This window comes from Schistocerca gregaria, chromosome 4 (genome assembly GCF_023897955.1).
Source record: "Schistocerca gregaria isolate iqSchGreg1 chromosome 4, iqSchGreg1.2, whole genome shotgun sequence".
NCBI lineage: Eukaryota > Metazoa > Arthropoda > Insecta > Orthoptera > Acrididae > Schistocerca > Schistocerca gregaria.
In genome coordinates, this window is record NC_064923.1 from 76,017,354 (window position 1) to 76,161,532 (window position 144,179).

Below are 144,179 nucleotides of genomic sequence, written 5' to 3' on the forward strand. Positions count from 1 at the left end.
CATCGCCATACTGGCGTATCACCCGGCGTGATGATATGGGTTACCATTGGTTACATGTCTCGGTCACCTCTTGTTCGCATTGACGGCACTTTGAACAGTGGACGTTACATTTCAGATGTGTTACGACCTGTGGTTCTACCCTTCATTCGATCCTTGTGAAACCCTACATTTCGGCACAATAATGTACGACCGCATGTTGCAGGTCGTGTACGGGCCTTTCTGGATACATAAAATGTTCGACTGCTGCCCTGACCAGCACATTCTCCGTATCTGTTATCAATTGAAAACATCTGGTCAATGGTGGCCGAGCAAGTGCCTGGTCACAATACGCCAGTCACTACTCTTCATGAACTGTGGTATCGTGTTGAAGCTGCATGGGCAGCTGTACCTGTACACGCCATCCAAGCTCTGTTTGACTGAATGCCAAGGCTTATAAAGGCCGTTATTACGGCCAGAGGTGGTTGTTCTGGGTACTGATTTCTCAGGAGCTATGCACCCAAATTGCATGGAAATGTAATCACATATCGGTTCTAGTATAAAATATTCGTACAATGAATACCCGTTTATCATCTGCATTTCTTTTTGGTGTAGCAATTTTAATGCCGAGTAGCGTATATTGTGAATAGCAACGGTCCTACGACAGTCCCCTGCGGCACACCTGAAATCACCCTTACTTCGGAAGACTTCTCTCCATTGAGGATGACATGCTGCGTTCTGTTATCTAGGAACTCTGCAATCCAATCAGAGCAAACAGTGAAGCAACACCCTCTCGAATAACCGCAGAAATGAATGTGGGACGTATCCGTTAGGGCAGTGCGGCGAAGTTTGGTGTTAATGGGCTGCGGCAGTAGACGACGGACGCGAGTCAGTCTGTTACCAGCACGACATGTCCTGCAGCGGCTGTCCTGCGATCCTGACCACACCGGTTGTACCAATGACGACTGGAAAACCGTGAGGTGATCAGAACCATTTGGTATGGACTGATGGCAGGGTTCGAACATGGCGCTGACGCCACGTAGCCGTGGACCTCTGTTGTCACTGTTGTCATCAAGGCAGGGAGCAAACTGGTGGTTGCTCCGTAATGGTGGGGGCCGTGCTTACGTGGAATGGAGTGAATCCTCTGCGTGTTCAGCTACTCTGGGACCATTTGCAGCCACTCTTTGATGTCATGTTCCGAAACTACGATGGAATTTTTGTGGATGACAATGCGCCATGTCACTGGGTCACAATTGTTCACGGCTGGTTTGAAGAACGTCCTGGACATTTGGAGCGAATGATTTGTCCACCCAGAGAGCCCGACATAAATCCCACCGAACACTTAAGGGACATAATCGACGTCAGATTGTGTGCAAAATCCCGCGCCGGCTTCACTTTCTCACTTACGGACGGCTACACAGGCAGGTTGGCTCTGTATTTCTACGGGGGACTTCCACTACTTGTTGAGATCATGTCACGTCGAGTTTATGCACTGCTCCAGGCAAAAAAGGGAGCGACACGATATTAGGAGCTAACTGATGACTTTCATCACTCCAGTGTATTTCGTGTGGTTCCGATAAGCCATGCCCCGGACAATCTAAGAATCTAGAGCTATGGCTGGACGATTGTATGGCTCAAATGGCTCTGGGCACTATGCGACGTAACTTCTGAGGCCATCAGTCGCCTAAAACTTAGAACTACTTAAACCTAACTAAACTAACGACACCACACGCATCCATGCCCGAGGCAGGATTCGAACCTGCGACCGTAGCGGTCGCTCGGTTCCAGACTGTAGCGCCTAGAAAAGCACGGCCACTCCGGCTGGCTGGACGATTGTATTTCATCTGGTTGTAACATAGGTTGCAGTAGTTATGCAGAGATGAAAAAGCTTGCACACGGTAGAGTAGCGTGGAAACTTGCTTCTAAGAGGCTGTGTATGAAGACGACAACGACACCACCGAGTTCCATGTTTATGAATGAATCTTCGTCGGTGAAATGTGCGGAGTTTTCAGAATTTGTGTGCGCGCTCGTGCACGTGTGCGTTAGCGTGTCCTCGTATTCAGAGAGGTGGCCGTGGATTTACGGTCTACCCACGGCGGCAGAGCTGTCGGCATGCTAACAAGTGGCAGCCCTCACAGCGCGGAGTCGGCTCTCTGCCTGCCTGCCACGCTAATGCCGCGCGCGCCTCTCTCTGCATTAGGATTCCCGGCGGCGCGCCGGGCCCGCTGAAAATTACGACTCGGCCCGTCCCGTCCCGCTAAGGCAGCCGCAGAAAATTCGCGGAAAAGCCTCCGGAGCGCGCCCGCATTCCTCGGTCTGGCGCACACTTTCTGTCACTGCGGACCTCGGTTCACCGCTCTCCGGCCGTCCTCTCTGCAATGCAGCTGGCTGGCTGGCTGGCTGCCTCTGGGACTCACTGCAGCGCGCCGGAGGAACGGCCTGCTGCTTGGCAGCGCAGCAGAGGGGCAGCACGAATGGTCACAGAATTGTTTCACTCGCGGGAGGGGGCGACACGGAAAGTTTGAAAATTTCAGCTTGGCAGCAACTCGAAGCTGAACGCCAACTAACCCGCGGAACCCTACTAAAAAGTTCCCACAGCCAGTATTAAGTGGCCATTAAAATTGGTACCCTAAGAAGAAATGCAGATGATAAACGGGGATTCATAGCACAAATATATTATACGATAACTGACATGTGATTACATTTTCTCGAAATTTGGGTGCATAGATCCTGAGAAATCAGTACCCAGAACAACAACCTCTGGCCCTAATAACGGCCTTGATACGACTGGACATTGAGTCAAACAGAGCTTGGATCAGCTTCAATACGATACCACAGTTCATCAAGAGTAGTGACTGGCGTATTGTGACGAGCCAGTTGCTCGGCCACCATTGAACAGACGTTTTCAATTGCTGAGAGATCTGGAGCTTCTGTATCCAGAAAGGCCCGTACAGGTCGTGCATTATCCTGCTGAAATAGGGTTTCGCAGGGATCGAATGGAGGGTACAGCCACGGGTCGTAACACATCTGAAATGTAACGTCCACTGTTCAAAGCGCCGTCAACGCGAACAAGAGGTGACAGAGACATACCATCACGCCGGGTGATATCCCAGTATGGCGATGACGAATATTGGTCCATGCTGCTGCAAACGTCGTCGAACTGTTCGTGTAGATGGTTGTTGTCTTGCAAACGTCCCCATCTGTTGACTCGGGGATCGAGACGAGGCTGCACGACCCGTTACATGCGGATAAGATGCCTGTCATCTCGGCTGCTAGTGATACGAGGCCGTTAGGATCCAGAACGGCGTTCCGTATTACCCTCCTGAACCCACCGATTCCATATTCTGCTAACAGTCATTGGATCTCGACCAACGCGAGCATCAGTGTCGCGATACGATAACCTTCAATCGCGGTAGGCTACAATCCGACATTTATCAACGTCGGAAACGCGATGGTACTCATTGCTCCACGTTACACGAGGCATCAGAATAAAGTTCCACCAGACAACGTCGGTCAACTGCTGTTTGTGTATGACAAATCGATGGGAAAGTTTTCTTATGTCAGCACGTTGTAGGTGTCGCCACCGGTGCCAACCTTGTGTAAATGCTCTGAAATGCTCATCATTTGCTTATCACAGCATCTTCTTCCTGTCGGTTAAATTTCGCGTCTGTAGCACATCTTCGTGGTGTAGCAATTTTAATGGCCAGTAGTATATCCGGGATTTCGGAGGTTGACTATGCGAAAAGTACTGGGTATACAGAGAAATAACACATATGAGTCTGAACACGACAGCAGCCAGGGCAAAAGCACCACAGGCCCAGAGATGCGAGCTGGAGCCAATGCCATAGTGACTCGCCACTTGCGCGAGTTCCACCTGCGCAAAGGGTGGCGCTGAATATGAAGAAACAGACTTCGCCTCGGCCAATTGCCGGCAGAGTACAATCCGCCAATGACCGGATGACAGAAGAGCAGCTCTCGCCCACCTGGTTACAGATCATCGTCTATGTCTGACTTCGACAGAGACCATCGTTTAGTGAACTCTTAGAGGTGAACAGACAGTTTTTGTAAATTGAGTGTGCTATGTACTGTGAACTTTACGTACGATTATTTGCACTTAGCCACTGAGGGCCCTTTTTGTGTTGTATTGCATGTAGTGTTCCACATTTCATTATTCCACAAGCCACAAAGGTAAGTAAACCTTTTTAACTCATTTGTGTGACTTTGCTACTAATTTGTTGGAGTGTCGTAGAACCTTCGTTCTCCTATCCTGTTACCTGCCCCTGGAGCATAGCTGTGTAAAAGTGGCAGGGAGAAAATTGCCTTAGCTACGAACTGCATCAGAAGTCATTTCACTAACTCTCAGACTCGGCCTACAGTAACAACAGTGGCAACTCGGCCTCGACAGTAGTAGCGACGAGGCCTTTACAAAAGAGAGACGTCTCTCCAGGTTTAGATTCGTAATACGCGCCGTGTTGTAGTTGCAGATGGCATCGCTAGGGACAATACGTGTGAAAACATGGCGTATAACGGAGAGATGCCCGTGTTTTGTGTCCTTGAATTCGATAATTTTGTGTCAATTGTGCTAGTTTAGCAACGGTTTCGTACCAAATATGGGTAAAAGCGCCAACAAGCAAAACAACCTAAGAGTGCTGCAACAGATCCCGTGACACCGGCAACTTGTGTGAAGAAAACAGACCGGCCAGGACAGTCAGTGGAGAAGGTAGAACGCGTGTGGAAAACACTCGTCAGGAGTCGGAAGAAATGGACGACCCGTAAGGGCAGACAACTGCAGATACCTCAGTCAACTGATCCATTCTACACAAACGTCTGCGTATAAAACAATACCGCTTGCAGCTGTTACGTACGTTCTATGCTCGGGACGATATGAGAATTTTTGCAATGACTTGTAGCGGCTATTGTAGGAGGACCGTTTTTCACAGAAGTTGGTTTTCAGTAACAAAATCACGCTTCATATGCCTGGAAAGATGACTCATCGTAACGTGCATGTTTTGGTCACAGAATATCCACTAGACATTGTGGAACACATTCATAATACACCTAAACTTGACGTTTTTTGTGCTGTGTGCTCTTCAGAAGCTTCTGGACCATTTTTCTTTGCGGAGAAATCCTGAATGTTTTCGTGTACCTGGACATCGTGCAGAAGTGGCTTATGCCACAGTTACAGCAAGGTAGTGCAGATTTCATCCTGCAAGAAGCTGGTGTTCCGTCAAATTTGTACAGTGCCTAACTCCCTTAGCACTGCGCTGGATGTGCTTCCCATCAACTATCTTCTTCAATAGTTCCCATCGTCACCTAACACCGTGTGATTTCTTCTTATTGTGTCACGTCAGAGACCGTGTGTTCCTGCCTGCATTGCCACTGCGTTTAGAAGAGTTGCGAGGAAGAATCAACAATGACATGGAGGGACATATATGACAAGATTCTGAATATCATATTTCTAGAGGTGATAAGGGCCTAAAATTGTTAATTTATATTCATCTATTAAAGTGGGCCCTGTCTCCGACATATGTTAATTGAACACCCTTCAAAATAGTGAAATAGGAGTACTACAGCTACTAAATTAGAAAAGAATTGCCATTAGCTTGATTCATAGCGATAAAGTAAAACATAAATAATTGACAAATAATGACAATGCTATTATTTAAAGACCTTGGCATACTTAAGTGTCGGGAAAACACTAATAATCATGCACACGAATAATAGAATTCACAAAATGCCCAGTGGCTGTCATGATGTTAATTGAAAGGCCAATGGTACGACAGAAGGAAATGTGTTGTACCTTTGGTCAGAGTTGAAAACCGACTACTCGTCAAATTAAAGATGCAAGTCTTCAAAGTGAAATCTGAAGTGATCGAAATGTTATAAAATTACTTTAGTTTCCCCAAAAATCATCTCGCAGCTGCTGTTCGATCCCACCAGTCGTCTAGGGTGTTGTTCGTGGAAGCTGGACTGACTGCAGAAACTGCCGTTGGCAGCACCAACGATCCTTGCCAATGGCTAAGTTGAAATCAGACTGAATTTTCTCGAAGTCCGTACACCAGCTCTGATAGCAGCAGGCAGGCGGCGTCTCTTGCCAGTTTCGCAGCTGATGTTGATGACAAAGTACATGAAGATTATGTGATTTTTGATCGAATTTTTTCTACAGGGAAACCTCGCACATCCACCTTTCTTACTGTATTCGGATTGGCTGGTATTTAGATCTATCAAATTCCAACTGATCAAAATCCTCCTTAGAACATGCTAGTCCCCTTCTCTGTGTTACCCCTCCTCGGTTAACCAGCAACGTGCTTTCTAACATTTTATTCAGAAAATGTCATCTCACGCTCTGTTCATCTTTCTCTTTGACCAATGAGGCTGTTCTTGTCGGCACAGCCGAAGTCCTCTGACTTTATGTGAGCCAGTTCCTGGGGTTCTTATATCGGCTTAAGTCAACACAGCCAGCGGCATCTCAAGCTTTCAAAGCCCAAAACTGTGGGTCCCCATTCCACTCTCTAGACGTCTACTGTGATGTGCGGCGCTTTTACAGAGAAAAACTTTTTTTGTGCATTATAGTGCTTTCTGCTGAAATGTTTCTCCTCCCCCATTCTCCAGGATTGTAAACTGTTTTGAGGCAGTTGCCCCTGCAGCTCAGGAGATCTTATCTGCATTCGTCCACGATGATTGACCACCCCGGAGCGGCAAATACAAAGAACTGTCTGGCCTGTTGGCTATTGGCTATTGGCCCGCGCCCTCATCAGATGCCCTTCCACGAAATGGCTTGGAGCGAGGGAGCCTACTTTTACTACTCCAGCAGCCCGTGTACTTCTGCACTGCCCATAATGCTTCCAACTACCTCTCGTTTTTATAAAGCTTGCAAATCTGAATCAAGAGTGAACTAAGAGTAAGATTACATTAGTCTCTTGCTGAAAATCACTAGCAGCATAGTTTATCATCTTCTTCGATGTCTTATTAAATGTTCTGACCAAATTGGCCTTTCATTATGGATTTATATACGTTATGTAAGCGATCCCAGAAAAATGCTCATGTAACAGTATTGGCGTTTCCCACGTCACAAACAGTGACCATTTGAGTACCTGTAAGGAGATGTAAAAAGTTGGAGTGATGTGTGTGTGTTTTGTGTATCTCGTGTAGTTTTCGTGCAGTCAACAAACAAAGCCTTGCAGGCACTTATGAACAACCCTGTACTGAATCCCTGTACAAGGCCAATTGCAGGGGACACACAGTCGCACTTCCTATGCTCACCATTGAATGGAACGGCGAAAAAACCCTAATACTGATACAATGAGAAGTACCCTGTGGTATGCACATCATAGTGAATTTCCGAGTGTTGTTTCTAGACTTGGTCCTGGAGTAGGTGTGGATCCCATCGCAAACCATGCACATCCCCCACGCGTGGTGGAAAGCTCTCCTTAGGTGGAGGCCAATAGCTGGCCTCGAGATACAAACAGGCCACACACTTATCACACTACAGATCTTTCGACTAGAAATTATGTTTGCACATCCGTTCCTCCATCATCCTATTTTCACACCAACATCTATTCACCTAGGATAGACAAAATTCACGGATTATTCTCCTCGCCATGGATTTTCCTTGACGAGTACACTAGTCACTGCTTTACCTTTGGATCGATAAGGAAGTAAGCAGATGCTTTCTTGCTAATGCTGTCACTTGATACATGCTTGCTTCAATCAAAACGGGCGAAACTGCATCTCCGCTTTTAAACAATAGTATTGACAAAAGTGTAAAAGAACAAACTGGAACCATACACAAATGGTTTTGTTTGAGTTTTACGCCTTGTTTCAAGGTCTTAACTTCATCTTCAGAAATGCCCGCTCAAGAATTTGTGACCCTGTCAGAAACTAGACAACTGTTTTCCAAATTTATAAATAGTGCTAATCAGCGTATCTTTGCCGGGACCGGGTGTTTACGTAAGACCCAGTAGGATCTCTCAGCCTCAGTTCTATCAGTTTTCTGAAGCAGCCAACACGTAACGTCCAAGTCTGGTAGTCATCGTCCATCACCTCGTTGGCGATGGTCTCCACTGACAGTTCACATAGCCAGAAGACCAGTAAGAGTTACTTTACGGAATACAGCAGTTAGCCACTTTTTACATATTTTTATTTATCCTAATATGCGTTTTGGGCTTTCGCCCATCTCCATTTGGCGTATTTAAATTTTTCTTAGTACCTCATTATCACGTTGACTGCATTCTACATCAAAACATATAAAAGGTGTCCGGTTGATGTATTTCTTATCGTTATATAATCTGCAGCCACAGAGCTCAATCACCAGTGAAATGGATGAGCCAATGAGGAGAAGTAGCCCCTGACATGGGCCAGGGTGCTCACTGCCGGCCCCCCAGCCTGCAACTGTACGTCTAGAGCTCCTGCCTACTGCACAGGCTACGGGCTGTCACGTTCCATCTACGCTGCTCATTGTTCACCGCTCTCCCGGTCGTTTCAAACAAGTAGCACACTTCAAACATGACAATACAATGAGGGAACAAAAGTCGGGAGAGCAATGTGCACGTATACAGATGGCGGTAGTATCGCGTACATAAGGGAATTAACAGACTTTGAACGGGAAGCCAAACGCAAGGGACTCTCCATTTCGGAAATCGTCATGGAATTCAGTATTCCAGTGTCAAGCGTGTGTCGGGAATACCAAATTTCGGACATTACCTCTCACCATGGCCAACGCAGTGGCCGATGGCTTTCACTTGACGACCGAGAGCATCTGCGTCGGCGTAGATTTGTCAGTACTAACAGACAAGCAGTAACAGCAGAAATCAATGAGGGACGCACGACGTACGTATGTTAGGACAGTGCGGTGAAATTTGGCGACGCGGGTGCCTTTGCTAATACCGCGACATCGTCTGCGCTAGTGTTCATATCGGTTGGACTGTAATACAGGTGAGTCCCCATTTCAGTTGCTAAGAGCGGTTGTTAGGGTTTGAGTGTGTCGCACACCCGTCGAAGCCAGGTCGGAAGTCGTCGACAAGGCACTGTGCAAGATGGTAGTGGCTCCATAATGGTGTGGGCTGAGCTTACATGGAATGGATTGCGTACTCTGGTCTGGTTGAACTTCTCATTCCGTTTGCAGCATTTCATGGGCTTCATGTTCCCAAAGAACGATGGAATTTGAATGGATGATAATGCACATTTCACCAGCCCAAAATTTTTCGCTATTTGTTTGAAGAACATTCTGACAATTCGAAAGAAAGATTTGACCACCCAGATCGCCCGAAATGAAGTCCATCGAACATTTAAGGTACATAATCCAAATATCAGCTCGTGCACAAAATCCAGCGCCGACCACACTTTACAATTATGCAAGCGTTGCTCAATATTTCTGCAGGGGACTTCCAACGACTTGCTGTGTACATGCGATGTCTAATTTCTGCTCGGGGCCAGGCATTTTACCATGTTGTATATTCAGCTAGTACCATTTTCTACATTGTTATCTATCTTAACCACTGAAATCTGATGATTAACCCTAGTGATCCCTTTTCTTCCTCTGATATTAGTGCGAAGTATTTGTTCGATTAGGTAAATATAAACCTTCGGTGCACAAAACTTCCATTCATAGAGTCCATTTTGATCTAGTCCTAATGTCAAGATTATGGCACGACCCATCCAGTTCACCTACACCCGCATAATTGACCTCGAGTAATAACCGTAATAAGATTGCTTGGTTCACGTCTGTACAAAGGGTCAGGGAACGGTATCTCCTTGTGGGCTGGTAAGGTGTACCGTGACAGGTACTTGCGATTAAATATTTTCCTCCATCTCAGGAGAAGAGCACTGTTTCAGTATCTCACTCATTTGTCTCTAAAAGGGCACAGACGAAAGGCCGACGAATTTATTGCTGTCAATAAGTAAGATACTTGTGTGGAAGACAGATGCATTTCCATATATACTATGAACATTTCAAATTCGCACAGTAAGTGGATAGGTGGTTGGTACACAGCATGTGTGGAGTCAGTACCGGCTACCGATCCGCCTGGCCGTGAGTGGCAGAATAAGTAACACACACACACACACACACACACACACACACACACACACACAGGGTGCCGTCCATGTCGGTCGCCCTTTACAGCTGACAGCGCTGCGCGGAACGGAACGGAACGGAACGGAACGCCCTGTTTGGCGTCGCCTACGGCATTTGCGCAAGGCTGTCCCTACGAGCGATCGAAGTGTTCAGTGACGGACAAAACTGTCTTATCAGACATATGTGGCAAGCGCATTCTGTACTTCAGAACAAACGGAAAACTCTCCGTCACAGGAAATGTAAATGTTTACTCTAGAGAGAGTCACTGTCGTACAGGATCCTAAGTTCGGAAGGTACGCAGGGGCTGAATGGAAGTCTAATAATACCAGACCTATTAATAGTACTCACGACTGTCAGAATCCCTGCAGTGTGAAGCAACAACGCCCCCGGCTGGAACATCGTTGGTAGCTGAAATTCAACGATTCAGCGATCTATTTATGAATCCGAGCTTATTAAAGAATACGGCAAACTGAATGGTGGGTCTTCCGGTTGGTTGGTTGGTTGGTTGATTGATTTGGGAGAGGAGACCAAACAGAGGTCATCGGTCCCATCGGATTAGAGAAGGATGGCGAAGGAAGTCGGCCGTGCCCTTTCAAAGGAAACATCCCGGCATTTGCCTGAAGCGATATGGGGGAATCACGGAAAACTTAAATCAGGATGGCCGGACGCGGGTTTGAGCCGTCGTCCTCCCGAGTGCGAGTCCAGTGTCCTAATCGTTGCGCCTTCGCGCTCGGTGGGTGTTCTGGCAAAAGAAGCATTGCCCAGAAGACTACTTCTAAGCACCCCTGTGAGTATATAATAAATAGTCCGTAAGCCGTCATACTGTGCGTGGCAGCGGCTACACATTACACGCTACCAATAGCAGTCGTTTCCTGTCTCACTTTACTCGCGCACTGCGTGCGTGAAAAGCGACTGCCTACACATCTCTGTAGGCACTGTGAAGTACCTTGCCCCATTCCCACTGTTCCTATGCGAGATAAACGGTGGCGGCGGCAGATTTTTGTAACAGTGCTCCTTGAACGCTCGTTCTCAAAATCTACTTAACTCTACATCGATCGCAGCAGCGCCTTTTATGCGACTTGCTATATAGATGCACTACTCTCTCCAAAAATCTTCAAGTGTGTGTGTGTGTGTGTGTGTGTGTGTGTGTGTGTGTGTGTGTGTGTGTGTGTGTGTGTGTGTTCCTAGGGGACCAAACTGCTGAGGTCATCGGTCCCTAGTCTTACACACTACTTAAATTAACTGATGCGAAGAACAACACACACACACACCCTTGCCCGAGGGAGGACTCGAACCTCCGGCAGGATGGGCCGCGCAGTTCGTGACATGGCGCCTCAAACCGCGCGGTCACTCCGCGCGGCACTACAGTCTCCCAGTAGATCTCTAGCAAATCTAGGTCTTTAACTCGCCTACCCTAATACTGATTTCAGTATTCTACCCGTTTCATGTCGCTTCTTAGTGTTAGCCCCGAATGCTTGTAAGATACGACAACCACAAAATGTCCGACATTGATCTTGGAAAGGGATACAATGCGGGTCTGTAAACGACTTCTATCTCAGTCTCAGAGTCCGAAGGAACACTCGAAAGTGATGAGATGGTACAGCGAACAGCAGTAGTATAACAGAAACTTTTACGGTTTACTGAATGAGTTCGTGGTGTACGATAACATGTGCTTCTGAAAAAGATATTTTTCTTGTCACATCAAGGATTTGGAGAATTGTTACACTTCTCATGTAGCACAATGTATAAAGACTAAAGGGAGGAAGGAAGGAAGGAAGGAAGGAAGGAAGGAAGGGATTCGGGAACGTTGTACCTTTAGACCACAATCTCGGATAGGGAAAGAGAGCGAAATAAATGGTCTGAACGCTTTCGAAGGAACCGCCCCTGTTCTCGTTTAAAACTATTTAGAAAATCCACGGAAAAACTAAATCCAAGTGACCCGCTCCTGGTACACTGTAGCTGGAAGGCGTGGCAGACGCCGTGTGAGGGTCTGGGGTTGAGCCCCGACGCAGCAAGCGCATTCTGCCAGTAAGATTCTATTCCGCAGCACCCCATGTTTTCTGCATTTATACCGAAGCGTCGCATAAAATGAACATGCGTGTAGTTGAAAACAAAGCGAACACAGGACGAAAGGTTTTGTTGTTTCAGTCGTTCTGGAGACGCCAGTGAATGTGTGTTTTGAAAATAACTTATTGTTCGCCACAGCCACAACAATGTCATTACGCAATGGTCGGTTCTGGCCGTCTCATGCCACTCTAATCCTCACACGATAAGGAAGATACCGTGGTTCTCACACACCACTGCGAATGGGGATTGGACCGCGATGTCTGTCTTATCATCTGAGGATTAGAATGGCATGAGACGGCCAGAACCGACCATTTTGTAATGACATTGTTGCGATTGTGGCGAACAATAAATTAATTTTGGTAGGTTTTGTATTGGAGTATGTAGCGACCCGTGCTCGAGCCCAGATTCCTCGCGTTTCAAGAGCGGTCGCCTCAACAGGTGTATACACAGTACACAGTGGTACATATACATCAGATGCAATTGGCAGGTTTCTGAGAAGGTGATTTACGTCGCACTTTAATACACTGGCGTAAATAATTTTTCCAGTTGATTTAATTCAATAAGCGTCATGGACGGCCCCAGAAACACGGCATTTTGACTTCACCCTCTGCTGAATAGCTATCAGTGGTTCTACACAGCGAGCAAGCACACTTCTGCAGCAAAGGCTACCGTCACCAATTGGTAGGCTGTGCGTAACCAAAATGTCTGTAGAGTCAGGTATTTTATTCCATTTTTATAAAAACAGTGTCCTCTTAGTGGGACACTGGAGGCGCACTTTCAAACTTCATATTGCCACGGTGTACCGTATACTTCCAAGCCATTAAATACAACTTCTAAATCCTGTAAATATGAGCAGTTCGTAATGTTCGAATTTTACCAACAACACTGCAACCTAAAAGACATGTTCTACCACCTGGATTACGTCTCAGAGGATGTGTAAATGTTTCATCAGAACTCAGCTCCTGATTTCCCCTAATAACAATTTTTTTCTTGTGGGGCAGCTGACTTACCCAATTATTGAAATCAATAGTCTCCTCGTGTCTGCCACATTTTGTAAAATCGCCTGCATTCATGAAATCGTCGTCTGGTATATCAAATATTATATGTGGGGTCAGACTGTATCGCACATACTTATCAAAAAATGGCTCTGAGCACTATGCGACGTAAATTCTGAGGTCATCACTCCCCTAGAACTTAGAACTACTTAAACGCAACTAACCTAAGGAGATCACACACATCCATACCCGAGGCAGGATTCTAACCTGCGACCGTTGCGGTCACGTGGTTCCTGACTGTAGCGCCTAGAACAACTCTGCCACTCCGCACATACTTATCTGGTATTAAATGTTCTGCTGTAACAGCGTGAACTTTTATCACTTTCTGATTTTTTAATGTTTTTTTCGCGCATCCTTGGGATTACTCGATAGGTCATGAACGGGGATGCTCTTAAGCCCTCGAAATAGATGTGTAACGGAACACTCACTAATGCTGGTCCATATTTTAATCCCCAAATAGAGCGACCGGCTGACTTATACATCAACAAGGTCAAGTATTCAGACAATGAACCGCTAAGCTATTTGAGCCTCAGTGACCGACAAACTCTGATGGTGCCTGTTTCCGTATGATGCAATTTTTCCAATTGTCACTACATATTCACTGCAGTGTAGGTTCAGTTTATCTGCGTGGTTGGTACTGATATCATTTGACGTCATCACACCGCCGCTGGTTTCATCCCAACTACTCCGCTCATTTGATTTCAATGCATTCACCTCACTTCCTTTTGCATTTATAACTGCGGTGCAGAGCTTTGCAACGCTTAATGGGACTGCACGCTGACCGTGTCATAACGGACGCCTCCGACAGCCCATATGGACCGCGGTAACAGCTTTCATACACCGCGGCGTCCATCTCTTGCCACAACGGAAATAGGAAAACAGAGATACGGGGAGTTAACTCAGTTTGCTGGATTCTAGAAGGACATCGATAAGCCACTTATCGCCCGATAAGCTACGCACTTGTTGTAATAACTACAGATAGGGAACAGCGCTGGCTGAACGCTGTGCTGTGTACTGAACGTGGACCTTTCACCAGAACAACAGGAGGAGACGACGCAGTTCACTGGTTTTCGTTTACACAGTGGACACAGCAAAGCTAGTACCGTTCCTTTCGCGTGGTGGTAGCGTAAGAGACGTGTTGGCGCCAAAATAAATTGCTAGCTTATAACATGGATACGGGAATGCGGTTTCCGCGGGAAGAACACACAGCTATGTTGTATAAAATGAGACATGTGGCTGTTAATGCTAATCAGGCTCGCGGTTAATCGCTTAGAAGATTGCGATTAGCATAGGCAGTATCTGTTTAATTATATGTTACTCCGATGAGAAGACCCAGTAGCAGCACACCAAACTCAATTGCAGTGCTAGAGATTCTATGCATTGCTACAATCCTAATGATTTGTTACTTCTGTCGAGTTCATATGTAGTGTAAGTAGCCTGTTTAGGTTTTTTACGTTGGTAACGCCACGTAGCACTCTGTATGAAAATCACTGACTGCTGTGTGCAGTCTGTGGCTGGTTGGCATGGTTGGAATATTCGCTATTGTAGTGTTGGGCAGTTGGATGGGAACAGCGCATAGCGTTACTCAGTTGGAGGTGAGCCGCCAGCAGTGGTGGATGTGGGGAGAGAGATGGCAGAGATTTGAGAGCGGACAATCTGGACGTGCGTCCGTCAGAAAAAGGAAATTTGTAATACTGGATATCATGAATATATGACTTTTGAACAAAAAATGGTTCAAATGGCTCTGAGCACTATGGGACTTAACAGCTGTGGTCATCAGTCCCCTAGAACTTAGAACTACTTAAACCTAACTAACCTAAGGACATCACACACATCCATGCCCGAGGCAGGATTCGAACCTGCGACCGTAGCGGTCACGCGGTTCCAGACTGAAGCGCCTAGGACCGCACGGCCTGACTTTTGAACACTATTAAGGTAAATACATTGTTTGTTCTCTGTCAAAATCTTTCATTCGCTAACTACGCCTACCAGTAGTTAGTGCCTTCAGTAGTTTGAATCTTTTATTTAGCTGGCAGTAGTGGCACTCGCCGTATTGCAGTAGTTTGGAGTAACGAAGATTTTTGTGACGTAAATGATTTATAAAAGATATGGGGTAATGTTAGACAGGGCCATTCTTTTGTAGGGATTACTGAAAGTCAGATAGCGTTGCGCTAAAAATATTGTGTGTCAGTTTAGTGTTGATCAGAATAAGTAAAGAGAATAATGTCTGAGTACGTTCTGTTTTTTTCCAGTTGTTTGTAAATCAAATAACGTAGAGGTTTATAAGCACAGTAATTCATTAATTTTTGAAAGGTGATGTTTCAGTAGTATAAATTTCACTTCTGTTATATTTATCTACAATGTGTTGGCATATTCACAAACATTTTATACTGGCATATAGCATGCATAAATGTAAGCAATAAATGATGATGAAATTGCAATATTGTGGTTCATTTTACTGAAGACAAAATCGCCGTCCAGAGGTACAAATTACCGCATCTCAAATGTATGCTCGTTCATTAATTAAGTAACTCGCTTTGTCCCCCCCCCCCCTCTCTATTGGACGAACTTTAGGGACAATGTTTACAGTCACAAAGAAGAACGCTAACTTTGCCTGGTGAACTTTAGAAGTGAGAGGCGAAAAAACTGCTTCATCGGCAAACACGAGGCGAAAGCGAAACTCGCCGCCTCGCAACGCGACCCGAATGGGACAGCGCGGCGCCCGAGACCCTCGTCGCCTCCTCCATATTCTGCGGCGCGGTTCCAGCAGCACGGGCCGTTGTGAAATCTCACAGCCAGCTGCTTCTGGAATGCGAAATCCGCAGTGTGTTGCCTTACAGGGACCACGCTGGAGGCCTCCCAGCTTGTCTTCGGAGCGGACACCTGGCACACCTCGCTCTTTCTATTTTTCTGTCTTTGGCAACAATGTCACTCACCAGCCTCGACCCTCGTGGAAACAATGAAAACGAATATAAATACGTTGGTTTCCCTGCGAAAGGTCGCTGCGACCGGACCAAAATGTCCATGATCTCAGTGTTTGAGGTATTTCATGTTTAAATAAAATTTTCTCGGTTTTCAATGTGCGTCTTTTCCCATAAAATATTCGCGTCTGCTGTCTCCGCCATCGTCATCAGGAGTAAATTACTGACTGCCGGGAATAGAGCGCGGTTACCGCGTATATAGGGGGGATGTTAAGAGGATAAAACTTCAGGAGTAAAAGGAACAAAGAAGTTCTTAACGCTGTTTTGTCACTAAATGACATTCTTTAAATCGTGAAATTGCAGTTTCAGTCTAAGTGGCATTATCAAATATAAGATTCGGTAGCATACCACGGTATAAACACAGTTTAAAAATAACAGTGCCCTCGTAGCGCTGTGCCAATCTTGATGATAATGATAATAGCGGCAAGGGCTGTTTAAGATGACACGAGTAACATGATGCGTAAACTTATTCACATGCAATTTGAAACACAATTGTGAATGCATAACGTCAGTCAACGTGGGGTGGAGATAACAAGATGGGACGCAAGCAGGCCTACATAGAAAGTAAAATGACGTCATCTGAAGTACCAGTACTAATTCCTTTCCGCCCGGCGGATTTGTGTCGAGGTCTGGTGAGACAGCCAGTCTGTAGATGGTTTTTAGGAGGTTTTCCATCTGCCTCGGCGAATGCGGGTTGCTTCCCCTTATTCCGCCTCAGTTACACTATGACGGCGACTGCTTTGCAAACAAGTTCTCCACGTACGCGTACACCAGCATTACTCTACCTCGGAAATATAGGGGTTACACTCGTCTGGTGTGATACGTTCCCTGGGGGTTCCACCGGGGGCCGAACCGCACAATAACCCTGGGTTCGGTGTGGGGCGGCAGAAGGGTGAAGTGGACTGCGGTAGTCGTCGTGGGGTTTTGGACCACTGCGGCTGCGGCGGGGACGGAGCCTCTCCGTCGTTTCTAGGTCTCCGTTTAACATACAATATAATACAATACTAATTCCTTTCTGTAGATTCAGTTATTTTCGCGTATATACAGAGAAAATTATTGAACTATATGAAAAAAACGTAAATTAGTTACAAAATGCGGCGTGTACACACTTCATTCAACATGTAAACGTCACTACAGGTATTAGGATTTAGGCTATGACATGTACCATATGCCTGTCACCACTGGCGACCATGTGGCGCACACGAATAGCGAAATTCTGCATGACTCGCTGAAGTGTCGAAACATCGATGCTGTCGATGACCTCCTGAATGGCTGTTTTCAGCTCAGCAACGGTTTGGGGTTATTGCTGTACACTTTGTTTTTGATATAGCCCCGCAAAAAGGAGTCGCATGTGTTCAGATCTGGAGAATAAGACGGAGAGAATAAGAGGCCCATGCCAGTGGCCTCTGGGTACCCCAGAGCCAGGATGCGGTCTCCAATGTGCTCCTGCAGGATATCAAACACTCTCCTGCTTCGATGGGGTCGAGATCCGTCTTGCATAAACCACATCTTGTCGAAATCAGGGTTACTGGATAATGGGAATGAAGTCATCTTCCAAAAGCTTCACGTACCGTTCGGTTGTCACCGTGTCATCAAGGAATATCGACTGATTATTCCGTGACTGGACATTGCACACCACACAGTCTACGCTGAGGGTGAAGAGACTTCTCGATCGCGAAATGCGGATTCTCAGTTCCCCAAATGCGCCAATTTTGCTTATTGGCGAACCGATCCAAATGAAAGTGAGCTTCGTCGCTAAACCAAACGTTGCATTCGCATACTAATTCCTATCATGCCCTGCGGCCAAACGTGCAGTTTGAATGTCCTAACGCGAACCGTTCAGAAGTTATCACGATTTTATTTCATATAGTCCAATAATTGTCACCCTGTATGTTAGTACGAACTTTTTACTTTCTTTTGCTGCCAAGAATCAGCTCCTCACGTTTCTCCACTTGGTTAATATTCACGTCGTGTGCGCGAGGCAATACCATCTGGCTTCCTGGAAAGGGCTGGAATGACGCATGCCCGGGAAGGCGAGTTGGACAGAAGCTTCCGGCTCGCCGTGAGACCGAGTGACGTCATATGGCGCGAGAGACTGGGACTACGTTTAAAAGTGCTGACCCTCCTCTCTGTAAGAATCTGTCTTTGTTTCCGCTGTTTCCAAAACCCATCCCATCCGCTGCCTCCTGCTAGAATCGTTTAAGTTTAATCCTATTCCGATAACATTGTTCATTGCGAACTCTCAGTATAAAGGAACATCATGCAAAATCCTCACACTCTCAGAATGTATTTCGTGTTCGTTCTGCAGGTGATGGTCTGCTAGCGGTTTTCACCCACGGCCGACTTCTCAAGCCTCCTTTGTTGCTATGTTGTGCGTTTCCTCCGCACGAGCTCATGCTAGCGCGTAATTTCGGTCCTCCTGTGGAAAATTTTTATTCCTGATGGTGGCAGAGACAACAGTGTAAAGATCGTTAACTTTATTCAGAGTGGTGAGTCTTGAAAACCGAGAAGCTTTTGCGCTGACACGCCACCAAAAAGGACTTTGAGGTGGCGCATATCATGACGCAGAATTACATACGGAATGAATTAAATTCATATGTAACCGTACGTCTTTCTTAAGCTAACCAATCAGATATTTCGAGATACCAATGCTTTATCACGGATTACCTTGAACTTCACAGGCCACGACATTTTCTATAAATAACCAGCGGAAAGGTGAGGCGAAACCCTTGCCTTCAGCTTCTTTCACTTGCAGGACATTCCCGTTTTGAGCGGTGATTACACTTTGGGAGAGTGAGCAATCAACAATTCTAATGATTTAATGAGTCACCATACTTGAAATGGACGATAACAGTGGTCGATAAAGGTGGCTCTGAGCACTGTACCACTTAACATCTGTGGTCATCAGTCGCCTAGAACCTAGAACTACTTAAACCTAACTAACCTAAGGACATCACACACATCCATGCCCGAGGCAGGATTCGAACCTGCGACCGTAGCAGTCGCACGGTTCCAGACTGCGCGCCTAGAACCGCGAGACCACCGCGGCCGGCGGTCGATAAAGGTCACCTAGATACTACTCGTTTCAGTATACTGTGGACGGAAAATGTTTTATGTCGGAATCTGTCCTTTGTTAAGCTTATGTGACTTCATACCAGGATATACTAATGTATATTCTGAACTGTAAATACAAACTGTTGTGTAACGTTTCCAGTGCTGAGATGGCTGTACGAGCGAAAAAGAAGGGGAGGGAGGCACGAACCGATATTGGAAGCAAGCGCACATGAATGGCTGACAGGCTGGTACATTTTCTTTCATCGTGCTCTGTTAGTTGTACATATACTAGGGTGTCGGCGAAGGAAGTAATCGGTGCAGTTTACTGCATTTATGTGGGGCCATGTTGTGAGCAAGTGGAAATTGTAAGGAAGTGGACGTTGGGCAATGTTTCCGAAACGTTCGTACTCGAGCACTAGTGGCGTCGCGGAAAGCCTCAGTTCCATCCATGACCAGAATTTACTCACTCTTCGCGCTGTCCGGAGTTCGAGGAACATTACTCGACAGATTGATCCGTTGATTAACTAAGAAGCACTAGACAGGGAACTGTGAATAATTCACAGCGCTACCACTCTTCACAAAACTGTCTTAGCAAAGGTCGCCAGCGTCACTTTGAGGCGCGAGACGAGATAAGAATTGTAACTGTTCCAATACTAATACTGAATCGCATGTAGCAATCTGACTGCACTCAGGGAGGCTTCTAGTTCTGCCCACTGGAATGGAAACAGCGTACCTCTAGCAGGCGGTGTTCTGCCTGTCAGTGGTCCATAGCAACGTACGCCCGCAACCTCCAACCAGCCCCGCATCCACGATATTTCTGAAACGGGGCAAAAACTTGATAGTGGCGCCCCCCCCCCCTTTCCCTCGAGCGCTTGTGATAAAACGCGAAATTTTAAAAAAAAATTGATTTTTCAAAAACGTTCATTTTGTAGCGCACGTGTATCTGAATAGTTTGATATATGAAACATATGTTCCAGGAAATGTAAGACTTTGGTCTTAACTGTGTAAGTGTAGTGCCATGTCTCTTCACACAGCATTCTTCTATCGCACGTCACTGTATTCATCGCTGTGGAATTCAAACGCCTGTATTTTGTAATGGAATCCATCAAACCTATATTCAGGACAGTGGAAATTAAAATGTTCTGAGGTGCCTGTTCTGCTCCCAGTCGGACAGTTTGGCGTCCTACTCCCTTAGAAAAACTCACAATTAATACTGGTTGGGATTATTTGTAACCGGGAGAATAAGAATACTTCAGAAAATTTGCAATCTTTATTGCCTATTAGCTAATAACTTTCTCTTTTGTGTGACATAAAATTAAATGACGAAATGCAAAACGAGTGAAGACAAGAGACAAGCTAGACAGAGCTCATTTCTTCGATCCTTAGCTCCCAGCATTTTTTTCCTCTCTAATCTTGCTACAGCTTTACACGGCATGATTTCCTTTATGCGAAAGAATATTACCTTATCAACGTTCATCAAACTTTTTGCTACACGAAAAATCAAAATTTTGGTGTCTAATACTAAGAAAGTTGCTAATACTAAAATTACCCAAGACTGGTGTGGCTTCTCGATTTGATTACGTCTATTTTGTCACTGTCAGTTAGATGAAGTGAAATAGGCCCTTCTAATATTGCAGCAATTTTAACACCCACCAAATAAGTGAGACTGTATTTCATTTACATAAGTAATACGACTGATATTTCTAATTCATGAATTATATCGGAAAGTAGTAGTATTTTATATACATTTAGAATAGTCATTTTACTCTATATAATTTGTTTGATGGCCCCGTTTCTTCTCCTTCCTCGTTCTAACAAACAATCTTGTCATCACTAATTCTGTAACTACTCCAGCCATTGTGAAAACTGATTCTCTGGTTAACTTCATTAACCGTACCAGAATCGCCGGTTTAGTTATTCCGCGTTTATTCCCTGGTTAGACACTGTCTTCATACAACGCCTTTTCCGCTCTATTTCGAAAACTGAAGCGGACTGTACAACTGGCCCTTAGTAGCGTAGCTTTCTGTCAAAATTCCATTTTCTTGGTTGCTCCGAGAAGATAATACGTAATTTCTCTTACCTGTCGTTTATTTGCTCTCTGGTAGTCTGAATCTATGGATTTCGCTTGTAGTAATAACAACGCTCAACATTCTCACAACCAATCAACCACATAAATTCGGCTCGGCTTGTGTAACCCCGTCCCCTTTGCTCTGCGGGAAAGTTTTTTTTCTTTCTAAATGCGACACCGATTCCCCGCAGAGACATCACGTGTGTTATAACACACATTCGAAAATCAACTTAGAATGTGTTCAAAAGTACTCAAAAACCAACAGGGATGCGTTTCAATATCATATATTAATAATCGATAAACCAACGTGCGCTGGATGCTAGGCGCTTTGTGAAACAAGGATTTTTCCTTCATGAATTTGGCGCCCCCTGAAATTGCCGCCCGGGAGAGATACCCAGGTTTGTCCACCTCCTCTCGCCACCGCATTCTGGCCTGCCTCCACTGACAAAACGAGATAAGAGCCGAAAGTGAATAGGCCAAAAGTCAGCCCTGAGAACTGCGCATCAAGTTTACTCTTAAGTAAATGTAATATTCCGCACTGGCTGTATGAATGATTTTTATTGAATCTGCGACCGGTTTGGCACCACTTATCGGTGCATCCTCAGGCAGTATACGCTATTTATAACATGTTAACATTATAAACAGCGTATATTGCATTAGGATGCACCAATAAGTGGTGCGAAACCGGTCGCAGATTTAATAAAAATCACTCATACAGCCAGTGCGGATTTTTATTTGGAAAAATGTGGAAGTTTGGCTGTGGTTGCCCGCCATACAAAACAAAATGTAATATATTGGTTTCAGTACCATCTCGCTAAGTCAGTCTCTTGATTGAAGATCACCTTCAGCTAGCAACTGGTTCCGAGCTCTCGTAAGAAAACTCTGCCCAACCAATAATCGCCTAGAAAATCGGAAAATGACTGTTCAGAATTGAGCGACTCTGCAGGACAAGGCAGTTTTGAATTTTTGTGGATTTTCCGCATAGAAAAAATAGTTTTGTTGGTAAGACTGACCACTAATTATCGACTTCAGAAATGCTGAACGTCATAAAAAAAAAACATCCGGGTCAGAGTGTCGGTAATTTACACCCTACATCGAGTAGGGGTGCTAGCCGAAGTGTCTTGGATGTCGAGAACTACCCGCAATTCCAGCTAGCCGGGAGGCTGCTTAATACGCTTTGACCACTAACCGCCTTAAGTGGAGTAGCGAAAGAGCACACCATCAGCTCCACGCAGGGCGAAACCGACATGCACTGAATTACATTACATGAGGCCGCCCCCGCTGTGGCCGGCAGAGGTTATGCCACGAGGTGTGAGCCGCGTACTGCAGCAGGGAGAGCCAGCAGGCAGCGCCAGCCACGCGCAGCCGCCCCACCGCCTCTCCCCCCCCTCTCGTCCTATCGCGTCCTGTCCACGCGACTCCCTGGCGCAGTGGCACAGCCTCATTATTCCCAATGGAGAGGGAGGGGGCTGCAGTTTTTATCCTGTGGCGTGGCCTGCTAATGTCTCGTGCTGTGTTTTGAGCCTGGTTTACTCCGGAGCGACCACAAAGGGACGAGCATCAGCCAACGAGAATTCTCCCCGGTGTAACGATAGGTGAGCGCGAGCGAATTGCATTTGGTCGCGTTCTGTTCGCATTCGCTAATGTTCAACAAGTTGTCGGTTTTTCAGAGAACCATCTAAGGATCTCCGCTTCGCGGATGGTAGTACAGAAGGCTTTCGTCTGCTGTATTGTTTACTTCTGTTGCTGACACGACTTCACTGAGCGATGCAGGACTCTGGAGAGAGTGTAATGTTGTTAGTAGACGAATATAGATGTCACTAGTACTTCTGGGATCCAAGAGATCCACAGCGCAAATGCTGAAGGAAAAGAAATGCGATTGGTAGAAAATTGACGAAGTACTCAAAGGTCCATCTGAGGACGTGAGAATGATGATAAATTCATGTGAGCATGGAATGGATAAGCAGAGCTTAGTATTTCTTCTTATTAAAAAGGAAAAGCTCAAAAATTTCCTTAAAAGTAGGCCAGTACGAATATGTACCTATTATGCAAATGAAAATTAAAAATAAAAATAAGCAAAGGACCTGATCATTTTAGTTCCTTACGTTCATTATAGCTGTAATTATATGGCTGATGCATGACTGTTGTGCTACAGAGTTTTGATGATAAATAAAAACTGTTTAACCAAAATCATGGTACCTGCCCTCTAGCAAGCTATATAGAAGATTTTATCAAATGTCCTATGTGACACGTCGTATACATATTTTACATTAATCGTATTTTATTGACGCTACAATTCTTGTGTACACTTTAATAAACTATTTCGCATATGTCACTGCAGACAACAGAAATTATATGGTATACTCATATAGCAACTACTGAAATGTGAAACTCTTGTTAATAACAAAACTGTTTCTTCAGATTATGCTGATTGTCCGTAATTGGTATTCGGCTTTTTTAAAGTTCCTCCTAAGTTGTAATGAGAAGCCAACGAGAAGCCACCGGAAACTATCTAACGACGTACGTAAAAAGTTTTGGAATAACGCCAAGGAAAACTTGAGTGCAATTCAGCATCTAAATCCTTCCTTTTGTACGCCAGTTTGCTTACTTCCTCAAAAACACTGCGTTCGTCGTGCAAAATAATCCTGTCTGAACATCAAAGTTTTGCGTCGTTGCTCTAACTATAGGCTACTTTGTTATATCCCGTGTGCAAATCATCAGCGCCAAAAAACAGTAGTACAGCTTTCGTAGGCTGTACTCCTTATCTCGCGTCCTCTTTCTCCCCCCCCCCCCCCCCCCCCCCGTAACGTAAACGCTTGTTCACAAGCCCATTCGAATGGTAGTGAACACTGGCGAATTTGCCAATGCTCGTTAAAACCAGGATTTACATCTATTACATTCTGGTGCGTTCTTGTGTCATCTCGCAAGCGAAAGTGGAAAGACTTATTCGTGCAGTAGCCCAATGTTGTCGACTATAAGGCTACTCGAATTTCATTCCACGAACTAGTTGGCTGGTCAGTGGATTTTCGGATGCTCTTCTAGTCCGGTACAGGCGACAGGCATTTCTTGAGAACGTTTCGAGAACCTCAAGCTTACCTGCAGATTTCTGTCGCTAACGGGATGGGAAATATAACGGCACTGGTAGATTCCGCGTAGTGCATTATTTTGCATGGTCTGTAGCTTCTGAAAATGCGTTTTCCCCACATTGCCCGAAGCTGCACTTCCACAGTCTGTGACTGGGTGAATGTACACCTGAGAATTGATCGGTTCATTTTGGCTCGATAGATCAGACGTCTAACGTAGTAGTGGGTAAAGCGCTCATACTCGTTTTCTGTTACACGATGAACTTGGTGATGTGAGAATCATATCGTAGCATTCGAACTCTTCAAGTAGTTGGATAGCCGGAAGGTCTGGCAGTACTCTTTAGAAAACACCACGGCTTGGCTTTTCGCGATATTAAACCCGATTCGCCTCTGGGTTGTTATCTATCTAGCTCCCGACAAGTTCCTCGCAATCTGCTGTGGAGGGCCACTGTGAGGCGAGCTGCGTCCTCCACACAGACGGCTCTCATTACTCGTGGCATCAATGGTATGGATTCTGTGGACGGAAAACTCAACGTGGCCGAATACCGACCCTTGCGGCACCCGAGCGGAGGGTGTTGACTTTCCAGCTCTCACGACGAACGTCCGTCCTCGTAGATAGCTTTACTTTCACGTAGGATCCAGAGGCTTCTGACATGTGTACCTCGTGTAGCAGTTCTTGATGCCAGACACTGTCGAACGCATTCATTATGTGTAAAAAGAGTGGCCCCGCAGTATTCTCCGTTATTGTAGACTGTCACGATTTATTTGACCACTGTGGGTAGCTGCTGTATAGTCGAGTGGCCTTCGCGAAAGCCAACCAGTGCTGGAAGTAAGATAATGACCTCGGCGAGAGTTGAATGCAGTACTCGGTACGTGGCGCCTCGCTACACGACACTGTTGCTACAGACGTTTCGCTCTGTGCATGAAAAATAACTGCGAAAAATCAATGTCGTTCTTTGTGTATATGACGAGTCTTAAGGGACTAGGACGCAGTCGCCAGTCACTAAAAAATGGAACGGTGCGTACACACGAATCAGATGACGGCATCGTTCTTGAAGCTAACTATCGGCTTCGTTTAAGCATCCTTCATAGTGTTTTAGTCTCGCATCATGTACGGTTACTACTTTTACCGACGCCACATTCTTTGACAATCTGGCAGATAGTCAATCGAGCATTGTAGTGTTGACAATGCGAGGACTTTTATTCGCGCGAGCGAACGTTTTTAATAGTCAGCGCGTCTCCGAAGGCGAGTCGAAACAGTCAAATTAGAGGTCCGACGTTACGCGAACCAAAAAAAAAAATGGCTCTGAGGACTATGGGACTTAGCTTCTGAGGTCATCAGTCCCCTACAACTTAGAATTACTTAAACCTGACTAACCTAAGGACATCACACACATCCATGCTCAGGACGGGTTCGAACCTGCGACCGTAGCGGTCGCGCGGTTCGAGACTGAAGCGCCTAGAACCGCTGGGCCACATCGGCCGGCTACGTGGAACAGAAACGACCACGAAATTGCATATTAACGTAGACGACCAGTAGAGCTTGGGAAAAGTGACGAGAGGAAGAATGTGTGATACGGATAAAAAGGTTTCGATAAGATGATTTGTTCAAGAGAGAAGAGAGTTGTTCCACACTACTTTCTATAAGAGTGTATCATTCTAGCGTGTGAGTTACGGTAGGCGATGGAGCACGGCTCGCAGGTTGCCGCCGGTATCGCTCCTGTAGCTCAGCCACGCCCCCGCGGGCACGCTCCACAGCCCCTTAATACCGGTGTTTACGGCTTGCGGGCTGCGGGCGTTCTTCCGGCGAGGCCTCCGGAAGCTCGCAGAAGCGGCAGGTGGCGGAACCCACAGCGAGGCCCAGCTGCCACTCCGCAGCTGCACTGCCTGCCCGCAGGGGAAACACGTCCCTCTCATATGCGACACAAGTTTGTCTCTTACTGGGCTTCTTAGCACCTGCCGACTATTTTATATTACCGAGAGCCGCGTCTGGGTTACCAAACTAACTCGTCTTTTCCGTAAAGTTATTCACCGTGAACCAAGGCTATGTTTTTGTATCTGAGGTCCCTGAAGGCTGGCTATACCGATGTTAAACATGCACAGCAGTGAACTGACTTCACTTAAGCATAATCAATGTTAGAGCTCATTTTATTACTTCTCTTCAAACAACATTAATCATGGAATGAAAACACACAGCAACAGAACGTACCAGCGTGACTTCAAACACTTTGTTACAGGAAAGGTTCAAAATGTCCTCCGTTAGCGAGGATACATGCATCCAACCTCCGTCGCATGGAATCCCTGATGCGCTGATGCAGCCCTGGAGAATGGCGTATTGTATCACAGCCATCCACAATACGAGCACGAAGAGTCTCTACATTTGGTACCGGGGTTGCGTAGACAAGAGCTTTCAAATGCCCCATAAATTAAAGTCAAGAGGGATGAGGTCAGGAGAGCGTGGAGGCCATGGAATTTGTCCGCTTCTACCAATCCATCGGTTTGTTGAGAAGCGTACGAACACTTCGACTGAAATGTGCAGGGGCTCCATCGCGCATGAACCACATTTTGTGTCGTACTTGTAAAGGCACATCCCGTATGAAATCATGATAACGTGCTCCATTGAGCGTAGGAGGACGAAACTAAAATGAGCTCTAACATGGAAATTAAGCGTTTCCGGACACATGTCCACATAACATCTTTTCTTTATTTGTGTGTGAGGAATGTTTCCTGAAAGTTTGGCCATACCAGGGAAGCTTATGACAGTAGACTCGCTAGACGACATTAAATATTTAATGTTGTTCTCTTTTCAACACCGAAGTCTCTTCGTTCAACTCGCCTCTTTCGCTAGAATTTTGCCATGCTCTCTATCACGAATGTTTCACACGTGCAGTTCACAACGTTTTCATGTATTGTTTAGACGGATGTTAAAAAAAAAAAAAGTGATTCAAATGGCTCTGAGCACTATGGGACGTAACATCTGAGGTCATCAGTCCCCTAGGACTTAGAACTACTTAAACCCAACTAACCTAAGGACATCACACACATCCATGCCCCAGGCAGGATTCGAACCTGCGAACGCAGCGGTCGCGCAGTTCCACACTGTAGCACCTAGAGCCGCTCGGCCACCCCCGTTGGCGGATGTTAAGATCAAAAGGCATTTTCGTAGCAGTTCTGTCTAATACGTTTCCTTTTGAATGTTCCTGACAGATTAAAACTGTGTGCCGGACCAAGACTCGAACTCGGGACCTTTGCCTTTCGTGAGCTAGTGCTCCACCAATTGAGCTACCCAAGCACGACTCACACCCCGTCCTCACAGCTTTACTTCCTTCAGTACCTCGCCTCCTACCTTCCAAAATTTACTGAAGCTCTCCTGCGAACCTTGCATAACTAGTAGCACTCCTGGAAGAAAGGATATTGCGGAAACATGGCTTAGAGCCTGGGGGATTTTTCCAGATTGAGATTTTCACTCTGCAGCGGGGTGTGCGCTGATATAAAACTTCCTGGCAGATTCCCTGGTAGAGCACTTGCCCGTGAAAGGCAAAGGTACCGAGTTCGAGTCTCGGTCCGGCACACAATTTTAATCTGCCAGGAAGTTTCATATCAGCACACACTCCGCTGCACAGTGAAAATCTCATTCTGGAAGTTTCCTTTTGCTTGTATGGCACTACATTGCCGTGGCACTAGCTAGACATTACGCAGTTCAAACACAGCTTGCCTTCATGGGAAGTGAGCTTCGATAAAATCCTTTCACTATACACAAGTCGAGAAACAGCCAGCGAAGTAAGATGTCCATATTATTTCGGGAAAACTCTCACAGACGCAGATATGAGCAGTTAAGTTAGCCGAACGCATACCAGACATTTTCGTGCGTGCAGTGCCCGAGAGCATGTTCTGGAGGATCAGATTGTACACAGCGGTGTGACTGACCCGCCTGCTATATCGCATTCCGTCCAGCCCAACTGTTGGTTCTTCCCAAAGTCAAACACTGCACTTATCGGACACATGCGGTCCCGAGCGTTACCCGACTGGACGCTGTACATCTGGTCGACTGATGTTTTGCTCCGTTTAACAAAGTCAGTAGCGTCTGACTGAGCATTTGGCAGAGCAGCTCGCTGAATACATTTAAATAAGAAACAAACTCTGCGTTAAAGCAAAAGCAGCTCCGAAACATTGCATTTGTCGCTCAGTTATCAGAAAACTTCTCGGTAGCGCCCGCACGAGTGGTTCAACCCGCAGGTCTGCACATCGTAAATGCGACATTGGCAGGTTCCGTCATCTAACACTATGATTACAGTCTCGCCGTGGTCGGACGACAATCGGTGAAATGTAAATGAGTGTTTTCTTCGGTCGAAACGGCCGACGTTCTCAGCACGAAATATTAACCGTGAAAAACAGAGAAGTTTGATCCAAGAAAGAAGGAGCTTCAATTTTTACTTTTTCATGTTACTCACTCTACGTTCCTACTTCAGTCTACACGTGTTACTTCACTTCCAATGTTGTTTGCAAACATTGTAACTTCTTTGGTGTTAATACTCAGTAAATGTCTGAAGATGGCCTTGTAAGCCGAAAACCGGTTAACAGTGAAAGTAATATTGTAGAACAAAGGCAAACTGGTGCTTTTCACACATATGCTGAATGACAGTCATTCACGTTTAACTGTCTTATGTCTGTTTCGCTGAATTTATTTGAGGCTGTGCTGTGCACGAATCACCTCGACTATGTAATAGAACGTTTCTCTCTTCATCTCATGTATTCCTAAAAATTATCTAGTTACTCCAGTAACTGAGGGAGAGAGTTTACGGTTCGCGCCACATTATTTTCTAGAAAGGTACAGCTTAGAATTGATTCTAACCTACAGACGAAGGATGCCGGATGCGCTCTGGTCAAGCTATCGGCCGATGTTGTCGGGCAACTTCTGGCGACGGCATCTAGCGACTGTTGTCGATGCCACTACGATCGCAGCCTGAGGCGCAAGTGACATCTTGACAAATGGCCACGAGAATGAGAGAGAGAGAGAGAGAGAGAGAGAGAGAGAGAGAGAGAGAGAGAGAGAAGGGCCGGGGGGGGGGGGGTGCACGCCTAGAAAGTTAAACAGGTGACCAGCAGCAGTCACTGTCTTGTCTGTTGTGTCGGCTTTGCACTGTTCAGTTGTGTTCTGTTCTGGTGCGCTACTCGGGACCGCCGCCGACCTGCGTGTGGCGCATCGATCGCCACCTGCGCCAAGATGGCGCCAGTGACTCAGGCAGGGCTTCTTCGTGGAAAAGGCTCTGGCTGGGGCCCGCGCCGTTGCTTCCCAGATGCCCCCTCCCCATCTCTTGCGTCTTCTGCCGCTTCCGAGTCAAGCTACACCCTTTACTAAACGAAGCCGTAGAGCCATAAACACCGTTTGCTTTACGTATGTTTTTCGTTAGGGTCCGCCTTTAGCAAAACACAACTTTGTTTTTTTAACCCAAACATGTTTCACTGCAGTTGCAGCATCTTCAGTGGACTTTCATTTTTCATCTGTTAAGGATAAACAATGTTCTTTACTTTTTGTATATATGTACCTATTAGTTTTTAAATCGTAATTACATATATCTGAAAAAAAACAAATTATGAATTCATACCTTTTTAACACATGGTGTGGTTTTTTTGATGTGTTGTTTCTACAGTGACAGTTTTGTTCCACAGTTTGTCATCTGCAACCACCTACCTTAAAGAAGTTAAATTGTTTAAGCCAAAATTACGATTTGAAATGTGTTATTTCTATGCCTGAAAATTAATTGTGTGTGTGTGTGTGTGTGTGTGTGTGTGTGTGTGTGTGTGTGTGTGTGTGTCCGTGTCCGCATTTACATAATGTTTCACTTTCGTTTTCTTTTTCCTCATCTTCATCACTGTGAAACACTGTATATAGTTCCCACTATCACTGTTTCACTGTTTACCTGCTGTGAAAACAAACATGGCGGGCAGTGGAACAATTGAAGGTATAAAAACAAGATGGCTGACAGTGGAACAGTTGAAGGTGTTCCTGGCGGTTGTTCTGAATCACAATAAAACCATACAATGGGTGGGCCATGTAGCCCGTATGCCAGATGGAAGACAGGCGAAGATGGCACTACAGGGGAAACCAAACACCAAACGCCTCAGTGGACGACCAAGTCAGCGCTGGATGGACGACCTTGCTAAGGACCTAGCAGTCCTAGGGATTGAATACACAGAGGAACCGGGCACAAAACAGTAAGGAATGGAGGCAGTTCGTGAAAGCAGCGCGTGGTCTGCAGGGCCTGTGATCGTTGGATATCTATCTATGAATCACATCAAACTAGTCAGAAGTCTGATGACTGATGACTGACAAAAAAAATCAGGAGCTACGATCCAACACTAGAGTTTAGCGAGTAAAACAGGAGAGAGTCGGGTTAAGAACTGTGACACTGACAAGAAGAAACTTACAGCGAATAAGAAGATGTAGGACATACGTGGCCAGTTAAAGAGCTACCTGAATGAGATGTGGTGGCTCCAAGGTCTGGGGAGCTGACGGCGGTCGGGAGGACACTTTATGAGCCCACGCGCCTCCGTTTTTCATCGAAATGACGGCACATGACAAGGATGGCACATGACAAGGATGGCACATGACAAGGATGGCACATGACAAGGATGGCACATGACAAGGATGGCACATGACAAGGATGGCACGTGACAAGGATGGCACGTGACAAGGATGGCACGTGACAAGGATGGCACGTGACAAGGATGGCACGTGACAAGGATGGCACGTGACAAGGATGGCACGTGACAAGGATGGCACATGGCAAGGATGGCACATGGCAAGGATGGCACATGGCAAGGATGGCACATGGCAAGGATGGCACATGGCAAGGATGGCACATGGCAAGGATGGCACATGGCAAGGATGGCACATGGCAAGGATGGCACATGGCAAGGATGGCACATGGCAAGGATGGCACATGGCAAGGATGGCACATGGCAAGGATGGCACGACAGCCGGTCGGCAACCAGTACTTCCCTCGGTCTGATCGCGGAGCTACCTTTTCCTATTATAGAAAACTTACACATGGACTGCCGGACTGCAGTTTGAACGTCATACCTCTTGAATGCAAGTTCACAGTCTCAACCATACCGCCTTCTTATTCGATTCTAGACCCTTGGAAAAGTACTTTTAATTCGTAGGTATGCCCGACGAATTTTTACATCTCGTTGTTGTACACCACTTTTCCTTTTTCCTTAAAGAAATCACATTTATTCCGGCATGATATTCTAAAAAGCATTAATGTACGAAAGTAGATAAAATTCGTGTAGTTATTGTGACTGTTTTGATTGCTGGCGTCATACATTAACCGTAGAAGTGAGCTCAGTTTGAAGTTAGTCGGAACGCAGCACAGCTCGGTCCCTGACATTGATTCGGTCGTATGGAAAGGAAGGTCGATACGGAACCTCCTTCGGCTAATACAAATGGCCTTCGAACAGATAGGATTGCTTAGTGCCTTGCAGTCCATCTACTACACAGGTGGAAACAACTACCGGACGAGACGAGATATATTTTGTGTCAATACGAAAATATAATTCATTATAATGTCGTGCATGGGGATTATAATATCAAACGGACTATAACATACAGGAATCTTCTAACGGGTCTGCCCTGCATTTATTTTGTCCTTAAAGGACAATGTCATTATAATAACAAGGTTTTCCAGACAACACCCTACATCCGAACTATATAAGCGATTCCATTAAGCGTTGTCTGACATTGTTGTAAAGGAATACGTAAACGCCCAGTTTGGAGTTGTTCTTGGAATGCTTCTAAGATGCTTCCATATTTACCTTATGGCTACAACTGCTCTGACTGCGTATTGCCGGGGCCTCGTTCTCTAGAATTTGCGGATCACGTTACACTATCTACTAGCTGTTTCGTATTAACGAGTCTTCTAATCCGAGCAAAACGCGTTACACTACTAGAATGACCATACGATTTGACGCCAATGAAGGTAGGTTTATAAAATTAACAGGATGGACAAAATTTTATGTGAACAGAGTGAACATTGATCCATTAACTGCAATGATCCCTATGTGCTGACTACTTTGCAGTTATAGGTTGTCAAAAATGACAGCCAGTTTAATCGTTGTCGAGAATTTTTTCAAGGTTATGGCTTGGCTGATTGTTAGTATTCGTTAAACACATGGCATGCAGTGGCTAATTTGTGCGTAAAAGCGTGTTTTCTCAAGTTCACAACGTACGTTTATGTACGGTAATAGTTACATGTTGTACATGAATCTCTGCATCACGCACTATTGTGTTTTCTAATCCCTTTGGAGTACCTGTACGTCATTACTTTTATTTATTTCTTTCTTTTGCGTCTCTGACCTTGATACCTATTCGGAGCTCAGGACAGATACCATCTGAAAGGGTTGTTTCGTCTCATTTCCTTTCAGACTGAAATGATTCTTAAAGGTGTTGAGCGAGTGTTAGTGAAACTGAAGAAATTATCTGTAATCGCAACTTCCTGAACTCTGTTGCTGCTTTTCATGTAAACAAATCCATTCATATAGCAGGATTTCCTCCAAACCATTTAGGAACACACTTTGTGTATTGTTTAGTAGCTCAATTCAGACCCAAAGACTCAATACTATTAGTCTGTGTCTGTTGGAATAACGGAAACTGACTGCAGTTAAACCGAAACCACAAGTATTTAGAACTTGTGACGAATTACGGCTTTATCAAAGTATCATTAGATGTTCTTAAGGAAGAAGAAAACAGTCCTGCAATGCTGCACCTTCATGGAATAGTGCTGTACAAGACTGTCATTGGACGTCGTGTTTCAAAATCACTTCTGAAGATTGTTCATTTAAACCAAGACCGGTTAAGAACATTAAATAATAGCGATTTTGAATGTTTAAGGTTAGGTTTAAACAGCAGTCAGAACCTCAAGACAATTTTTCGTCTAAACGCGCTATGTGGCGCATCTGCAAAATACTGGACTCCTGTTTGTGAGGACTCGCTTTGAATCCTGTCTGGGCGAAATTAATCCAAATCCTGCACTGGACAAATGTTGCATGGGACAATGGGGGCCATAACATGACGTTGGTTTTTTGTTGCTAGGTGAGATCGCGTCAGAGATATGAAGGTCAACATCGGAAAAAAAACACAAATGGGGTGCTATTGTTTGGTATTTATTTTCTGATAGCGGCTACCGAGACGAACCCACTGATGTGTTACGGTAAGGTATTTGAAGGTCAACGAAGGACAAAATGGTGGCATGAACGTCCATTTACAGAAAGCGTTCGAAGTGATGACCATTGGTATCAGTGTAGAGCTGCAATCTTTTTATCATGGATTGAGTGGTATTCCTCATCTCTTCAGCGCTTATGGAAACACATGCTTTGACGATTCTCTCTTATATCGTGCAAATAGTAAATATTCGCCGAATACGGCGTTCCATCTAGCGTGCCGTGACATGTAAATACCATTAGATGGTTTCGCAATACAACACTAATAGGAACGGTAAGACTAGTATCGTCGAATCAAGCGAATGTGAATGATGTATTCCTTCGAAGAACAATTCGATATGCTTCTCGTATACGGAGAATGCCAACGAAATTCTTGAGACTAGATATCCTGAACGTCCTCACCCTACACGCCGTACATTTAAATGTGTGTATGATAAATTGAGAACAACTGGATCTTTAACGCATCGGAAACATATCCGTCAAGGGAAAGTTACTAAAGAGGAAATGGAAATTGGTACTCTTGCCACTGTGGTACGAGATCCTAGTGTTAGTTCGCGTCAAATCGCAAGGGAATTTGGCATGAGCCAGAGTAGTGTTTTTCGTGTTCTGCATCCCCATAAACGTCATCCTTACCATAACAGTCTTCACCAGGAATTAACTGGTACGGATTGTATGCTTCGCACCGAATTCTGCTGGTGGGCTCAACTTCAGATTCAGAGGGATGACACATTGATTTGATTTTATTTACTGACGAGGCTACAGTCACCCGAGCCACTGAAATGTTTATTTGCATAACATACATTATTGGGCAACTGAAAATCCATGTTGGCTGCGGCAAGTTACACACCAAAAACCGTTGTCGGTGAATGTATGGTGTGGGATTCTGGGGGACAGAATTATAGGCCCCTGTTTCATCGAAGGAAATCTTAATGGCAGGCAGTACACCACATTCCTGCAAGAAACAGTAGGTCTGTTATTGGAAGAAATACCTTTAGGAACAAGGAACCGAATGTGGTATCAACACGATGGGTGTCCGGCACGTTTTTCGCTGATGGCTAGAAATGAGTTGCAGAGACGATTCCCATATTGTTGGACTGGACACGGAGGAGATGTGTCGTGGGCTCTTGGCCGGCTCGTTCTCCAGACTTGGCAACTCTGGATTTTTACTTGTGGGGACTCGTAAAAGACATCGTTTATAATGACGTTCCAACTACACCTGAAGATACGCGAGAGAGACTTGCGAGAGTATGTGTTTCGATAAGTACCGAAGTGATAAGGAATGCCACTCAGTTTATGATAAGAAGAGTGCAGCACTGCATTGATACCAATGGTCATCACTTCGAACACCTTCTGTAAATGGACGTTCATGCTACATTTGTGACCTTCGTTGTCCATCAAAGACTGTTACACATCAGTGGGTTCGTCCCGACAGCCGCTATCAGCAAATAACTACCAAACTATAGCATCCCATTTAAAAAAACTGATCATATCTCTGAAGCGATTCCACCTAGCAACAAAAATACCAACGTTATATTATGGCCCCCTTGTTCCATGTAACTTTTGTCCCACAAACTTTTCAGCTGCTACCATACCTTTGGAGTTATTGTTGGTGGGCCGGCCGCGGTGGTCTCGCGGTTCTAGGCGCGCAGTCCGGAACCGTGCGACTGCTACGGTCGCAGGTTCGAATCCTGCCTCGGGCATGGATGTGTGTGACGTCCTTAGGTTAGTTAGGTTTAAGTAGTTCTAAGTTCTAGGGGACTAATAACCACAGCAGTTAAGTCTCATAGTGCTCAGAGCCATTTGAACCATTTTTTAAATTCTTGGTGGCAATTGTTAATGACTGACCATGATGCCTCGAATCCAATACAAAAGACCAAAGCAATAAATATGTATGACGGAGAACAGAAAGGCTGTCGTAAGGTGGCGGCGAGGCATTGGCGGGTCGCAGAGAGGCCACCGCTGTACGCCAGAGTCGCTAAGTGGCCGCCTGGTGGCTGGGTAGGGATTATCGCGGCCATCGGCGCGTGCCGCGGCTCCCCCCTCAGCGTCGCGTGGGTGGCTGGAGTGACCGGCCAGGTGGTCGGAAGGGAGAGGACGGAACACGGGAGGCGTTATCACCAACAGCGCGCTCCTATGGGACCTCAGACACTCGCCCAATACCATTAACGCCGGCCTTACTCACACCTGCTGACGTCATGCTGATTAACGGCTTGTTTTACCTCAACGACCCTGTACTAAAAGCAAGCGGTAGCTGCAGAAAGTAATGGAGCCGCTACGTTCACATTTCAACCAAGCTGCTGGCGATTATGATCGCGAGTAGTACTGATCGCGAGTATTTTAAAAAGATTACGTCCATTAATAAGCTTGCTTCCATGGAACAGAGTAACCTATACTCAGCAGTGAATTTAAACCGAAACGAAACTATACAGCTGGCCAATGAAATAGCAACACCATGATGGCGACAGGCAACAAACTTCGACTTGTCACGAAGTAGACTACGTGCTAGGGTATTTGGAATGAATAGCATTTCAGTGCAACATCGCAAAGTAGGTAGGACAAAGGCATTTATTTCCTGTAAGTCCGCAGCTCGTGGTCTCGCGGTAGCGTTCTCGCTTCCCGAGCACGGGGTCCCGGGTTCGATTCCCGGCGGGGTCAGGGATTTTTCACCTGCCTCGTGATGACTGGGTGTTTGTGTCGTCTTCATCATCATCATCAATCATCCCCATTACGGTCGGAGGAAGGCAATGGCAAACCACCTCCACTAGGACCTTGCCTAGTATGGCGGCGCGGGTCTCCCGCGTCGCTCCCCTACGCTCGGTAAACGGAGTATGGGACTCATCATCATCATCAAGTAAGTGTTTGAGATCTGGAGAACGTGCTGACCATAGAACACACTGCACAGAAGTGCGTCAAGACAGCATGCGGTCTTGTGTTATCTTGTTGAACTCTATGCCCAGCTATGTCAAGAGCTGTTAAGGTGCCAGAGGTTGCGTGCTGTGTACTATATTTCGCACCATATATGTCCCCAAGTCACAAATTTTATCATGTATTCGTTCTACTATATGGACATGCACAATGAAAGAAATTTGCTGTTTTAATGGCCAGCAGCGTAAAATCAATCATGCCTAAAGGAAAAGTAGGAACGGCCAAGACCATACTCATATTGTTCGCTGATGGTGATGCTCTCTGTAGCAAAGCATCTTTGGTGGACGATTGTAAGGAAAGGCTACTCAAGTCAGTGTTTCCTTTAAGTTTAGTAAATGATCGTCCTTAATTACCGGTAAAAGAAGAATGTATCCAGAACAATATCCTATGCAGTTGCAAGATCAGCAGCCAATGCGTGATGAAAGTCAGTACCATTCAATACATACAAGTTATTCTACAAAGCGAAAGTGAACAGAAACGAAGAAGTGAAATCAGTAGTGGCGAAAGACAAGGTTTATGACTGAAACTTCCTGGCAGATTGAAACTGTGTGCCGCACCGAGGCTCGAACTCGGGACCTTTGCCTGTCGCGGGCACGATTGTTTCGAGAATTCTGTGAGTCTTTTTACAAAACCAGCGTGCAAGTCACCAGTGCTACCTATTTCAGAATTCCGATCCGGTATTTATCGTTCATGTCAGATGGGTGTAACAACGTGTGACAAGATCTATAAGAAACACACTGCTGGTATCTTAACAGGTCAGTGTAGCCCATAATAAGTGTGGAGAAGTATTCTTGTCTCTTAAACGAGAATCGTTTTTGTGAAGAGGCCATTGTTCTCGCCAAACACTGTTACTCGTAGTACACTATGCAACAATTATAACAGCTGCATCGTGCATCCTTGGTGGGGATTGTGGAGTAAAATGACTAAGCAAGTGAGCCGTGCACGGCTCGTGTTCATCCCATTAATTGTTTGTCATCTTCTGTTATGGTAGTGCCGCCTCGTTTTCTGGCGTCACTAACTTCCTGCCTTACTTGCCCGTGAGTGGCAGCAGCAGCAGCGCGTATAGATAAGCGCACTGTCGTACCATCTCTGGAGCCACCGATAGTATTTCCAAGTCGTCGTGTAGTGCGTAGTGAGTGAGTGGGAGACGCACCAGCAGGGCAGTCGCGACGGAGCAGCAGTCCAGTCGGTCGGTTGGCGTGGAGCAGCAAGCAAGCCCCCATCGCGCGGGGTCGGGCTGGAGCCGCTGGCGACGTGCACGCGCGGTTGGGGGGTGAGGTGCTGCTTGCGAGTGCTACGAAGTTCGTCGCCCACCGATCTTGGACATATTATCGAGCCTCAACTGTTTACATATCTTCGTTTGATTCTGGTTGTCACTTATGGGACATTCCTGCGAGCAACAACGTGTGTGTATTCAAATCGGCTAAGATTCCAGCCGTCTTCCGGTGAAATTTAACTTAATTTATTCCCTGTTATTGAAGTTCACCGGCGGTATCTTCTGCCTTGTGGCCGTTGACGTTCCGGTTACCTACCCTGGTCGTCGACGTAATTTTAGGCAGTGTATTTCCCTTGTGTTGTTGCTGTCCAGCACTGCGTGTAGTTCGACAGCTGAGGTGTTGTTGGTCGTTGTGGGCGCCAATATTCTGTGTGTCGCGTACTGAAATATTTCAGTCGTTTTGCTGGTTGCGTAGAGCGGAACTGATTTGGTTGATTGGTCGGTCGGCTGTCTGTCCGTTGGGTTACCTTCACATTAAAAAGTCGTTGGACAGGCTGCCTGTCTCTCCTAAACGGGACTTAGTATTACTATCCCAGGCCAACCCTTGGAAACTTCTGAGCGCCGTTCCTTGTGTGTTACGCAGTATTTTCCCTGCTTGGTTCAAGTGGCTCTGAGCACTATGGGATTTAACATCTTAGGTCATCAGTCCCCTAGAACTTAGAACTACTTAAACATAACTAACCCAAGGACATCACGCACATCCATGCCCGAGGCAGGATTCGAACCTGCGACCGTAGCAGTCTCGCGGTTCCGGACTGAGCGCCTAGAACCGCGAGACCACCGCGGCCGGCTTCCCTGTTTGGTATTTAGTTATTTGGTTGATGTGTGGCTTTCAGCTGAATATCAATATCTCTTAAATTAATGTTCTTGTCTTGCCCTTAAGACATGAGGTTGTTATATTTTTATATGGGGGCCTTCAGCCGAATTTTACTGGAGAGGTTTTAAGATAAGGACTTCTGCCTTTAGATTGAAACTCTTTCTAGGCCTTAAGCCATTAAACATATTTTGTTGATACGTGGCCTACAGCTGAGTATTAGTATCTCTTAAATTAACGTCCTTGTCTTGCCCTTAGGGCACGAGCGTTTTGCATCCTTGTTGTAATATTGTGTGTTGATAAATAAAGTTTATATATTGAGTGCAACTGGCAGGAACTCGTTTTCGCCCCTTTCCATAAACTAATCCGCTCTGTCCTGGTACCACAGGCATTTCAGGAAGTAACGGAACAGTTGACATAATCTAGAGGTAATACTTTTTTAGGGAAACGCGAACAGGAGAGGACACACACACACACACACACACACACACACACACACACACACACACACACACACAGAGAGAGAGAGAGAGAGAGAGAGAGAGAGAGAGAGAGAGAGAGAGAGAGAGAGCAGCGACCCCGTGCAGGTTGGAACGGCAGGAATGCGGCCGGCGCAGGCGACGCCCCGCGCGGCATGGCGACCTCGGCAGCCAGCGGATCGATGCGGCACACAGCCGCGGCCGGCGTACGTGCGAGCAGCGGGCGGCCAGCCGTGACGCGAGGCGAGGAGGGGAGGGTACACCACTCTACACTCACCCGCCAGGGACCGGCGCTCGTTCCCGCTCACCGACAACCAGTCCAAGTACCGGGGACGCAAAAGAGTTGCGGAGCGATTCTCCTAACAGGAATGGAGACACGCCCTACGATAGATAATCTACCTCGAGACCAATTGGGATTAAGGTGAGCACGTTCAACACCGTCGCTACAACTGACACTTGTCGAAAAGGCCACAATGGCTTTCAGTTATTAAAAGTACATTGGCGTGATTCTGCTAGACGTTTCACAGCGTTAGACGCCATCTGGCACAGTGTACTGTTATATAAAATTTATACGCTACAAAGGATATAAGGGCAGGAACACCTCAGGACTCCGTAGTAAGCCCCACCCATTATAATATACACTGAAGAGCCAAAGTAACTGGTACACCTGCCTACTATCGCGTAGGGTGCTTACGACCACGCAGAAGTCCCGCAACAATCGACTAATGTCTGAAATAGTACTGGAGGGAATTGACACCACGAATCCTTCAGGACAGTCCATAAATCCGTAAGAGTACGAGGGGTGGAGATCTCTTCTGAACAGCACGTTGCAAGGCGTGCCAGAGATACTCAGTAACGATCATGTCTGGCGAGTTTGGTGGCCATCAAAAGTATTTAAACTCTGAAGAGTTTTTCTGGAACCACTTGTAGCAATTATGGTCGTGTAAGATGTCGCATTTTCCTCCTACTATCGCCCAAGCCCATCGGAATGCCGAATGGACATGAATGGATGCAGGGGATCAGACAGGATGCTTATGTACGTGTCACCTGCCAGAGTCGTATCTATACGTATCAGGGGTCCCATCACTCCAACCGCACACTTCCCTCACTATTACCGAGCCTCCAACACCTTTAAAAGCCCCCTGCTGACATGCAATGTCCATGGTTCAAATGGCTCTGAGCACTATGGGACTTAACTTCTTTGGACATCAGTCCCCTAGAAGTTAGAACGACTTAAACCTTACTAACTTAAGGACAGGACATCACACACACACACACACACACACACACACACACACACACACACACACACACACACACACCCGAGGCAGGATTGGAAACTGCGACCGTAGCGGTCGCGGGGTTCCAGACTGTAGCGCCTACAGCCGCTCGGTCACTTCGGCCGGCGTAGTGTCCATGGATTCATGCGCTTGTATTCATGCTCGTACACGCCCATCAGCTCGGTACAACTTGAAACGAGACTCAGCCGACGAGGCAACATGTTCCTAGTCATCGAAAGTCCAACCTCGCTGTTGCCGGACCAAGGCGAGGCGTAAAGCTCTGTGTCGTGCAGTCATCAAGGGTACACGAGTGGGCCTTTGGCTCCGGAAGCCAATATCGATGATGTTCCATTGAATGGTTCTCACGCCGACACTTGTTGATGGCCCAGCACTGAAATCTGAAGCAATTTTTGGAAGGGTTGACTTGCGTGGCGTTGAACGATTCCCTTTAGTCGTCGTTCGACCCGTTCTTGCATCATCTTATTCCGATGGCAGTGATGTCGGAGATAAAACGTTTTAACGGATTCCTGATAATCACGGTACACCACGTTGAAACACTTAAATCTTGAAAACCTGCCATTGTAACAGCAGTAACCGATCTAACAACCGCGCCAGATGACTTGTCTTATATAGGCATTGCCGACCGCAGCGCCATGTTCTGCTTGTTTACATTTCTCTGTATTTGAATACGCTTCCCTACACCAGTCCAAACCTACAGCATTCCAGAGAAGATTTTAAGAGGCGTGCCACATCATCTCTAGGTCGTCACCTAACTGGCGCACTGCCTTTATTGCATATACAGGGTGTTTCAAAAATGACCGGTATATTTGAAACGGCAATAAAAGCTAAACGAGCAGCGATAGAAATACACCGTTTGTTGCAATATGCTTGGGACAACAGTACATTTTCAGGCGGACAAACTTTCGAAATTACAGTAGTTACAATTTTCAACAACAGATGGCGCTGCAAGTGATGTGAAAGATATAGAAGACAACGCAGTCTGTGGGTGCGCCATTCTGTACGTCGTCTTTCTGCTGTAAGCGTGTGCTGTTCACAACGTGCAAGTGTGTTGTGGACAACATGGTTTATTCCTTAGAACAGAGGATTTTTCTGGTGTTGGAATTCCACCGCCTAGAACACAGCGTTGTTGCAACAAGACGAAGTTTTCAACGGAGGTTTAATGTAACCAAAGGACCGAAAAGCGATACAATAAAGGATCTGTTTGAAAAATTTCAACGGACTGGGAACGTGATGGATGAACGTGCTGGAAAGGTAGGGCTACCGCGTACGGCAACCACAGAGGGCAACGCGCAGCTAGTGCAGCAGGTGATCCAACAGCGGCCTCGGGTTTCCGTTCGCCATGTTGCAGCTGCGGTCCAAATGACGCCAACGTCCACGTATCGTCTCATGCGCCAGAGTTTACACCTTTATCCATACAAAATTCAAACGCGGCAACCCCTCAGCGCCGCTACCACTGCTGCACGAGAGACACTCGCTAACGATATAGTGCACAGGATTGATGACGGCGATATGCATGTGGGCAGCATTTGGTTTACTGACGAAGCTTATTTTTACCTGGACGGCTTCGTCAATAAACAGAACTGGCGCATATGGGGAACCGAAAAGCCCCATGTTGCAGTCCCATCGTCCCTGCATCCTCAAAAAGTACTTGTCTGGGCCGCCATTTCTTCCAAAGGAATCATTGGCCCATTTTTCAGATCCGAAACGATTACTCATCACGCTATCTGGACATTCTTCGTGAATTTGTGGCGCTACAAACTGCCTTAGACGACACTGCGAACACCTCGTGGTTTTTGCAAGATGGTGCCCGGCCACATCGCACGGCCGACGTCTTTAATTTCCTGAATGAATATTTCGATGATCGTGTGATTGCTTTGGGCTATCCGAAACATACAGGAGGCGGCGTGGATTGGCCTCCCTATTCGCCAGACATGAACCCCTGTGATTTCTTTCTGTGGGGACACTTGAAAGACCAGGTGTACCGCCAGAATCCAGAAACAATTAAACAGCTGAAGCAGTACATCTCATCTGCATGTGAAGCCACTCCGCCAGACACGTTGTCAAAGGTTTCGGGTAATTTCATTCAGTGACTACGCCATACTATTGCTACGCATGGTGGATATGTGGAAAATATCGTACTATAGAGTTTCCCAGACTGCAGCGCCATCTGTTGTTGACAATTGTAACTACTTTAATTTCGAAAGTTTGTCTGCCTGAAAATGTACAGTTGTCCCAAGCATATTGCAACAAACGGTGTATTTCTATCGCTGCTCGTTTAGTTTTTATTGCCGTTTCAAATATACCGGTCATTTTTGAAACACCCTGTAAAAGCCTAGCAGCGAACACCAAGCGACAACAGGCTTTACAACTCAACTCATACCTTGGACCACTTCGGCACGCTCTCTAGGAGTTGTTCTGCATAAAACAACAAAATACTGTACTTCGACGAATCTTTCATCCTACCTCGGACCCAGAGACTTCCTGTCCAGGAACCTCCATGAAGCAGTGGAGGAAAAAATGCAGATGCAAAGAATTAAAGATCACGTCATGAAGATGTACCAGCAGACAACTCTAATTCCGCCGCTAGGTCGCTGGAACGAAGACTAGAATTGCAACTTGCAACCAGTAACTCTACTAAAGAGAGAGAGAGGCACCCAGAAAGAGCATAGGTCTATCCAAAAAATAAAATTAGATACCACAATAAAAAACGAAGTTTCTCTGAATCCTTATCAGGCGAAGAGCACTTACTCGTAACACAACAAGTTAAATTGTACTACACACTCTCACGTTAAGTCACCTGATGAAAGGTGCGGACAGCAGCGCCAGAGCTTCACATTCAGTCTGGTGAATATAAGTTTTACGTGGCTCACGACAATGTGTTTGCCGTGGTCTGCACTTGACATATTAATTATACGATCATTTAAAGCGGTATCTTGCGCCAGGGACTGATGAGGACTAAATCAATGTATACTGAGTGACATGGAATGATGAGGAAACCGTTCAGATATGTTGGGCCTGCAATGTAATGAAGTGACGAAAATTCGTGCCAGCCCGATATTCGAAACCAGATTTCGTGCTTATCATTTGCAGTCGTCAAGTTAAGCTATCTGAACACGTCTCCAGACTTGACTCAAACTTTCGTTACATTAGGAACAAATTATATTGGAACCATTACACAGATAATTTTGTGGGGAAGGCAAAGACTGCTTTCTCCTGGCAGAATACAGATCTAGTAAAATACTCCCTACGTTACGCTTGTCCGTCCTCTTCGCGAGTACTGCTGCTCTGTATGGGAACCTTACCAACTAGGATAGGTGGAAGACGAAGAAGTTGAAAGATGGGCAGCTCATGTTGTGTTGTCATGCAATGGGTGGAACAAGAGGGTGAGAGGGTCATGGCTGTGGATATGGAGTTTTTCGTTGCGCCGAGAAAGGAGCGGTAGAAAAATAGTCTAAAGTTGTTATTTGAAACTCCTGCCGAACACTTAAAATGTGAGTTGCAGAGTAGTCATGTAGTTGTGTATATAGATTTTGGCAGTGCCCTATAAGAAACTACAAAATGATTCCAAAAGAGATACTTGAAGCACAAAGTCAATAATGAAAGGAGGAGAAATAGCAGAAAACGTAGCCCCTGATATCCCGAAAACGCTAAGCTGTCCAAAAAGTCACCTCTTAATTGTCTGACGAGTAGTTATATGTGGATAAGGTAATTCCAAGACTTACTGTAATACCTATACTTAAAAGAGATATCAGTCTCGTTATATTGAGATCCCAGTGGATACTAATCTTAAGACAGTAGTATGACAACAGCAGAATATTCAAAATAACCAGTCACAAATTAATTTACTAGTTTTGTACCAAGTTCCAATGTACAAGAACTTTTCCTTACAGTTGAATTTCTCATTTTCCTACCAAAGGAAGACAACAAGAAAGAATACTGATGTAAAGAAAATTTTATGCTTAGTACTTCGATACTTAATACTTCAAACGAGTAATAGAAAATTAACCCACTAAACAGAGTTATTGCAGCTTATGCTGTTATACCACCCAGTCACCGCAGAAGTGACCTTTGCGAGTATTTTTTCCATCGTAAGACACCAAACACAATTACGGGAAAACTCAGTACTGCAAGTGTACTTCACAGTATCGTGGAGGAAAGGTGAACGGAAAGGAAAGCATAAAATAAAGGAAGGGAACATGCTTGCAAGTAAATAAACAAACTCCATCTTATGTAACGCTGTAAGTAGTAGATACCTGTGTGACGAGCAACAACTGAATTGAAACTGACGGGCAGAGAGAACGCTTGTAAACTTGTTCCATGGAGCAGAGTCTGTAACGTCTCCTCGTGGATGTATTGCAAACATTACACTGTCAAGAGGTGTGGTGAAAACGTTCCATTATACCTCTACTGGAAATTATACTGTATTAGCCTGAAGTACGGATCTACAACAACACACGTTTATTAACGCAGATCCCGAGTCAGAATGTAACGGATCACGAACGAATTCAAAATGCGGTGATCCAAATGGGAAAAGCGAATGAAAAATAAAAAATGGTGTACACATAAGGCGTGGGGAACATGCTTTGAACGTCGACAGAAAGCAAAGGCGGAAAGTAGATTCTTAATAAGAAGACGGAGGTGTCAGTTTCAAAAGGGGTGCCGGCTCCCCGTGTCGTCATACGTCATACGTGTCTGAGGCGGTACCGAACTGCTACCAATTGCGCAGCACACCTTCCTGCACATTCGTCACTGCGACCTTCTCTCGAAAGTTCCAGACGCTATTTTAGTGTCTGTTTAGCAGAACGCCACGGCAGTGGTTTTTTGCTCGCGACGATGATAGCGGAGACATCTGTCAAAAGCTCGAGTGTTTTATCCGATCAAGGAGATTTTCTTTTCATAAAAGATTCAGCTGAAGGAAAACAGACCTCGTCCAGCAAGAAACGGTATCACTCATACGTCTAGAGAATTTGCAGTGATAAAAGAAATAAGCGTTTATTAACATGTTCACTCGTTCGACATTTTTCGTAATGTGACTTCCATAAATTCGTGTTGCCCCTTACATTTGCATCTTTTCGCGACAATTCCTCCCTCCCCCATCTCGCCGTCGCCCCTTTTCGCTCTCTGCGGCCACAACAACTATTAAGTTTTCCAAATCTTTCTTACAATACAAATTCATCAGTCACACATATCAGAAAACAGAATTTCAATGGGTATGTGGTAAGCTTTCGGGCCACGCCACGCACACCGCTAAGTGAGGCCCCGAGGCTATACTTTAAAAGACGCTACAGGCGTACCGAAATGCGAACAGATATTGCGGGCCCGCAGCAAAGCAGGTCCCTTGCGATGCCTGCAGCCTCCTCTGCTCGGTGATTACTTGTTCGCGCAGCAAAGTATAAGACAAAAGAACAAAAGAGCTCACAGATCGGTTTTTTCGCCGCACTGAACAGAATACTGGACGTGCACACAAAAGACGTTCAACTCCGCTCGTTGTGAGTACCGAACAATTCGGAGGGAAAATAATGTAGGTGTTATACGCGTATGGGCTTCGCATTACGACAGCATAATGGTAAGTCCGGAAAACTGCAGCGAAACAGAGGGAACATTTGATTAGCAGCAAGGCTCTTGGTAAACGCGATTCTTTTAACTTACAGACATGTGCAACGTGCGGCTGTTGTTTGGAACCTGTGATAAGTGATCTATACAAAACGTTTCTTAGAAATGGATGAAAGCGAGTTTGGTACAGTGACAAATCATTGTGATAGTGTAATCTGAGCTTCAGACACAAACTGAGCTAAAGGAAAATCTTGGGGGCAAGACATTTTATTTCCGGATAAATTACTTGTAAAGTTGTACACGTATTGTCATATCTCTGGCTTGGTTGCTGAGTATCTTTGCGGGCAGGCGCATCTGCAGAGTCGAGCATGGGACACGGAACTGTTATGGTGTGTTGTGAGTAGCTCTGCATGTAAGAGGCATTGTTATTATGGAAGTTCAAGTGTTGCTGCAAGTGCTATTACAGTCAAGTGATGGAATATGGAAGTGATTCAGAGGAAAGTGCGTAATGATGTAATTAAAAATGAGCAGTGCCGCCAATAACACACTTGTGCATCCTCTCCTTGCGTGTCGCACCGTACATCAATCATCTGCGTCTTGTTCGGCCTCCCAGAATAAACTAATGTGAATCAGTTATACTATTTACCAGAAAAGAGAGCGTTTAAGTGCCAGTGTCTTGTAGCGAGAGTGAGAACGTGCGTTCGATCATCGCGTTCCGCGTCAACAATCAATCGCGCGCGACGGTTACGCTCACGCTCGTACAATTGACAACTGTGAACTGTAAATTTAACTTTTGAACAGTGTTAAAATTTATTACCAGTGTCAAGGAGGACTGGTACTAAATATCCGTGTATGCGTGACGAGCGAAAGAACTTTCGCGCGATCATTCGGCTTCCGCATCATCAACAATCACCTGCATCGTGTCGGTTACGCGTACCCTCGTCTGAGTGATATTGTGGACTGGTAATCATCCATTAATTGGGATAAACACTTATGAATTAGAATGTGAACAGTGCAACCTGCGATTTTCTTTTATTGTCTTGTTCATACCAGACGTAGAACAGTGTGTTTTAACGTTGAGTGGCTCCCCAAAACCCGCTTGCATATTTCGATAGATAATTTCAGGCAAGCCAACAGCAGTGTGGAGCAGAACAATACGACCGCCGCGGGAGTATCGGGTACGTGGTGTGGACAGGGCGCACAGTCCAAAGTGAGAAACCAGTTTAAGGGTCCACCCCCGCCCCAACCCCCACCAACTTGTACCCCTGGCGTGTTACAAAGTGACCGTACGAACGCGGCAGATCCGGCAACTTTCGGACTCTCAACTGAGGTTTCTTCAGAAAACGTGGTCCACAACAACAGTGGTACCGACACAGAGGAACTTTAAGATTCCTGAGATAGTTGACCTGGTGGTCATCTCATACGCACTAGCGCATATTTCCACATTATTGGAATTTAGGAACGCCTATATATAAATGTCCAGATGTATTTGAGCACATTTGTGCCACATCAACTTTTACTCAGTTCTGAAAAAGTTAACGTAAGTTAAGTAGTAATTATTCTAAGTAAACTAGGCCTAAAATAGTGTACGTCTGTTGCGGTTATTATCTTTTTAACGTTGTTGGATGCTGTAGGGTCTTCTTTACGTCTTTTTTATACAGGTAGTTCGTCATCTGCAAGTAAGTGATGTTACTGAGAGTTTGGTTGGCGACTTAACAATTCATTATCTTGAAATGTAATTTTGTTCTGCAAAAATATTTCGCGACTATATTTTGCCATTACTACTGCTGTATTCAGTTCAAATGTGTTCCAACATATTTTTAAGCAGATGTTCGTAATGTTTTGGTTCATCTGTGTATGCCTACTTCGGTTGTTCGTAACGGTTTTATTTTCATCTCGACAAAGTAGTAATGCAGGCATTCACATAAATGATTTGCCGGGAATCTCAAAGCGGCGAGCATGGGAAGTGAGCGGGGACTGCGGGTAGGTGGAGCTAGGTCGCAGTATGGGTCGACCGAGGGGTGTACCGAGTTAGTACGCGCAATTGCAATAAACACTGGTGTGGTTAACGCAACTGCCTAGTAAGCAGGAGATCTTGGGTTCGAATCTGCTGGTACGGTAGCTCAGCGTGTTCGGTCAGATGGCTGGCACTCCCTTTGTAATAAAAAAACTGAAGTATTCAACGGTGAACTTCAAGAGATGTCTTACGATGTCCGCCCAGACCAAATGCTTCGAACAAAAATTCTGGGGCGGCACACATTTTCACACGTCGTCGCTGATTCCGCATGAAGTCCCGATGCACTAATTCCTTGCCTTTCCCTTCCTTTCCCTCCCCCAACTTCAATTTACATAACATGTATCACAGCTACGGATTCCGCGTGGTGACTGTTTCTCCGGACACACCAACACATTCATATAATTGAATTCTGTTTACTACTTCTCTCTGTGAGCGCTCATGCGCGCGGGTACTTGCGTCATTTTTGTATAGTTTCCTTAACGTGTTAAATGGTATACCATTGGATAATGTGGCGCAGTCGTTTATAAACCGTTTCCTTTGTGCTAGTGCCTTCTGCATGTGGAAGTTTTCTTCTCTTGTAAGTTTTTGATATGTACGTGAGCCTGCTGGGAGGTAAGAGCAGATTTATCTATGATGCCCACAACGATTGCCACGAATAACTGGGACAGTTTTCTTTACAAACACGACACACATTCAACCTTACACACACACACACACACACCTGCTCTGGAGATCCGGTATCCTCACTTTGCTTACATGGGGCTCCCAAAGCCGATTTTCGTAAAAAGATTTCACAGTATTGCTTCTGGTTGGTCATATGAGCTCTCTAATTTCGGATCTGAAAACTCTGTTCCGGCTGCAGGATTCCCTCTCCGCAATCGCTGCTCGTTCGCATGTAAACGCTCAACCATTGTTGAAACGTGATTCAAGCTTAACCATGCAAACTCGCCGGCGGAGATCGGTTTCCGACATCCGGTGTTCGTCTTCTGGAAGGCGTGCTGCATGTAATCGCAGTCAGTGCAACACAGCCGCCGACGTCACGCCAGGAAAGTATTTCGCGACTACATTTTGCGATTACTGCTGAGGTTATTTGCAAAGTATCTGTCCTCTTCTGCACAGTGCTTGTTATGGACATGCGCACGGAAACACGATACATGTTTTTGAGGAACGCCTCTCGCAAGTGACACTTTTGCACTTTACAAAACACTATGTTTATGTTGCCACCGTACAATTTCGTCACGTGGAGAGGACGCTTTGCGCATGCCACTGCCGCGACTGCTTCAAAAATACCTTTGTGCCTCTTACATGGATTTCGTTGTTCAAATTTTTAAGGAATGACAAATTATTAATTCTTATGATCATATGCCTGAATATGAACAAAATGTGTTTGCAACATTTCGTCATACAGGATGTTTCAAAAATGACCGGTATATTTGAAACGGCAATAAAAACTAAACGAGCAGCGATACAAATACACCGTTTGTTGCAATATGCTTGGAACAACAGTACATTTTCAGGCGGACAAACTTTCGAAATTACAGTAGTTACAATTTTCAACAACAGATGGCGCTGCAAGTGATGTGAAAGATATAGAAGACAACGCAGTCTGTGGGTGCGCCATTCTGTACGTCGTCTTTCTGCTGCAAGCGTGTGCTGTTCACAACGTGCAAGTGTGCTGTGGACAACATGGTTTATTCATTAGAACAGAGGATTTTCTGGTGTTGGAATTCCACCGCCTAGAACACAGTGTTGTTGCAACTAGACGAAGTTTTCAACGGAGGTTTAATGTAACCAAATGACCGTAAAGCGAGACAATAAAGAATCTGTTTGAAAAATTTCAACGGACTGGGAACGTGACGGATGAACGTGCTGGAAAGGTAGGGCGACTGCGTACGGCAACCACAGAGGGCAACGCGCAGCTAGTGCAGCAGGTGATCCAACAGCGGCCTCTGGTTTCCGTTCGCCATGTTGCAGCTACACTCCAAATGACGCCAACGTCCACGTATCGTCTCATGCGCCAGAGTTTACACCTCTATCCATACAAAATTCAAACGCGGCAACCCCTCAGCGCCGCTACCATTACTTCACAAGAGACATTCGCTAACGATACAGTGCACAGGATTGATGACGGCGATATGCATGTGGGTAGCATTTGGTTTACTGACGAAGCTTATTTTTACCTGGACGGCTACGTCAATAAACAGAACTGGCGCATATGGGGAACCGAAAAGCCCCATGTTGCAGTCCCTTCGTCCCCTGCATCCTCAAAAAGTACTTGTCTGGGCCGCCATTTCTTCCAAAGGAATCATTGGCCCATTTTTCAGATCCGAAACGATTACTCATCACGCTATCTGGACATTCTTCGTGAATTTGTGGCGGTACAAACTGCCTTAGTCGACACTGCGAACACCTCGTGGTTTATGCAAGATGGTGCCCGGCCACATCGCACGGCCGATGTCTTTAATTTCCTGAATGAATATTTCGATGATCGTGTGACTGCTTTGGGCTATCCGAAACATACAGGAGGCGGCGTGGATTGGCCTCCCTATTCGCCAGACATGAACCCCTGTGACTTCTTTCAGTGGGGACACTTAAAAGACCAGGTGTACCGCCAGAATCCAGAAACAATTGAACCGCTGAAGCAGTATATCTCATCTGCATGTGAAGCCATTCCGCCAGACACGTTGTCAAAGGTTTCGGGTAATTTCATTCAGAGTCTACGCCATATTATTGCTACGCATTGTCGATATGTGGAAAATATCGTACTATAGACCGCAGCGCCATCCGTTGTTAACAATTGTAACTACTGTAATTTCGAAAGTTTGTCTGCCTGAAAATGTACTGTTGTCCCAAGCATATTGCAACAAACGGTGTATTTCTATCGCTGCTCGTTTAGTTTGTATTGCCGTTTCAAATATACCGGTCATTTTTTAAACACCCTGTATGTTGCAATTACATGAAATGTAACTGTGGTGGTAGCTGTATTACATAAAAAATAATGGCCTTCTGTTGCTATACTTTGTCGCCCGTGTATGACGAATTATTTATTAGCTGAGGCAGACAAGCGATTTTGGGAAACGACGGAAACTTTAAACTGGACGACCGGTGCAAGATTCGATCGTCGACTTCCAAAATGAGAGTTAAGTCTTACAAATTTATAACAATGGTGAAGAACTTTTTTGGTAATTCTGAAGAGTTTTTTGGTTTTCACTAGGCTATTTTATTCCGAAGTGAACACTTTGTTCATCGTTAGTAAACATCTTGTTTTGTCCCCCTGAGGATTATCAAGATCCATCACAGTTAAAATTGTTATGCTTACAACATATTGTATTCTACACGTCAGTGTGAGGTAAAAAGCAACATGTGATGGCATTCCCAACAAGAGCTATGCAGAACCATCACGTGTAAGGTCACAGCTCTCATAAATGTGAAGTGGAGAAAGACTTATGCGACTTTCGTTACTGTCCAAACATCAAGTTATACCTTAACGATTGTAAGCAGCTGGCCACGTAATGTGTTCAAGAAATCGAGAGGCAAGAAAGTCAAGAAAACCTTTCGCTGATATTTCGTTTCCATGTTTCGGCGTTGTGCCATCTCCGGTGTCTATTTGGTTTAATTTGGAAAAAGTAATATGCACACAATCAGTTACGCTAACTTTGCCACAAGAGCTGTAAGTCACCGAATTCATTACGTGTATGATTTTTCAGAATAACGGTAAATACTCTCAGAATTTCGTAACGACAGTAAAGAAAAAGGCTTATGTAATAAAATAATTCTAGTGAGTGGGGGATCTTACGTCATTCATTAGTTTTGTCGGTGTTGGTCGGACGCTCCACGAGATGGCACAGTGCTCGCAGTGTTGCGAGAGCGAGGAGCAGGTCAGCGCTGGCGTCGGGGTGAGCGCAGCCCGCTGTGCTGGTTACAGGGTCGCAACCCCAGAGGAGGAGAAGGGGCAAATACGGAGAGCGCGCGAGCTACGATCGATGCTGGCCGCGTTCTCCGTCCGTAGTCATTATGCGTGGGGCTGCGCGGGATGCATACATCTCAGGGGCGCCGCCACCCGTGGCACCCATTCTGCTGCGCGTGACATGGCTCGCCTGGGCAGTTCTCTGCTGCCAATGAGGCTATTAATGGGGGGAGAGGAGAAACACGAGTAGCGTACTAACAAGGTGGACCGGTGTCCACAGTAGAACCGTTCATAAAAGTTTTGTGGTGAGAGAGTCCTCGGAATCTTGTCTAATCCATTTATGTATAAACTGGCAAAAGATGGACCAACGGAGATAGACCACAGGCATATATGACCTTCGCACAAGGTAGGAAAGACTATCAGCTAGGTCCTAGTAGTTGTCTCTAAATGTGGGTAGCGTTAAGGTAATTCCTCAAACGAAGAAGAAATGAACGATGGAATGTGATTACAAGACGAGTTGTGGACTTCTTGAGCTAGTCACAGCGGGTGTAAGTAATACTACGAAACGCTATGATCTGGAACGATCACGTTAAATGGGTATTAGAGAAGGCGAATGGAAGACTTACATTTGTTGGAAGCGTTCTAGGAGCGTGCAATGCATCTGTAAAGGAGAATGAGATTTTCATTCTGCAGCGGAGTGTGCGCTGATATGAAACATCCTGGCAGATTAACACTGTGTGCCGGACCGAGACTCGAACTCGGGACCTTTGCCTTTCGCGGGCAAGTGCTCTACCATTTGAGCTACCCAAGGAAGACTCACAACCCGTCCTCACAGCTTTACTTCTGCCAGTACCTCGTCTCCTACCTTCCAAACTTTAATGAAGCTCTCCTGCGAACCTTGCAGAACTAGCACTTTTGAAAGAAATTATATTTAAGTTTGGAAGGTAGGAGACGAGGTACTGGCAGAAGCAAAGCTCTGAGGACGGGGCGTGAGTCATGCCTGGGTAGCTCAGTTGGTAGAGTACTTGCACGCGAAAAGCAAAGGTCCCGAGTTCGAGTCTCGGTCCAGCAGACAGTTTTAATCTGGCAGGAAGTTTCATAACAGCGCATACTCCGCTGCAGAGTGAAAATCTCATTCTGAAGTGTTGCATTACTTATTGACCATCGCTCGTGTGTTCGTTTCGCACGACAATGTAGAACCCAAAATGTTTTCAGTAGGCCCGCTGAATTGCAGCATCTTTTTATGTAAGAACATTCACTACATTGGAGCACACATAAAAGAGTATCTAGTGTTACTGACCATTCCATTAGTTTAATACTCTGTGTCAGTACCTTTCTCTCTGAGCAGCACTCACATGCAAGTATTCCAGAATTCTTGATCCCGTAGGAGCTTTCATCAGACGCTCCTTGCGCTACGCCATTAGTTTGCTGAGCATAGTTTTTTCACGTCCCGACCACTGTCTTTCTTGCTGCTCGTAATTTCGGTTTGTTCTTAAGGAACCCTGTTCTATGCAGTGCCTGGTCTTCCATTTCATTCGTTAGCTGTTAATTCAATATACACCTCTCGTCAACATTTTCCGTTTCCCAGTCCTCTATACTCAGTTCTAGGCGTACCTTCAGGCACTACACGACTCCGTTCCTTTTATGGATCACGTGAAGAAAGAGCAATCAGATTACCAGTGTTGTGTTCAGATTGATCCCAACAGAGATGTACTGTCTCCGAATAAGTAGTAATCAGACGGTAGTAAAAGAATGTCTAATGATTTCACAACGTACTGAGATCAGTAAGACAGGTTACTAGCTCTGCGCAAGTGTCCTGCGATCCTTCTTAAAGACTGATACTATCTGGGTCGTTACCCATCACGTAGCGCGCTACGTTGTTCCATGGATCCACTATAAAACGTAGCTACTGATCATTCTCCCGCGTATTCGATGTTGTGGGATGGAGTAGCCTATAATCTTTTGAACGACAATATTTATTTCTATTACGCGCTCGCTTGCTTCTGTTTCTGCATAAAAGCGTGCGGAAATCCGGCCCACAAAATCAAGATAGTAGCTATATTTACCTGCCTAATTGGAAAGTCTGATCTTGCACCATACCCAATAGTACGTGTCGTTGATGAGTGCGGAGTTTGAAGAAGGGAGGGGTTCGAACCCAGTGCTGGCACACAGCCTGCTCGTTTACAAGAGTACCGAGTGCACCACAGAGCTGCCTGTCATCTGCCGCGGACGGATCAGAGCTTACCTGAGTGCCAGGAAAAGCGAGCGCGCACCTTCCGGTGTGTGGCCGGTGGACCGTGAACACAGAGAGGTCCGCCGGTGTCCGGCCGGCGTTGCCAGACGTGCCGCTTTGCCGTCTGCTGCTTGTTATTCGCGCCCGGAGAGTCCCGATAGGCGGACGTGCGGGAAATGACAAAAGCAGGCCGTGCGGCTGCTGGCCGGTCCTGGGTGCGGCTTCGGAAAAGCTGGAGGACACACAGACCGCTGCTGCCAACCGCATCCACGGTGGGGTGTCGCACCAGGCAGCGGGAAGTTGTGACTGACAGGTCGCAGTGGGCTGGGACGGTGTTTAAGGCGCGCTGGCAATGCCCCGTACGTATCTGGACAGCGGCTTGTTCCCACAGCTGGACTCGCTTTAAACGAAGTACGGTAAGAGGTGTCTGTCTAGTTCTCCTGCGTATTACTTCAGCGCAGGGAGATAAATGTTTCTTTCAAACATGACGACAGCCACCCTCTTCAGCAACCTTATCGAGACTGAAGAGAAGGCCTATTGTTCAACGCTTCGCCGGAAGTGAGACCGACGGTCTGTGTAAGTCTCCTGCAGTTTTTTTTTTTTTTACAGTACCACAAAAACCAAAACTAGGAACGTTGACTGGAGATCGGGATCCTACTCCTCCCGTACACGATGCTGGTCTGTTAAGCACTGTGCCAGACAGCTTGATTTATCTAAATGGGCAAGTAATCCGCTTCTTAGTAGAATGTTGTCCCCGAGATGATAATTATCTTCCAGTGAAGGGAAACCTTTTTCAGTTCCACAATGCACTTGGCGTGGATACTGCTGTTCTCACCAACTTTGAGACAACAGTTACAGTAGAACTTCTAATGCGATTATGTGGCATACTCAAACTAATGTACTACTGTCTAAAGTCTAGACAGGGAAAACCAGTACCACTGTCAGGAAATGTTACTCATAGGTAGGCTTACCATATTTTTCTGGATCCAATCCAGGACATATGTCTGATATCAGTTTACTGAGACCTTAAACTTTATTTATTCAGCGTTCAGCAATAGCATGACTTCTCAGGAATGATTTGTTTGTATTACACACACACACACACACACACACACACACACACACACACACACACACACACACACACACACACACAATATCCGCTTGCTCATAGCTACCCAATGAGAGGAGAAAAAAATGAAGAGAGAGAAAATGCTCAAAAGCGTGTAGACGAGTTACAAATAACGTAGGTAAATTGCCCCTGTTGTGTTGCTCAGTGATTAACAGTAGGTGAAAAGTTGCGGCGCAACCGGTAACTACACCTCCCCACTGACTTCAAGGTTTGCTCCAAGGTCACGTGACTGAGGCACGAGCATAAGGGAATGTTTACAAACGCGATATTCAGTATGTAGGTCTGAAAACTAAAAATAATCCTCGCCAGTCCTAAAATTCTCAAACCGCGGTCATTTTTTCCAACCTCAGACATTACCACAGACAGCACTAAAATACCACGACTGTCTGGCCTCATCCTGAACGTAAGGATAACCTACTCACTGTAGTAACATGAATACACGTTTAACGAGGTTGGACTCCGGTGGTGTGTGTGTGTGTGTGTGTGTGTGTGTCTGTCTGTGTGTGTGTCTGTCTGTCTGTGTGTGTCTGTCTGTCTGTCTGTCTGTCTGTGTGTGTGTGTGTGTGTGTGTGTGTGTGTGTGTGTGTGTCACAAGGGTAATCAATCGTTACTTCTGTTTTCAACAGAGGTTGGAACAGATGGGTAAATTCTAACCAGGTTATTTTGGAGGATAGGCGAAAAGATCGCGATAGCAAAAACTATTCTGGACATTTGCAGCAGTGTGAACACTGCCACTCTAGTGTTACAAAATACAGAGCACTGCTGGGAGCGACGACTAGAATGAACGACGAACTGAACGTAGATACTCAACCAAAATGGTTTCATCGGTCTTTGCGGTTACTTACTTTTCAGTGTGATCAGTTGACCCAGAAAATATATTGCAGAATTTCCGCAACTTTTCACATTTTAAAGACAGCCTGGACTGTACCATTTCACTGGTACTCCACCGACTCAAAGATGCCCTGTGGCAAGAAACAGTGCAGAAGCAGACGACTGTGTGTGTTACCACTCCATTGTGATGTGGATTTTGTACTCCACGCATCCTTGAAGCATCGACCGTATACGGTTCATTTACGTTTTACATTGCACTGTTTACGCTGACATCACTCTCTCCGCATATAATTCCCCCCCCCCCCCCCCCCCCCACACACACACACACACTATCGCACTAGCGCTCTTTAGTGTCCCTCTAATCCTACCAGGTAGACCTCAAGTTCTGCCACCCTACTGCCAGATGTTTCGGTGACAGTAGGAAGTCTCTGATGTATGAGGACCGATTCCGCTGTGAGTTACACGGAGCTCCCTCACTGAGCACGTCTCGTGCAATGCTGCTGTCACAGACAAACAGAAGCTGCAGAATTTCGATCGATAACGTTGCGGCGAGCGGATGAAGCGCGGCGTCGCTAAGCGCACCATTAAACCTGTATGCGATTGAAACTCAGACTGACAGAGGGGGATGGCGAAACTGCCAATAATGTATAACTTCAACATTTTTTTCTTAAAACCAGACACATACCCTTCTACACACTCGTGAAGCACACTCATGAAGATCCGCTTTTATTGTAGCATTAATTAAGTGCCTTTCGACATTAGACCGTAAGAATATGCAGACCGCTCATGACGTCGTTATGTTGAAACCAACACCTCAGTCAGCTGATTTGGGTGGTGTCCATTTCCAGGCGACTTCTGGAATCCCGCTCAATTTATCGTAACTGCAGCTTTTACAGTAAAGCCTTCTTTATTACAGTGGTAAAATGTTGGGCAGCGTTTGGTTGCATCGAAAGACATGGGAAAGTAAGTAATATTTGTTTCCGCAGGTAAAGTTGTTTCAAGAAAATAAAGAAATTTGCGAGTATCTATTTTGAAAGTTAGTATGTCACACACATAACCAACGTTTTCTGATATACTCGTATTATGATTCTTATCTTAATACTGTTGGTGTTTCTGTACTAAACTAAACATAATTTGTACAACACAAACGCTTTGTGTAAATAATGGACATTATGAATAGAATTCGATGCCATTTATCATAAAAGCATAATAAAACATGTCACACGCATTGTTGAGGAATCGTCAGAAAACAATATTCTTGCTGCCAAATTGATATTACTACTTTTACTAATGTGATAGCGATGAAATAATATAATGACTCACAGCACAACAGGAACAGGAACTCACAGTAGAAGTGTAATTCTCTTGCTTGCATAAGGATAGAACTGTCCATACAGTGCTTCTTACTCGTTTACCTGGCCAAATGTAGAAACATTAACGATCGCACTAACATCGAGAATTTCGGAAAAATTATGTTTACTGTACTACAAAATTTGTAATACTACTACAACAAGGCATTCAACGGGGCAACACAGTGCTTGATTTCACATGTAAAGGAGAAAAACCTGATTGCCGATACCACTTGGCATAGTGCTGAATGACAGAAACCCGACTTTTTCCCCCTTCGTCACGTGTATCAGAAGGTCCTTAAGACGGCTTAAATGTATCCATGGTTTATGCCACAGAGTTCCCGAAGCAAGTATACTTGTGGCCTAAGAAGTGAGCATCTATCAGACGATCGGGGGAAAAAAATTCATAAATTCCGCTAATGCTAAGTTATGAAAGTAATAAAACCTCGTAAATAAAATGTCAGGTTAACTGCTACTCACAGTTTTAGATTAAATATTAATAAATTAAAAACTCTAAATTACTTAAACGTGTTACGTTAAATGAAACTGCATACCTCTGACCGACTTTTTTCTCAGCGGTTTTTGTTAGTGTACAGTACATTATGTGCTTCCCAAAAATAAAACTCGTCATCTTACAATGTGGCCCAGATAAGCTAAAAGGTGGGATAGCCCTTATCTAAGATTGCAACTGTGATGTAGCCTATTCGAAGCATCGCGCAAAAAAAAGGCCGGCTGCTAGGAGGAGCCGCGCACTTAGGTTTCCGTACAAACTTAATTATGTATACGGAGAGCACCAATTCCGAGAATCGACAATCTGTACCATGTATGCCTAGTATAGACATTGACAACGATATCGGTCCCAGAGATTCCAAGACTTTCAGTATTTCTCCATTCAGGCTGACTGACTCGCAATAGTAAGAGTCACACCTCACGTAAGCAATTACTTCATTGCTCCTATGACACGTTTCGGAATTTATCCATCATCCGATGTGTAGGAGCGATTACTGCACGTACATATGGCGTTTCATGTTGGATGTGAAACAACCATTCACATTTCATCGGCTAACAAGCTCCAGTTTTTAGACACCGCCAAGGAATCTTAGACCTCACTATGTGATACAAATTTCAAGTTGATACGTCTACCCGATTCGTGAGAGAAGGGGTTTTTAACAGAAAGACACAGGGACAATAGAGCGATTCTACAAGGATTGGAAGATGAGTGTTTTATTTTTGGGAAGCACATGATGTACTGTACACTAACAAAAACCGCTGAGAAAAAAAAGACGGTCAGAGGTATGCAGTTTCATTTCAGCAATTGAGGCACGGAACCACAAAAATTAATAATAAATAATTAAGAAAAAATCCGTATCAACTTGTTATCCGGGAAGGTGAAATGATACGTAAGCTTCTTGATCAACAGATTTTATACCAATGTCCTGGATTAAATTCCAGACATGTCGGCCGGCTCTCGTAGGGTGATGGCATGTGACGGTGGTGATCTGCGAGTCAGATATTAACTTAGAGCTTGGTGGCTTCCTCGGAGCTATTCGGGAGACGTTGGCTGTGTCCCAGAAACGAATATTACTTGTCCACTCCGCGCACCATCAACAATACAAAACACGACAGAAAACACACACACACACACACACACACACACACACACACACACACACACACACACACACACACACACCTGTCACCCGATCGAGATCAGCGGGTCTGGTACGCAAGTCGCCCAAACGGCATCCGCTAGAAGAGCCTGCCGCAGGAAGAAGTAATGTCAATGAGCAACGCTTCCCACGCCTCACCAAGTTATAAGTGTGTATGTCTGAAAGTGATAGTGATTTGAAGGCGTTACTATGCAGACGTAACGAGCAGACTACTTACAACAGAATCTAGATTAAATCCCGCTTAGTAATGAAGAAAATAAGGAAAGAAAGAAGATTGTTGGAAGTTTCAGGAAGAGAAAAAATCTTGAATGGTGTATATACCGTGTATGAATTGTTTGCAACAAATCATAGAGGGGGGAAAGTAGTGGAAGAAATGGGAGAAGGAGGTAGGAAAATAATTCGAATTATGGAGGACATTAGAAGTGGAAGAACACAGAAACAGATGAGGGAAGGTGTTCAGAACAGGAAACGATGAAGACCCTCCGAAAGGTTTTCAGAAATTACTGCAACCAGTCGCCTTTTAAAGGCGACTGGTTGCAGTAATTTCTGAAAACCTTTTCACACCACAGTCGCAGTGTTCCACATCCACAATGGATAGAAGACCCTCCAGTTGAAATCTGTCTTAAGACAGACACACTTAAGATAGAAAGAACCAAAATAAGTGTTTATGGAGTATGATGTCAGGTAGTATACAAATGGCTGAAGACTTCTGATCAAACAGTGCATCACGTTTAGTAGAAACATATCACCACAAGCGAAATTTAAGTTGACGGACGTCAAGCATAGGAGCTTTACTATTACGTTTATCGTACATATTTCAGAGTCTGTTGAGCGACGCAGTTGCGTAAATTTACGCATCATTTAAAATTAATTGTGGAATGTAGGAAGATCTACATATCAACGTTTAGCGAAAAAGTTAGCAGATTACCCTCGACGTAACCGTCGGCAGAAACATTCGAAACTGTTCGATTTTAGAAGTTCCGAATAATCTTTGGCGTCAGACACAACAGTCGAAAATTTAAGAGTAGCCATCCTGAACGATTCGAACCAATAGTAAAAGATTTTTAAGTTGTCCTTTTAGCTGCTAATTTTATTCAGGATCATTTGCTGTCTTCCAGTTTCGACAAGTCAGACTCACGAAGCGGTACATAGCACTAGAACGTAGCGCACAGATGCAGTGTGGAAAACACAACTCCTTGAAATTGGCGTTAAGGCCGGACGTGGCGGAAAACTGGGACTTTTTAAAACGTTTTGGTGCCTGCGACCAGTTTTTTTGACAAAATCCTTTGAACAACAAGGAAGTTTAATTTGTCCAACGTCAACACTTAACAAAACTGTCGCCCAATCGATACTTAAGTGCCGAAAGAGAGATAACGTTGGTACGGTTAGGTGGAATGGACTAGCTGGGCGCGTCACGAGAGTGGAAAGTCGCTGGGATTTGAACGAACCACAGACGTGACAGTAGCAGAGTATCATCGCACTCTAAGGCGGCCAGATGACGGTTCCGAAATGCGGCGTAATTACTTTTCGGTCGGCCGGCAAAGAGAACGTTGTATTGGCGGGTACGGATGGATATCCTTCACGCGTTTGTCCGTCCTAGTGTGTAGCTAATGGTCGACAGCCACCACTGGGCGGGCGATAGATGTTTCGTTAGTGTCCGCTTTGCGCTAAAGTTTTCAGCAGAGTTGTTATCTTACCGGAGAATGGCAGCTGGTGTTTTGAAGTCTGTGTCCAGTGGGTGAGCAGTCGGCATGTGCTGTGTGCGGTTTAGTGGTACTGCAACGCGACTCTGGCCAGCTGCGGACTCCTCTCACCCTGCCGAGCTGACAAAGCTCTAGGGAGGACTCACGATAACCCAACACCAGCACGCAACCCCGCCTTCCCCTAACCACTACACCTACACACACACACACACACACACACACACACACACACACACACACACACACACACACAGTATTTTATTTTGCTGGTTTTATGGGCAGGGACCTTCACACGAAACTGGAAAGATAATCTCCACACTGATCGCAAAGAAAGGGGCATCGACCCAAGTGTTTGTGGATAACAGGGCAAAGGAATCAAATTGGCTGGCCTCTTTGTATTCAAGTTTGATCTTTGGTGCGTGTTACGATGACGACGCAAAGGCTTGGAAAGGCGGGGAGGGAGGGAGGGAGCAGAGGGGTTGAGGTCGCCCTCGGAAGGGACGGCAGGCAGGTGCTGCCAGCACGACGGTGGACGGTGACGGGAGAGCTATTACCTGGACGCCCGTATTGCTTGCGTGGGACTTTGTTCATGTGGCAAGTTCATCAAGGCGGAGGAACTGCCCGACATCTCAAGTACTGAGGAAAATCGCGTCAAGAGGTCATACAGAAAGGTCCACGGAAGTACTTATAACGAATCTAAAAGTTTACGTTGATAAAATGTAAACCGTTACCCAGTTGAAGCTAAACTGGTTAATGCGAGGCATACTGCATGCAGTCAGTCTGCGACAGAGCGAGAAATATACGTCAGTTGTCGCACGCAAGTCAGCATGCCCTTTTGTTCGGACTCAAGCAGGAGAGAGAGAAAGAAAGAAACGCCTTCGGTTGTTTAAATAAGAAAGCTGCGCAACGTTCGCATAGAGCGACTCAAAGTCAGGTAGAGGGTAGCACACCTTTGGCACGCTAGGACCATAAAATGTGTGTAGCTCAAGTCTGGAGGTGCAGTTTACCGAAGCAGCACTGTTACATCTCAATCCTCAGGTAACAGCCGCTATGCGCCAGCAGTACCTGGCTGCTTCATGTTTTTACGAAAGTCTGACATGGACGTTCATACGTTCGTAGTACACGATTTGAAATTAAAAAGCCGTAATTGCTAGCGTATCTCGGTAGATACGTTTTATTTTCACTTTTTGTTTTTAATGGGGGTAGGGGAGTGGGACACATGAAGGAGAACACCGCAAGAGTGTGTCCTAAGCTAATATTGCAACACATTCGGGGGTCCCTTTGATAACGCTGTGTGCCGATTCTTTCACTGCAGAAGGATCCATAAGTGCAACAAGAACCTTCTTGGCTTCAAGAATCACAGCTGTTTCTACTAACGTCGAGGGCCTTTTCATATAAAAACTACAACTATTACAAGACCTATGCCAGAATAACATATGCGATGTCCTCCGTCTATAGGAGGGCACAGATATGAAAAAGATTAGTGTGATCTTAGGTTTTCCCAGCAAAGGAAAATTTTGAATGTTTCTCGGATATTGAGCCGCATGGCGTCGTCCAGAAAGCGCGATGTTTCGACAAACCGATTTCTTGCCATCTTCAGGCGTCATGACGTACATTTATGAAACACCTGTAACTGGCAGCAAGTCGATTTTCTGAAATATCGCCTCTTCTGGACGACGCCACCCGGCTCAGTGCTCGAGAAATATTTAGAAAAAAGTTACATACAGAAGAATACATACTCCCTTGCTAAACCCGCTCTGATTTGTCGAGAGCTTTGTTTCTGTAGTTCTAACTTTAAATGAAATGCTAATGACGGGTATGTCAAAGAGACATGTTGTAGAGGTACACCAGATACTGAGAAGTACGTTACAGTATAAGGCAGCGCAGTATCTCTTCTCATTCTTTTAACTCTTCACGCAAATATCAAATGGCTGACAGCACGATGGTGGACGGTGACAGGAGAACTATCATCTGGACGTTTGCATTGCTTGCGTGAGATTTGTTCATGTGGCAAGTTCGTCAAGGCGGAAGAACTGCCTGACAGCTCAAGTACTGAGGAAAATCACGTGAAGAGGATGGGACTTAACATCTGAGGTCATCAGTCCCCAAGAACTTAGAACTACTTAAACCTAACTAACCTAAGGGCATCACACACATCCATGCCCGAGGCAGGATTCGAACCTGTGACCGTAGCAGCAACGCGGTTCCGGACTGAAGCGCCTAGAACCGCTCGTCCACAGCGGCCGGCCAGAAATAAGTGGGACTCAAAGGTAAGCAGTGAAGCGACACCTGACGGAAAACTGACATAAGACTGCTCGCGGTTCCCGCGTATCATTCCAGATGAATCCTGACTGCTGTGTTTGATCGAACCAGACACGGCATTTAGTGCTTTCAGGTTGTCCTGCTACCCACCGTTCGTCAAAGCCCACCTTATTATTAATTTTTGAGCCTCAGTTGCGCTGACATTATGGGTTAACGGCGACAAATTGCCTGAAAGGTCCTGATGATTACTGAAGTACTTTAAAAATGGATTACAAACAGTCTCGTCCGCAAAAAAACATTTATTTCAAATTCTACAGGTTTCGGTCAGTATGTGACCATCCTCAGACCTCTATACCATAACGGTACTATGACGAACGTCAACTGGTCAAACGTTCGTGAAGTCTTAACACCTGCTCCGTTCACCGCCACCGCCTACGATCACGGTAAAAGGTCTGAGGGTGGCCATATACTGACCGAAACCTGTAACCATTGAAACAAAGGTTTCACTGCGGTCGAGACTGTAATTCATTTTGATGTACTTATAAGCAGACTGCTTTTTCTTCATTGGAAATGCTCTCAAAAATTACTAGTTAATGAAACAACATTTATGCAGTTTTTACTAATCATTTCAGAACGACTTTGGTAATGATTCGATAAGGAACGAAAACGTTCGAAACTAATCACCATTAACCCAAGTTATCATTGCAGCTGGGACAGAAAAATAAAGAAATAGTAGTACTGAATACAGCTGCCGATCCTCATGCCAACGCAGTGTGAGTTTTACAAAGCCCGCCCTGTTCTGTGTACTTCGTGCTGCAAGTAGCAGAATGGCCATCGGGTCCCCAACGGCCTGACCTGTGTTAGCGAAGTGATTTTCAAAACAGAGAGACACAATTACTTTTTCGTAACGATGGGAAACACGAGGCCAGATTGAAAGTGAGAAGCGCAGGACTGAGTCCGTGCAGCGGCTGGACACTGCAGCACCGGCCACAAGGCGCCGCGACACTCTGCTCTCGCCACTGAAAGCGTCGCCAAGTGAAATTATTCCGGGGGCCACTGCTGCCTGCTCGTTCGCGGTTGTTTTTCATGGAAGGAGAAATGTCTGGAGCTGCTAGAAACATCGGTGAATAGTGCAATGCGAATTATATCAGTCTGAGGGCGTTACCTTTGAAGGTAGCTGGCTGAGGCATATACCATCTTTCGAAACCGTACGAGAGCCTCAAACAGGGAAAATAAACACGCAAACTGTATAGGTCTCCTCCCTTGGAATGAGTGATGATGTACCGTAGTACTGACGTTCCATTCTGTAGAAAATATTAGTATTTTAAGACTGTTTGAAGTTGGTATGTACTCCAATATAACTCGAGAAAATTGAAATAATGTATATAATAAAATATAGGAGAAATTTAGCCATACCCAAATATTAAAAATGCAATTTAATACTTTACAGAAAGTACTCTCACCCGTTAATAAATGTAGTTGATTCACATGTGAAGCCTTGTACTGTAGGGCGGAGTAAGTACAAAATACTCTGAAAAGTTATATAAAATATTGAATAAAGCGAATTTGCTCCGGTCAGTGAAGAAGCTACGCAGAGGTAATACGAACATGGTATGTCATTTCTAATCATATCTAGACTTAGTTTTTCACACGCCAATGCGTTCTTCGTACAAAAGGTTAACGCGAACTATGCCGAGGAATTATTATGGCTCGTTCATAGGTACCAGATTACACGTGTAACATGCAATAAAACAGTAAGTTTTCAATCTCAAAGTGGTGTCTCTCAATGTATAACATTAATTCACTTACAAGCGATAAGTTTTAACGTGCCTTAAAAAATTCGAGTTACTCCTATCAACCGTTTAAAATTTTCTCCGAAATAATATTACAAACTGTGCAGCGAAATGTCATGAACCCTAGTGCACGATCATCGGCGCCGTTTTTCGGTGACTCGAAGTGACGACCAGTATTTGGAAATTAAATTAGAAGGGAAGCTGATGCCTCAAATCTTTCAGCGGAAAAAAATTCAGTTTCAAAACTAGCGACCCTTTAACGCAGATGCCCCTTCGTTATTCAAAATAATTACAAGAAAGTAAGAAAGAAAAATATGTACATCAGGTGCCTACATCAGGGTGATTTTTTCACTGCATCTTCTTCCACCTTAAATATTGGATCACTTAAAAACATTTTTTTCTAGCTCTGTGTCATCATACTGTGAAAAAAAATCTCTCCATATTTTGAGAAGTGATAGTATGGACCAAACAAGAATAAAAATGTTCCGTAAACAAGGGCTCTGCAATGCATACCTTAAGAGCTATCAGGACTTGTTCAGTGGAAGATATACATTTCCCAGCAGCGAAAATAAACTATTGGTCATGGCTCTTAATATATGCATTTCAGTGTTGAAGTTTGCGAGGTTTTTTTTTACTTTGAAGGATCGTTCCTATCATATGCCTGTATCCTGGTCACTGCTCCTGGAGCATCCCGTATTTTTAAGTTCTGACAAGAGTTCGAAACTTCATTCGATTGTTCAAAAATGTTATAAATGACTTACAAAGAACATAAGAATGCTGAATTTGCTGAAGTTTCATTTTCAGCGCTCTAATCATTTTCTTTAGTCCACTGACGCTCCACAATGTTCTTCCCAATGTTCTCCGTCCTTCGACAAAGGTTAGTCAGTGTTACTAACGGTGCTAGTACACGCGCGATCACTGTCGGAAAGAAAGCCCCGTGTAACAGGCGCGCTCGATGTCGCCGGTAACTGGAGAGGCCGCCGCGGCAGATCACTTTGTGCAGCACGTGGCGACCGATCGTTCATGATCTCTCACCAACGTCACTGGAAAACATCTCCAAGATCCGGGTGAAAACGACTTAATCGTACAATTGCACTGAGCGAAGTGGCGCAGCGGTTAGCACAGAGGACTAGCGATCGGGAGGAGGGTTTCAGTGTTTTTCCTAAATCGCTCCAGGCAAATGCCGGGATAGCTCCTTTGGAAGGAGCACAGAATATTTCCTTCGCCATCTTATCGCTAGTGTCCCGTCTCTAATGACCTTGAGGCCGGGACGTTGAACTCTATCTTCCTCCCTTTTTGATACATTTGGAACAATCACAACAGTAATAGCGATTCAGACTAAACCAGTCTCAAGTAACAGTTATGCCCCGTTTAGTCAGTAAGTTCTCCTTCTATAAAGTGTTACCACCTATTACTATTTGAACGATTCCGAACCCAAAATCCGACCAATTCTTGTTTCTCAGGCATTCAGTAACATTACACTGATGGAGAACTCTGGGTCATGCGTCTGCAATAACACTCTTAATAAACATTTTGGGCATTGGCATGAACAGAATGACTAAGGCTAAGTTACCTAATACCAATTTTGTTAAACATCAAATCACGTGCAACTGATCATCCAAGTTCTTCCCCGCCTATGGCAGTTGCAATGTTACCGCCAAACCTTAAAAGTCTTTATTTCTTCTCTTTGAATTTTAATCCGTTTTGCGAATGTCTCCTTTACCACGGAATGGATATTGTCCTAAAAAAAATGCTGTAAGGTACTCATCGTTACAAATAAGACGATGGAATGTAACTGATTTAAATTAGGTTAATTTGACGGAATTAGATTAAGAAAGATAACAAAAGTAGTAGTCGAGTTTTGCTATGTGGGCAGAAAAACAGCTGATAATGGCAGAAGCAGAGTGTATATTAAGTGAACATCAGGAATATGTTGGCATTTAAAATAAACTGAAGAGTTAAAAAAGTTGTTTCTGAAATTACGTGCGTGAACTGCAGCCTTATATTGAAGCGAAATGTGAGTGATTAACAATACCGAGAAAAATAAATTACAAGTTTTTCAAATGGTATTAAATAATACGGCTCAAGATCATATGTGTAGTTAGAATAACCAATGAAGTGATACAGAATCGAGCACTTTACTTCGGGAGGAATATTAATAAGCTGCTAGCACAATCTGCTACTTATTTGAAAGTCTTCAATACAACGTGTGTGAGTTAGGTCTCGTTTTGATGGAATGTTAACAGATGTTGCTCCGCGCCATTTCGATCGACGGGTGAGGAATGCGGCCGTTCTCAGAGCTTGCGGCCTGACCCGGTATGCGAACAAAGGCGGTTTCCCGATACGTCTTGAGCCCCAGTGAGTTGACAGCAATACAAAGTGAGCAACGTCAATACGTTTGCCTTTGCGGTTTCTCGCTCGCGCGGTACTCTGTTCAAACACGCCGGATGACTGGCCTTGGAAGCTTTGGCATTCCGGCGCGCTTTCAAGCAGCCAGGTGCGGTTCGCTCTGCGCATGCGCGGACCGCGCTTCTGGGAAGCTGCCGCATTCCGCGGACGGCGAGAGAGCAGCGCTGCGCAGCACGTCACGCCACCGCCTGTGACGTCACTGTATCTGCTGGCTGGCTCCTGCCAGCGTCTTGTAAACAGCTGGTTCGCAATTAAGAACAAAGTGGGGCAATCACATCACTCAGCTCTACGTGGAATGTGAACCAAGCGGTGTGCCATTCTGACTTCTCTGTTACATATCGAGCTGAATCCGAAGTTCCAAGGCATCCAACAGTGACAATTTCTCTATCCTCGATATTTCCTGTGCGAAGCTCCCAGCCACATTCACGTTCGAAAGAGTGATAGCATAGAGTGATAGCATAGAGTTGCATTCTTATGCAACTCTGCACAGTGGCAACAAGCTTGGGCGGCAGAAATCTTATTCCCTACCTGCGCTACGTCTAAATCGGATTTCTTTGTCACTAACTCTGGTCATGAACGCAGCCAATATCGACAGCGGCTATTACAAGAATCGTGGAGATGTGTGAGGTACATCAGCAACACAGGCGACTAAAACAAAGAGGCAAATCAGCTGTCGCCGATCATCGCCTCCTGTATAATCACGAAATGAAATACGATGGGACCAGTAGCGTGATGCAAACAACAGTTTGTTGGGCAGCGTTATTCAGGAGTGTCTGAAAAAAATGTTGGAAAACCTAATAAACAATGGTCCCAATTTAAGAAAGGCTTGGTTACTGGTAGTGAGTTTGTTAACAACTTGGTCGGCCATTGCATCCACCAGAGCTGGGGAACGCTGGCACAGCGAGCATCACGAAATAAAGGTACCGTTCCACAGCATCCCGGCGGCAGTAGACCAACGGAAGATCTTTTAATGTAGAGCTACAACATTCACGATTAATTTGTCACTCTTCAACATAATCCCACTTTAACCAAACACCTAGCGATAAAAAGCATGGCCCTGCTTCCTCTGCCAGTGGCGCACACAATTTTTTATGGTCACCGCACCTTCGGAGTGATGCTTCGAAAGCTTTATTTGAACGCTGCAAGAGATTGGATACAACTGTTTTCCATACCTCCTTATCCTCCCCGGTCACTATTGTCGGTACCCAGCATACACAATTCTGTTTTATATTAATGGCCGTAACACTCATTTCAAAGATGAGTAACTGGCGACACAGTTCGGTATTTGTACCTGGTAGTCGTCGCCGATGAATTGATCGGAACACTCGATATTGTGTGACGTCACTGTAGTCGTTGACCGGCTCTTCCGTGTCGGGTCAGCCAACTACGTTCACCCTTCAGCTTCCTTACAGCGAAGACCCCATCGTCTAATGGAGCTTGCGTCCACCGCAGCACATCCATACACCTCCGTCAGTCTTTCACGAATGCAGCTGGACATTTTACCTTCTGCGCTACAGGTGTAACAAAATACTACAATGATCAGGGACTCAAGTTGAATGGGACTCAACTACTGATATTTAAAACGGGCAGCTCCCACCACAACAATATGAATAGTGTGTATTATCTCTGCAACATAAAATGGTAACTGTAAATTCCTGGGTGGGTATGTTGTTGAAAATTTGCGGTGGACATACCACATTAATTTCGTACGCAGAAAAGTCAGTAGTGCCATATATCTCGTCAGCTAGCTCGCAAAGATAGTTCCTAGCCAAGCACTGAAATTAGTGTATTATGAAACACTTTTCCCCTTTCTTAATTACGGAATTGAACTGTGGGGCTGTGCAGCTGATGTAAATTTAAGAATACTACTATTACTACTGCAGATAAGAGCAATAAGACATATACATGGGGTGGGACGTAGAGATCCATGTCGTGAAGTGTTTGTGCAGCACAAATATCTGACAATATATTCTCTGTACATCTTCAAAATAGTTGTATTTTTGTAAGTCAACCAACAGAAGCCATCAAGGGCAGTGATGTACACGATCACAACACTAGAACAAAGTGCAACTATTTCCGTAACAGAACAACGTTAAAAATGACTGTCAGATGGTGGTGGTGGTTGTTAGTGTTTAACGTCCCGTCGACAACGAGGTCGTTAGAGACGGGACTGATAGAAGTCCATATAGAAGAGGTTTCACCTGGTATAATAAGCAACCAAACTCTCTAAGAACGTACACGGGAAATGTTTTTAAGACAAAATTAAAATATTTTCTAATAGAAAAATGTTTATATTCTTTCAACGAATTTGAAGATAGTGATTCTAACACGAGGCATTAGCATATCAGTTGTAATGTGATAAATGTAAAAAAATAGACATTCGAAGCAACAGCTACAACATATAGTGTATTTTATAAGTGTAAATATAACCATAGTATTAAGTCTGATGTTTGCAAAAACCATCATTACGACGGCTCCACGCAAAGAAAATGTAAATAAATAAATAAACTCAATCAGAGAACGCTATCTTGTGCCGCCATTTTGTAAACTTATACATTGGTGCCATCTCTTGGTGTCTAACGCCGTTACTGAAGTGGGCTGTTTGCAGGAGTGCGCGATATTCACGATTAGGGCTCTGAGCACTGTGGGACTTAACTTCTGAAGTCATCAGTCCCCTAGAACTTAGAACTACTTAAACCTAACTAACCTAAGGACACCATACACATCCATGTCCCAGGCAGGATTCGAACCTGCGACCGTAGCGGCCGCGAATTAGGACTATTGTATTCTTCATGAAGACTGAGGTTATTTCATCTGTCTCATACACCTTGCCTCCCAGATGGAAGAGTTTTGCCATGGCTGGCTCTCCCAAGAGTATCAGTAATTCTAACGGCATGTTGTCTACTCTCGGGGCGTTTTTTCAATTTAGGTCCTTCAGTGCTCTGTCAAATTCCTTACGTCGAAAGATCGTGCACAAAAGTGAAACTAGTAACAATCAATGAACTATCCCGAAGAAACGTTAGAGAACACAGAGTTTAACGTCCCGTCCACGAGCAGTTCATTACAGAACCAGCTGGCGTCGAGGAACGCCGGAGGAGGAATTCGGCCTCGTCCTCTACAAAGGAACCATTCCTGCATTTGGCAGGAGCGATGTCGGAAACCCGCGCCATACTTAAATCAGGCAGGCTGTACGCATCGGCAGGGAGGCGCTCCGCCGATACGGTCCGCCAGCAGCAGCAGCAGCAGCAGCAGCTGACGTGACGCTCCTGTCTGTTCGCGCCGCCTCTTGCCGCACTCTTGAACGACACAGCACCGACTGTGGCGGCACTTCCGGACGGCACGTCTCGAAAAACGCCGTCCGACACTGTGCATCCGGACTACAGCAAACATCGCGTAATCTCCTATTTGGCCGGCATTTTATTTTATCAGAATCATCCTGCAGTTTTTAGTACCGGCAGTGCGAGTCTTGGGACTTCGCTCGTTGCACATCGAGACACCGAGCGAGGTGGTGCAATCGCGAGAGACTGGGCTCTCATTCGCGAGGATGCCGCTTCGAAGCCCCCTTCGACTACCCAGATTTACATTTTGCGCGGTTACCCGAAATCGCTTACTCCCCGGCTCGCACTTGTGCTGCGTCTGTACTTATCTCGCTGACCACACGCTAGATCCTAATCCTCTTTTTTTATTTCTTCTGTTATAGTGTTTACTTGCAGCTAGTGGCTGTGTCGTATATGAGCTGTCGGACTGTGTATCTCAGTTGTGTCTCTTGCTGAGCAGGTGCATCTGATAGTGAGCTACAGCTCGAAACTGGCCACAGGCGGTAAGAGAAGTACCGGTATTGATTTTAAACCAACAGACTGGTGGAAACGATGGCCTCTTTCTCTGAATGTAATCTTACTTCATTCCCTCTTCCTTCACTCCCTTCTACGGCGCGCAAGTCATTTAACGGAAAGTTCTACTTATTATGGCGCCGCCGGCCTGTGTGGCCGAGTCGTTCTAGGCGCTTCAGTCTGGCACCACGTGACTGCTACGGTCGCAGGTTCGAATCCTGCCTGGGACATGAATGTGTGCGATGTCCTTAGGTTAGTTAGGTTTAAGTAGTTCTAAGTTCTAGGGAACTGATGACCTCAGATGTTAAGTCCCATAGTGCTCAGAGTCATGTTTTATTACGGCGCCGAAGGCAAAATAAAACGTCTGACATTTCGGCGAACGTTACAAGCGGCTATTCCTCAGAACCAAAGTTTCATTCTTTCTTTGCTTTTTACCACGCCACTGCCACACGCCTAGAAGTTGTTTACGCTGTGCTCTTGTAGTAACCGTAAGGTTCAAGACAATTACAGGAAGCTCTTAACACTACACTAACAAAGGTGGTATTACTTACCTAATCGGTTATTCTTAGTAAGCTAGACAAGAAATAAAACCAACACGTGCACTTCACTGGAAGGCCCAAATTGTAACTGATGTATCCATCATTATTCCAATTCCATCTCCCGTACTGTATTGCGCTTGTTTTTATTTATTTATTTATTTGTAATGTGCCGTGTGCAAGCAACAGGAAGAGCTCGGCGAGAAAGTGAGCTGCATTCACATTCCAGAGCAGCCCACTGGCTGGGCCGCTTTCGCCTCGGGCAGTGCAGGCAGCCATTGTTCCAGCGCGGATACAAACAGCTGGATCCCGCTGGCTGCATTGTATACCGTAACGCACCAGGTCCACATAACGCGCTCAGGGGTTGGGGAGCGACGTTACGAATAGGCCTTCTAGTGCGCGGTAGCATCTCTGCTGCTCGTGTTGCTGTCCGTACAAGAGGTGATTAAAGACTCTTTAAGACAAATTAACCACAGTAAGAACGTGTACCCAGCAATAACCATAGCGTAGCTCGTAGTAGCACAAAATCACCACCCAACAATACTCTTACAGAAGAACTCAAGCAAGAAAAGTAGGTCTTTAGAGCCGAAACGCAAGACTTGATTACGCTAGATTAGGGAAAAAATCGGCCGTGTCTTTTTAAAGTAACCAACGGGGCATTCACTTTAAGTGGTTTAGGGAAACAACGGAAAACCTAAATCAGGCTCGCCGGACGGGGAATCGAACCTCGGTCCTCCTGAATACAAGTCCAGTCTCTTATCACTGCGCGACGTCGTTTGGTCAGACTTACAAAGTAGGTGCATGTAGTCAAAGGCTGCATCATTAACTTACCGCATAAGAAAATGATACCTGTAAGAAACAACTGCTAAGGTAAAAACGATTGAAACTAATGGCATCAGCTGTAAAACAGCACAACAGAAGAACTCCAGAGATAGCAGGCACTCTCGCGCGCGCCACAGACACATATACAGGAAAGAATCAACCTCCTGTCGGTGGAGAGCATAATGGAATCGCGCCCCAGTCACCAACGAGAACTATAAAAGACATCTGAGCGTCAGCATCATGAATGAGCAAGGAGAAGAAGGAAGAGCCTGCGTTTCTTATTAAAACTCAAGTGTTCGATTTCATCCGCACTCTGGCACACATAGATAGTGTACCGACAAGCGGAAAAGTACTTAAACTACAAATATAACGCGAAAATAAATTAAATATTTTATCTAATGTAAATCAATATTTACCTTACTTATTGCGCAGAATACATTGTGATCTTGCAGATGATGAGCTGTGGCTAACTTGCATTTCTGTCGACGAGACAGGTTCAAAAAAATTCAAATGGCTCTGAGCACTATGGGACTTAACATCTATGGTCGTCAGTCCGCTAGAACTTAGAACTGCTTAAACCTAACTAACCTAAGGACATCACACACATCCAAGCCCGAGGCAGGATGCGAACCTGTGACCGTAGCGGTCGCTCGGCTCCAGACTGTAGCGCCTAGAACAGCACGGCCACTCCGGCCGGCGATGCCCCTTTAATCTGTGCGACTTGCACCTAATTTATCACACATATTACACATAAGTATGCTCTCTCTTACAGTTTTTATCCCTACACTTCCCTTCATTACCAAACTGGCGAGACCTTGATGCCACATGATATGTTCTATCATCCAAACCCTTGTTTTCGTCAGGCTATGCCTTAAATTTCCTTTCTCCTCTATTCGTTTCACTACATCTTCAATAGTTATTCCACCTACCGATCTAACCTTTGGCAATCCTCTGTAGGACCATTTCAAACGTTTCTATTTCTTCTTGTCTGAAATGATGATCAGCCACGTTTCACTTACGTACAAACCTTCACTCGAGACAAATACTTTCTCCTGTAACACTTAAATGTACACTAGATTTCAGTATACATCTTTCAGAAACTCCTTACTTGTCACTGATAGTTGGCATCTTTCATCGACTGGACATCTGAAATCATCAGTTATTATGCACTCCAAATAGCAAAAATCTACTACTTCTTGTGTCTCATTTCCTAATCCATTCAGCATCGCCTCATTTATTTGTAATACATTCCACAGCCCTTGTTTTACAATTGTTGATATTCAAAACGTCTTTTCAAGAACTGTCTGTTCCGATGATCTCATCTAAGTTCTTCGCCGTCTCTCGCAAAGTTAAAATGTTTATTGGCAACTCAAAGTTTTTATTTTTTCTCCTTGAGCTTTGATGACTGCACGAAATTTTTTGTTATTCTCCTTACTGCTTGCTCAATGTACAGATTGAACAACATGGTGGATAGATAAATTATTAGATTATAATTCTGTTAAACGTAAGTACTGCAAAAACAAATGTAAGTAAGGAAGTATAGCAGTTATCAGTACTCGTGAAACAAAATTATGTAACTTTAATTGTAGTGCCGAAATTTTTCTGGCACTCAGTGTTAAGAGCAGATATTATGAGCATAGCGAAACAGGCACAAGATCCACAGCGGCGTAGGGAAGCTTTCTTAGACAAGTATAGCCGGCAGGTACCAACAATCGCGCCGAGTTTCAGAAGAAATTCACGAAGCCATACAACTGCGCAACGAAACCGAACTGTTCACGGTCGACATCTTCCGAACTGAGCAGTCGTGTTGAAATTAAAAATATGCGAATAGTTTTTCAACACTTTCGATTACAAAACATCCACAAGGATTTTTACTAAAGCCGAAAGCGGTTATGTTGTAAGGAACCACAACGAAGAGATATTTCGCGCTTCAGCAATCAAATTCTGGATAACGCACGCAGATCTTTTAATTTCGACCTCGCCGACATTAATGCACAACGAATAAGTCATGTAGCACATGAACGGGGATCAGTTAACAGGGTAGAAGCTCCAAATTTTTGGGTGTGCGTATTGATAAAAACTTGAAGTGAAAGAAACGCAATACTGAAGTGCCCAAACAATTAAGTTCAGCTACTTCGTATAATTGCTTGTAAACAAATGAATCAACCTGCTGAAATTTGGCATATTTCCACTCAGTAATGTCTCCTGGGATATTTTTCTGCGGTAACTCATCACTGGAAGTACCAATTGAACAAAAGCGAGCAGTGAGAATAATATGCAACATGTAGGTAAGCCTTCGACAAGCACTTTAACTGCACCATCACAATACACATATTCACTAATGAAAATCGTCGTATATAATCCATTAAAATCTGAGAACAGCGATGTCCTTACCTACAACGATAGAGGAAAAAATGACCATTAAAACCTGTTATTAAAGCTGCCAGTGGCTCAGAAAAGAGTTCAAGATGAAGCAATAAAATTTTTTGATCATTTCCCCAATAACTTAAATTGTCAGACAGTTAGCAAAAGAAGTTTTAGACTGAATCTACGATATAATCTTTTCTCGTGCACAACTCCTTCTATACCATGGACGAAATTCTATTTAAAAACTGGTTGCCTGTAAAAAGATACTAGTCTTTTAGTGTGGTTACTTGAGCAGGATTAAAAAATAGTGCCTTCATTAATGTTAACATTAATTATGTATATATATCCTGTAAACATCATTTCGATCAAAGAATAGCTCACATGATTTATGGAACATGTAACAAGCCAAGTAACTAAATGAACACTCTTTTTCTTATTTTGTTATAGACGATAAAGTGATCCCTTTATGGCGCTACTTTGTGAGACCATTCCACAAAATACAATATTGCAGTGGCTGTGTTATTCTGATTACGATGCAAAAGTTCCTGTGGACATACATCCATTTGTATTCTACAAAATGTCTGGATATATGAAAAGAATTTTTCATACAGGTTGAGCAGTGGAAGGAAAACCATTAAATGCCCGTCTGGAGCTACATTAGAAAATTTTAATATTTTTATTCTGAAATTAAAATTTTAGTATTAAAAAACGAAAAACATTCGTCATCGAAAAACGCACTTGATCTCACGGTACTCGTGGCAGTGGCAGTGGCAACTGGGACGGCGAGTCGCCTGGAACTGGTTACAGACAGACTGGTTACTCAGGGATTTTTAACTGGTAGCACTATTTGCAATATTCCATTAAATCACACGGGAAGAGACTCAAGCGACCCGAAGCCAACTCGATCATAAAAGAGTTCCATTTGAGTAACTCCATGTGCGAGCAGCGTCAGAGGTAGGCAATTGTAACATTATTCGTGCCAGTATCCAAATGTTTAGTATTTATGGCTGACAAGTTTATCCCTTTAACTGACAAGGTTTATCTCGCGGGAGTTCAAGCCGGCTGTAGGCCGTTGACGTAACCACATTCTCGCCCCCCATCTGTTCTGAAGTCCCGAGTCGTGTAGCTTCGGCAGGGCAGCCTAGATGAACTGTCTACGTTACCCAGATAACGAGCCAAAATGTAAGGCACACAAAGCAACTACTGTGGTTACTTTAAAACAAAGCAACTACTGTGGTTACTTTAAAACAAAGCAACTACTGTGGTTACTTTAAAACTGCGGTAAAGGTATAGGTAAACCTTTCTTAAGTACTTGAATCCTAGTTATATTCAGACTTTACGAGAAACTGAGGCTAGAAAAACGCGTGAATTTTGGGATGAAAGAATGTCTAGTACCGTGACAATTACGGGCCAAAAGGAGAGGATTATACAAAATTACATATCCGACCTATTTTTATAGCTGTCAGGTTGGATATTCATCAATTCCGTGCCAGGTGACCGAGTCATGTAGTGGCACGTGTCCGAGATATACTTACTACACTCAGATTTACACTCCTGGAAATTGAAATAAGAACACCGTGAATTCATTGTCCCAGGAAGGGGAAACTTTATTGACACATTCCTGGGGTCAGATACATCACATGATCACACTGACAGAACCACAGGCACATAGACACAGGCAACAGAGCACGCACAATGTCGGCACTAGTACAGTGTATATCCACCTTTCGCAGCAATGCAGGCTGCTATTCTCCCATGGAGACGATCGTAGAGATGCTGGATGTAGTCCTGTGGAACGGCTTGCCATGCCATTTCCACCTGGCGCCTCAGTTGGACCAGCGTTCGTGCTGGACGTGCAGACCGCGTGAGACGACGCTTCATCCAGTCCCAAACATGCTCAATGGGGGACAGATCCGGAGATCTTGCTGGCCAGGGTAGTTGACTTACACCTTCTAGAGCACGTTGGATGGCACGGGATACATGCGGACGTGCATTGTCCTGTTGGAACAGCAAGTTCCCTTGCCGGTCTAGCAATGGTAGAACGATGGGTTCGATGACAGTTTGGATGTACCGTGCACTATTCAGTGTCCCCTCGACGATCACCAGAGGTGTACGGCCAGTGTAGGAGATCGCTCCCCACACCATGATGCCGGGTGTTGGCCCTGTGTGCCTCGGTCGTATGCAGTCCTGATTGTGGCGCTCACCTGCACGGCGCCAAACACGCATACGACCATCATTGGCACCAAGGCAGAAGCGACTCTCATCGCTGAAGACGACACGTCTCCATTCGTCCCTCCAGTCACGCCTGTCGCGACACCACTGGAGGCGGGCTGCACGATGTTGGGGCGTGAGCGGAAGACGGCCTAACGGTGTGCGGGACCGTAGCCCAGCTTCATGGAGACGGTTGCGAATGGTCCTCGCCGATACCCCAGGAGCAACAGTGTCCCTAATTTGCTGGGAAGTGGCGGTGTGGTCCCCTACGGCACTGCGTAGGATCCTACGGTCTTGGCGTGCATCCGTGCGTCGCTGCGGTCCGGTCCCAGGTCGACGGGCACGTGCACCTTCCGCCGACCACTGGCGACAACATCGATGTACTGTGGAGACCTCACGCCCCACGTGTTGAGCAATTCGGCGGTACGTCCACCCGGCCTCCCGCATGCCCACTATACGCCCTCGCTCAAAGTCCGTCAACTGCACATACGGTTCACGTCCACGCTGTCGCGGCACGCTACCAGTGTTAAAGACTGCGATGGAGCTCCGTATGCCACGGCAAACTGGCTGACACTGACGGCGGCGGTGCACAAATGCTGCGCAGCTAGCGCCATTCGACGGACAACACCGCGGTTCCTGGTGTGTCCGCTGTGCCGTGCGTGTGTTCATCGCTTGTACAGCCCTCTCGCAGTGTCCGGAGCAAGTATGGTGGGTCTGACACATCGGTGTCAATGTGTTCTTTTTTCCATTTCCAGGAGTGTATTTGAATGCTGCTTTATTCCATAGGTAGTAGGACCTGCACCCCCCCCCCCCCCCCCCGGGCCCCGATTCTTCAAGGACTATAACTCCCATATATTAACCCCCTCAAACGTTGGATTTCGTTACAAATGAGTTAACGTGTTCAGGTACAGGTTTGAAAAATTCGTTAGGAGTAGGTAAGTGCTCTCATTATCAAATACCTGACGAATATGCATTGTGATGAGAAAAGTCATGGGATACCGATATGCACATATGCAGATGGCGGTAGGATAGCGTACAAGATATAAAAGGTGCATTGGTAAGGCTGCCTTTTATATTCCAGTGATTCATGTGAAAAGGTTTTCGACGTGTCTGGCCGCACGACGGTGATTAACAGACATTGAACACAATAGTAGCTGGAGCTACAGGCATGTGACATTCCATTTCATAAATGGTTAGGTAATTCGATATTTCGAGATCCATAGAGACAAGAGTGTGCCGACAGTACCAAATTTCAGGCATTTGCGAAGAGTTGTCAGTGCTAACAGACAAGGAACACTGCGTGGAATGAGCGTAAGAGTCAATGTGAGACGTACGGCGAACGCATCCGTTTGGACTGTGTGGCGAAATTTGGCGGTAATGGGCTGTGACAGCAGATGACCGACGCGAGTGGCTTTAGTAGCAGCACGACGCCGCCGGCAGTCTCTCTCCTGGACTCGTGACCGTAGCGGTTGGAACTCAGGTGGCTGAAAAATTGTAGCCAGAGCGGAAGAGTCCGGATTTCATTTGGTAAGACCCGATGGTGGGGTTCGTGTGTGACGCAGACCCCACTAAGCCATGGACTCGAGCTGTCAACAAGGCACTGTGCAAGCTGGTGGTGGCTCCATAATGGTGTGAGCTGGTGGTGGCTCCATAATGGTGTGAGCTGTGTTTAAATGGCGTCGTCTTGGTCTTCTCGTTGAACTCAGCCGATCATTCACTGGAAATGGTTATGTTCAGCTGCTCGGAAATCATTCCCAACCACTCATTCACTTGATGTCCCCTACAACGATTTACTGTCACGGGACCACTTTCGTTCGCGACTGGTTTGAAGAACATTCTTCGAGTGAATGATCTGGCCAACCAGATCGCTCGACATTAACCCCATGGAACTTTTACGGGAGATAGTCCAGAGGTTAGTTCGCGTACAAAACCCGGCACCAGCAACTCTTCCGTAGTTACGGACGGCTATAGAGGGGCAGCGTGGATCAACATTTCTGCACGGAACTCCCAGCGACCTGTTGAGTCTATGCCACGTCGACTCTGCACACTGCGCCGGGCAAAAGGGAGTCTGACATGATGTTAGGTGGTGCCCTACGACTTTCGTCACCTCAGTGTACTTTGTGTAATTCACACGCCATGAGTTCAATAGCCAACGGCCTTGCGGCAGTGGATACACCGGTTCCCGTGAGATCACCGAAGTTAAGCGCTGTCGGGCGTGGTCGGCACTTGGATGGGTGGCCATTCAGGCCGCCATGCGCTGTTACCATTTTTTCGAGGTGCCAATTGAGGAGCTACTCGACCGAATAGTAGCGGCTTCGGTCATAACGACCGGGACAGCGGTGTGCTGACCCCACGCCCCTCCTATACCAACACAGTCTTTCACAATATATGTAAATGACCTAGTAGAGAGCGTCGGAAGTTCCATGCTGCTTTTCGCGGATGATGCTGTAGTATACAGAGAAGTTGCAGCATTAGTAAATTGTAGCGAAATGCAGGAAGATCTGCAGCGCATAGGCACTTGGTGCAGGGAGTGCCAACTGACCCTTAACATAGACAAATGTAATGTATTGCGAATACATAGGAAGAAGGATCCTTTATTGTATGATTATATGATAGCGGAACAAACACTGGTAGCAGTTACTTCTGTAAAATATCTGGAAGTATGCGTGCGGAACGATCTGAAGTGGAATGATCATATAAAATTAATTGTTGGTAAGGCGGGTACCAAGTTGAGATTCATTGGGAGAGTCCTTAGAAAATGAAGTCCATCAACAAAGGAGGTGGCTTACAAAACACTCGTTCGACCTATACTTGAGTTTTGCTCATCAGTATGGGATCCGTACCAGATCGGGTTGACGGAGGAGATAGAGAAGATCCAAGGAGGAGCGCCGCGTTTCGTCACAGGGTTATTTGGTAACCGTGATAGCGTTACGAAGATGTTTAGCAAACTCAAGTGGCAGACTCTGCAAGAGAGGCGCTCTGCATCGCGGTGTAGCTTGCTCGCCAGGTTTCGAGAGGGTGCGTTTCTGGATGAGGTATCGAATATACTGCTTCCCCCTACTTATACCTCCCGTGGAGATCACGATTGTAAAATTAGAGAGATTCGAACGCGCACGGAGTCTTTCAGACAGTCGTACTTCCCGCGAACCATACGCGACTGGAACAGAAAAGGGAGGTAATGACAGTGGCACGTAAAGTGCCCTCCGCCACACACCGTTGGGTGGCTTGCGGAGTATGAATGTAGATGTAGACTCAAAGGAAGGTCTCGGCGCTTGTTGGTGACGTCACGACAGCTAGGCACGGCGAACTCCAGGTCTGCTGCAGGCAGAAACGCCTGGGTGTGCTTATCACTGTAAATATCTTATTTTTGGACAAACTGTTTGGTATTGTTTAGGATTTTGCAATTTCATTTAAATGAAAGCTACAAATGAAGATCATAGTCCTGTATTACTGTATCCTGTCGAAACAAACGTAGATCGATATGAGAAGATGCTTTGCCCCATTGCAAACTTCGGAAATTTTACATTCAAGAAACTATATTTACTTGATCCATTTTGCTATCGAAACTTACCCCAACCCCCTTACAATTAACTCGTTTCTTTTATTTATTTGTTTTCGTTTGACATCGTCACTGGAAATGTGAACTAATTTAGATGTGTAAATGTCCAACTGTTGCCAGTCATTAGATTACAGTCGTTTTCAACGAAAGGAATTCTAAACAGGAAACAAAATAGCTTCATACGTCGAAAATACTGCGGAGCTTAAACTTTTTTAAACATGCACATTAGAAAAGATAAATATTCCCCTCTTGCATCTGAAAGGAGAAACTTTGTAAGATAAAAAAAATTTATTTGATAAAGCAAGTATCTCTCTTTTGCCTCTTCTTCTGTCCCCCACCCCCTCCCCCAACGTGTACAATCACAAGACATTTCATTAACATTTAGTGCTAGTCATCCCTCAGTCAACCAAGATACCTAAAGAAGAGCACCAATATGTTCACAGTTTCTTGTAAAAGCAACCCAGTACAAACGTAACTTCCTCAGATTTACAAATAAGGTAAAAAAGCACAAATTCTGTTGCTGCTGGACCATGAAGTTGTTTTTGTATGTCAACCCTTAAAACAGGTGGAAATTTAAGTTCAGGAGTACACTATTTGTTAAGAAGTGTAATGAATTGCACAATTAATTGATTGCAGAAATTTCTCAGAACAATGTGTGTTGGTCAACTACCGCCAATAGTTTCACATTTTCCTGTGTCAGAGAGGGAGACACCACCATTATGAGTATGCCTGCAACAGACCTGGCGTTCGCCGTGCCTAGCTGACGTGACGTCACGAACAAGCGCCGAGGCCTTCCTTTGAGTCGGTGTTGCCTATACGCATCCTCAACTAAGGATGCCACGGCGGTCGGATGGTCCAGGTGGGCCGCTTGTGGCCTGAAGACGGAGTGCTTTTTTTTATATTCGATCAATAGTTGCATGAAATACTGACAAATTTTTGTTATCCCTTGAAGCCATTAGATAGGCAACTTGCACCGTTTAGTAACTTACTGTATGTATTAAACGACGCTCACACTGCTGCAGAGTCCCGTCCTGGAGGTGGCTTAGTATCAGAAGTGAGACAGTGCTGGCGTGGTTTTGTGTGGGGGTGGAGCAGCGGGGATAGCGCAGGGCGCAGACTTGCTGCAGTGCAGCCGGCTGCAGCGGTCGCCTTGAGCGCTGCCCGCATCTGTGCTGTGCCGGGCCGGGCCGGGCCGGACCGCTCTGGGCGGCGCGTTCATCTGGCAACTCGGCCAAGGCCCAGCATCGCCACCGCAGGTCCGCCCAGCCTTCCCAGCCGGAAGGCCTACGCTACTCACGCACCTGCCCTACCGGCAAAGCTAACCACTCTGCCAAAACCGCGGCGCACGACAGCGGACGCACCAACATTTGTTTATGTTCAGGGTCCACGGCCGATCCTTGCACCAAGTGTCGATCCTTCAAAAAATGGTTCATTTGGCTCTGAGCACTATGGGACTTAACATCTGAGGTCATCAGTCCCCTAGAACTTACAACTACTTAGACCTAACTAACCTAAGGACAAAACACACATCCGCGCGACCGCTACGGTTGCAGGTTCGAATCCTGCCTCTGGCATGGATGTGTGTCATGTCCTTAGGTTAGTTAGGTTTAGGCAGTTCTAAGTTCTAGTGTACTGGTGATCTCAGATGTTAAGTCCCATAGTGCCAAGAGGCATTTGAACCATTTTTTTTTTCTGGAACACACACGATGTTACTTTTAACGTCTGAAGATTTTTTTCCATCGAGAGTGACATGCCGTGTTCTGTTAGAAAGCCTTCAAATCCAAGCACACAGCTACACTCTGATATTCCGTACTAGGGATGCCGGTTATCGCTAGATCAACCGGTTTGTGATTATATCGCTTTTCTTCACGCCAGTTTAACCCGACTTTTAAAACCGCTCAACAAAAACGGTTTCTCAAATAACTGACATTCGGTTTTTTATTTCTATTATTTATTGTAAAAAACGTTGAAATGTAACCATTTTTGGAAAGTTGGCTATTGATTCTGCTGTTGCGTGCATCCACAGACTCGGTCTGAGACATTATCGCGAGTGCTGGCAAGCGAACAGTTGTTGAGAGTAGTGGAGAGAAGGCGCGCATTAGGAGAGGTCTCAGCCTACCGGGACTGGTGAAGACTTTTATTTTAATTGAGGATTTATGGTAATTTGCCTTTTTTGCTGCACGTAGTTGTTACTTGCTTGTGCACTGGGGGGATATTGGAGGTTTTGTATAAGCATACATTAAGAGTAATATTTTTATCTCTGTTGTGAGCAGGTACATGATTAGGTACGTGATTAATGATTACAGACATTGTGGAATAATTGAAGTTTTCAAGTTGTTCAAACAAAAGAAAGGTTTGAGTAAAGTTTGTCAATGTATGAATCTTCATACATTCTCAGAGCATATTAAATTAAAAGTTTTTATTAGTTTCTTTTATTTCTACACCGCTTAAGGCTTGGTAACCAAACCCCTCCCGATCATTCAGTTTCTACACAAAAAAGCATAGGAGTAGTTGCATCAGCAGTTGTGACCATGAATTGCACTCTGCGTGGGTCGCAGCATTTATTTTGGATTATTTTAGCATGTTGCTGGTCACCCAGTTGCAGCGGCAAGATGAGGCCAGTTGTCTGTTGAGTACAGGAGCATCGCAGCGTAATTGTTACGAGACGGTAGAGAATATTTTGAACTTCGGAGTCAGACACTAGAGAATTCATTTTTCATGATTTGTAGGAAGAGTAATTAAATTCTGTTTTGTGCTCTATCAGAATACTGACATGTCTGATAGTAGAAGGCTTCAGAAAATATTTAAATACTGACACGTCGGAAAAGAGTTTTCGTAATGCAAGATGTACGGCTACATATCAGACTTTATAATAACGATATTAAAGTTTCACTAGATTGCGTTGAAATTTTTACAGAAAATTATAAATGACGATAATATCGTCTGAGATTGAGCTTTACACATTTACTTACGTCATTCACCAGGCTAATTATAATTATTACAAATTTTGGTAGTTAAAAAACAAATTTCACCAAATTTTAAAAAAAGCTTTTACAATAACTGAAAAACTTTTACTCAGTCAGTTCAAGATAAATAGAATCAAACTGCTATATTAAATAGGCACCTGAAAGAAAACTTAGTCCTTCCACCGTTCGCTGCTTTTCTGTTAAAGTGATAAGTGGTTGAATACTACCAGTATTCTCCTACTGGTTCTAATGTTTTGAAACTGTGCTCAAAAATTATAATGTAGCCGGGGATCAGAACACCATTAGGACAACGCATAGTCAGTGGTGCAGGGTGGAAACTGAGACTGAAGCTCTCTGCTCTTCATGTTAATTTGTCCCTTTACAGGGGCTACGAGCAGATAAAGACGCAGTAAGCAGACCATTTACTTTATACCTTTACTGTATACCATGAATCAATTGTTCGTAAGTTTTTAATTTATTACTGTTACCGTAATTTCCTTCCTGTATTGTTATTTCATAGAAATAGCAGACAAAATCTTTAGTCCTTTAAAGCAAATGAAGCATTGTACTCCATTGCTAAGTAACTTCGTAAATATGTTTCCAGAGTACAGTTGTTACCGTTCTGCAGTACAACTCATGTCCGGCGTCGACAGCGAGAAACTACCGTACTGATCAAGTGGGAGCAACTCCTGCACACTTAAGCCATGACACATGGGAAGAGGTGGTCTCACTAATACTCTACCAAATCATGCTGTGTGTGTGTTGCTCGTTTCTGCAAGCATTGTTATTTAAAACAGCGCTGATCGCTTTTCCCATTTTCTATAATAATGCAGTATTTTGAATCAATGCATTTTTTACAAATAAAAATTTTTCAAACGGTTTATTTAAAAATGAAAAATTTTAGCACGGCTGCTATGGGATCTTTTTACTCGGTCATTAGTAAAAATAAAAATTGCCTGTTGTAACCGAGACAAAAAAAAGAAAAAGAAAACAGCCGTACGCTCGTATTTGGCTGGTGGCGGCAGTGCGAAACTGTATCGGACGCCTTCCCGAAGTCAAGGAACACGGCATCAGTCTGGGCACCGGTTTCTACTTGAGGTCTCTGAGATAAGTGTATAGTTATGTGTGTTTGTTTGATGACATTCTTGGAAAAGGGAATGGCCTGTGTTTTATTGGAATCATTAGCAACGCATCGTTCCTGTAGAGACCTACAGTAAACTGCTTCCAGAAGAGAAGCAAGTTCTTTCGCATACTAGATGTAGAATCAGGTCCAATGGCCTGTCCAGCGACTTCAGTTGCTTTTCTGAACCATCGTAACTTATTTAAATATTCTATTTATTTTTAGGGTTTTCTGTTAAAAGTCGGTAGATGGAATCCTACTTTCGAATTTGTTGAACGATTCACGCGTGGATCTTCTTACACCAGTCTTGGTTTCGTCCAGTTTTTGTTTGTTTGTGAGGTTTGGCTATGTTTAAATTTTCAGTGAAGCTCTCTTTGCCCTAGCAACAGCTTTCTGACACGGCTGTCTAACCACTACGGGTCTTTCCCGTCCATCACAGCATTGCTCCTCACACACCTGTCTAAGGCGTATCGAACAATACTCCTGAATTTTGCCCGTTAACGATCAGTTTTCTCAATGCTGGAGATTAAATTATCACATCGACCACTCAGGTTTAAGACTTCTAGATACTTCGACCAGCACTAGACCTTTCGACAGCATGCTTGTCTCTTACAACAAATTTTATTTACATGTTAGATCCCAGTGGAACTGTGTCTTCTTCCTGAAGCACGAAATCGTTATCGTGTTGTTTAAAACATCTTTTTAAACACTAAAAACGCTGAACTGATGCAGAAATAGTTGAATGCAAATAAATATTGATGTGAAGGATGTGTTATTAGGTCTACAACTTTGCTTCCGCCGTTTTTCCCGAAGTTTGAGGCTTTATTGTGAAAAACTGACAAAAAATTTAGGATTCAAAGTATTAGCTATAGCTGGCCACTACTTTCTCCAAGATTTCGGGCAGAGTAAGATTCCCGCGGCAGAAGAACTGGGCTCCTTTTGAGGACATCCATGAGTCGATCCAGTTTTGCAGTTGTTTATATGGCCGGAAGTGCTGGCCAGCCAGACTGTGCGTCATTGACCGAAAAATGTGGTTGTCAGACGGAGCAATGTCTGGAGAACATGTCGGTGGCGTAGGACTTCCTAGCCAACGTCTTCAAGTATGTTTTAGCGGGTTTTGCACCATGGGGGCGAGCGCTGTCATGCTGCAAAATCACTTTATGTCTACCGCTGTATTACGGCTGTGATGCAATCACAAATCGATTAATATTTCGATGGCGCTATGTTTTTGAATGTCTAAGCTTATTTTATGACACGATCTACCTACCTACCGCCTACACCCCACCACTTGCCTCTACCACCATCTGTTACAAAACGGGGAGCTAATACGATGAAGCGAGCCTTTGAAACGCGCAGCATCGAGCACAACAGCCACACAAAAAATTGTGACTGACAGGAAGACATTTATCTGTACATACCGCCATAAACCCCACAGGTTCCATACACGTGATGGAAATCAAACTGGTCTCTGATGTATCCCGGTACCGTATTCTTGGCAAATAGTCGCTATGTATTTACAGTATTTGATTTCCTGTGCCACTTGTTGCGCGCTTGCTTCCTACTGCGGCATTTATTAAGTAAAAACTTTAGTAAACCATCTTTTCTTTATTTATAAAAATCATTAAATTTTCAACTCGGAAACATGGGAAGAAAAACAATAAGGATGATCTGGATCTAATGTCTGGTCGACGAGATAAAGTGTAGACTGGTTGGGCTTGCTTGGGGGTGCAAAATGTGATTTACAGAAACCGTGAAACACTTCCAGCCTGGATGGGGATTTCACGCCGCTACTACTCTCATATGAGAAGCAGTATCTTAACAGCTGGGTCACTTCTCCCCGTGTCGCTCCTAAGGCCGAAGTTGAATGTAGTGCAACTTTAGGCCATGGATAACACGAGACAAAGCAGTAGCTCTTCAGAGCATTCTTAGCAAGGGCCCTCAAACCGAACAACTAACATTTCCCACGAGATAAATGTGTCATATGCTACTTTAGCTGATGGCTTATTCCGTGTTCAGTGATCCCCATTATCCTCTGCTCTCGAATAAAAGGTTTTACTGTTTAAATTCCCGCTGACATTCGGATCATTTACGAATAATCATGAGTCCAGTTGAACATGGACGAGAAACTAAACCAAAAATCGTCTCCCTGTGCAAGTGACCACCACTGCATTGTCCTGAAATTACTGAAAAACGCAAAACAAAAATGAACTCTGAATGGGCGACCCGGGAGTGACCCCATGCTTTTCTCGAGTAGGAGTCCAGTTCCTGGAACACAGCACCGTCACATTGTGTAGCCAGTAACAGTTATCGCAGTTAAGGAGAATCACGTGACGAACGAAAGGGAAGATTAGCTACACATTTCTCGTATTGACAGCTGGATCAGATACATTAATTTCAAAGCTGCACGGTAACTCAATAAACGCGTTATTCCATCACACGTGGATTACGGATCAGTTAATCGTCTTTAAAGCTGAAATTTCAGGATCTGAATGCCACAGACAGCGAGTCTTTCGAAGAGTAGCTTTAATCGAGGACGAAAATAGCCTGTAATTCCCTCATATTGTTGCCAGTTCCGACAATAAATCGCACTGGGAAACACGCCTGATAACGGTTTTACGAGTACATCTCTGGCGCCGCACAGCTTTCCGTGCATCGGACAGGCCGGCTTCGGGCCTCGCCGCAGCCCCCTCTGGAGTGTGCCGTCGTCGGCAGCGCTCGGCCCTCAGGGCCAGCGGCGCCTGGACCCTGACGCCTGCTCGTCGTGACGTCACGGCTGCGGCTGCGGCTGCGTATCCATTAGCAGGGGGCCGCGCGAGACGGCGCTAAACGCGCCTGACGACAGCGGCCTTCTCAGAAGTCCAGCTCTGTACACACACGGCACTCGTAGATCAAACGACGTCGCAGTATTCGACAACGACAACATACCTGTTACGGTGAACGTGGTTTACGTTCACTCTAACAATACCAACGCATTTTCCATAACGCGTACTCGCACGGTGCGAGGAGGGTGCTACCTTATGCCCACTACAAAAATTTTGAAAAAATCGTTCATTGTTAACCTCTATTAACAATGTTAACTTCTATTAACAATGTTAACTTCTATTAACAATGTTAACTTCTATTAACAATGTTAACTTCTATTAACAACATCCCTTTTAAATAGGTACCGATGCATAAATCAGGTCCACAACTTGTAAATATCTATTAGCACAACTTTAGCAATACCAACACATATTCCGTGATGAGAACACTGAAGCTAGTGGTACTTTACGATCACCACAAAAAACTGGAAGAAAATACAGACTTCGCTAATTGTGGTTGATTTTCATTCACGACATGCTTCCTAAAGATATATAATGTCTTAAAAGCGTCATGGACTTGAAAATAAAAATTTAGCATTTCTTGCAAAACGTCATGTTCGCTACTAAAACTTAAGATTTTTGTGTTACGCTTTACTGAAAAATTTAAAATAATTTTGGAATATGGTATGAGAAATCATTAAAAATAAACATTTTTCAAAGTTTTAAAATATTTTCAAATAGTGGGCATAAAGTACCCCCCCCCCCCACCTTCCTCCCCTCTCGCCATGGTATCACGAGGGTTAACTGAGCGATCTATTTGTGGCACGTAAGTCAACCTTCCTGCTGGTTTTATGAAGTCTTTATCATGTAGTCTTCATCTCTTCATACCTAGTAGACCCAGATCTCTCGACTCTCCCCCTTTAAGTAGTTGGAGCCCCACGCTTTGCGGACAATTATTCAAAATCATAAGGACCACCAGCAGCTGCTGTAAGAACCTTCATTGGTGCAACAAGTTTCAATTGTAAGAACGTCATCAGGGATAACAGTTGCTGCATCTGTGTGGAATCATATATATCGTTCCATTCGATTCTAAATAACATCAAAACACGATGTCGGCAACTGAACTGAAAACATAAAAGTTAAACAGTGGTCAGAAGATGCAATCTGTCTATAGGAATACATCGCATTAAACTTCTCGAAACTTTAAATTGTTCAACAATGTCACTATCAGTTTAGAAATTACCAGCTTGCTGACTGCTCAGTAAAAGGCGAAGCCTAAGCAACGCTGGGAGCGAGGCACACACTGTCTGACATTATGACGCGTAGATCAGCTGTTCAGTCAGCAATACACAGTTTGTCAGGAGAGAAACTCTTTAGGCAGTTCATTTGACGAATTCTGTCGTGCACTTATAGTCAGATACCTGTTACGTTGTTTCTTTCGATCGTCCTTGTGTTAGCCGACGACGAACACTAATGGTGTGTGTGAACCATCGCACAGAGGTGATACTGCCGACACTTCACTCACTCATTCCTAGACTGCTTCCGTGAGACCGAAGGAAACGATGGTGGATCAGAATTATTAGAGACGAAGCACAAGATCGGATTGTGCACATGTGGAGGAGGGAACTAGCCGTAGACTTCCTACAGGAATAATCGCAGCACTCCACCTACGTGATTTAAGGTGAAACGCACAACACGCAAATGTGGCGAGTTAGTTGGGGGGCGGGGGGAGGGGGAGGGAGGTGATGGAACTTGTCCCGAATGCGAGCAGTGCGTTAATGGTGTGTTTGTGTCACTAAGTTCTGAACGGATGAACTATGCCGTTCTCAAAGAGACAGTGCAAACACGATGGAGACGGTGGAAGTCTGAGGGACTGATTTCAGATATTTTCTAATCGAAGACTTACTCGAATCAAGGTGTGCTTTCTCCACAGTCAGAAAAATTCGGATTATTTGTTGTAGTGTGTGCTCTCCTTTCCTATGCCCGTTCACGTCAGTCATAAGCATAAACATGAAACTGCATCTATAAGCATTGGACTCTCAGTACGACACAACGAGACAGCAATATGAGGTATCAAACAAAATTTGTGACTGCGCTGAGGATTTTTGGGCAGGGAGGATGTAGCGTGTTTTCTTGGATAGAGAGTCAGTGACACAACAAGACGGACTAACTTCAGGGGTGCTCCAGGAAAGTGTGTTGACGCCTTTACGTTCATTGTGTGTATAAAAGACCTGACAATTAATAGTAGTTACAGAATTTCCACAGGTGATGCAGATGTCTATAAATAAGTACTAACTGGAAAAAACTGCGCAAATGTGCAGGCAGATCTCGATAAGATTTTAAAAGTGGTTCAGACGTTGGCAGTTTGCTACAGAAATGTACGGTTGTGCGCTTTAGAAAACCAAAAAGACGTAGTATCGTACGACTATAAAACAATGCGGCATAACTCACACGAATACCTAGTGTAACAATGTGGAAGGGCCTGTGTTAGATTCCCGATACCTCCTCTGATATTTTCTGAGATAGATACGCCATGAAAACAGGGTCCACTCAGACTCAGGAAGCCAAATGAGGAGCTGGTTGGACACATCTGGATTCATCTACCAGCAATAAGGACTGCAGGGACTAGCGACATGCCTCACACCCCTCGTTGCCTTTTAGGCAGCAGTCGGCCAATCGGAGCAAGCCTATGGACCTTTTTCACTGGAACGATTACGGGCTTAATCGCAAGTAAATCAGATGCCAGACTTCGGTTCATCGGTAGATACTGCGAAAATACAGCAATTTTCCAGAGGAGCTTTGTCTGACCCATCCTCGAATACTGCACAAGTGTGTAGGATCCTTACCAAAAATATAACTGTTGTCGTTGAACCTATGCTAGGAAGGGCAGCACGAATAGTCACAGGTTTATTTGACTGACGTTAGTGTGCCACGGTAACGTTGACAAACGTGAATTAGCTATCGCTGAAGACATAAGCCAAGTACGCCGCGAAAGCCTAATTATAAAGTTTCAAGAACAAGTATCGTGTGAGGAAGGTAGGAAAATGCCGCCGCCCCTACATACTGCTCCCATAGTGACAGCGAAAATGAGATACACTAATTACAAAATGCACAGAGACAGTTGCTGCGCTCCTTAAGCGAAGACGCACTAAGATGTGATACACTGGAATGTCTTGATTGGTTGGCTGATTTGGGGGAGGGGACCAAGCAGCGAGGTCATCGGTCCCAGTGGATTAGGGAGGGATGGGGAAGGAAGTCGGCCGTGCCATTTCAAAGGACGATCACGGAAATCCTAAAGCAGGATGGCCGGACACGGGTCTGAACCGTCGTCCTCCCGAATGAGAGTCCAATATGACAACCACTGCGCCGTCCCGCTATCTCTGGGATGTCTTCCGTGCACTTAGAGACCTGCAGCGTACAGATGTAGAATTAAATAAGCTAAATGTGCGACCGAGACGGAAATTGGAAAGCAGACTGGAAATAATGGTGTCGTGACATTGCACTGGAGGAAACACGCACCAGCATTGTCCATTATGCACGTGAAACTCCCCAAGGAACAGATATCGAGCGTTATCTCGGTTTACGCTTTCGTGGGTCGGAAGACAAGACGGGGACGAAGTCGCGTGCGGTTGGAGACAGGTGACTCACAATCAAGCCACGTGTGGTGGAGAGGGGTGGGGAGGGGGGGGGGACACTTGCTGCAGGCTTTTCGGGCGGTTCAGTCTATAGTGGGTGGGGGGTGGGGAGAGACATCACAGTGCTCTGGCCTCCAATGCGCTCTTCCTGTGTCATCTTCCGTCAGGACAGTGGTGAGGTGGTGCAGTGGTTAGTATCATGGACTCAAAACCCGCGTCCGGCCGTCCTGATTTAGGTTTTCCGCAATTTCCCTAAATAGCTTCAGGCAAATGCCGGGATAGTTCTTCCCAAATCCGATGGGACGATGGCCTCGCTGTTGGTCCCTCTTCCCAAACCAACCTAACGACAGAGGACCTTTTCTAGCCGGCGGTTTATACTGGCTGGCAGCTTTCGTTGCAGTCATTAAGTTCTGTCTTATTTAATCGTGGTCTGTCAACCCTGACGTTGGTTTGAACACTGCGGTGCTTTCCTAGACACGATCCTGTTGGAGCTGCGGGGTTGCAGGCGACAGGACGTGGGCCCGGCAGGCGCGAGCCGCCCCCCTTCAGTCGGCTCTGCGTTCTCGGCTATCAGTGGCTCTCACCCTCCATTGGGGAGAGCAGGCATTCAGCTCTCGGCACGCGACGCCACAGTGGAGGACACGCCAGCGATCCCCTACTGTTCCTCTCCCTCTTGCCCTCCCCCCGTATCCACACACACGGCTATTGATCGACGCTCGGCCCCTCCGGATGCAGCGCGTGCGCGGACGGCAGAGCCCTCACGCGGCGGCGCCAGCAACTAGGCGCGCGTGCACACACACGGTTCGCGTAAACAAAGCCTCCTGCAGGCTCCTCCAGCCGACGTAGCCGTTCTCCTTGAACTGCTCGGGAAGGCAGGTACGGGACGCGTCACGGGCGCCTTTTGGCGCCAAGTCTGCGGCACAACACGAGAAACAAAGGGGAAATCTGTGGCGCGGTAGATGCCGTGCCGGGGAGAGCATCTGCTGTCGAAGTCAGCCGTCGCTCAGGCAACACGCGCCTCACAATTTCTGCAAACATTATAAATAACCAAACTAGCAACAAGAGTACCGTACAGAGAGAATGCAAGATAGCTGCCTAAGAAGAGGCAATAAAATTATATCAAAATTTGTTTTACTCGTTTTGTTCCACCCCTGACTGGTCCGTAACTGCAGAAAACAACGTAATATTTGTTGGTCCACCATGATGTAGGGCGCTAGTTGCTACAACCAGACTAGAGTCAGTGGGTTCTGATTCACACAGGAACACAAGCGCTTTTTCCAGTATAGGTTGTGTCACACTTTACGGTAACAAATCGTTAACTGTGTGATTCAATATTCGATCTGTTAGGAAGAAACAGAATTACAAACGAGTACAAAAAGATTTCCTCCAGATTTTCACCGTTTTCTTCTTTCTCTGGACCCAAGGCAGAACACTTCCGGTACGCACTCTGCAAATTGAAGTTTGCTTGGTGTAAAAGACCGAGATTAGCGCCAAACACATTCAAGAGCTGCACTGGAACCGATTCACACTGCGGCAAACGAAACGCTCTTCGTAGTTCAGCGACAAGTCAGTACCTCTACAATGCAGCGCGAAGACTTTTTCTATTTCGTGCACGAGAAGAGGAAGCAAATTCTGACGGCCTGCACAATGGATGCGCCCTAAGTCTGTTACTTCGTTGGAAATTTGGGCTAAGTTCTATGGGACCGAGCTGCTGAGGTCATCGGTCCCTAGGCTTACACACTATTTAATCTAACTTAAACTAAAGTACGGTAAGGACAACACACACACAGCCATGTCCAAGGGAGGGCTCGAACCTCCGAAGGGGGCAGCCTCGCGAACCGTGGCAAAACGCCATAGACCGCACGACTACCCCGCCCAGCTGTTACTTTGTTCTTGGAGTACGTACGGAAAATACAAGATGAAGACAAATCTTTTCTTTTATATAATGATATGCATTAAAGTTCCCTTAGTGCCATTTTCTTACGTATTAAGCAGGTTGCTTGTAACTTTAGCAGCTGAAATCATCGAACTTCATCCTTCGGGCCGATTTGGCAAGAACCTCACATTTATGCACTATTCAAACTAGTGAAGGACACACACACACACACACACACACACACACACACACACACACACACACACAGAGAGAGAGAGAGAGAGAGAGAGAGAGAGAGAGAGAGAGAGAGAGAGAGAGAGAGAGAGAGAGAGAGAGATCGTCATTCGCACCAAACTCTTACGAAAAACATAGTACTTCCGAAACCTGGATCGTTTTACCACACCAGTCATCAAATCACGCATATCGACAGGAATCAGAATGTAGAGAAGGCGGAGGAGTCTGCTTTGATATACATATATATTTCTACATATATACACTAAGAATTTTTATTAATGCAGGACAAAGGATAGATAATATTCATTGTGTTATGCATTCCAGTTTGTCTACGTTCCCTTCCCGCATGCAATACGGGAAGATTCATCACTTACACTCATATTTGTGTACATCATCTCTTATTAGGCTAATTTCATCTTCGGGAATTCACTTTTATACAGGTATATAAATAAAAGTGTTAGATTCACCCGTAAACATCAGTTCTTGGACTCTTAGAGGTACTTTTGCAAGAAGTACCTGAGGCCCGCCTTTATTTTCTGTCATTTGAGATATTTAAGCCAGTCTGCCGTGGGCTCCCACCAAGCAAAAACAAACCTACGTCCTTTCGCACTGCTTTTGTTTACATACGCTCGAGATCCCCGTGAGTCCGATCTGATTGGAATTGGCACAAGACCCACGCCTCTCGTAACCAGGTAGGCTTCGCCGGCAGCAGGACCCGTGCCCCGGTACACGTCTAATTACGAGCCGGCAGCAGCCTCGAACCCACCCAGCTTTCTCAGAGTGGTTGTTTGTGGGCTCATCTTTCAGTATACGACTAATAATTTCATAGTGAACAAGTTCTCTGATGTGACTGTAGTTACAGCAAGTAAAATGGAAAGGAAAATCGTACTCATTACGGTTACGCTTACGGATTCCAAAAATCGTTAAAAGTTGGTGTAGTCCGATGGACGTGGAACATTAAGAGTAACGAAGTTTCCCTCCATTGAAGGCGCATATGTGCTCGAGAGTCAAATCGACCACAACCACGCAGAAATAACTGGTGGCAAAATTCGGAGACAGGAAATAGCGGTCTGACGAGGAGACCTACACGAGATATATGCGAGAATCCATTAAAACTTATATATTATCAACTAAAACGAGAACACACTGAAGAAATAGCTGTTAAAAATGTCGACTGCTTACACAAATCCATTTACAAAGCTAGACGAAAAATTCTACCGAAATTACCTATTAATATTCAGAAGGTTCATACCATTCTGAACACGTCAAGTGTGAAAGTTACAGGTGGGATTTATTTATTGTTACATAATGGTGCTGACAAAAAAACTGATATTCTGAGAAGCTGAAAACATGAAGATACTTAGTGTGACAAAATATGTTGATGGAACTTTCAAGTATTGCACCAAGTTTTTTGTCAGCTATTTACGATCCATAGTCTTGTTAATGGACATTACATTGCTGCCTTTTTTTTACCAGCATGTCTTTTCGACAGTTGTTGATACATGTGATAATCTAGGTCTGAAATCATCTAAAACAGTGTTTTCAGATTTTGAAGAAAGCGTTAGGAAAGCTGAAAATGAGGTATGAGGTGTGAGGTGTGGTCTGAGATAACAAGCCAAAGATGAAAATTTCACCTAGCAGGTGGCGATAAAGACAAATGGTTCAAATGGCTCTGAGCACTATGGGACTTCTGAGGTCATCAGTCCCCCAGAACTTAGAACTACTTAAACCTAACTAACCTAAGGACAGCGCACACATCCATGCCCGAGGCAGGATTCGAACCTGCGATCGTAGCGGTCGCGCGGTTCCAGACCGAAGCGCCTAGAACCGCTCGGCTACTCCGGCCGGCGATAAAGACACAGAGGGACTTGGAGATGACCACTGGTATATAAATGAAATCGGAAGTTAATGTCCTACATATTAGGTTTGGCAATGTTGGCTCCTTGTATGGTTGGTGAGTGTTCTGTTGAGGACCTAATTTCAACGATGCCTTAATATTTATATAGACGCACTCTTTCCTCCGTCCGTGTGGGCAGAACGAAGTTCTAAGAAACAAAACCACCAGTGCTTCCGAAAGTTTCCACAGCAAGTACAATAATCTATTCCATCCCTGCATGCTAGATATAGACAGGTTTTCTTGCGGTACTGAAGAAAATTCAACACGACAGCAAAATTGCATCTACTCAAAAAAAAAAAATCAAGAAAAAGGAAAGGTGTTTCCTGGTTTTAAAATTCATAAAGTAGCAAGTCGCAAATTTCAGTGCTGGAAAAAATTACAAGAATGCAATATGTGAAATTATTGAAAATGAGCATATGTAATAGGCTACACTGACGAATTTTTAAGTATATATCAAAATAGAAAATAACGTAAATTCGGCTTCTCGTGGTGCTCCCTGGTTAAAGCTAAACGAACTGGAACCAGTACCACTAATTCATATTTAAGCTTTAGAGGCTCATTTTTGATCTTTACGTGCAGGTTAATCACAGCCATTTTTCCTTGTTACGACTGACTGGAAGAATGTTTTACAACTTCAACTAGATTTGCTTTTAACGGGAGGCGTGGATCCCGCGACCAACGCGGAGTCTTAAGAGTCCGAAACATGGTTTCTACTTTTCTGACGGAGGAAGGCGTGGATCGTGGGCCCCATTGGAATTTGGACTGCTATACCACACTCCAGTATGGGTGATGTGCAAGCTGTCTCTTTCGTTTTCAAGCGAGCTCGTGTAGGTACTCCATTCTCTCTGCATGCTATTACTGCAGGGAATTTGTATGACTTGACAGTTTAAAATTTGCCTCTAACGATTCTTGTAATCAAAGGTAGCTGCATCTATTGTTTTTTTGCGACGCGCTAAAGGTTTCTCTACGTTAAGGGCTATTTGCTTATCTACACACCAAGGTGATATTTTGCCAAGATCTAACTATTACCACAGTTTTATCTGTTAAGATAACTTTATTATGTGTGAAAAGTACAACGTTGTAATTACGTGCAAGTTTATTGATATTTAAAGTGGCGACGTGGGTAATATATGATGCAGACACGAAGAAAATAATTAAAAAAAATTATGTAGAAGAATGCTGTAAATTAGATGAAGTCGTCGGCTAACTACTGAAGAGGTACTAAATGTCGAACTGGAGAGAAAAGAAATTTATGGCACAACGTTATTAAAACAGGGCTTCAGTCAAGGAGGAACTGGTAACTTGGTAATAATGGGGGCTGGCAGCAGTGGGTGCAGGGGCAGGTGGGAGGCAAAATTTTTGTAGGGAGGTCAAGGGTTCACTGCAAGAGGTTGGTTCATAATGAGGCAGTGTACAGTAGTTACGCAGAGATGAAGAGGCGTGCACAGGACAGACTAGCGCTGGAGACGAGACAGTAAAAATGAGATAGTAACATCGATACCTACGTAGAGACTCCGAAAGCCGACGTACGGCGTGTGGAGCAGGTTATTGTGTACTATTACCACTAATTTCCTTTTCTGCTCAAGTCGCATAAAGAGCGAGGGAAAAACGACAGTCTATATGCCTCCGTACGAGCCCTAATCTCTCCAATCTGTCTAGAATCGTTCCGCAGTGAGCCTCAAATGCCGGTCCTCAAAATTTTCTCAATACTCCTCCTGGAAAAGAACGTCACCTTCCCCCCCAGTGATTCCCATCTGAGTTCCCCAGCATCCTAGAAATAATGCATACTGTTCGAACCTGGCGGTAACAAATCTAGCAAATCGCCTCTGAATTCCTTCGATGTCTTCCTTTAATCCGACATAGTGCGGATCCCAAACACTAACAGCATTAAACAATGGGTCGCAGTAGTTTCCTATACATAGTCCCCTTCTCCCAATAAAATCGAGGTCGACCATTTGTTTTCCCTTCTACAATCCTTACATTCACAATGCAAACTGCATGGCAAACGTAAAGGAGGTGTTTCTTCACAAGGAAAGAAAGAATATAGATCTAAGAAAAATTACGTACGATATTTCGGGCTTCTAGGTAAAGCAAAAGCAACTTAAAAGCAAAAGTGAAGTTTCCCTGCGAATCACAGCTGTGAAAGAAATTCTCCCGTGAGAGACATACGTTTCTTATGTTTCTTTCAGCAGCAGGCCTTCGCTAAAAGGCTGTCCGACTGCATTCATTCTCCAACTATGAATATCATCTTAAACTCAATTAACGATATAGTAAAACTTCAGTTTCGGAAAAAGGTCTTACTTTCCATTTGACAGAGCCAGCGCTGGTGCACATCTTTCTCTTAATTTCACTTCCTGTTGCCATCTCATCTTCCCAGAAGTTAGCGAAGCTGCCTCGAACAGTTTTATGGACTGCGAGGGTGGCCTATTCATCCTCGAAACTTGCTGCAACGCAACATAGAAAGCATTTGTCGAGGAAGACCAAATGCGGTAAGCTGCGGTGCAGTGTGACAGCATTCGCGCTCTCCTCAGTGGTTACTTGTCACTGTACTTTTTAATAAGCGGCCTTCTCGATCCGTGGATGCGGCGTGGAAAGACTAGCTGACTTCAAGATAGCAACGGCAGTAGAGGGTCGAACATCTGCAGGATACATTCAGTCCTAGTTTTTTTTTTTTTTAATTTTCAGCTTTATCATCATGGGAAAAGTCTACTTTAATATATACCTATTCAAATTCTCCTTGCCAACTTTTCCTTCCACGACCATCATTGACTACGTTAGAGCAAGGATAAAGTCGCGTGCACATCCAGATTATATTCCTGCAACATTCGACCGACATTGCAGTAGGCCCGTCCATCATTTATGCTTAAGATAAATGTTGTTTTGCCACGTATACTAACAACCCAGTGCACTAAAATGGCTTGGATTACTTTCTCGCGCTTATTTAAAACGAAGGCGAGCCGAAACATTACACGAAAATCAATCACACCATCGGTAAATACAGTGTTTTTGTGCTGACGGCCTTCTTGTGATGCAAGATTAACAGTTAACATAATGCTCTATGTTTCAGATATTTAATGTTGAGTAGCAAACAAACTGTTTTATCCTACTAACGTTTATTTACTACGAACCAGTTTACAGATCACTAGTCCACCATCAACATGTTTTAAGTAAGCTAAGTAATGCAAATGTAAGCATGTATTCAAATTTGCGTATACAAGGTCGCTAACAGTGTCTAAATTAAGAAAGTATCCGACGTGAGAAGTCGGGTGTCGATACATCATATATTAACTGTGCTATTCTATTTTTTAACCTGAGGACCGATCCCTGTCTTTTATAGGACAATAAGGTGAGTGATATACGTCATAAGGTTGTATGTGTTGTCTGGTCTCCTTTCCAAATCACCGGCAGGGAGATTTTGGGATATTACAGAGTGACTGGCTCAGTCATTGTTTCAAAGTGTTCACACAGGCATAGTCATCTGAGCTGCTGTAAATGTTTTTGTTATGCACTTTTATAAAATATTTCATCGAGAGTCATTTCATTTATCTCTATTTAGTGTTTTTTTTTTTGCCTAAGTGGGTGCGTGTTTATTATAAATCATGATCGCTGTGACCATTCTATTTGGTTTTAAAACTTATCCTTGTTTAAACGTATTTCAACCAGACTCGTCTCCACTGTCTGCAAAGGGGCTTAATTGCCGAGTGATCAGCGCCCTACAACTTTGATAACAACCACCACAACCAGACACCATCTTGATATGGAACGTGAGGAGTGATAGAACGCTGTTATTAACTGGAAGACAGCTCCTCAGTTCTAAAAGTTAACTTTTTTTTGGGAACGTGAAAATACCAAGTTGCCAGTTCTCGCCATGACTGAAATTACATATAATTAATCTCACACCCCACGTACACAATTGGTTTGACGAAAGCTTTTTGTGTCTGGTGGCCAATAACATCTAGCCGTCTTATACAGAGCGAAGGGAAGTTCCGTAAAACAGTGGCAGAATAATGTGACTGATAACATTTGTCCTCAGAGAGAATATTTTTTCACCTCTCGCTACACCTACCACATACGGAAGATTAACTCAACACTTAAGGCATATGAGTAATTAGTCCACTTTTACACTCCACAATTAACAATGAAACAGTTCGTTTCGTGATAAATTAACAGAACGGGGCTAGAGTCGAACTCTCCCGTCCCGAAACCTTGGTTAAGCGACAGACTGACCTGTAGCGTTGCCCGAGATCTAGGTTAGGTCGGAAAGTGATATGATGCCCAGACTTGGTGATGCCAAGAAATGTGGATGCGGAATAAAGGTTGTAAGAACAGACTGATGTATACGTTCGCGCCATATTTCAAAATTTTCGCTATAGAAACGTAAAAATTGCGAGTGGCAATGTTTTTCAAACATTGGGTTCTCACTATAAGTAGTCTCACATACACTTCTCAATTTTTTGTAACCAACGTCTATACTCTACGTTGAATGTGACTCAAAGCGTACTTTTTAAGATACCCCATGTTAAGGATTCTAGTGTAATTGACATAGATAAATTGTATCTATCTTTGTTTTGTCGAGATTTCGCTGGTTATTAAATTACACGATACTGTATTTCGTTAACTGTGACATGATTTTAAACAGCAATTTTAATTGTTGATATCGCCAGAGAAAAGAAGGAATCATGTTTACACATCGCGTCTTGAGCGAAGCATCACGAATTACATTAACCTAAGTGAACAGACACGTTGTACGAGTCATATAGAAAATGTTTCACACTAATTTCATTCCGTATAGAGGTTGTGTGTACACGACGACTTTTTTTTTCATCCTGTATAAAATGGTAGTTGAAAGGCGGATACTGGTAAAATATGGCTTAATTCTTAAAAACAAAGCAATTGCTACGTTTCTTACACATTTTAGTTATTTTGCGCGCTAAACGAGTGTAGAAAAATAGTTCCCGTTGCCATGTGGGTTTAGCTACTATCACGAGAGGTTGAACCCGATGCTTTCTGGAAGCTGCTGTTTCGCTTCGGTAACATACGAGTGATGCAAACACGGGGTTATTTATCACTACAGTGTCGTTACTAGCAAAATTAAAGGAAGACGCAAACAGCAGGTACAAATTTGTCACTTTAGTGAGGAAAAGCATCGCGCACGAAAGAAATAAACATGATGTGCAGGAGCCGATATTTGCATGGTAAGAAACATAAATACAGGGATAGGTTAAGCAGCGTCGACGTGTGCATTGAGGGGGCTCGGGCGAGCTGCGCCTGTCCGTAGGTTTGACCCTCGAGCCGCTTGTCGGCGGCGTGGGTCTTCCGCAGACAGACGCCGTACGTGACGGCTGCGGAGCCCACAGTGCGGTAGGGTACGACACAAGGCGGTATCGATTCCTCACGTGATGCAGGCTACACTCCCTCCCCACTCCACCCACCCCCACACACGCTGTCATTGACTTGGACGGAATCCTCGCTGTGTGGATCCACAGTGAAAATGTTTACAAACAAAGTGCGATTCCGTTAACAACTGCACAAAGAGGGTAGGTTGGGCGACATTTCTGCGTTCCACTAGCACACATTCCACTCGCTGGCGGCGCAAGCGGCCGCCGTACGAGAGCGTCCGATAAGCGGCACTGTGGGGGGAAGGACTTTCGCACACTGGTCCACTGGTGGGCACACGACAGACGCAGGCGACGGCGAGCACCGACCTGTTGGTGAAGTTGTCCTGATCGTCGCGGCTGGTGGAGAGGCCGGCAGAGGACGAGGAGGGCCGCTCCATGGTGGCTACGGGGGTGTGCATGGCGGCCGCCGCCTCGCGCTACCACATCGCAGTCCGCACTGCCCAGCCGGCGCGCACACCGGGCCCCAGCGGCGGCGCGCCCTAGCGCGCCCTGGCGGCGGCGCCCGCAACTAGCGCTGCCGGCTCTGCGTGGGTGGCCGGCCGCAGCGGCGCGCCTGTTAACAGGTCGCGTCTCTCGCCCTCCCCCTGACAGCCGGTCAGACGGTGGACGGACGACACACGTGGGTCCACCTGAAAAGGAAATCACTGGCTCGTACTCGTTACACAAAGTCAGTCACACGGTGAACAAACGACACTCTTGGGTCCACCTGAAAAGGAAATCACTGGCTCGTACTCGTTACACAAAGTCAGTCACACGGTGAACAAACGACACACCTGCGTCTACCTGAAACGGAAATCACTGGTTCGTACTCGTTACACAAAGTCAGTCAAACGGTGAACAAACGACACACTTGGGTCTACCTGAAAGGGAAATGACTGGTTCGTACTCATTACACAAAGTCAGTCAAACGGTGAACAAACGACACACTTGGGTCTACCTGATAAGGAAATCACTGGCTCGTTACACCAAGTCAGTCAAACGGTGAACAAACGACACTCTTGGGTCTACCTGATAAGGAAATCACTGGCTCGTACTCGTTGCACAAAGTCAGTCAAACGGTGAACAAACGACACACTTGCGTCTACCTGAAAGGGAAATGACTGGTTCGTACTCATTACACAAAGTCAGTCAAACGGTGAACAAACGACACACTTGGGTCTACCTGAAAGGGAAATGACTGGTTCGTACTCATTACACGAAGTCAGTCAAACGGTGAACAAACGACACACTTGCGTCTACCTGAAAGGGAAATGACTGGTTCGTACTCGTTACACAAAGTCAGACAAACGGTGAACAAACGACACACTTGGGTCTACCTGAAAGGGAAATGACCGGTTCGTACTCATTACACAAAGTCAGTCAAACGGTGAACAAACGACACACTTGGGTCTACCTGATAAGGAAATCACTGGCTCGTTACACCAAGTCAGTCAAACGGTGAACAAACGACACTCTTGGGTCTACCTGATAAGGAAATCACTGGCTCGTACTCGTTACACAAAGTCAGTCAAACGGTGAACAAACGACACACTTGCGTCTACCTGAAAGGGAAATGACTGGTTCGTACTTGTTACACAAAGTCAGTGAAACGGTGAACAAACGACACTCTTGGGTCTACCTGATAAGGAAATCACCGGCTCGTACTCGTTACACAAAGTCAGTCAAACGGTGAACAAACGACACACTTGTCTCTACCTGAAAGGGAAATGACTGGTTCGTACTCATTACACAAAGTCAGTCAAACGGTGAACAAACGACACACTTGGGTCTACCTGATAAGGAAATCACTGGCTCGTACTCGTTACACAAAGTCAGTCAAACGGTGAACAAACGACACACTTGGGTCTACATGAAAGGGAAATGACTCGTTCGTACTCGTTACACAAAGTATACCTAGTCTACGCGATAGGCTCTTAAATAGGTGTAGCGGACGCTGCATGGACCGCACATTACTTTTTTTCTTATTAGGGGGTTCTTCAAGTACTTCCAGAACACAATAGGATGAAAATCAGGGTTATAAATAGATGTCAGTAAATGAAATTCCAATTTCAGCTAAGACAACTGTGAAAATTACCGAATTATCACATTAATAAGTATTCCTTACAGACCACTGGAAAACTGGTAGAAGCCGACATCGGGGAAAAGCAGCTTGGATTCCAGAGAAATGTAGGACCACGAGAGGCAATACTGATCCTACAACTTACCTTAGAAGATAGGTTAAGGAAACGAAAAAAAAAAAATGGTTCAAATGGCTCTGAGCACTACGGGACTTAAGTTCTAAGGTCATCAGTCCCTTAGAACTTAGAACTACTTAAACCTAACTAACCTAAGGACATCACACACATCCTTGCCCGAGGCAGGATTCGAACCTGCGGCCGTAGCGATCGCGCGGTTCCAGACTGTAGCGCCTAGAAGCGCTCGGCCATCTCGGCCGGCTAAGGGAAGGACAGACAACGTTTATGGCTTTTGTAGACTTAGAGAAAACTTTTGACAGTGTTGACCGCAATACTCTCACTGAAATTCTGAAGTCAGCTGGTGTAAAATACTGGGAAGGCTATTTACAACTTGTGCAGAAAGCAGGCGGCAGTTACAACAGTAGGGGGGGGGGAGGGGGGGGGAGGGGGGGGGGAGCGGGGCACGGAACGGGAGCAGTGGTTAAGAAGGGGGTGAGATAGGGTTGGAGCCCATCCTCGATGTTGTTCGATTTGTACAATGACTAATCAATAAAGGAAACCAACGAAAAATTTGGAGTGGGAATTAAAGCTCAGGGAGAAGAAATAAAAACTTTGAAGTTTGCCGGTGACATTTTAATTTTATCACATACAGCAAACTACTTGGAAGAGCATTTGAACGGAATGGACAGTGTCTCGAAAGGTGAGGATGAATATCAACAAAAGCAACACATAGATAACGGAAAGTAGTCCAATTAAGTGAGGTGATTAGTATAAGAAACGAGACACAGTAGTAGATGAGATTTGCTATTTGGGCACTCAAATAACAAACGACGGCCGAAGTAGACAGGATATAAAATGTAGACTGGCAATGGCAAGAAAAGTATGTATGAAGAAGAAAAATTTGTTAACATCGAATATGGACTTCAGTGTTAGAAAGTCTGCTCTTACGGTATTTGTATGGAGCGTAGCCGTGTATGGAAGTGGACCATGGGCTATAAACAGTTTAGACAAGAAGAGAAAAGAATCTTTTGAAATTTGGTGCTACAGAAGAACGCTGAAGATGTAATTAAAAATGAAGTGCTGGATAGAATTCGAGAGAAAAGAAATTTGTTGCACAACCTGACTGGAAAATGATATACGACACAAACGGAGACATAGTACTGCACAAAGGTGTGGATGGTAAACATCGTAGAGGGAGCCCAAAAGATGAATACAATAAGCAGATACAAAAAGACGTAGCTTGCAGTCGTTGTACAGGATAGAGTACGACGGACAGTTGCATCAAACCAGTCTTAGGACTGAAGGCCACAACAACAATAACAACACAACAACAACAACAACTAAAATACCCCAATATCTGTAACAAGTGGATCTGTGTTTTCTTTAATTGTACCATCAGGTGAGGCAGTGACATGATAAAACTCTGGACTGAGGACGGCGGTTCGAATCTCCATCCAGTTCCTTCCCCGCACAGAAAGTGTGCTTTGTCTCTCATGACCTCGTCGTCAACGTCATATTAAACACTGACCATCATTCAGTCTGTGCGCATCACAGATAGAGTTCTCTATCATAAGTTAAATTAATGTAACAAAGATATTGGTTTTTGACTTCGATGGTTCTAAACATTCGTGGTGGTGTCTGTTTGTTCTATTTCGTGTCTCCCTACCACTTTCGCGCAACGGCGCTCTGAGGGTGTTTTTTAGGGAATTGACTAGTTTGAACCTGGGACCTGTTGCTGGTAAGGAGACGCCAGACCACACATGACATGTTGAATTCAGAAGAGTTCAGTGAGACTAGCGATGATATAATCAAATACTAAATTATCTCAGCGTCAGCTCCACTGCACTCCCTGTAAAAGAATCTTAATACTAACTAAATTTAGTGGAGGGGTTCAAGGCTTTCCTATTGTTAGTTAGCTGGTAAAATAACGACGAAAAAGCAGTTAAGTTTACCATTGGAAATTTTATTCTACTCACAAAACATTGTTTATAAATTGCACTATTGATAAAAGGAAGTGTTTCAATACAGGATGGTAAAAACCAATTGCGTTCAACAAAAATGTGAACGAATATTCCCTGAATGGGTTTCCAAGTTCTACAATCAATCGAAGGATGACCTATGCCATATCACATCTAGAATCTAGGTTTAAATTAAGTTTCACAAAAGAGAAAAACTATCAAAATGGTCTACAGTGACCCTCAATTATCCTTAATAACTTATCTAACTTGTCGTAAATTACAGTGGCTTCTCAATAACTATATAACAGAAAAATCATCAAGTTTCAGATTTTTACTTCAAGTGGCAGATGTGAACACCATGAGCTTTAATTTACGATCGACACTATTATTACGCAAAAAGGGGGTGTAACAGATGAGACTTCTGCAGTTCTGAGTGAAGCTTTATGCGCTGTTATGCGGCATCGCGTGCGTTCATTAACTTGTTGGTGTTCGTCAGGGGCGGTGGCCGGCGCAGCTCCGCTCACCTCGCCATCTCGGAAGCAACTCTTCACTTCTCCTTACTACAATTTACAGAAGTTGGTTTTAAAAAGCTATCTGGCTGTGTTTTCATCTGACCAATCAGGGTCTCAATGTTAACCTTAAGCTCCGCCTACAAAAATTCTGTCTATCCAATGAGAAACGTTATACTTTTTGTGGTGGGGCAATGTTTTTGAAGTTTGCAACGTAACAGAGACGCGAAAAAGTCTCACGCTAAAACTGCGGGTGGTGTGGCCCTAGTGGTTAGCTGGCGCCGTGGGTGTCCAGTCCGTCCCTTATCGTAGGGCCTTCTAGCTTAACACGGTTCTGCTCTCGGCTTCTGTCCTCGTTTCTCCCCTCGGAACTGCGTCTGTCTCACGGTGGGAAGGTACGACATTCATTTAGGCATTCTTGTGTTAGTCAGTGGTATTCCATTTGCTCACTCGTTACTCGTATTACTTTGGTTAATTTAGTGTCACGATTTATTCGGAGCTATGTGACATACTACTGGATTTGCTTATCGTGTCAGGGTTTTCATAGAAGGTGTTGGATTTGTCTGACACCTTACATGGTTGGCCACTTACGGCTTTGTCTGGCAGTAGAAAACAAGAACAAAATCATTTTAGTTAATAGTCCTCCTGATATACACCTACACACACGCTACAACCGAATACGTAAAGAGCAAAAGTAAATATGAGCTCTTTTAAGAGCCGTATGAAGATTTAGCGCTTCTATTTACTAATAAATGTTGCAGAGTATGTATCAGAAACTAACTCGTGAAGACGTTTTGTATTAAAAATTCTTTCTTTTTTTCAAAAGAAAATCAGTCGTCAGCTGCACGAATGGATTATTGCACTTAAGTCTCTCATTTTTGGTAATCCAGTACTGGTTTACAACATGGATAAGCATACATTAAATTAATTGTTCGATTCTAATTTGACGTCTGGTTATCCACGTTATAAACCAGAGAATTGGGGATCCAGCACATGTACATCTACATCTACACCCATACTCCGCTAGCCACCTGACGGTGTGTGGCGGAGGGTACTTTGAGTACCTCTATCGGTTCTCCCTTCTATTCCAGTCTCGTATTGTACGTGGAAAGAAGGATTGTCGGTATGCTTCTGTGTGGGCTCTAATCTCTCTGATTTTATCCTCATTCTCTCTTCGCGAGATATGCGTAGGAGAGAGCAATATACTGCTTGACTTCTCGGTGAAAGGATGTTCTCGAAACAAAAGCCCGTACCGAGCTACTGAGTGTCTCTCTTGCAGAGTCTTCCACTGCAGTTTATCTATCATCTTCGTAACGCTTTCGCGATTACTAAATGATCCTGTAACGTAGCGCGCTGCTCTCCGTTGGATCTTCTCTCTCTTCTATCAACCCTATCTGGTACGGATCCCACACTGGTGAGCAATTTTCAAGCAGTGGGCAAACAAGTGTACTGTAACCTACTTCCTTTGTTTTCGGATTGCATTTCCTTAGGATTCTTCCATTGAATCTGTCTGGCATCTGCTTTACCTACGATTAATTTTATATGGCCATTCCACTTCTAATGCCTAGATAATTTATGGAATTAACTGCTTCCAGTTGCTGACCTGCTATATTGTAGCTAAATGATAATGTGTTCGCAGCACATTAGACTTGTCGACATTGAGACTCAATTGCCATGTCCTGCACCATGCGTCAATTCGCTGCAGATCCTCCTGCATTTCAGTACAATTTTCCATTGTTACAACCTCTCGATATACTACAGCATCATCCGTAAAAAGTCTCAGTGAACTTCCTATGTTATCCACAAGGTCATTTATGTATATTGTGAATAGCAACGGTCCTATGACACTCCCCTGCGGCACACCTGAAATCACTCTTACTTCGGAAGACTTCTCTCCATTGAGAATGATACGCTGCGTTCTGTTATCTAGGAACTCTTCAATCCAGTCACACAATTGGTCTAATAGTCCATATGCGCTTACTTTGTTCATTAAACGACTGTGGGGAACTGTATCAAACGCCTTGCGGAAGTTAAGAAACACGGCATCTACCTGGGAACCTGTGTCTATGGCCCTCTGAGTCTCGTGGACGAATAGCGCGGGCTGGGTTTCACAAGATTGTCTTTTTCGAAACCCATGCTGATTCCTACAGAGTTGATTTGTAGTCTCCTGAGGCCAGCCGGAGTGGCCGTGCGGTTCTAGGCGCTATAGTCTGGAACCGTGCGACCGCTACGGTCGCACGTTAGAATCCTACCTCGGGTATGGATGTGTGTGATGTCCTTAGGTTGGTTAGGTTTAAGTAGCTCTAAGTTCTAGGCGACTGACGACCGCAGAAGTTAAGTCCGATAGTGCTTCGAGCCATTTGAACCATTTAGCCTCCAGAAAAGTCATTATGCTCGAACGTAATACGTGTTCCAAAATTCTACAAGTGATCAACGTTAGAGATATAGGTCTATAGTTCTGCACATCTGTTCGACGTCCCTTATTGAAAACGGGGATGACCTGTGCTCTTTTCCAATCCTTTGGAACGCTACGCTCTTCTAGAGACCTACGGTACACCGCTGCAAGAAGGGGGGCAAGTTCCTTCGCGTACTTTGTGTAAAATTGAACTGGTATCCCATCAGGTCCAGCGGCCTTTCCGCTTTTGAGCGATTTTAATTGTTCTTCTGTTCCTCTGTCATGTATTTCGATACCTACCATTTTGTCATCTGTGCGACAATCTAGAGAAGGAACCACAGTGCAGTCTTCCTCTGTGAAACTGCTTTGGAAAAAGACATCTAGTATTTCGGCCTTTAGTCTGTCATCCTCTGTTTCAGTACCATTTTGGTCACAGAGTATCTGGATATTTTGTTTTGATTCACCTACCGCTTTGACATAAGACCAAAATTTCTAAAGGATTTTCTGCCAAGTCAGTACATAGAACTTAACTTTCGAATTCATTGAACTCCTCTCGCATAGCCCTCCTCACTCTACATTTCGCTTCGTGTAATTTTTGTTTGTCTGCAAGGCTTTGGCTATGTTTATGTTTGCTTTGAAGTTCCCTTTGCTTCCGCAGCAGTTTTCTAATTCGGTTGTTGTACCACGGTGGCTCTTTTCCATGTCTTACGATCTTGCTTGGCACATACTCATCTAAAGCATATTGTACGATGGTTTTCAACTTTGTCCACTGATCCTCAACACTATCTGTACTTGAAACAAAGCTTTTGTGTTGAGTCATCAAGTACTCTGAAATCTGCTTTTTGTCACTTTTGCTAAACAAAAATTCTTCTGACCTTTTTTAATATTTCTGTTTACGGCTGAAATCATCAATGCAGTAACCGCTTTATGACGGCTGATTTCCTGTTCTGCGCTAACTGTTTCAAATAGTTCGGGTCTGTTTGTCACAAGAAGGTGTAATATGTTATCGCCACGAGTCGGTTCTCAAGGCAGTTTACAGATAATGCAATTAAAAAAAAATCACTGGAATCTTTGTCCCTGCCACCCGTTATAAACGTTTGAGTCTCCCAGTCTATGTCTGGTAAATTAAAATCTCCACCCAAAACTATAACATGGTCGGGAAATCTACTCGAAATATTTTCCAAATTTTCCTTCAGGTGTTCTGCTACAACAGCTGCTGAGCCAGGGGGCGTATAGAGAGATCCAATTACGTTTGAGCCTGCTTTAACCGTGACCTTCACCCAAATTATTTCACATTTCAGATCTCCGTCAATTTCCTTCGACACTGTTGCACTTTTTATCGCTATAAACACGCCTCCCCCTTCACTGTCCAGCCTGTCTCTGCGGTATACATTCCAATCTGAGTTTAGAATTTCATTACTGATTACATCTGGTTTCAGCCAACTTTCCGTCCCTAGTACTATGTGGGCATTGTGACCGTTTATTAATGAGAACAGTTCTGGGACCTTTCTATAGACGCTCCTGCAGTTTACTATTAGCACATTAATGTTGTTATTCCCTGTTGCATTTTGCCTACTGCTGCCTTGCCGCGTCTCAGGAGGCGTCTTGTCGGGCCTAGGGAGGGAATTCTCTAACCTAAAAAAACCCCATGTGCACTCCACACGTACTCCGCTACCCTCGTAGCCGCTTCCGACGTGTAGTGCACGCCTGACCTATTCAGGGGAACCCTACATTTCTCCACCCGATAGTGGAGATCGAGAAATTTACACCCCAGATCTCCGCAGAATCGCCTGAGCCTCTGGTTTAAGGCTTCCACTCGGCTCCAAACCAGAGGACCGCGATCGGTTCTGGGAACGATACTACAAATAGTTAGCTCTGATTCCACCCCGCGAGCGAGGCTTTCCACCTTCACCAATTCCGCCAACCGCCTGTACGAACTGAGGATGACCTCTGAACCCAGACGGCAGGAGTCATTGGTGCCGACACGAGCAACAATTTGCAGTCGGGTGCACCCAGTGCTCTCTATCGCCGCCGGTAGGGCCTCCTCCACATCTCGGATGAGACCCCCCGGCAAGCAGACAGAGTGAACACTGGCCTGCTTCCCCGACCTTTCCGCTATTTCCCTAAGGGGCTCCATCACCCGCCTAACGTTGGAGCTCCCAATAACTAATAAACCCCTCCCCCCTTGTGCCTGCTCGGACCTTGCTGAAGGAGCGGCCACATGTCCACTCACAGGCAGAGCGGGCGATGCCACACGGCCAGCCTCCACATCTTCCCTCCGCCTCGTGCGCCGCGAACGCCGCTGAACCCGCCACTCCCTTTGGGGAGAGGGTGGCCCAACCGCGCCCGGTACCCGCGAAGACGTCTCGACAGCAGGGACCGTGCCTTTGGCCAAAAATACTAATAAAGAAGGAAGTGTGAGCAGTGGTGCAAAGAATTTGAATTGTTTCGCATCAACCGGAGCTCGCCACTGTGTTCCTCGAACCACTCCATCACACTACTGGCCTTGTGATATGGAATGTTATCTTGTTGAAAAATAACACTGCCGTTGGGAAATATGATCGTCATGAAAGGGTGTATGTGGTCTACAACCAGTGTGCGATACTCATTGGCCATCAGGGTGCCTTCAACGAGTCCCACATGATGAAGAATGTATCGAGAGTCATCAGAGCACACTAGACTCCGCCACTGCGTCAACGTCCAGTGCCGATGGCCATGTGCGCTATGTCAGTCGCAGTTGCCGATGTCGTGGTGGTAGCAGTGGCACATGCACGCGTCGTCGGCTGCGGAGGCCCGTCGCTAGGAGTGATCAGTGTTCAGACACATTTGTACTCTGCCCAGCATTAAAGTGTGACCTCAGTTCCGCGACAGTTCGCCGCTTGTCCCGTTTTACCAGTGGCCGCGCAACCTCACGACGTCTGTACGTGGTTTCACCTTGCTAACGCCACGTGTTGAAGACACTCACCACAGCTGCTCCTCGAACACCCGACGAATCAGTTTTCGAAATGCTCGTGCCGAGCTCCCGGGCCAAACAATGTGCCCTCGGTCAATCTCAGGCAGACCAGCACGCCTTCCCCATTCTGCAGACGGCCAGCGAGCGCACTGGTACCACATGGGCCGTGCGTGCGTCTGACTAGCAGTCATTCCTCGCGATGTGACGCTGCTATCGCCTGGACGGGTTCAGTAGGCCGGTGGTCATAATGTTCTGGCTGGTCAGTGCATACCACAGTTGGTGGAAAAATGACAGCTAGGAACATAATCACATGCATTGAAAGAGGCTGCACTAGTCATTAATTGTACATATAATTGTGCGGCTCTGTAAGGTTTTCTTTCTTTTTGGGAAATAGAAAGAAGTCATATTGAGCCGCGTCTGAAGAATATGGAGACTGGGCCACCATTACAGTATTGCTTTTGGCCAAAAATACACTAATAAAGAAGTGTGAGCTGTGTACTATCGTGGTGCAAAGAATTTGCATTGTTTCGCCACAAATTCAGATTTCTTTTCCTAAGCACTTCGCGCAAAAGGCTTTGAACTTGTCGGTAGTACTCTTTATTGTTCGTTCGACCTTGTGGCAAGAACTTATGGAACACTATGCCTTTAAAATGTAAGGACACAGGAATCGTAACCTTCCCGTTTTACCGCACTTTTTGAGCTTTTTCGGTCTTGGCGAACCAGAATGCTTCCACTAGGGTGACTGAGACTCAGATTCGGCGCCATAGTCGTAAACCTGGGTTCCATCACCCGTTATCACACGTTTCAGCAGTTCTGCATCTAGCGATACCTTACACCTTGTATTCAGAGCTATTTGTTTCGAAATTCAACTACTACGGAAAAATTTTGCTCACACGTCTCACACCTCAACATCCGAAAAATTTCACGTCATGACCCAACTGATACTCCAGCGTCATCAGCGACTTTTCTGACTATGAGTTGGCGATCGTTCGCAGTCACTTCTCTCACTTTTTTCTAAGACTTCGACAGCTGATGGTATTCTCGGACCTTTTCTGACTGTGAGTTGGCGATCGTTCGCAGTCACTTCTCTCACTTTTTTCTAAGACTTCGACAGCTGATGGTATTCTCGGACCCCCAGGCCGCTCTTCATCTTCATCGTCTTCAGGTGAGTCGCATTCGGGAGGACGACGGTTCAATCCCGCGTCCGGCCATCCTGATTTAGGTTTTTCGTGATTTCCCTATATCGCTCGAGGCAAATGCTGGGATGGTTCCTTTGAAAAGGCACAGCCGACTTCCTTCCCCATCCTTCCGTACTCCGATGAGATCGATGACCTCGGTGTTTGGTCTCTTCCCCCGAACAACCCAACCTTCAGGTCTTCTTCTAAACGCTTATACCACTCGTGAACCTTTCTTCTACTCGTAGGAGACTAGCCAAATACAATATCAAACAATTTTTTGCTCCACTTTATTCTTTTCTTATGACAATATTCAATACAAATCCTGCGAGCCATGTTTATACAAAGTTAATAATCGCCGACACTAGCAAAACACATGTAATCTTTTTGACATGTCCTTGAGACTAAGACATGTGAATATGGCTCTTCCCTTAGAATCAGGTCTCAGTATAAAATGGGTGGTATAGGGGCAGTGTCATTGATTAGTAGTTGAATTATCCTGGGTTCTGCGTTCGAGTCTCAACCCCCCCCCCTAAAATTTTGAGTAACATTCAGCATTGTTGGCCAATGACTTTCGGCATAGGAAGTCATCCTTATTCTCCCAAAGACCTCGTCAAAGAGTGGGAGGAGCGAACAGAGGTTCAGGGCACACACTTATCCTTGGATTGGGAAACTGCCCCTAAAGGGAAGAATCAGCAATGACCACCGGCATGAGGAAGTATAGGAAGGTAGGGCAGAGAGTGTGTTACTGTGAACAGTTCAGTGGAAGGATTGTTATCATCAGAATCGATAACGATAGTTCACGTACACATGCCGACGTCGTAAGGCGAAAATGAAAAGGCAAAGAAAGTATACGAGGATATTGAAGGTCAATTCAGTACTTAATGGGAGATGAAAATCTAATAATCATGGGGGACACGAACATTGTTGTAGGGGAAGGAGTAGAAGAGAGGGTTACGGGAGAATATGGAAGTGTTACTAGGTGTGAGAGAGGAGAAAGACTAATTGAGTTCTGTTATAAATTTCAGTTAGTAATAGAGAATACTCTGTTCAAGAATCACAACAGCAGGAGCTATAGTTGGAAAGGCCGGGTGGTACAGGAAGATTTCAGTTAGACCACAGCATGGTCCGACAGAGATTCCAAAATGAGATATTGCATTGTAAGGCGTACCCACGGGCATCTGTGGACTCAGATCACAATGTAGTAGTGATGAAGAGTAGGCTGAAGCTTAAGAGATTAGTCAGAAAGAATCGATACGCAAAGAAGTGGGATACGGAAGTACTAAGGAAAGAAGAGATACGCTTGACGTTCTCTGAGGCTGCAGTAAGGAGTAACTCAGATATCAGTACTGCTGAAGAGGTTTGGACATCTCTACAAACGGTAATCACAAATGACTCTGAGCACTATGGGACTTAACTGCTAAGGTCATCAGTCCCCTAGAACTTAGAACTACATAAACCTAACTAACCTAAGGACATCACACACATCCATGCCCGAGGCAGGATTCGAACCTGTGATAGTAGCCGTTGCGTGGTTCCATACTGTAGCGCCTAGAACCGCTCGGTCACTCCGGCCGGCGGTAATCACAGAGAGTGGAAAGAAAAACATAGGTACAAAGAACTGCGAAGAAACCATGGGTAACAGAAGAAATATTTCAGCTGATGGGTAACAGAAGGAAGTACAAAAATGCTGTGGGAAATTCAGCAATACAGAAATACAAATCACGCACGAATCCTCATTGCACTCTTAATGTTAGCGTCCTTGCTTTTAATTTTACCAAATGTTGTTTTGGCTTTTCTGTATGCTGAGTCAGTCGTTCTGACAATTATTTCACATTTTTCATGCAGCTATTCTGCTTTAGCTTTCTTGCTGTTGCTGTTTATTTCATTCCTAAAGGACTTATATTTCTTTATGCCTCAATGTTGCGGAACATTTTCGTACGTCCTTTTTTCGTCGATCAGCTGAAGTATTTCTTCTGTTACCCATGGTTTCTTCGCAGCTACCTTTCTTGCACCTATGTTTCTCGTTTCAACTTCTGTGACTGCCCTTTTCTGAGATGTCCATTGAACCACCTATTGAGCTATTCATTGTCTCAGTATAGATAGCTTCAGAGAACTTCAAGTGTACCTCTTCATTCCTTAGTATTTCCGTATCCCACTTCTTTGCACATTGATTGTTCCTCACCAGCCTCTTGAACTTTTACCTGTTCTCCCTCATTAACAAATTGCGATGCTCCTGGGTAAGAGTTACAACCCAATATCTGATTTCGGAATCTCTGCTTGACAATGATGTAATCTAACTGTACCTTCCGGCCTTTTCCAAGCATACCTCCTCCTTTTGTGATTATTGAATAGAGCATTCGCTGTAACCATATGAAATTTACAGGAGAAGTCAATTAATCTTTCTCCTGTCTCATTCCTAATACCAAGCCCATGTTCCCCTGTAGCCCCTTCTTCCACCCCTTCCCCTAGAACTGCATTCCAATCCCCCAAGACTATTACATTTCCTTCTACGTACTGAATTACCCGTTTATTATCCTCATATACTTTCCCCACCTCTTCGGTCTTCGGTTCACGACGTCGGCATATGTACCTCGAATGCTACTCCCATTAAACCATTTCCTCCTGCTGTTGATACTACCCTGTACTCAACTGACCAGACGTTCCTGTCTTCCTTCCATTCCACTCCACTTACTCGAACTGTACATAGATCGACCCTTAGTATTTCCCTTCCAGATTTTCTAGGCTTCCCTACCACATTCAGACTTTTGACATTCCACGTCCTGACTCGTAGAAAGTTATCCTCTCGTTGATTATTCAATCTTTTTCTCGTGGTCATGCCAGAAGTCTTCAGCCGCCACTTCTGATGAATCTTTTTTCAAAATTTAGGCAGTGATGAAGTTCGAACTGGGAACCGAGGACATTTTAATTACTACCCAAAGATACTACTCCTAGACCTCAGGTGCTAGCTAGTGAATACAGTTTTGAAAAAGAGCGAACATCTTTTAAGCTGTTAACAGAATAATATCCGATATGGGTAACAGTGTACAGCTACGTTTCAGACATGTTTACCAACAAACAAAGACAAAGTCGCGCCACTTGTTTTCCTAGAACAAGCGAAATTACAAAACTATCATTACTATCATTACACTTAGTAGTAAAACAGACAGAAGATCTACATGTTTAGCAATTTTGGTATGGAGGCGGTTACCTTATTTTTATCAGGTGGCGTGCAAATGAGTTGTTACTGACGTTGGAGCAACGCACCTTTCTATGCAAACGATATAAGGGAATTCTATAAGAGATAGTGTCTACTGCACAGTAGGTAGGAAGCAAACAAGTAAACCACAAGTAGAGAAACATTAATCAAAACGTATTCAGTAACAAGTGAAGCTTACAACAATTACATTTCTCTAATGATCTTGCTGTGGACAAGACGTTAAAGTCTACTCTTGTCCTGCAATTACTACCGTAAGAAAATTCTATCGCAAGGTTTCTCCCCAAACTCTTACAAATTTTGGTCATTTGTAAAAGTTTGTTATCGGCAGTACAAAAGTAAGGTCCCACAGCTTGTTGCTTACACAGAGACTCATACAGACGTTAAGAAACAGGAAACCACAAGGAAAACCAAGAAATTCAATAATGTTGACGCTGTTCTATTGCCGTGTCACTGCAGACGATAAGCGACATGGTAACCGGTGCTGGTGGTTTGGAGAAGCCGGTGAAGTCGCTGATATTGAACAGGACACCACTGCCTGGCGGAGACACTATTGGGATTCTGTATCGACTGTAAAGTCATTTAGCTCCACATTCCAGTCTAGCACACGTCCCGTACGCAGTAAATTGTTCCCTGCGAATCGAAATGTGTACAGATCAAATACATCTAGTGCGGGGGTTGGCAATCTGTTAATACCAGCGGGTCGTATTGTCAACACCTGAACATTTAGTGGGCAGCACATGTTTTGAAAGCGCTGAATAGGGTATATAAGAAAAAAAAATGTTTTGCAAATAACATTTTTAGAAAATATCTGTGTAATAATTTAGTGAATTAAGCATATTTCATGCTTTGAAAGTACCAGTTAATTTAAAATGAAGGAAAAAAGAGCAATATACATAGGCTTCTAATGTCATGCGGAAGGGGTAATTTATATGTACAAGTCGATACTATTGCTTTCTATGTCATTATTTTGCACAAACCGAAACTAATACTTTAACTTCAGCTGTGTCTTCGGATGTAGTCACTGCTCGCCGTAAATTTTCAAATATAATAATAATAATAATAATGGTGATTAAAAATTACAGTTCACATGCAGCTGAGAGCGAAATAACTATCTCCTGTGCTTTGTACTCTTGATTTTAGCGTGAGCCGCAGAGAATTTTGAGACAAAAAGTGAATAAGTGAAATAACGAAACAAGTAGTTTCCTTGCTCCGTGAACCCATCAATTTATGTAATTCTGAAGAAAATTTAGAAATTACGATGCTAGGAAGGCAGACTTCTACGTAAACAATTTCACATACAGTTAAAATGAAAAGTTGTCAATTTACTAGAAATTTAAGTCTGAACTGTACACCAAGCATGGTGGTGGTGGTGGTGGTTAGTGTTTAACGTCCCGTCGACAACGAGGTCATTAGAGACGGAGCTCATGCTCGGGTTAGGGAAGGATTGGGAAGGAAATCGGCCGTGCCCTTTCAAAGGAACCATCCCGGCATTTGCCTGAAACGATTTAGGAAAATCACGGAAAACCTAAATCAGGATGGCCGGAGACGGGATTGAACCGTCGTCCTCCCGAAAGCGAGTCCAGTGTGCTAACCACTGCGCCACCTCGCTCGGTGCCAAGCATGAACGCCTGTGTGGTAGTGTTTTGGAAACCGCCTTATTTTGTTTTCCTCGTTTATATATTGGAGAGCTTTCGTGGACTAAACACCAAGTTTGTGGCTTCGACACTCCTATGAGAAAATTAGGAAACACAAATTTTCTTTGGTCCAGGTGAATAACATTTTGAATATGACAAGTGTAGGAAATGTAAATATAGCTTCCAAATTAGAGGGTGGGTATCGAAAGTCAGTGCCATTAAACAACCAAAAAGTCACCCACAATAGGAACATACCAAGTCCAATTATTAACTGTATTTATTTATGTGATGCGTTGGAACTTGTCCTCAGACTACACCATAAGACTGAATCATGTTCCAATCCTGACATTTTCGTGACTTGATTAATTCTAATGCAGGATTGGACTCGGTATTAAAATTGCATTTAGAAAAAGCAACAGTTTTCAAAGCCGCCCTTAAAACCATCCCGAATGAGTTCGTTCAATGCGTGCCAAGTCGGCCAAGAGGAAATTACTTCAAAATGCTCAAATGTGTGTGTAATCTTATGGGACTTAACTGCTAAAGTCATCAGTCCCTAAGCTTACACACTACTTAACCTAAATCATCCTAAGGACAAACACACACACCCATGCCCGAGGGAGGACTCGAACCTCCCCCGGGACCAGCCGCACAGTCAATGACTGCAGGAAATTAGTTGACGAAACCAGTGATGTAACCTGTGTTCTCCATACGGTTATAGTATATAGATACAGCACTAGTGGAAGACCCCGTGAAAGATTTTGGGACACCATAGAACCAGAAAAGCATGATGAAACGTCTTTGGGAACGTACATCATAGAACAGATAAATCATCATTTCGATAATTGTCCACACAAATTAATATCACAAACATACGATGGTGGAGCAATTATCAGCAGTTTGTCAAGCAGGGTGCAGGATCTTGCTAACGAAAAATTTTACCATGTTTCACACATTCATTATTATGGTTACCAGTTGAATCTGATTATGCTTAAAGCCGCTTCGATTAATAAAAATGTGCGAATATTTTGCACCAAACTTCAGGGACTTTGCAGATCCTAGATGAACTAGAGAGAAAACGTCTGTCACATTTAGTGCCAATCCGTAGGAATATCGAATCAAGTCGTGTCAACCTTGTCTTCGCATATAGAGAAGATATTATCGTGTAATGAATAGTATCACCAATGGGGAAAACTGTGTAACGAAAATACAGTCTTAAAAGCCTGCGGCTTTGTAACGATTTTGAAGGATAAAGTATTCATTTTCTGGCTCTCGTTTTTTCATAAAATTATGACCTATGTGGATAGTTTATGTATACATCTACAAGAAAGGGATTTTGACTCAACTTATGCACAACATCAGCTGACAACTTTTGAGCATGAAATTACAAACATTAGGAAAGGTATGGTTGAAAATTCAACAGATTTTGATGAATATCATAAAAGAGGAAGAAATGAAAATAGAGGACTGATGTATAATATACTGCAGGTCGCAATAGATGCTGTGGTGTAAGATACGAGGTGAAAGGAAGCTTCATATTCACTGGACACCTAATTGCAGACTCTTTCTTTCTACCAGAGAAATCCACCACTTACTCTTTCAGTCTTCCAGAAGTTTCTTTCAGAAATGTTTTTGAGTACTGTCCTTTTTCGGGAGCAAAGAAACTTCCAATAGAACTCTTCGTTCTATATGGAAGAGAGGAGTAAAGAACTGTGGGTGCAGCTTTGATCTTACTGGATTGCATATAACAGATAATAAATAATCTCTGCGACACACTAAGCGATTCTGTGAAACTCTTGAAAGCGATAACTACAATTACAATGACTACGTCAGAAGCAGAACGTTGTTTTCCATCACTAAAACGTATCTGAACCTTCTTGCGGAATACTCTGGGACATTGAAAAATATTGACACTTGCAGTGCTCTCTATCAAACGAGATTTCGTTTTAGGAATTCCTGACTTCAATCAAAGAGTGACAGAAAACATTGTAAATATGAAGGAAATCACAATGGAATTTCTGTACAAGTTATACCACCGCATCAAACGACAGAGATGCAATCGAACGGCATTGACACAGTTATATATAATGAACGAGGTTTCTACGGCTGCCGCCGCCTCTCGCATCCCAATCTCCATCGTTCACGGTCATTCCAGTCTCCTTCATTAAGACCTCTCGCCGCCATTGCTTCGCTGACGTCGTCTTTCCAGCATCTCGCAGGTCTGCCGGGCTTTCTTCCTAGATGTGGAGTCCATTGTCATACACGTTTTGGCCATCTTGTGTCTGTCGTACGCTGTAAGTGACCATAGCAGAGTAGGCGCTTCCTTTATATGTTGTCTAGGATTGTGCTTTCGACATTCATAACATCTCTGATCCATTAATTTCTAATGTGATTAAGCCTGGAACACCGACAACTCCGTCTCAAGAAATCCATCTTAACAGCCAGCAGGCGATCTTTCTGCCTCTGAGTTAGTTCTCATACTCTGCACCGCATGTTGTGATACTTTCAGTAATTGTGTAGTAGATGGTATGCTTTGTTCTGCGCGTTATGTTTTTTGTTCCAGAAAATACCATTTAGTTGTTTTATGGCTCCCTTGCCCTGGCCAATTATATTGTTTATATCATCCATACTTCTACCATTGGACGACAGTGTCACTCCCAGGTACTTAAAATTATGACACCCTTAACGGTACAGCACCGAGTTGTAAGTCGTTCACAGCATTTTCTCCCACTTTCAGATATTCTGGTTTAGATATGTTTATGACAAGACCCCATTTTTCATATTCTTCTTTTAATTTGCGGATCATGTAATTTGCATCTTCTTCATCTCCAGCTGATAACACTTGGTCGTCAGCAATAAAATAAAGTGAGCAAGATCTCATTGTCTATGAGGATACCCATTAACACAGTTACTACTGCAAACGATGGTAAGCGAGGACAAATACTTTTTCGGTGAACAAAACTGCAATTCATCTTCATTTCTTTTATTCTGAAAAGAAATACATAGTTCTGTGTATATTTTTTGATGTTATTACTAGCAGAAGCTGTAGTGACACGAACAAGTGATCTGTTTATATCACGGATTACAAAAATATAGCCGACCGATGTGGCTGAGCGGTTCTAGGCGCTTCATTCCGGAGCCTCGCTGCTGCTACGGTTGCAGGTTCGAATCCTGCCTCTGGCGTGGATGTGTGTGAAGTCCTTAGGTTAGTTAGGTGTAAGTAGTTCTAAGTCTAGGGGACTGTGAGGTCAGATGTTAAGTCCCATAGTGCTTAGAGCCATTTGAACCATTCTGAACAAAAATATAAGTAGTGCGCTGATCTACTCTCCGTTGTTAATGTTTTTCTTTGGCGAACAAAGTGCAACACCATCTTTCTTGGTCACGGGCCGTTATTGTCTGAAAATAAATAAATGATATACAGATCCTTAATGTCCAAAACTTGGGTTAAAATAACACCACTTTGTTTGAACACTCTTCCCAGACAATAGGTGTGGGCCTAATAGCTAATATGTTTGCAGTTTCATTTTCTGGGAAAATACGAATACCAAAAATGCAAGACGCCCTGTCCTTTTCGCGGGGCGCAGAATTCGTCCTCCTGGGAAAACCCAGCTTCAACGATCTCGTGACGAAACGCGTCGCTCTTCGTTGGATCTTTTCTATCTCTTTTATTACGGCCTAGTCCTGCCTAGTAAGAGCCCCGAGTTATGAGCAGTACTCAAGAATCTGTCGATGAAGAGTTTTGTAATCCACTTCGTTCGTGGGGATACGTTATATTTCTTTGACAGCCATCCTACGACTCTCAGTCTAGCACCTGCGTTTCCTACGATTTGTTTTATGTGGTGATTGCTCTTGAGGTCCCGCCGGACATTTTACGGTAGCTACTGTTTCCAGCAGTTCGCCGTCAATGGACTGCATCTTCTATCTATGCGCAATATGTTGCATCTATTGACGTTCTACCTGAACTAGCAGTCCCCGCACCATTCATTGATGGCTCAAATGGTTCAAATGGCTCTGAGCACTATGGCACTTAACTTCTGAGGTCATCAGTCCCCTAGAACTTAGAACAAGTTAAACCTAACTAACCTAAGGACATCACACACATCCATGTCCGAGGCACGATTCGAGCCTGCGACCGTAGCGGTCGCGCGGTTCCAGACTGAAGCGCCTAGAACTGCTCGGGCACAGCGGCCGGCATTCAGTGATCCTCTGCAGATCCTCCAACAACAAGCTGCTGTCTTGTGGCATTGTCACCCTCCCATAGACAATTGCGCCGTCTGCCAATAGCACAATGGAACATCAGCGTTATCAAAATGGTTCAAATGGCTCTGAGCACTATGGCACTTAACTTCTGAGGTCATCTGTCCCCTAGAACTTAGAACTAGTTAAACCTAACTAACCTAAGGACATCACACACATCCATGTCCGAGGCACGATTCGAACCTGCGACCGCAGCGGTCGCGCGGTTCCAGACTGTAGCGGCTAGAACCTCTCGGCCACTCCGGCCGGCATCAGCGTTATCCTCTACATCATTTACGCAAATGTTGTTGTACACAATAGTGGTTCTATCATCATTCCTTGGGGTAGTCCTGAAATTATTTTGACATCTGTCGACTGTGTTCCGTTAAGAAGGACTTGCTGATTTCTACACTGAAGCGTGAAAGAAACTGGTAAAGGCATACGTATTCAAATACGGACATATGTAAACAGGCAGAATACAGCGCTGCGGTCGGCAACGCCTATGCAAAACAACAAGTGTCTGACGCAGTTGTTAGATCGGTTACTGTTACCATTGCTACAGTGGTAGGTTATCAAGATTTAAGTGAGTTTGAAAGTGGTGTTTTAGTCGGCGTACGAGCGACGAGACACAGCATATCCGAGGTAGCGATGAAGTGGTATTTTCCCGTACGACCATTTCACAAATGTTCGGTAATATCAGGAATCCGCTAAAACATCAAATCTCCGTCATCGCTGCGGCTGGAAAAGATCCTGCAAGAACGGGGTTAACGACGACTGAAGAGAATCGTTCAGCGTGACAGAAGTGCAACCCTTCCGCAAACTGCTGCAGATTTAATTGCTGGGGCATCAACAAGTGTCAACGAAACATCATCTATACGGCATTTCGGAGCCGAAGGCCCACTCGTGTACCCTTGGTGACTGCACTACACAAAGCTTTACGCCTCGCCTGGGCCCGTCAACACCAACATTGGACTGTTGATGACCGGACACACGTTGCCTGGTCGGAAGAGTCTCGTTTCAAATTGTATCGAGCGGATGGGCGTGTACGAGTATGGAGACAACCTTATGACTCCATGGACCCTGTATGTCAGCAGGGGATTATTCAAGCTGGTAGAGGCTCTGAAATGGTGTGGGGGGTATGCAATTGGAGTGATATGGGACTTCTGATACGTCTGGATACGACTCTCTCTGGTGACACGTACCTAAGAATCCTGTCTGATCACCTGAACCCCATTGTGCATTCCGACTTGAGCAATTCCAGCAGGACAATGCGACACCCCATACGTCGATATTGATATATAGTGGCTCCAGGAACACTCTTCTGAGTTGTAGCACTTCTGCTGGCCATCAAACTTCCAAACATGAACGTTATTGAGCATATGTTGGATGCCTTGCATCGTGATGTTCAGAAGAGATCTCCACCACCTCATACTCTTACGGATTTATGGACAGCCCTGCAGGATTCGCGGTGTCAGTTCCCTCCAGTATTAGTTCAGACATCAGTCGAGTACATGCCACATCACGTTGAGGCACTTCTGCGTGTTCGCGGGGGCCGTACACGATATTAGGTAGTTGTACCAGATTCTTTGACACTTCAGTGTATACTCATAGCCCAGATTCCAATCACAATTCTGGTACTATACACGACAAACTAATGTTTTGTTCATTAAACGAGTTTGTGGAAATTGATCGAATGCCTTTCTGATGTTAATGAGCACGGCATCAACATGGATGCCGCTGTCTCCGGGTCTCTGGACGAGCAGAGCGACTGAGTTACGCAGGATCTCTGTTTGCGGAATCCATGTCGCTGCCAATGAGATGTTAGTACGATTATTGAAAGGAGGAACTTTATTACGATTTTCAGCGGTGAAACACTTCGGGAAACCGAATTCAGTGTTTCGACTTTCTCTGTATCATCTTCCGTTTAGGGACGAGTATGCTCACTGGGCGACTTGTTGGATGATATCGTTGATTTCGATTTGGTCACTGACTTAACGTAAGACCAGAATTTCATAAACTGAGCGGGGAGTGAAACTGTATCTTCAAGTTCTTCACACCAATATTCAAGAAAAGAAATAGGAGTCACCCATTGAATTATAGACCCATATCACTGAACTCAATTTGCAGTAGCATTTTGGACCATATACTGTACTCGAACATTATGAATCACCTTGAAGAAAAGACTTATTGATACATAACCAACACGGATTCAGAAAATATCGTTCTTGTGCAACACAGCTAGCTCTTTATTCGCATGAAGTAATGAGTGCTGTCAGCAAGGGCTCTCAGATCGATTCCATATTCCTAGATTTCCATAAGGCTTTTGATACCGTTCCTCACCAGCGACTATTAATCAAATTGCGTGCATATGGAGTATCGTCTCTGTTGTGTGACTGGATTCGTGATTTCCTCTCAGACAGGTCACAGTTCGTAGTAATAGACGGTAAATCATCGAGTAGAACAGGGGTGAAATCTGGCGTTCCGCAAGGTAGTGTCATAGGCCCTTTGCTGTTCCTGACTTACATAAATGTTCTAGGTGATAATCTGAGCAGCCCCTTTAGATTGTTTGCAGATGACGCTGTAATTTACCGTCTAGTAAAATCATGAATCGGTCAATTCCAATTACAAAATGATGTAGAGAGAATTTCTGTATGGTGCGAAAAGTAGCAATTGGCACTAAACAAAGAAAAGTGCGAGGTCATCCACTAAAAGAAATCCGATAAATTTTGGGTAAACGATAAATCGCACAAACCTAAGGGCTGTCAATTCGATTAAATACCTAGGAATTAGAATTACGAGCATCTCAAATTGGTAATATTGTGGGGAAGGCGAAACAGAGACTGCGCTTTGTTGGCAGAACGCTTAGAAGATGCGTCAAACGCACAAAAGAGACAGCCAACATTACATTCCATCCTCTGCTGGAATATTGCTGCGAGGTGTGGGATACTTACCAGGTAGGATTGACGGAGGACATCGAAAAAGTGCAAAGAAGGGCAGCTCGTTTCGTGTTATCGCGCAACGGGGGTGAGAGTGTCACTGATATGATACGCGAGTTGGGGTCGCAGTCACTCAAAGAAAGGCGGTTTTCTTTGCAGCGAGATCTACTTACGAAATTTCAATCGCCAACTTTCTCTGCCGAATACGAAAATATTTTGTTGATACCCACCTACGTAGGGAGAAATGATCATCATAAGAAAATAAGAGAAATCAGAGCTCGAACTGAAAGATTTAGGTGTTCCTTTTCCCATGCGCCATTCGAGAGTGGAAAGGTTCGATGAACTCTCTGCCAGGCACTTAAGTGTGAACTGCAGAGTAACCATGTAGATGTAGGTAGATGTTCGTTGAATGCTTCTCACTCATTTTCGCTTCGTTCCACATTTAATTGTCAACCATACTTTGTATTCGCCTAAATCTGCAGTGAACCTCTCTTTGCTTTCTTAGCAGCGTTCTAACGCAGCTACTTGAACTCCTTGGGTCCTCTACTATGCTTGGACGTAATGGTCTAAGGCGGGAGACTTCAAATACTGTATCCTAACGGCCACACTGGCTCTTCCCCTACGTTACAAAGGGCAAGACATAGTATAGTCTCTCTTTAAGTTTTGTTGAGGCCTGATACCCTGGTACTCCTCGGATTTCACGGTTCAGTTCAGAAGTTTGTCACGCTGTAAGACGCCGTGGTCTCCTGACCTTCATTGCTTACACATCCCACCCTGACAATCATATTCCGCAAATCAAGACGCTTTGTTCGAACCCAAATTCGATAAGATAAAGTCGATGTTGTATGAATTCATGTAAACGATATGCAGATAACAAGTAAGCGCTCCGTGGTTGAAATACTCAAGGCTGACGTACACACACACATTCCAGACACGGCGGTCACAGGAGCTTTTAGTTCGAGAGAGGCAACCGCACGCCAGGAGGCCGGTCCCAATCTATCTACGATGGCCAGTGACCGCCCGTAGAGCACACAGCGTTCGCCCGAGCGAAAGGACGACCCTGTGTCCGGCTTAAAAGCAAATTCCGCTACAATATGTGGGAGCGCCCAGCCTACGCATTCTTTACAAATATAGCACGCAGTTTCCGTGATTTTCACAGGGAGACAGCATACGCCAAACGCCGATACTACAGGTTTCCGGATTGGTCGCCTTAAACGAAACGTCATTCTTCCGTTTTAGAAGAGCAATGCTGATTGGCAGACAATATTTCTGACGCATTGAGGTGAAGGTGTAATGGAAGAGACCGAAAGATATACCCCTTCACGTCTGGCGTCGAGAGGGGCCGTTCCATTGTCGCTCTTGGAGCGAGAATACGTAACGAGAGCGTGCGCGCTCGTACGTGTACTCAAAAGAGCGAGGAACAAGTCTCTCCTCAGTACTTCACTGGGAGAGCACCTCTGTCGAGAGCGAATCAGAGTGCGACTCTATATTGAGTCCTTGCGATTAAGCGTTGTTCACTGTGTTGGCCGCCACACTTATTGTGCGGTGTGAACGGACAGACGTATAGTTAAACGCCAGCGAGCGAATTTTTGAGTGGCATCATGGTGGACTGGTTATCCGACCGGTGTACTAAGCCAATAGTTAGACTAGGGGCGAATAGGAGTCCTTGACTTCATCAAGGCATAGGGAGAGTTTGATTGGCGAAGGTCAATGCAGATAGAACGAGAGTTATCTTATTTGTCAGCAGCGAGCGGCGCAGACAGCAGTTATCGCAGCTTACGGTATTGTGCGGTACAGCTCTTGCGAGCCCCATATTTTCTTCACAACAGTACACTTCACTGCATTTCACATGCGACAGCCTCGACCATACCTAGCAACATTCTAACGGATAATTATTCAAGTTGAGTAGGTGCGGCTCTCAGTCATTCTGCCAAGTCAATAACAATCTTAAAATTTGTATAGAAATTTCATTAGCGAATCCTATCCTTAAGCGGTAACTTCACATTCCGAAAAGAACACGGAAATAACGTGTTTAGTTCATAATTAAAAGTGCCATTGTGATTTCTCAGTATTTTTGCAAAATAAATAATAATTTTCGTTAGTTTCATGTTTTTCTTACACTAACTAGTGCTACTCCAGTACCGAAGTATCCCACTAGTTACGTATGAAATTTTGTGAATTATTGTGTCATTTCCTTACAGCGGACGACTCCAGAAGATATTTATTGGTGAAAGTTTTTCAGACATTTCTTTTTAGAACGTTACGAGCGTCTGTCTGACTTGTGTAGTAATGTGGGGGTGGAAATTGCATCTTGCTGGAGCCACAGGGTAAAGGGTACATCTCAGATTAATCCGTTGCGCAAAATAACAGAGTAGCAGATCAACCCCACGCTCACGACGCTTACCAGTGCTGCTGCCAGCCTTTATTAGCTGACGCTGAGCGACACTGCAGTACTCATTTCGCAGTGAACTGCTTATTGTTTGACCCTAAGGTGTACCTTTAATTTTATTTTGTACACATTGCTGCAGATAAATACCTCTCGTGAAGGTCGGTGCAACGTGCTTCCACGAAACGTTGTTACTTCCGTCGCCATTAACTTCACAGCAAAGGCGCCGACTTTCCACAATTTCCGTGGATGCACACCAATGATGGAACGTGGTATATGTTTTTAGGTTAGTATCAATTTTTAGAAAATTATTACCTTTTATTTGAAATCTTTTATAAACACTGCCGATGTAATAATTGACTGAGCTGTGATAAAGTAAAATGTACCGGTACTGTAAGGATAAGTTGGGGCTACGCTAGTTCAGACAGTAATACGGCTGACTTAAAGGAAAGAGAAACAGGTTCAAACCCGAGTCCAAAAGTTCTTCAATGGATCCACAGGCCATACGTTTCCGAAGTAGACTTTGAAGCGAGAACGAGCGACTATCTTGTGACCAAAGCGACGCACTGCCCACATAAAGTCTTTTGTGACATTCATGGCCCGCAAGGGTGTCGACACTAGTATTTATAGCACTTACAGGGAAAAGTTATGTACTGAATATTCCCAACATTTGCAGTCGTAACGTTAGTTGATTATTTCAGTATTAAAGTGTGAATCTGCTTTTCAAATTTTAATTCAGTAATAAAATGCCAGATAGATGTGTAATTACCAAGTATTATTTACTTTAAACAATTTATATACTCAATGACTGCAAGAGGCGATGATACGATCAACATGTTACTAAAAGAAAATACCACATTCATACAAAATAAAATGAAAAAATCTTCATAAATGCAGATTATCTTAGTTGTATCGCAGAAAGAATCACGCAAGGATGTTGTTGTAAACAGGAACTACACAATGACCAGCTTTATGTACCATATGATAATAATAACCATGACATGTTAGCTTTCGATATAAAATACATTGCTTGTTACGTCATTTGCACTTATGAATGTCTTGCAATTTAGGTAATTTCAAAATTTTTAGTCATTACTTTATGAACATGCAAAATTGCCGAATCATTCAATCTTTTTTGTGTCGCTGTTGATCGCAAAAACGTTTTCAGTCGCTGAAATGCTGAAAACGACCGCTCAGAGGTACAAGAAGTAACAGATACACTATAGTTAAAAAACATGAGTAGAAACGTTAAAAATTATTGTCAGCATTTTACACACAGGGCCACTATATTCTATTTAAAATATTTATAACTGACAAGCTATCCACTTCTTCTTTCTTCGTTCTGCACACATCTAGAAACATTATGCAATGTCAATTTGTCTTTATCAAAGTCTGCAGCATAGAGATGCAGAATTTGATTAGCACCAATCTGACTCATAACAAAAGCTTTAAGTCGTGAAATAAGTTCCAAAACCTATATTCCAAATCTATGATTTAGTGGATCCACTCCTATATCAATTATTAAAAAAAAAATCTCTGTACATTTTCTCCGTCGTTTGATACCCATTATGATCACTGCCTTCATCGAAGCATTTTGGCAGCTTCCTTTTTCTAGGAAAAAACTGATTCATCAATAAAATAAACACGACTGATTACATTGTATTTACTTTGTGTAATTCTTTGAATTGTAAATTTTACACTGTCCACTGTTACTTCACTTAATGGGCATGGCTCATTCCTGAATCTTTGCCGTAAAGTGTAACACTTTCTTCTGTAGGAATCCACGTAGAATATGTCAGTGCGTTCCATTCCGAAAAAAAAACTGGTACTCAAACAGATTTATAATACGGTATTGTATATTTTTGTTTGCAGTCCAGTGCTTCCTGTTGTAGAAGGAACTTGTCTACTGAAATTCAAATCTGTCGAAAAAGAGACATAGCATTACTGGTAATTAAATTCGAAGTGTGCATAGCTATTGCATTATGAGCATCTTTAAGCAATGCGTTTTGTTAATGACAACAAATCAGAATTGGAATTCATAAACGGATCCTAAGTGGAAAAAGGTTACCAAGTGTCGGCGAAGATAAGATCTTACAACATTGTTGCACGGAAAGTGCAAAAGCCCGAGCAATGGTACCAGGGTTGCCGTTTTAGCAGCAAAGTCGCTAGAACTAGTGGGTTTTATAAACTTTTAGCGGACAAAAGTCTGGTTTTAACGGGAAAAAATTTTATCGGCCTCTGGTGACTTTTTAGGGGTCAAACAGAAATTAATAACGTGCGACTAACCAGACGTAATTAAATAAATAAAATATAATTATTACATGTATGCGCTTATCCGATTTTTGGCAAAATAATAGAATAAACCTTTTACAGTTGCAGCGATGCTTGCGCACCAAGTGGCTGGACAAGAGTAACAGATGCTTAGCCTCAGGTAAGCCGAGAAACAGCTTGGGGTTGATTTAGAGCATCAGTGTTGGCACAAACTGAAAAATATATTTAAAATTATATCCCGTTTCCCATTAATTTGAACATGTAATAATAAAATCTCAGAGCAATATAACAGGTGCGGTTTACACTAACAGAGGTTTAATGCTATCGTGCTCTTAGACAAGAAATGAATTTCAACTTGACTAGTTTACATTTAAAAGAAACAGATTACTACTATATCCGCGTGTCCAGCACATATTTCCTCATGCATTTGAGGCGTCATGTCACGGATTGCGTGGTCCCTCCCGCCGGAGGTTCTCTTCCTCCTTCGGGCAGGGGTGTGTGCGTTGTTCTTTACCTAAGTTAGTTTAAGTAACGTGTAAGTCTAGGGACCGATGACCTCAGCAGTTTGTTCCTTTAGGAATTCAAACACACACACCCACACGCATTCTAGTATGTATACAAAATAATGCACAGGTTTGTTCACTTTTCTTTTTGAATGAGACTGAAATACAAAACCAATTACTAATATTTTAGTAGGTAAGGACTGAAAAAGTTATCGTCTGAGATGCATTTATGCATTCAAGAAACGGTCAGCCATTCACAAACTAGTAACATCATGATGTTGCCTGTCTCGGTAAGAGCCGAAGTTCTGATGACATTAAGAGTGCATAAAATGCTAAACATTTTCTCGCAAGCTTAAAAGTGTGAGGACACTAAATTGAGTAGTCTTTTATTCCCGTAATAATTATTCACATTCCTCTCAGCATTCTATGGAAATCAAAAAAGTGATATTTTTGACAGCTGCTGCAATTTATAGTGTCATAATATGCCCGAAATACTACCGCGTTTTTATTCTGAATGTGCTTCAAGTAGCTTCAAGTACTTCATTTACACAACGCACAATCTTTTACCAGTGTTTGTACAGCTCAGCCGCTTGGCAGCACTGCAGTAGTGGACCTGTAGAATAACTGTGGGAGCTTCGTGAGTCAACAATGAGTGAGCACAAGAATCATGTATTGAAACTGGACTGTTTGACAGTGTTGCCAACTTAGTTGTTTTCCAACTAGATCTATTTTTTTTAAAGACATCCTGTTAGAAAATTTAAGTTATGTTTGCTAGCGGGAAATTTAGTCTTTTGAAAATATTGTCTGGTTGAATTCTAGTCTTTTTAATATTACATGCTTCGAAAAATTTATTTTGCTATTTCTTAAAGCATAGTGTTGTATTTCAGTATCTTCGACTTGCACTTAACAGGTTACAGAAAAAATTACTTTCCATCAACTGGTTATACTATAAAATCTGTTGAGACGCATAATTACCACTGGTACTCCACAATGTAAATAACGAGAAGTACATAACTACGGAACCCTTATACTTTATTTTGCAATATTTAAACCTATAAGCACGTTATTAAAATTACAGGAACAAAATGTTAAAGTATTTTAAGAGTTTGAAACAATGAAAACGTGATTCAAGTATTTTCAATAATGCATGATACGGTATAATATTTCCATTATAATTTCTGTAGTCCCATTTTCAAGGACCGAGTAATTGAATCAAACGCAAATTCAGGAATGCTGCTCGTTATTATTTATATTATTCAGTTATTGCTGAGTTCGTGTTAGTAGTAGCTGTGCTTGTGCTTCTCGTTATGGTGACATTATAGCTCTGTTGAAATGGGTAATGTTAAACCCCAGTTCACCCATGAATGTCACTAAACTTCTAGGAATAACTATAATTTATCACAGTAAGATACCTCACAAGCCTGTGTCGACAAATGCAAAGCTGAGTCTATTATATCAGCTATTAAAAAGTGTTGAAAGAAGTTAATTTAGATTTAAAGAAATTGCAGGGAATGGGAACACATAATGCTAGAATGATGGTCGGTATTAATAACGGAGTGTATGTAAGTTCCACATTTGATAATTACAGGGTGTACTGTTATACTATTCAGTTCGAAATCCGTGCAGCAACTACAGAATGCTTCCAAGAAATTGTACTTTTTGATTAGGGAAAGTTGTAACTGGTTTTCTCAATCTTCTTCAGGAGAGCTCTTTTACCTCCAGATTTTTGCAGTCCTAAATGATTGGGAGGAACCACTGAAAATCCCCCAAGCTTGTGACCCGAGATGGTTATCTACTGAACCTGCGGTATGCAGGGTAATTGACCAATGGCTTGACTTAAAAACTTATTTTGAAATTGTTAGGCTAAGTGAAAAAAGCTACACAGCTGAAATGCTCTATTCGATGTTCAGTGACGAACTTATTTTAGTATATACGCTATTTATGAAACCTATCCTTTGACGTCTTCAGGAAGTCAATAAGGAATTCGAGTCAAATGGTGTGGATCCATGCTAATTATTAGATGACCTGATAGTTCTTATATCTCTTCTTAAGCAAGTTGTCATTCCCACTTATCCAGCTAGGCTAAAATATTTTGACAATTATTTCGAAAATCACCTAGATCCAAACCCGTATCTTTGATATTCCATTGAAAATTTTTTCGGAAATTAGAAACGACCGAAGAAGAAGAATAAAATATTACAGAAATATGTGTAAAATTTGGTCACTTGTCAATCGAGGCCACCAACTTCTGCTGCAACTTCTACTGCAGCTTCTCTTGCCCATGAGGACGATGACGATAATGACGGAGACGATTCTTATCGAGTTCTAGGAAATTTAGTCGAAAAATGTAGTCTGCTTCTTGAGTGAATGGCGTTCCATTATCATTTCTATTCTGCCGGACAAAAATTTAAAATCTAGTTCTTTTAAGGCATTTTTAGTCAAGCGACGTGGTAGAAAGAATATTCAGCCAGTTGAATCTTGTGAAAAACAAAATAAGGAATCAAATCCGCACGGAAATGGTAAACGCCATGTTAGGCAATCGTGCAAGTCTTCGCAGAAGATATCGGCGCTGCCATAATGACGTACTTCTTGAGTCAGCTCTCAAAACACCTGGGGCAACTCAACCATATCAATCGAGGCCACCAACTTCTGTTGCAACTTCTACTGCAGCTTCTCTTGCCCATGAGGACGATGACGATAATGACGGAGACGATTCTTATCGAGTTCTAGGAAATTTAGTCGAAAAATGTAGTCTGCTTCTTGAGTGAATGGCGTTCCATTATCATTTCTATGCTGCCGGACAAAAATTTAAAATCTAGTTCTTTTAAGGCATTTTTAGTCTCTTTTACTCTCAGTCTGGTTGGAAAACAGTTATATACTGTTGGCAACTCTGCTATTTGGAACTACATATTCATTTTATTGTGGTGAAATGTTGCAGTGTGGCTAATTCTTACAGTGGTTAACAAACGATCAGTTTTGATTGTGTAACGATAGTTGTTGTTGTTTTTGTGGTCTTCAGTCCTGAGACTGGTTTGATGCAGCTGTCCATGCTACTCTATCCTGTGCAAGCCTCTTCATCTCCCAGTACCCACTGCAACCTACATCCTGCGTAGTGTAGTCATCTCTTGGTCTCCCTCTACGATTTTTACCCTCTACGCTGCCCTCCAATACTAAATTGGTGATCCCTTGATGCCTCAGAACATGTCCTACCAACCGATCCCTTCTTCTGGTCTAGTTGTGCCACAAACTTCTCTTCTACCCAATACTATTCAATACTTCCTCATTAGTTATGTGATCTTCCCATATAACCTTCAGCATTCTTCTGTAGCACCACATTTCGAAAGCTTCTATTCTCTTCTTGTCCAAACTATTTATCGTCCATGTTTCACTTCCATACATGGCTACACTCCATACAAATACTTTCAGAAATGTCTTCCTGACACTTAAATCTATATTCGATGTTAACAAACTTCTCTTCTTCAGAAACGCTTTCCTTGCAATTGCCAGTCTACATTTTATATCCTCTCTACTTCGACCATCATCAGTTATTTTGCTCCCCAAATAGCAAAACTCCTTTACTACTTTAAGTGTCTCATTTCCTAATCTAATACCCTCAACATCACCCGACTTAATTCGACTACATTCCATTATCCTCGTTTTGCTTTTGTTGATGTTTATCTTATATCCTCCTTTCAAGACCCTTCCAGCGAAATATAAAAAAAATGAAACGTCTACAGCCAGAGTTGCAGAAAAGGGTAGGTAGACATTGGCAGAAGCCTGTGCCAGGTAACTCAATTAAAACCTATTGTAGCTATCACCAGTCCGAAATGTATGAAAAAATTAATGAGTTGAAGAAGCATTTGGAAACGCAAAATATGAAGTAATTTCTCAAAATAAGCAACTGACATTTTTCCCAGTAGCGATGAAAACAGGAAATTCTTGTGCCAGCTTTGCACGTTGCTGAACAGAGCTCAGTTTCCTATCTCGATCACTCGACTAATGTGTGTAACAAATGGTTTAAGGGTTCAAAATCGACAAATGACATGAAATTTCATAGAACCAAATGCACAGAGCTAGTATGTTATATTCTAGCACCTCATTTCAAAAAGGAACTCTTAAGTGACATAGGTTATCAAAAATATACTTTATTTTTAGATGAACCAACAGATGTAAGCACCAGGAAATACCTCGGGATCGTCCTAAGATATTTTAATTTAAAACCAAAAGAAGTAGCGTCTGCGTTTTTAGCTTTACAGTCGCTGGATAGTTCCTATGCCGCTGGAATGGTATTAGCACTGATATAATGTTTAGAAGTTCATGGCCACAAACCACAAAATTTAGTTGTAATAGCGAACTGATAATGCAACTGTCATTAGTGGTTCCGCGCACAGTGTGATACATTTCTGGAAACGCAACATAAACTTCCACATCTTATTTTGATAACTTGTGTCTGTCACTCGCTACAGTTGAAATCTACACCTGGTTTTCATAGTCGTCAAAGCGCCAAATTGAGTGTAAACATACTTTTGAGCTTATTAATTGCAGTGATGCGCCGTTAAAAATATTGCAGGTGTGAGACACACATTGGCTGTCTGTCAAACCGGCTATAACAAGAATATTATCGCAGCCGGATGAATTACAACTGCATTTTATGACTACTAAAGATCGATCTTAAGCAGAGGAGATGTGTTATAATGGATACTCAGACGAACAGATTAGAATCTACATGTCCTTTTTGAAAACTAATCTTGGTGAGCTACAATAGGGAGTGAAAAAGCAAACCCCGTAAACTGCTAAGTTCTTTGACGGTTTTGCTACGTCTAGTCTGCCAAAGGAAACAATCAAAAGACCCTTCATTAACTGGTGTTGTAGAGATACTCTGACGATAAAATTGATAAAATCTCGCAGTAGTGGCAGACTATTGACTTTACTGACTGGAATCCGCTAAACAGGGGTGCTGTTCGCTTTTGGACTAAAGTAGCCGGATATAAAAATGGGATTGGAATAAACACCTTCCAGGATATAAGTGATTTCACTATTGTTGTTCAATCCTTACCACATCCTAATGCCGAAGGAGAAAGTATATTTAGCTCCATGAACATTGTAGGAAAAAAAAAAAAAAAAAAAAAAAAGTCGCCGGCCGCGGTGGTCTCGCGGTTCTAGGCGCGCAGTCCGGAACCGTGTAACTGCTACGGTCGCAGGTTCGAATCCTGCCTCGGGCATGGATGTGTGTGATGTCCTTAGGTTAGTTTGGTTTACGTAGTTCTAAGTTCTAGGGGACTAATGACCACAGCAGTTGAGTCCCATAGTGCTCAGAGCCATTTGAACCATTTTTGAAAAAAAAGTCGGAGCAGACTCTCTGAACAAACTGTAAATCTCTTCTTCTCACCAGAAACCAACTCAGTATTAAAAATATGAGTTGCTCGACTTATGATCTCCCAGAAGATATTATTAACCAAGTCGGTAAACGAAGACCAACAGAAATTAGACAGACTTCTTCTTCTGTTAACGGAGTTTATGGAGACTTCTATGATTTTGAAATTTAGGTAAAAACATGTAGCTAATAATAATTTTTTTTTTTTTGTGAAGCCGCAACTTAATGTATACATTGTGACATGTTAATGAAAAGCCCAATCAATGTGTGCACCATTACGAAAAACATTTACTTTGGGACAAGCCGTGAAATCGCAAAAAATTAGCTGTTCCATACATTTTTTGGTGGAAATGAGCTTTTTATATGGACCAGCCATGTTTTTCCCGATTTCTGATGGTAAAAGTTGAAGTTATGAGTGCATTATCTGGGGTTTAAATGTAATACCCTTAAAATGTCACAGTGCATATATTTTATTTTATTAATAATCTGAAGTACATAACTACAGCTAGAAAATTTTAATAGCTAAAAATATACTTTTTATTTTGTCTTTTCAGATCGAAAGCCTGAAACACGAATAATCTGCAATTTCGGTTGGGCGGTACATTTAAGGGTATCGTTCAGCAATTTAATTTTTTTCAGATTTTTGTAAAGGAGCTTATGTTAGATATAATTTTGTTGTTAATAAATAACACACTTTCAGTACCATATATCAGTAAATTAAAGTGGGTTTTACTCTTTCACACCAAGTTTTTAAAGTATCGCTAGAATAAAAGCAAAAGAGGATCATTAAAAAATATCTTGTAGTACGTTATTCTCTGGCAATAACCAAGAGCTGAAAACAAATTTGATTTCCCGCCCCCGACATCATCTTAGCCCTTAAGAAAGTTTAGCGATATCTAGCGGATTTTCAGTGAACGTTATTTTATATATCTAGCATAATTTAAACACCTACTAGCGACTAAATTTTATGCAACGGCGATGACAACAATAGCGGCGCAAGGCGCATTGTGATGTCTGAATACAGCACTGTCTGAGCTTTACTTTATAGGAGAACACGTGACACAGTGTTCATTTCTGGTGGCCAAAGGGGCCGATTCAGGCCAGAAGGTGGTTTATGGAATGGTTATTAAAGGCTGAAAAAATAATACTACACGTTTAAAATTAGTTGCGACTTCTGACGTATGGCTCACCGGGGGGGGGGGGGGGGGGGGGGGACATGAAGCTGTGGCAGAGGGAACACCAATGGCGAGCCGGGTTTCCCCACCGCGTCGCCAGCTGGTCGGTTGGTAAAACTCCCCTGTTGCCGTGTCGTGGATAAACCGTAGCGGGTGGAGGCGCGCGTTAGGTCCGTCTACATTCGTTAGCTCTCACTGTTAAGTAGTACTTCCTGGCGGTCAAGTATTCTCCCTGTCCTCAGGTGTTGTGAACACGTCGTTTTGTGCTGGCGTTGCATTCATAATAACAGAGCAGCACGTCTGAACACGAGACTCGCAATAAAAGTCGTCGGCAGAGAACATGTTAGCCATTTGTGAAGACAAATGTTATGCTGCAAAATACTCCTCAGAATTCGACAAATGGCTCTGAGCACTATGGGACTTAGCATCTAAGGTCATCAGTCCCCTAGAACTTAGAACTATTTAAACCTAACTAACCTAAGGACATCACACACATTCATGCCCGAGGCAGGACTCAAACATGAGACCGTAGCGGTCGCGCGGTTCCAGACTGAAGCGTTGGCCCGGTCGGCCAACAGTAAGTTGCACCATACCAGTACGTTCTGATGGATAAAACTCCGACACTGCAGTGGAGGAAAGAGGATATTTTGCTCAGGTACAAAGAACTATTCCATTGGATAAAGTTTAACTTAGCATATACACTGAAGCGCCAAAGAACCTGGTATAGGCATCCGTATTCAAATACAGAGATATAAGAACAGGCAGAATACGGCGCTGCGGTCGGCGACGCCTAGAAAAGACAAGTGTCTGGTGCAGTTGTTGTATCAGTTACTACTGCTACAATGGCAGGTTATCAAGATTTAAGTGAGTTTGAACATGGTATTATAGTCGGCCCACGAGCGATGGGACACAGCATCTCCGAGGTAGCGATGAAGTGAGGATTTTTCCGTACAACCATTACATGAGTGTACCGGGGATATCAGGAATCCTATAAAACATCAAATCTGCGACATTGCTGCGTCCGGAAAAAGTTCCTGCAAGAACGTGACCAACGACGATTGAGGAGAATCGCTCAAAGTGACAGAAGTGCAGCCTTTCTGCAAATTACTGCATATTTTAATGCTGGGCCATCAATAAGTGTCACCGTGCAAACCTTTCGATGAAACATCATCGATATGGGCTTTCGGAGCCGAAGACCCACTCGTGTACGTTTGATGACTGCACGACACTAAGCTTTAGGCCTCGCCTGGGCTCGGCAACACCGACATTGGACTGTTAATGACCGGACACACGTTGCCTGGTCGGACGAGTCTCGTTTCAAATTGTATCGAGCGGATGGACGTGTACGGGTATGGAGACAACCTCATATCAGGGAGGCCTTGCAACGTGCTGTTCAGAAGAGATTTACAACCCCTCGTCCTCTTAGAATTTATGGAGAGCCCTGCGGGATACATGGTGTCAGTTTCCTCCAGCACTACTTCAGACATTAATCGGGTCCGTGCCACATCGTTTAACGGCACTTCTGCGTGCTCATGGGTCCTCTGCATCATATTAGATAGGTGTTGAAGTTTGTTTGGCTCTTCATTGTATATTCCAATCCGGATTCTGAATTTCGATGCTATGCTCATACGGTTTCAATTAAATTTCCATTCCCTAGTGTTATTTGAACGATTGACAAGAACGGGGGAAAGGAATATAGAAGAAGAACGGGTGGCTTTGAGACATGAAATAGTGAAGGCAGCAGGGAAAAAGACGAGGGCTAGTACAAATCCCTGGGTAACACAAGAGATATTGAATTTCATCGATAAAGGAGAACGTATAAAAATGCAATAAATGAAGCACGAATACAAACGTCTAAAAAATGAGATTAACAGGAAATGCAAAATGGCTAAGCAGGAATGGTTAGAGAACAAATGTAAGGATGTATGAGGGTGTATCACTAGGAGTAAGATAGATACAGCCTACAGGAAATTAAAGAGACCTTTGGAGAAGGAGTATATAAAGGGTCTATCTAAGGGAGATGCATTTGAGGGCAATATTATGGAAATAGAAGAGGTTGTAGAGGAAGATGAGAAGGGAGGTGTGACACTGCGTGAAGAATTTGACGAAGCACTGAAAAAAGTAAGCCGAAACAAGGCCCCGGCAGTAGACAACATTTCATTAGAGCTCCTGATAGCTTTTGGAGATGCAGCTATGATAACACGTTTAAGAATATAATAATTCCAATTCCAAAGAAAGCAGGTGCTGAGAGGTGTGAAAATTACCGAACTATCAGTTTAATAAGTCACGGCTGTAAACTGTTAATACGAATCATTTACAGAATAATGGAAAAAAACTGGTAGAATCCGACCTTGGGGAAGATCAGTTTTGATTCCGGAGAAATGAAGGAACACGCGAGGCAATACTTGACCCTACGACTTCTCATAGACGATACGTTAAGGAAAGGCAAACCTACGTTTATAGCATTCATAGACTTAGAGAAATCTTTTGACAATGTCGACTGTAACGCTCTATTTCAATTTCTAAAGATGGCAGGAGTAAAATACAGTAGGCTAAAGGCTTCTTTACAATTTGTACAGAAACCAAATACTCGTGGCAGTTGGAAGAGTCGAGGGGCACGAAACAGAAACAATGCTTAAGAAGGGAGTGAGTCTGGGTTAATAGTCTATCCCTGATGTTATTCAATCTGTACATCGAGCAATCAGTAAAGGAAACAAAAGAAAAATTCGGAGTGGGTATTAAAATCCATGGAGAAGAAATAAAAACTTTGAGGTTTTGCCGATGACATTGCAATTTTGGCAGAGACAGCAAAGGACTTGGAAGAGCAGTTGAACGGGCAGGACAGTATCTTGAAACGAGGATGTAAGATGAACATCAATAACAGCAAAACGAGGATAATGGAATGTAGTCGAATTAAACCAGGTGATGCTGAGGGAATTAGATCAGGAAATGAAACACTGAAAGTAGTAAATGTGTTTTTCTGTTTGGGAAGCAAAATAACTGATGATGATGGTTGAAATAGGAAGGATATCAAATGGAGATTGGCTATGACAAAGAAAGTTTCTGTAGAAGAGAAATTTGTTAACATCGAAAGTATTTTTTATGGAGTCTAGCCATGCATGGAAGTGAAACAAGGACGGTAAACAGTTTAGACAAGAAGAGAATCGTATCTTTTGAAATGCGGTGCTACAAAAGAATGCTCAAGATTACATTGGTAGATCACGTAACTAATGAGGAGGTACTGATTAGACTCGAGGAGAAATTTGTGGTACAACCTGACCAAAAGAAGGGATCGATTGGTAGGACATATTCCGAGGCATCAAAGGGTCACCAATTTACCTCTGGAGCGAAGCATGTGGAGTAAAAATTATAGAGGGACACCAAGAGATGAATACAGTAAGCAGATCCAGAGGGATGTATGTTGCTGTAGTTACTCGGAGATAAAGATACTTGCACAGGATGGTGTAGCATGGAGGGCTGCATCATACCAGTCCTCGGATTGAAGATCGCAACAACAACAACAGTGTTATCAGGGAATTACTATCTTTAATAAGTGATTTAATAATTCTGAGACGTTACCATAGATGCCCCTGCAGTTTAATAATATCACTCTGACATATTCCCTTTCCGATCTGTGACGATGAAAGTTCTCTGACAGTAAAGTCGCTGATCTCTCGATTGGCAGTTGATCACCGATCCCAAGGAGAAGTTCCTATAATCAGCATGTGCACGCCATATGCAGTTTGCTACCTGAGTAGCCACTTCCTAAGTGACTCTGATGTCTAATAAAATATTATTTAAGGAATTAAATAAACAATAAAGGCAGTACATTTTGATTTTTGAGCCATTATCTGAATAACGAAATAGAAATTAGTAGAAACAGTAAAACTATCCGTTACAGGACTTGGGAGCCAAATAAAAGATTATTATAGTTGGAAAATCCTGTAGTGCAGTTACTGTGAAGACTATATTCGCTTTGTTCCACAGACCTTGCCCAATTTGTGGTTTTTGTGACAGACATTAAGCATACAACGTTTTGCCAGAAAAGAAAATGCGTATTTGTATGACATGAAATAATTGTTTTTGTGAATTTAAAAGTAATATTCTCCTGATTTTAACGATACTTAAGAATGCTTTACTTTCTAAATGTCTCAAGTTTATTCGGTGTCACTGACTGATTTGGCAAAACAGCTCCACTCATAACGCATATACGGTTCTGCTTGTGTCTGCAAAACAGCTCCACTCATAACGCATATACTGTTCTGCTTGTGTGTGCATATCCACATCACGTAAAACAATATTTCAAATACCGCACTATTAGAATTGATGAATAAAGTTCGTTAATGCAGGGATTACGCTATGTTGATTACAATCTCACCATTGTAAATATAAGGCACCAGACACGGGATTCGAACCCGGATCGCGTGCTATTCACAAGTGTTTGACCTAACAAAATTTCGTCATTTTTGACAAACAAATATTCTTCTTTGTTGAAACAAGTCACTTTCTTTGCCTCCAATATCTCGGAACAAACGCTCGTAAGTTCTCCAGCAAAACAGGAATAACACAAGAGAAGTTTCTGTATCCCACAACTGGGAATGTTTTTAAATGGCCGCATTGTGAACAAAGTATAAATTTTTGGTGCTATAATTATGACAGCGGCATGTTGGGGTAAATGCTGAAAGGAATCCCAATATTCGACGACATTACTTGCAGTTGGACTTTCGCTGACTCATCTCGAAAGGTTGTGCAGCATGCCTTTTGCGAGTAATAGTCTCTCCATCATAAAATGAAATAAAATTACTATGGCAGGCATATTCGTCCCGAGAGAATCAGCAAGTGTGTTGATATTTGAAGCTATTCTCGTTTGTTCTTCAGGCTCAGTTGCACATTTTTAATTACATGCCATGTTTCGATTACTCTGAATCAATTTCAGTTCTAGGTAGTTTCGTCATCAACCTGTCCTGTCTCTATCAGAATCTTACATCAGAGTACTGTGTTTATTGAGCCTTTGGGGACTGCTTTGGAGAGAAGGGTGTCCGATGGGTATCTAACTCCACCATCGCACTTGCCACTATGGTGCAGGAAGACTGGAGTATAATCTTTCTTTGAAAACCATAGAAAATATTTAATTATCCATTCCGAGTCGACTGGAAGCTGTTTAGAAAGGCAACGATTTTTCTACACTGTATTAGGCATGGTAATGTGTTTTATGTTTGATGTTTCCATATTTTTGTCCACCCTTTGTAACTACTGCTGAGTGTGACGTGTAAAATTATTACTCCAGACATGTCGACAAAAATGAACTTACCAGTGATGCAGCTTGTACGGAAGTGTCGTGATGCACATCGTTTGGACGTTGAACATACGCTTCAAGAAATTCGGCAACAGAATTGTGACGGCATATAATAATGTATATGCAGTGTCTATTCTTTTGGACACATTCTTTCTAGCATTGGAGAGGGGGGCGGGGGTGGGGGGAAACGGCGAGATACCACTATAAGGCTAATGTGCAGGGGCAGTACATCAGTAGTGTGAGGTATGGGTTGAGAATCTGTGTCTGACGGAAGTCGTGCTAAGACACTCCACGCAATTGCGATGACCATTGTGTCCGGATGGAGTAGTGGCCAGTGCATATGCCTAGCAAGCAGAGGCTCTGGTTCGAAGCCCAGAATGTGTGGGCCGCGAAAATTGGCGATCTATTTTGGGGCCGGGCTTCCTTCCACGTCACCTAACAAGTCGAAACTATCGGCGTTACTTGCCAGCGAGTTTGCCTCCAGTGCTAGAAGAAGTGCCATTGATGATTCGAAGGATTATGTGGCTGCTACATGATGGTGCTCCAGCTCACTTCGCCGTTAACGTCCGGACGCATCTCAAGCGCGTCTTCACTGGTCGACGGATTGCGCGAGAGGGTCCAATTGCATGGCCTGCTCGTTCACTGGATCTCAACCTGTGGGATTTCTGATTATGGGGCCATCTCAAAAGTATCGTGTATGCAGAGCTCCTTCCAGATGTTGAGACGCAGGAGCAGCGTATTCATGCTGCCTTTGACACTGTTCGGATGCAGTCTGGCCGACGTGGACGTGTGAGACAAACATGATACGGCGCATAAACGCATACGTTGAGACACATGACACGCATCCGTTGAGACACATGGAAACCATTTTCAACAAGAATTGCAGGTAGTATGGGCCAAGAGGCAATATCTGACGGCGAAGAAAAATGTCTTGAAGTCCTGCAAGGTACTTTCTACAAAATATAGAGGACTTAAGAGAAAAGAGTGGAGCAAAGGATGGGCGGAACCCATGAAACAAAAGGCCGACACTGTGTCTGTATATTACAATAATGCCAGACGCAAACAGCTTTTATGGAAAAAAGTTTGTATCGTCTGTAGCCCGACTGAGTTTCAGCCCAGTATGGTTCAGACGTCATCTGCACCTCATTCATACTGTTGAGACACCGCTTTGTGTATGTGGAATCGCGGAAGATGTGAATCACCTTTTTTTGAATGCGACAATCGAAGACAACAATCCTCAACATTGATTCGGCGCCTCGCGTTATTAAAATACAGGATGAATAAAAAAGGACGTTAGTACTTTGGAATGACATAGAAATTTATTGAGATAAGCTACAGAACTCGTGAATGTGTCATTTTATAGCAAAATAACCTCAAGTTTGATTCAGTGCATCAGTACCCCATTCCGCTACCAGGAGCGCCAGCATCAGGGTTTCCAAACGTACGAGGTTCCTCGTACAAATTCGAGATTTGTGGTCTGCTGTACGAGGTGCGAGGACACGGTCAGGCTCGTACGAGATTCCAACATAGGAAATTTTATAACATGATTTTTTGTGGGCAACAATTTATAGCGAAAATGGGTGTTTACACCTTGGCTGCACTGGGTGTGCCACATGAAAAGTAGACCCATTGGGTATGTTCGCGGATTTTTTTCATTTTATTGTACCTTTTAAAGTTTTCCTAGTTTCCTTAGCTCTCTCAGTTATCCTCGGAGCTCGTCGGCAGACTACAGAACGTTCCGTAGTTTTACGCACTGCTGCCAACGAATACGATTTGCAATGTGCAGCACTACAATGAACAGAAGTTCAGTGTGCAGTGGATGCGATACTGTTAATGTTGATGATGATGATGATGATGATGACGACACTGAAACATGGAGTCCAGAAGAATGCAGTGCTTGCGAATGACTTGTTAATAATTATATCCGTTCTGAGTAATAAAATAAATTTTTACATGGTTTTAAGTGTAGTTCATGTCTCACTCATTGAATAACTGTCACACATCATGACTTACTTTTTTCTAGATTTCATATTCATTGATATAAAAAAGTACTGTAATTTAATGTAAACTTGCACAAATACGTTATTTCAGCAAATGTGTTTACTTTCGTGCTGTTTACACCACAATAAGCGAGGACTGCGTGCCGTTGGCAATACTGCGAGAAAGCCATTCCGCTGTTTACGCGTTGGCTTTTGCTTTCGGTCCTCTTTGCCGCACTTCCCCCTCATCACAGGAAGCTAGAAAAACTTTGCAAGGAGTAGTGTACCATGCCCATGCGTATTATATGTTAGACTTCCAATTTGCATGGAAATAACATATGCGTAACAGATTGTTACTCAGCAATTCAAATACTGTTAAATGTAACAATCAAGGAGAATAGATCTATTCTTCATTGTAATACATTAGACTCGTTCACTTCCTAAAATATGACGCAATGTTCTCTAAAATTAGAGCTTCTGTTGGTATATTTTTGTACTTTTTAGTTACAATTTAAAATTTCTAAAATTTTTATATCAACGCAACGTGCCTGTGACCTTCCTATTACTAAAGAAATTAATTTTTTTATTGTAATGATGACATTAATCAATCTTTATTTATTTGCAATTCATACAAAAATAATTAGTTGATAAAGCCTATCTCTGGAACTCATTTTAACTCAGTTTCGAATTTTCGACAGTACAGTTCGTGACAATTAGCACGAGGAAGTCCAATGGAAATAAAATATTTTTTTCTCATTAATATAAATTTTCGATTCAGTGGCCTTCAGTCACATCAAAATTGACATAACACTTCAATCGTACACTGAAAGTCTAGTCGAACCTATTCCTAAATAAAAATGCAACCATTAAAAAAGTAGTCTACTCTGTGGTTAGTTAGCCAAATTCGTATCTGTCGTCTCTATCACAAAAACGAAAGTACTACTCAGCCAAGAATAGATAGCCCCTTCCTCCGTCGCTTACCGACCATTACCGAACTGAAATCGTAGCGCTGCCAACACATGCAGTCTAACAATGCGTAGTGCGGTATTATTTCAATTGGTATTTCTTAAAGAAGTAGCCACGCATTTGAACAAGAACACATGCAACGCTCTTTTTACGAAACCAGGCGATCGTTACGGCGCTCTGAGTTCACAGTGCATCAATAGTTCAGAGCAGGTGTTTCCGCCATTGACAACAGTCTGCCTCGCCGTATGTAGTATCTACTTCTCTCCGTCCCATACGTGTAGTATTGTGTCTCTTGTGTAGTTGTTCGTGCTACCTGTTTACCTATAATTGCGAGTAATTGTGAGGAAGACAGTGACCGTACGTGTACTCACGCTCCACCAAGAAAAGTACCCAAAAAAGGCGGTTGCACAAGGAAAAACGAAGGCAACACATCATCGCTCACAAAATTTTAGACATCAGCGGTTGAAGCATCCGGCTTTTAAGGACTGGCTTTTGCCAGACACTAATGATTCAGCTGAAGCTAGGGGTGCATTTCGTCCGGGAACACCGTTGGT

At 44.1% G+C, this 144,179-nt stretch overlaps 1 pseudogene; it reads right to left on the reverse strand.

Annotated features, from left to right (window-relative positions):
- Nucleotides 1-12,674: 12,674 nt before the first annotated feature.
- On the reverse strand, nt 12,675-100,865 carry LOC126267604 (metallophosphoesterase domain-containing protein 1-like; annotated as a pseudogene).
- Nucleotides 100,866-144,179: the final 43,314 nt, after the last annotated feature.